We start from the raw sequence: 144179 nt of genomic DNA, 5'->3' as shown, positions 1-144179 counted from the left end.
AGCCAATTGCAATAATGTGTGTAACAAGCTGTAACCAATCACGAGTGTGTGCGCAGTGACTAAGCAAAAATTATGATATATATTGGAGTCAGACAAGACAATAAACGGCTTCGTAATATAACTCTCATAGAGTTGTGAAGTCCATCTTTCTCCCGCAGCAGAACAAGATTTTTCAAAAGTAAAAGAAAAAAAACCCCAAAACTAAATCTCTCTCATGAACATTCTATAATGTGCTGAAACATGGGCTGTCTCCTTTAGTGGCAAGACAGGTAACTGCAGAACTGGCAGTGTAAGTAGAAATTTGGACTTCGAAGGAGGGAAACTGGAAGCTGAAGTAGGAGCACATCCAACTAAACAGAACAGGGTAAAACTCAAGAAGAGGGTATAGCTGTAGAACAAGTTAGAAGTGTTACATTATCAGTAGGTATATGAACAAAAATAGATGTTATAAATGAAAACTATGACTTTAATTACTGTATCATCTATCTCCTACAGTACAAGAAAGACATTAACCTCCTGGCACTAATCCAGCGGAGGCTGGAGCAGGTAGCATGCAAGAAGAGACTGACGGAGCTGTGATTCTTCAGCCTTGAAAAGGCCAAGAGGGCAGGGGGATTTACTGCTGTCCAAAAATACTTCATAAGAGGCTGTAGAGAAGACAGAACCAGGTTTTTCTGAGAGGTGCACAAGAGCAGGAAAGAGATAACCAGCAGAAGTCAGAGCATGGAAATTCTGACCAGGGATTAGCAAAAATTCTTTACCATGAGGGTGGTGAAATATTGGTGGTGGGGCCCTGTGAGGTTGTGGGACTCTCAAGGTGAGGTTCCTCTGGATGAGAAGGACCACACTCCCTCTCATTGAGAATGACCACACTTAAGAGATCACCAAGATATGAATTTCTATTCTTGTAACATTAAAATATACATACGTTTACAAATATGGTTGAAACTTCGAGTGCTTATAAAACATAGAAGCAAAGTTGCATCAACAAGGTATAAAAGTTTTTGCCACGGAAAATTATATTTTAAAAATAAATGCACCATTTGTGTACTATTGTATTGGAGGTATTTTAAAACATCTTGAACTCAGCACATGGTGGAATCACCGCACATATGCAAGATATGTAGTTATGTATCAAGTTGATGGAAAAGTTCTTTTTGTTACCAAGAAGCTGATCAGATAACTTTGGAAATGTATCACAAGTGTTTCTGATATTAAAGATGTGCATCTGTGAACACAGACTGTCAAAGAAAATGGAATATTCCAGTGAGTCTTCTCAGAAGAATGCCAGCAAATAGCATTGAAATATGCAATAGATATGTGAAGATATTAGTCTCCAGTCTTCAGATGATTGCTTAGCTCAAAAGTTAACCAGATGTGACTATGACATTTCTCCTGTTTCTAATCAATCTCCAATCATATATATGGGACCTAGTTGAGTTTGTGTACAGACCCAATTCCAGAAATTGTTGTGAATTACCTCATGTGTAAAACCTGCCTGTTAGGGTCTCTGTGTGTGTGTGATGTATCTTAGATTCAGGCATGTGATCTTAATTATCCTATACCCTTATAGGTTACACTGTGGTCTCCTACAGCTACACGAATTTTTAACTTAGTTCTACAACCTATAGCTCTCATTTTAATAATCACAGTATTCCTGCTGACTGTGCAAATTATACTGGCGATGAAAATAAAACACTTTTTGTTAGCTGGTCTCCTGATGGCAATGAAGAAATACAGGTCAATCAGACCTATATAGATTATCCTGATTCAAAAGAAGATAGGAAAGCGTGAACGTTTCCAAGATCTGCTGCTCAGTCATGATTCTACAGTCATAGGAGGGCTGCAAATCCTTGCTGAACTCTGAAATTCACAGACTATCCAAAGGGACTTTATAGCCCGGTAAATGTGATTTTGCCATTATTAGTAAAAACCAACAAGTATTTGTATTGACATGACAATGTAGGGTCTCAGCAATTCCCCAGCTTTGTCTGGGCCTAAGTAGATTTTAACTTGTTTTAGCTGTGATTGGTAGGAATTTGTACCTCCAGCTGTGAGGTACTCTTGACTAGATTTGTTTTAGTTTATAGCAATAACGAATGGTTACTTATTGTGGACTGAGCTGCCTAGAGCTCTAGAATAAGTTGCCGTGAAGAGTGCAGGCACAGATGATACAAATCAGTCATTTAATCACAGTAAGCTGATAGTATTAAGAAAACACATAAAATTAAATCCAGCAGACACCAGACTGAGGAGAAAGACATCCCCTTCCCATGAATATCCCACTCCTCCTGGTGATGACTCACTGTAACACTCCCCCATTCCTTTTGAGAAATACTGAAGCATCAATCTTAAGACCCAAAGGAGCACTGGAGGAGTAAGCACAACACTAGAGAATAGGGAATTTTTTGTGTAGCAATTTTAGCTCTATTTTTAATGAGGCCTTCCTGTATTCCTTAAGTAATTTTGACTATTAGACTGTTTAAAACAGTAAGTTGGGTTCACAATAAATTCTTAGATCTGTATATATTGTGCCTTTTGCCAATGAGAAGACTTTGAGTGTAATACTACATCTTAACATCGCCAATATCTTTAAGGAGCTGGAAGCTGAAATAAACACCATAAAGATCACTGAAGCTCGTAAGGACTTTTGGCCAGTTGCAGTCAATGCTGCCATGCTCTATTTTCTCAGGGACAAGCTGAATAAAATCAATCCAGTGAATTAGCTCTCACTCAAGGTTACCACTCAGGAAGAGGTCAGTGTGTTTGCGTGCTGTTGTTTTAATCTAGTGCTACCACCGGCTTACACCTTTCTTTCCCTCCTGTCACAGGCTTTTACTATTGTATTTCACAGAGTAGTACAGTGAGCAAAACCCTCTGACAACGTGAGTCTGAGTGTAAAGAACCCAACCACCTGCATTACACCCTCAACTATCATTTACACTGACTGGTCTGTTTGAAAGAGAAAAGCTTACTTCCACAGCCCAGTTAGCTCTCCCAGTACAGCATGAACCCTGCACGAGCTCCCATTTATGACTCTGTGTGCATATACCTGTACGTGTGGCCATGCAGCCCACAGAATAGTCCTTTCTCATTAAGGACAGAAAAGCATGATTTCACAGACCTTGCTGTGGCTGGCGGGCACCTCTGCAGGGACAGCCGATTTTCTCACTCTCCACTATTCCATCCTCATCTCAAACACCGGGAACCGCATCTACTTTCAAAGTAGCTCTTCATGTCCCAAGTGCTGCTGCCACATGTACATATTCCTCCTAGAACGAGCTGAATGGAAAGAGTATTGTATAATGATCTCTGATTTAGCTTAAAGTGCCATCTTTTCCTTCACTGCATTTTGTCTGTGAGAAGTATGCTGAGTCTTGTGCAGCTGTGTTCTTGCTCTTATTCGGCACAGATCTCTTCTAAGTTTTGCATCCATACCAAGAGTTTCCTTCTTCCCTTTGAAAAGAGTGATAAATGGGTACAGAGCAGAGGAGCCCAAGGCCTGCAAGGATATGAGTCAGGACTAGGATGAAAAATACCAACCTAATAAAAGAGGCTGCTTTGGCTTCCAATGCATGTGCTGTGAGCTGGAAAGTGAAATCCCAAATGGAGAAGGGAAAGGGAGGACAAAGAAATTCAGATTCAGCTGCTGACCCTACTTGTTTTCAGAACACAATCTACTGTACTGAACCATAAATCAGCCAACCAGTGAATTCCTGCCCCGTCTCCTCGAGGTCATCTGGAAGTCACTTACAAGCATCTCGCACGAGGACGTGCACAATGGCTGACTCCAGCAAGGTCTCTGGTCGAGGCTGGGATGCTCAGAACACTCACCACCATGCACGGCTGGGCCCTGCCTTTATTTAATACATCTCTGATTGAGCTGTGTAAACAAAATACAGTCCTGACTCGGAAAAAAACACACTATATTTATTATCTAAAAATTAACTGGGGTTAAACCAATTCCCATTGTCAGGCATGCCAACCTTTAGAACAGACCTAGCATTAAATCACGGATGTCTATAGGGAGTTCCCTTGGATCATTTGATCAAATTATGCTCTTAAAAGTACACTTCAAAAATGTCATCCTGGTGTAGGAGGAAAAGAAAGAAAATAAGGCAATGAAATTAATGGAAATTTGGAGAAATGAAATGTTGTCTCATGTATTTTGACAATGTAGACATCAGTAGGTTTGCCAGACAGATCAGCTTCAGCTTTCAGATACAGCTTAAGCAGTATTTGACTTGCGCAAAATAAGCTAGTCTAAAGCACAAGCTACTTCCTAGCCATTTTCTTGGCTTTGCCCTCTTGAACCATTTTACACGTTTGTTTACATTATAACAGCTCTGGCCATGCTTCTCTCACACTTGAGGTCCTTCTCCAGTCCTTGGGAAGAAAGCTGGTGTCTGACAACATCGTCATTTCTGGCCATAGAAGTAAGTGCGTGCTTTAAGTAACAAGGTGGGCAGGCAGCAGCAGCAAAGGGGGAAAGATGAGATGAAGAAATGAGAGACTGCTAAAACGATCAGATATAGACAGCAAGAGGAAAGAGGACTGAAATGCCTGAAGGGCTGAGACAAAGAAATCCCACTGCACCTACTGTTTAATCGTTACCTTGCTTTGCAAACAGCACATTGTAGACGCCTTTCCTTCACTGACATCTGCTGCTGCACCCCATTACTTTCAACAATAAGACGTCAGGCATAACTGGGCATAACTGTGGGATCCACGGGGTCTTCAGCACCTGCAGCGAGTTAGGAAGAAAAGACGTTATCATTGGGTTTTTGGCTCTTAAACCGAGCTTGCTGGACTGGAAGGTGTTTGGTGGTTTTTTATTTGTGAATGCGACAAATTTGACTGTGAAGCCGAAGAAACATTTTTACAGATTCTTTTGAAACAGGCTCATACTCTAATACTGACTGTCTAGCCTCACACAACACGTTCTGACTTGGTTTTGCATTATGATGATGATGTATTAGAGCACCAAGTAATAGAGATTGGTGTACTGAATTCAGGTTGGAGAATCTAAGCATTTTCCTAAATCTCTCTCTGACCCAAACACCTAAATATCCTTAGTCTGGTCATGTTCCACACCTTGACCATATGGTGCTCTGCCAGAGAACAGAATAATTCTAGGCAATTAAGGCACTTGCCCATATCCATTTCATCTGCAGATCTTTGGAGGTGCAAACAAAACACTGGATTGGGAAGACTTGCTAATGCTGATAGTGCTTTAGATCACTTGATAATCTTTTTCCTGAGTTAGTTATTACTGAATGGAAATCAAATGCATGCATGTTAGGGCTAGGAACAGATGGCACTTCTGTTCTGTGAGGAAGAAATAGGGGCAGAGGGGCAGCAAAGTTGAACCTCCCCCCTTTCCTGTCTTACCAGGCTTCATTGTGTTGCCCTCCTGTTACTGTTGGCTGTGACTCTTTCTTGTGATAAAGAGATGTCAGAAGTTAGAGGGAGACAGACGATAACCTTAAATCCTTTACTGCGTTTCACCAGGATTATAAAAAAAATTTAAAAATAAAAGCCAGCTGCGGGAGTTGAAAAATGTGAGTAAGGCATTACACAAAGAACTTGATACATTTGTTGACCTTTCTTCTTCCTCCACCCTTCTCCTTCTAAGACGGATTTAGTAGTAGTGGGTGCTTAGTGCTATGAGTGCTTTCTTAAAAATAATTTAGATGCTATTGTCTGTCTGCCACTTGGAAAACATAGCTGTTTCAATGAGCCCCTGCTGAAACAGAAAAAAGAGGGTTTATTGAAATGCCTCCAAAAATGCACCAAAATTTCATTCTTTTCCTTGTCGGCTGAAACTCATCTTGTTCTTGCCTTTACAGCCTTTTGTTTTATTTTTTTAATTGTACTTTTGTATTCAGGGTCTTTTCATTCTTATCCCCTATTTTACGAATGGCGTGTGTGGTATTAAGCGCTGAAGGCAGAGATGAGAGGAGAAGTGTTTTGAACTGACTAATTTGCAGGCAAGAAATAAAGCTCTTGTAAGGTGGTCCCAGGGGTACCTTCGCCATGAACAGTATTTGAAATGACATGTAATCTGGTACATTTCAAAGGCAAAACATTTCCTATTCTAAAGTATCTTCATGAGCCAGGGTTGGTTTACCTGTTTCCAGAGAATAATAAACTCCACCGGGAACACAGAAACTCCTTCCCTCCCCTCTCAAAATTCCTGTTCTGTTTCAGAGGGGCAATTGCAGCCAACAGTTTATTTTTGTCCTATCTATCTTTTGCTGCTCTGATGGCTTATAACTCAGTGCTTGCTACCAATACATAGCTGAATGCACTTCTGGATTAAATAGCAAGTAACAGAACACAGCACATCCCTGTACAACGTGATAAATAATGGTGTGGAGCTCCCTTTTTTCTTTTTAACAACAGTGAAAAATTTAGATCCAGTTCTTACAGACTTCTAAAATTTTATACATTTCACCATATATCTTTGATAAGGAAATTTCTTAATAGAAACAGCTCCTCTTCTAAAGAAATCTGAGTTCAACTGGCCTTGGAATATTGTATTAATACTCTTCCTCAGCACAATTCAGTGTTTCTAGCCATGTTGACATACTGAAAAGCGTAAGACACAAAAGTCCACATTTAATTTGTGAAGGCAGACATTTCAGAAAAGCCTCACGTTTAGAATTTTGTCTGTATTTTGGTGGTTTATCTGGTCTTACAAGCTGACACACTTAATCATAGTCTGTGAACTGATTCATGTACTATGAGGAACATATCTATATGTGTATGATTTAAGCTTATGCTACCCGGAGTCTGTATTGCATGGTTTTAAAAGTTTTTAAAATGTTTTAAAAGGGGAATTTGGCCACATATAAAATCAAAAGCTTTTGCAAAAATAAACACTGATAAGTATTACAAATCTTTTCTATTAATTTCACAGCTGTTCTGTCCTAAACCTTTTAGTTACAAAAAAAGAAACTGATGCTTCGTGAACTCTCTGAATTTACATTGACCACTGTTTCAAGTTACTTGATTTTCTCTCTAACTCTGCATGGAGAGAAATCAGGGCACAGTGTGTGTATAATAATGATCCTACAGACTGTTTTTTAAAACTCAAAAACTTTAGCTACATTGATTTTCAAAATCCATGTGCTTGTGTTCAAATGTACTGGCTCTACATAGTATTTTTTCAAGTGTGGACAATGGTGAATAAATGCTGTTACCTGAATAGAGATACTGAAGACTCCTGGAAAGGACAAGCAGAAGCGATGGAGTTCGAATGTCCAGAAAAGAGAAATTTCTAAAAGAATGAAAAGCAAAAAGTTCTCTCCTGAACCCAACAATTATGTGAGACAGCAGACCAGCCAGGATGACTTGTGCTGTCAGTTTGCATTAGTAGCCTCAGCCCTCTGAAGGACAGATTTTGCACTGTGAGTGACCCTAACGTGTGTTGTACTTGGATTTCTACCAAATAGAAGTCATGATAAAATATTATGCCCCATAGATAGGTCTTACACCTTAACTGTTGTTTTCCCCGAGGCTCTGTCAACTGTAATTCTTAATTTATGGGAACTTCGCCCGAATACAACTTGGAACAAAATGTGTCCAGTGTTCACAAAAACTTTCCAAGAAAGTAGTGCTGTTTCCCAGTAGTGTTTATCTCCTGGACCGGTCCCCTTATCGGTTCTGAACCATTAGATTAGTCTGGACTAGACCCTCTTACTAACAATCATAAGAAAACACAGCATTTACCATGAAATAAAATAAATTTCTACCAAATTAGTTAGCAATACCACCAGTCTTAGATATTCTAGCTACCAGAACCAGAGAAATAAATGAGGCCGTTCCATGATGGCTGAGCGCTGTCACATGTTAGCGTGCAGACGGCGTTACATCTGGAACACATATGATTCAATGAAAGTTACAGTGCTTGACTCAGCTGCCTGGGTGAATGCTGGCTGCTTTCTGAAATAAGAGGTAGCTGTCTGCTCTTCCGCATTTTACTAGCGCAAGTCATCAACCTTGCATAAGTATACTTGAGCAAGTTGATGAGATTTGACCCTACTGCCCAGATATGCTGAACACTTGTTAATCCTCCTCTCACCAAACGACCTCCTAGTGCCAGTGTAAGGACTTCTGTTTAGCTCCTTGTATTGCCTGTGTGTAATGTTACCTTTAGTGAGACGTTAATTTCATTTATTTTTTCTTTAGATACTTTTCTAACATATCCACTTCTGTGTGCATTGAAATATTTATATAGGCAATAGGTAGGGAATCCATTAGCAGGAATCAATTGTTCCACTTCTGGGTTGCTTTTCAGACACAGCAGTATTTTGCTAATATAGAATACCTAGCCAGAAAGCAATACGATATCCTAGCTCAGCTGATTTATTGAAACTATATTTTTGAGGGCTGTTTTTTTACTTTAGTGACTCATGTGATGTGGTGCCATTTAAACACTGTGTGTAGAACACATGCTTGTTTGAGCACTTCATTATTTGGCTCAAAGTAGTACAGTATATTGTTCTGTTTAGAGAACAAGTTTGAATTTACCATTGACTCAGGAGAACTTCACAATGTATCGTTGGGTCAAGGACAGGAAGCTGTAGCAGAAATAGCTATGGAAAAAGCATCAAAAGAAGGCCACTGGGTTATACTTCAAGTAAGTCAAAGCTCTTCATTACATCAGTGCTGCATTGCAGTGTTAAAAACTGAAGCTTTTCAAAATAACATGTGCCTAGATGAAAGAGTACTAAATAGTGATTTAAAACTTCCTTTGTCTTTGCCACAAGGGAAGCACATAACTTCATCTGTATATGCAAGTATCACTGAATATCACATAAAATATGAATTGCAACTATCTTGTGTGTAGGGAGTCAACTAACATATTTTCCCAAGCACATGATATCTGATTTACTAATTTATTATCCATTTTAAAAAATCCTTTAGTAAATAAATGTGTAGCAAAAAGAATTGTTATGCTGTATAATCAGATGAATAGATACAAACAGGGAAGATTGCTGTCATTATGCAGTATATTGTGCTAAACAGATGCACACGGGTTTTTTTTTCAAATATTGTGCAGTATCAAAGTGCTTCCTTATGTCTGGGCTTTTCTTGTATCAATAAAATGTTTCGTATTTCAAATCAATAGCTCACTGGGAAGCCTACTTTTTCCTCCCTTCTCCCCCCCTCCTTCCCCGTCTCTGAATATTTATTTTGTAGCGAAGTGACTTGACACATTAGAGAAATTACTAAAGAAACCCAGGGAAGGAAGTCAGCAGGGCGATCGGTTTTGAGTGTGGGGAACCTGCCCCTTCTCCTAAAGAACATCTCATTCCAAGAGGGGATTTGGGAAACCTCCTATTAAAATAACTGATAAGCCACTACCTGAAATGCTGCCTGGTCACCGAGCTGCACTGGATAAATTTGACAAGGCAAGTAAAACACTACAGAAATAAAACTTTTAAAATGTGGCTATTAAGCTTCTCATTTTAAAGCCACTTGAAATGGTGAGGTCACTAAAAGCCTTTACAGGATATGCAATAATAAAGCAGAATGCATTTAATTTCTTAAAAATTTGTTTGCATATCCTAGAGCAAAATAACCGTGCATCTATCACCAAAAAAAAATCAAACAAGAAAGTACTTCTTTTCTTTTTAAACATCACACACAGCTTCTGGTTAAAAACATATCTGTGTGCAGAGGAAACAAAGAATTTGCAGCCACTACAGATAATTACTGTAGTGCAGAATAAGAATTTATTTTGGTTTAGTCTAGATTAGTTTGATTTTTCTTGAAATGTGAGACAATGCTTTTTTGTGTCTCTGGAATATCTTTTACATATTCTGAGTATGTCATGCAGTGGAATTAGGTCTTCAGCTGAGGCAAAGCAGTGAGGTTCGCTATGCCAATTTATATTGCTAAGGATTTGGTCCAAAATGTTTGGATCATACGTGAGAGAGGAAAGAGTGGTTTGGCTGCTAGGTTATCGTATTTTCCTCTGTCCTTTCTAATCTGTTTTGGAAGGCTTTTCATAAAAACAATGTTTGTTAATGACTGTATGTATCAAAAGATACATACAAACATAGGTGTATACAGGTAGTCATTATAAAGGTGCAATCAAAGATACAGTCAAAGAAATCAAGTACCTCTTTGGAATACGTATCTGTACTAAAGAAAGAGCATCAACCTGAATGCTAAGAAACTCCCCAATTACAAAAAAAAAAAAAAATTGTTTTTTCGACTGTCATTTAAACAGTACGTTCTAAAAAACCGCTGCAAAAATTACAATGGCTTTTCTTCTTTTCCTTTTGTTTAGAATAATTTCTTCCAGTAATAAAAAAAGGGAAAAATTGCCCGCCAACTGCCGAGAGGAAGGACTGTCACCCAAAGTGCTGACAAACGCACAAAGGAAACCGCCGGCTGCCGGCACGGGCAAAGCACGTTTGTCACCAACTTCTGCCGGCGCCTCGCCCCGCCGGGCCCGCACCCCGCGGCCAGCCCGCGCCGCCCGCCTGCCGCCCCAGCGGCCCGAGCCCGGGGACGCTTGTGGCAGCTGCGCTTGGGGCGTCGCGGCCTGCCGGGCCGGGCTGGGCCGCACCTGCCGGGCGGCGGCGGGGCGCCGTCACGGGCCGGGCCGCTCAGGCCGGCGACTGGGCTCTGCCCTAGAGGTCGTAACCTCTCCGCTCCCCCGCGGCAGCCCGCGCTGCGCTGCGAACCCGCGGTACCTGCCGGGCGCCCGAGGCAGCCGCCCGTCCCCGTCCCCGTCCCCGTCCCCGTCCCGTGGGGCGGCGCAGCCGGGCGGCGCGGGGGGCCGGGGAGCGGGACGCGGCCCGAGCAGCCGCGGCGCGTTCCCGGAGCCAGAGCGCCCCCTGCCGGCAGCTGCCGCCCCCGTCGTGGCGGAGGCGCGGGCGCCGGGTCGGCACCGGCAGCCCGCCCCGCCGGGCCTGCGGCCGCACGGCTGAAGGTGACTCGGCCGCCGCTGCCGGCGGAGCGCCCGAGGCCACGGGGCTGCCCCAGGGGGGAAGGAGGCCTCGGGGGAGAGGTGTGTGCCCTCCGGTTTTGACCCTGGCCGAGGCTGCAGGGCTGGGATGCCGGCCGGCCCCTCAGGGACGTTTTCCTCCCGCATACGTTTGTGCTGAGGTTGGAGATAGGGCGTAGGGGATTCCCCACGCTGGGTCGCACCCCCAGCACCCCCACTGCCAAACACCCAGGTGCCTGGGGGGAAACTTTGTAGTGGAGCTAAGCCGCCCCATCCCTGAGTGTCCGGCGGAAGCCCTGCTTACTACCGATACATCAGCCATCAAATGTTGTTGGAGCAATGTCAGCAAAAGCAAGGCACGTACTGCGTTTTCTTCCGTAGTTTCCATTCGGAGGACAGGGCTGTGACATGAGCAGAAAAGCGTCCCAGAGCAGCGACAGACCTGCGGGGCTGGAGGCAATTCGGCTGACTGCAACCACCTGCATCCGCCCACTGAGCCGGGGTTTTGTGCCTGGGGAAGTAAATGGAGGCATTAACTGGCATACTTTCTTGCTCATTTAAATGGCCACAAGTACACTACTCTTTCTGAGGAATTACGTCTTAAATAGATCTAGCTATTTAATAAATCAGCCCCTGATCCCCTGCAGCGGTGACCTCTGATCCCTTATCAAAGCAACAATTTCTTGTAATGCTGTGCCAGCACGGCTGCGGCTGAGCGGCGATACTTACAAAGTGTCTGTGGGCGATAAAACTATTTTGGTAAAAGGGAGGAAAAAAAGCCCTCTCCCTTCCATCTCTGTGGGGCAGTTTGTGATTATCACTGCCTGTAGCAGTGTCCGCAGCTGGAGGAACCCTCACTGAGCTCAGCATTTTGTCAGATGGAGATGAGGCAGGTAGCAGGTAGCACCTATGTCTCCCCCGTCCGCGCCGAGTGCGGCCGAGAGGGGTGGCTCATAGCCTCCATCCTCACCTGAGAACACACTTGCCATCCCACCTCCTCCTCCTCCTTCCCCCCCAGCCCCGCACAGGGCAGGTGTAGAAAGCTCCCAGCTCCACGAGCGGGGGCTTCGTACCCACCTTCTCCCTGGGAAAGAGGCATGTCAAAGAGGAACGCAGGAGTGAAACAGGCCCCGTACGTACATGGCAGCAAATTGTGGGCTCCTGTCTTCCCTCTCCTCGGGCGCTGGTGCCCCTAGCCAGCAGCAGCTCACCTGCCAGCAAGCCCCACGGCCGTGGTTCTCTGTCCCCAGTTGCCAGGAGCCTCCCGCTGCGAGGAGGGAGAAGCATCTGAGGAGGGAAGGGGAACAAAAGGACGAGATCAGAAAAAGGAATAAAAGAAAGAAATGTGGTGAATAGTAAAAACAAGAGGAGGAATTTTCCCGGCGGGGGGGGAGGGCGGAAGGGAAGTGCCTTTTATAAGAGCTTTTTTTCCTACAATTTCTGCAGAAATTCTGACAATGCACGTGCTCATTTTCCCTTTCCCATCCCACACAAATCTGTTGTTATTTTACTTTCATTATTTCACTTTGTTGCATCAGAAATGCTGAATCATAAAACAGGGGTTAGTGAAAATGGTATTTATCTTACAGGAACGAGCCCCGCATTATTTTAAAGATCCCTGCACTACCGCTGTTATCATCATCATCATCATCATCATCATCATGCATCTTGGCAGGTTGAAAGGTATCTCAGAACAGTAAGATTTCAGCAGTAATTTAACATCCCACAGCACTACTTTAAAAGCATCAAATAACATTTTGAATTTTAAGTCAGTACAAGTGTAAATAAATGGATGTACTCCCACATGTCTGTTGTTTTTAAACTTGTAATGATTCTAAAATATTTGCGTAACAGCTTTGAGTTGCAACAGAATCTCAGTTCATATATACACATGCGTGTGATACTGAATTAAACCATTTGTCATTCTTTTCCATGAAAGACACAATTTGGCTCTCAGCAAACCATTTGAAATAGAAATTATGATGATGATACCACAGCTCCATTTTATTTTATGGTGGTGTATTGACTGTCAAATAGACAATACATGTATTTTTGTAATGGTCTAAGAGAAGATATTATGCCTTTTTATTTTATGCTATTACTCGCTTTCATTTCAATAAAGGATGGCATTTTTCAGAGATGCTACTACAAATTGCTTCATTTAATAAATTGCTACACAGAGTAATAATGTTACACCAGAGAGCAGCACTTCCTAATTTAGAAGAAATAACATATTTCTTTTAAAATATTTCTGTCTCTTTATTTTTAAATTAAAATTATCTCTCTGCTGTTTTCTAACTGAAGAATAATCTGATTATTAGAAAATTATTTTTTTTTCTTGCAAGCATCAGAACTTAGGTATGACATAAAGAGGCTAATTAAAAGGGGGAACAAATTAGATTATTTCCACGGATATAAAAGTGTTGTAAAAGTCTTGTTCTCAACAATGACTCCATAACAGAACAATTTCATTTATGCCTAAGCAGGTTCCTTATTCTGTCTAGCGAGGATTGCCACCAGTGTCTTGGTGACAGGGTTTTTATTATTTCTTTGACGGTTTGATAGGGAGTCAGTGTCTGCTTCTGGATTTGCAGTCTCTTCAAACCTGGATTATGAAGGTTACCATAAAAATACGGATGAAATGCTACCTCTCCAAAGCCCCATCCGTTATGGCCTGCACCCCAATGTGGAAATTGCTTTTTGCACTGCAGACAACATGCTCCACATGCTATTAGAGCTGCAATTCAAATATTCAGTCACTGGGGAAGGAGTCTCCCAAGCTGTGGAAGACAAGGTCAGTCAAAACATAGAGCAGGCTGCAAATTTGTCAGAAGATGGTGTGATGTCTCTGGTTTTATGTTTGTTTTTTTTTCTCCTGTGGCCACCAATTTCAATAGAATCAGATATTTTCATACATCATTTTTGCAGGGATTCAATCTGAAATTTGTATTAAGGGATCTCTAGTAAATGTGAGACGTAAATATATGCATTCTTTTGCACTACACAGAAAAAAAGATCTTACTGGAGTGTTACGATATATCAACATGGTTGGGCCATTTAGGATCCTCTTTCAGGTTGAAAAATACCATTATTTGTAAACTACAAGGCAGAATTTGCTTTTCTTCCTAACAGCATGAAATGCTGCTGCACAGGTCTTCCGCTCCTCCATTTCACAGGATAAATCCTCTATACCCTTCATACTACAACATGAAGGCAGTAGAACTGCTTTCATTGCATAAAGGTACACAAAGTTTCTAATCTCCTTTACTTTATTGCAGAAGTGAGTGCAAGAGACACTTGCCTCATGACAACATGGTATCTCTTGAAGGTGAAAGCAAAGCTAGACGATGTACAGAAAAAAAAACTTTCAGAAGAAATTAAGATCATATCTTTTATCCAAATACCAGCAGAATGCTCCTCACATAAACTGATTTGTTTTCCAGAATATGACAGACTAGATCTGCTGATATACAAGGTAAGGCACTCTCTTAAAGAACTTAATTTAGGTCCGAAGATATGTGTGCTTTGCTTTACTAATCTCAAGGGATGCATGAGTTTAAACATAGCATCTTTGTAGATGCCTGTAACAGGTAGATGCAAGTGACACTTGGGAAGCTTTTTTCTGACTTCATTGATTTAAAAATTGTGCTTTCATAAACTGCCTACTCCAAACATGTAACTCGTTCTCTGTATATCAAATCATTTCTTTTATTTGTGTGAAAAAAATTATCATGAAACTATTCAGGAGATTGAAATCCTCTCTCCCTCTAGATACTAGGAAGCAAAATGCAAGGCCTCTGATTATTGTCCGACTCTCGTTTCAGTGCAGACCCGGAGGTTAGACAGGGACATTCTTCTCTTCTGCCATTGCAGAAATTTGGCTCCTCTGTTACAACTGCTAACAGATCTGGTTGCTAGTAACAGTGTGTGTTCATGTGTGTTTTAGGCAATCCATAAGAGAGAAAGGAGGCAGCTGTTTGATACCTCAGACACCCTCTGATGCCAAAAAAAAAAACCAAACCCTCTACTTCATATAGATCCCCACTGGATAAGGCACATGGTTCAGATCATGTCAAATGATCAACATGTTCAAAGACATAGGTATGTGGCATTTGACCATCATTAGGAGATAGTCATTAACTGCCAGTAAAGGTACAGTAACAGTAACACCCAAGTCCTGATCTCACTATGCATCTAGTAAGTGGAGTGAAGCTAAGTAAGAAGGACACAAGTAACTCATCACACACCTGTGGTATTTTTTTGTAATAATAGGTCTCTCAATGCCAACAAAGTGCTGAACAGCAACATGTAATGTTCTTAACCATGCAGGGCCAAATTTTCATAATATCTAGCAATCTCAAAGAGCAATGTACCTGCTGCACCAGCATTTAATATACGTTCAAATCATGGAATTGGGCAACCAAGTAGTTTCTTAGGCATTGCTAGCAATTTACACAGACAATCATGGTATATGCGTGCACAGCTGTAGTTAATGCATACTACTCTAAGTCTAGGTACTAAAAATCTAATTCATAGGGCTAGTTTTTTAAAGGGACCTCCTGTTTCGCTATCTAGAATTACCTTCCTTTCGATCTTTAATTCAGAGTAACAAAACATGGGCACTCAAATAGCCATTAGTGCAAGCAAGCCAGCAGAATGGTAGCTTGATTGCATGTACGATTTTCTGTGGGATATCTGAAAGTAAGTTAGTAATTTGGCCCTTTATAATTTTCTCCCTGTACATACGTGTAGGTGGGTGCTTCTGTGCGTATGTATATGAATTATTATATCATATAATTACTTAATGCAATTACAGTGAATTTAAGAAATACAGAAAACCCAGAACCTACACTCTTGTTCTTCTGACCATTTCCCTTTTTTAAAAAATAAATGACTCACCCCAGTTGCAAGAGCCAAGATATTCTTTACACTTGACGATTGAGCTACCTTATGTGTTTTTACTGAGGAAAAAAAAGCCCTCTATCATTTATCATGTCATCTTATCACAGTTTCTTTGTGAGACGCAAATAGCACACTAATGTTTTCTTTTGTTAGGGTGAGTTGGCAATCTCCTCAGAGATGGAGCAACTACAGACAGCTCTTTTTTTTTATAATCTTCCTGACACATGGGTGAGACTGGCCTATCCATCAACATACAGTTTCTCAGTGGTAAGTCACATGCCAACAGTCAATCAGTATGGGTGGCGCTTCTTGTCCATCATAAAAAATAGAATAGAAACTAAAGAAATTTTTTGGTAAATATCTTTCTTACCTTCTTGTGTAACTCAGAATAGCTTTTTATCATAAACCAATGTTACTAGTGCTATGAAAAGCACTAAGAGCCCTGCATTTACCTTGCCAATTACTGCAGACTTTGAAAGATTTCTCTAAAATTTGCATTCCCACTTCTTACTTGCTTGTTTTTTTCTCCAGCTGTGTGTGCTGATGAAATAGGTTCGGCAAGTGCTGTAGTACATAGCATCTCCTACTCAGAAGACTAAGCTTGGTCTCTTGTGTCTTTTGGGATCAGAATTTGTAACAATAGCAGGGTACTGATCTAAAGGGTGAAATGGCCACCAAAAGGAGCAGCAATGAAGAAAGTAGCTTGCATTAAGAACTTAGAGAAAAGTTTCAGAAACAGTAGTGGGGTCACCATGTTTCTGTTCATCTTAATTGAACTCATTTTAAGATGTGTCCATCTACCTACTTTTCATAGCTGTCTTGTAATACCAAAAGTGAAGCTGAGAACAAAAAGTGAAAAGCCATCCAATGCTGGCAAATTATTTGCTGATATACATTCAGGTCTCCTTGAGAGCCTCCTGAATGAGGCAAAAAGCCACCAGCTGATGGATCTAAACAGAACTGGAGAGGTGACCAAAGGACAGAAAAGCTCTGCCTTGCACAAAGACAGGTAGCACTAGAAGGCAAAGCAAGCCCACACTTCTGAGATCAGTTCAGACTTCCGAGAGATCAAGAGAGGAAGAAGAAATCTTGTTCTGCAGAGACATTGAGAGAAGCACTAGAGGTACATTGTGGTGAATATCAAGCAGAGCTTTATGAAATTAAATGCTCTTCTAGCTTCCCTTGATGGAAAACTAAAGCACCATAGAGATATTGTGATGTCTGCGATAAATATATGTCCCGAAGACAGAAAGTGTTGCCTAGGGGATATAATGCAGTAATGCTAAATTACGAGCTGTTTTCCTGAAGGACAACACAGCTGCTTTCTTTAAAAAAATGTACGGGGGAGTTGGGCTGGACCTTATATTCATGTTTGGAGAAAAGAGGGTAGAAGTACCCACTGATTATATAAAAGCTGTCTTGCAGAACTAGTACAATTTGAGGTGACAGATTATCTTTCACCATCAGGTGCAAAACGCAGTGAGTCACTAGGGAGCAAAAACATTGCCAGAAGATGCTGTGTTATGCAGCTGGGTTCCAAGACAGCCTCCCTGCTGGAACAGAGCATCTATAGGGAGGGACTGGGGAGCAGGTGAAAGGGAGGTCTGTCATGAGCACCAGGAAGGTTATGCATGGAGGTGACTAGTGGACAGGCCAGTTCTGCTTGGCCATCAGTCCCTTGGGTCTGTGGAGATGAAAAAAACCCAACAGAGACTGAAAACAAAACTTGAATCGCTGTCACATCTGAAAAGCCTGTAGTAATTGTTGTGAGTAGCAGGAGCTGCGAGCTTCCTGCAGGGAAGGATGTCCTCTCTATACCACCGTTATGTACACTGCAAAGCACGACAAGGCCTCAGTTGTCCTGATAGTTTTATCCTCCCTGTTTTTTAAATCCTTCTATCTCTTATATACCTGCCTGACAGGCCACCATCTGAGACATCAGATAAAAACCTTTGATTTCTAAGCAGATGCCATTTCAAAGCAAGGCAAGATGGGGTGAGGAGGTGAAGGGAAAAAATCTGAATACACACACAGTTTAAGCATCTTAGGCTCAGCAAATGTGTCAGAAACAGCAAATGCAAGTGATTAAATGAAGATGGTGTCAGATCACCTAATAATCTCAGATCTTCAGTTTGTCTTCAGGATCCTTTTCTACGACTCTGAAATGAACATGAATTCTGCTAATGTTTCCCTTTATAAGCTGGCCCTATATGTCACCTAGTGTTTCACATTTCTGTGTAGTAGTCGCCTCTTGCCCCTGAGCCAGCAGTCTCCTGTCTCTGGGTTAGAGACAGACAACTATCCCCAGGGCAGAAGATGTGTCTGGCATTTCTTAATAGCAGCTTGTTAGGAAGGAAGAAGCAACACTGAATAGCACCAAAAAAAGACTTCAGCTAGCAAGGTGGGGATGTGATGACAGTGATGTTATATGGGGTAAAAGGAAAAAAAACAAGATGATGCTTTCTTTTTCAGGCCACAGAAATTCAGAGAAAACTCCAACAGATAGGGAAAAATAGTGTGGATGGAAGAGAAAGATTGGAAGCATGTGTCACAGGTCATCCAGCTTTCTGGAAATCTGCAAAAGACCAACAGTGGGACATCTTAACAGAAACAAATATGTTTGGGTTCTGGGCTGTGGCTGCATTGGCAGGCGATGGCTGGAGCAGGCTGAGGTGACAGCAGCAGTGCCGGAGGATTTGAGGGGAGACATTACACGCAGAGGGGATGAAGTGCAGGGGCTGTAAGGAGCAGAGGGTACTTGGGGTGGGGCAGGGAGTCAAGAGATGTAGGAGCTGCCAGAAGAAGGGATGGTCGTTCCCCCTTTGGAAGATATTAGTAATACACAGATACAGGCTTAGAAAATATTCCATGAAAGCTTAGGGTTATGGCACTGACTCCCTTGCAGGCTAGGAAAATACATGCTTGAAAGGAAAAGGCCTTCAGGGTAGGAGGGTTTGTTATTTGGGGTTTTTAACTGACAGAATCTGCTGCTGACTTGTAAGGTGGGGAGGTATTAACTCCTGAGAAGGAGGAACAAAAGGCAGGGATTGCAATCCTGCAAGAAAAAGCAAGGAGCATTGCAAGTAGAGGTGGGCTGGTCCAGAAGGAGGGGTGAGGATATTCATTGAGTGCTCTGAGATGAAACATGCTGTGTGTTCGCAAAGGTGCCTGTCAGTCAAGTGGGGAGCAACATTATGACAACCTCTCTTCCACAACCAGCAAAGACCAAGATTTTTTTCCCTACAAAGCCAGCCAAGAAATTACTGAAATGGTTTTAACAACCAAAGCTAACTGGGAGAGAACAAAAGAACTCCAGATGCACGTGCACACACATCCATCCGTCTGTGTCCTCCTATCGCCTCCGATGAGCCAACTTCCACTTAAAGAAAGACTTTTACATTGGTGAGAAAACAGGTAGCAAATTATTTTATTGCTGTAAAACTTGAAATTACCTAGGTTTCAGGGAGGAGTGTGAAATGGGTGTAACTTGCATGAAAATTTCTGGAAGTATCGTTAAGTTTAGTGCACATGGAATAGCAGAAAAGAGGTTAGATTTCTCATTTCCTGAATACCCTTGCCATCTAACTGGCTACCTCTGGAAGCGTGGCTGCTGCCATGGCTCCTTGAGACAGACGGGGTGAGGTTCCAGAGGGGCTGTTCTGAAAGCCCACAAACACACAATATTGCTGCACTTGCTGCTATTCACTTGTCAGTACTTAATTAACAAATACAAATGCAGAGCTGTGCTGAAATCAAAAAAGATACTTTGGTATGTAAAAAACTTAATATGAGGAAGTTGCTTGTTAAACAGAGAGGAATTTGTTGTTCAGCTGCACTCAAAACACAAGAAAAGGGAAAAAAAACATTAATGTGTGCCAGAGCAAAAGTACCACTGTCTTGGCAAGAAAAAGAAACATTTGCAAGCTTCTGAGTTGGTATTTGAACAATGGGGAAGAAAATTAACTAGAAAAACTGCTTGATGGACTGCTGAGAAGAGTCCTCCTCCCTTCCTACACACACTGATTTTTGTGTTTTCTTATACCCAGATAAGATGGACTGATGGTACAACAAATAATATCTGACACACAAATTATACAAAAAACATGGTATCATCAAGAACAGAATTCAAAATGGGCTGAACTCCTTGAATTCAAAGGCAACCAGGTAAGTAGCAAAGATGTAATCAACTACCACCACTCCTTCCACCAGAAGATGATAGATATTGAAAACAAGGGTCTATAGCTTTTTCACATAGTAGCTATCCCAGTATATGCTGATACAAAGTAAAAAAACCGAATCAAAACAAAACACCAAAACTAAACCAAGCCCTGAACGCCAGGCTGAAGATCAAAGTGAGAAGAAACCTTAAATCTGACCGTTGCACATCTGAAGTAATAGGTTTTCCAGTTTTTTTTCCAGGTCATTTTCCCTGCAGCTGTGATCTTTAGTAAACTACCCCTAATCCTTCAGAATCAGAAATTATAATAATCAGAAGTCTGCCCTTCTCCAGTTTTATCCCAAGTTCCTACCCAGCAACTTCTCAAATTGCCGTTAACGTTTTGGAGTTTTCTTCACATATTGCAGATGAGGGTCAGAATTCCCCATTGCTAAGCTATTCATTTGTATTTCCTTTTAATCCTTCTCCTACACAAGCCAAATATTTAAATACTGCATGTGTCAAAGTAAATTTTTTAAAACATATATATTTAACCTGGGGCTGGTGGGAGGGATAGGCTGCAATTGTTTGCAGTCCAGGAGCTTCACGTTACTGGATCCTTCCTCCCATGGCAAGGCCAGAGTGTGTATGCTCACACACAGCATCCCAGGTACACAGTGCACATAGGTCCTCCCCAATGGCTGTGATTCTTGACCTTCCACTCCCAGTTTGCTTCTAAACACTTTTAAATCAAGAGCACCCCATTCAAATCCTCCATGTTTCTGTGTTTGCTAAGCAGTACCTTCTATTAGCGAACACTTTCACTGCAGGCTAAAATTCTCAGACACAGATCACACAATGCGCTGAGAAGTATTGGCTGGGGAAAAAAAAATCCTGTCATATATAGCAGGACTACCAATAATGTGCAGTATATTACACCCCAGCAAAAATGACTAATATCAAAGCTAAACAGAAATGATTTGTATGGTTGAGACAAGTAGAGTAAAATAGGTATTTTAACTAAATCAGTTTTTAGGAACACCAGGCACAGGTTAATCCTTTATAAATATGTTCACAGAGTACATTAGACACCAGCCCGCCTACACAAAATGAATGCAGCACACACTCTGATGTATTACAGAGGCAGGATAAATGAGGGAACTCTTCTGTGTTTGATCTGGTTCTGCTCTGTAATTCACAGATACTGGAGATGGGTGGCGAGTTTCTCATTGATCCCAAAAGAACCAATACTGTTGAATCCTGTGAAATGTAAGCTTTGTAGAGGATTGGAGGCTATGGACGAAGGACATTGTGGCTTTAGGGGCATATTCTCTTCTCGGGAATGTGTGTAACTGGCATTCACAGAGTCATACACATCCTGGGGACACTAGACCCTGTAGCTTAACAACAGTGAAAATGCATACCTAGCTCCACAGGCAATTATATCACTCTCATTGCTACATCTGCATCCAGTTATCAAAGGATAGATTTCCAGCAGATAATAAATGAACCTGGAAATGACTGTCTTGAGAATTTTGAAACAATGTTGAAATTGGCACACATCAGCATTTAAAAATGCAGGAAAGCAGTCAAAGCATCAAACCAAGTCTGAGATATTTTAGATAGAAAACACAGGGCTGGCATATAGATGTGGGAATAATAAATTCCAGGGTTTTTTCCCCCCTCATTCTTTCCAGCTTTTAAAACCACTTACACCAGTCCTTGCTTCTCTGAACTGTATTTTGCATATGGTGGAGGTGTTAATGCACAGTTACTGCACAACGGGGTTGTGAATTTTAGTTAATGAAAGCTTTTAAAGGCACAATGAAATCCTCAGATGAAAAGCAACAAAGAAGTGCAAAGCATTATTATAGCCTAGGTTAAGTTTTACTGAGAGCATTCTTATACACGATGGACACAGCATAAATATGTATTATGGATGATAACTGCCCTGTAAAGGCTAATTCCCACTCCTGAGGGTGCCAGAGGCAAGGGGTGGCGGTCTTATAAGACTTAATAAAGTCTCATAATGTTTTCTTCCTATTCCTACCCCCAGAGGCTAGAAGAGGACCCCTGTATATATTCTGAATCCTTAATGAATAGCATGGCCATCCCTGCACATTGCATGCACAATTAGACCACAAGTACTGGCAGACCAAGACAGTTCAGTGAACACTTAAAGGCAGAGGCAAATATAGGAAGTACAGCAAATGCTGCAGTTCCAGTCACAGCAATGTGGCATACAGTAAGTTTACAGTGTGTGTTTGTATGCTATGGAAGAGGTAAACAAAGGGATGGAAATCTGCTTGTCATTCTCCTTGATAATTTTTGCTAAAAACCAAGTAATTTTTTGTGCACAATAACAAAAAGGAACAATTGAGACAGTCTTTATTTTGCAAAGGTGAGAAAGGGATAGCTGTCAATGGGATGTGGATGAAAACTCCAGTAACCACTAAAATTTGGAAAAGACCTAGCACCAGAATAAACGTACATACAACAGCTTACCAGGCTGAGAGAGGATCTGCTGGTCTGAAACATGGTTTGATCTGTTACAATAGGAGTGAAGTCTTCAGTCTGAAAAATATTCTGCTTCCTGGGTCTGCAAGAGCTAACATTGTTCTAAAGGCTGCATCCCTCTGATCAGCTGCCCTGTTTCACTGATCACAGTCTAAGTGATCTGTAGCCTCCTTCTTTTTCTGCCTCTGTTCAGAGAAAAGATTGCAGCTTCATTTTAGTTATTATTTGCATGTTTTTCGTAATAGTTTACTCTCAGCAGCTTCTGACTTAACCTTACGCGTACTGAAGTTGAGGAAAATACTAAAAAGAGAATTTTTAGATCGGCACTTAATATTTTCAAAGTAATAGCAGGCACCTCACACATACATCTCATGTTCCACCCTTTTGGAAAATGTATTCTAACACTCTTAACTTACCTGCTTTAAAAGGACGGGCACATTGAACCAGCTGGCCTTTTTCCACTGCTTTAGCTTTTCATGTTATATTCTGCTGCTCCAATTTCTGAATTTTCCCTGCATTTTGCAAGACAAAATGCAGAAGTTTAAAGGCTCATAATGTTTATGTGACAAAATCTTACTGCTAAGTACAGTATTACTGACAGATTAGTTTAATGCAATAGCATAATGCAATTTAATTATAGTAATAGTGCACAGCAACAATCTTACTACTTATGACAGATTGTGAGACATTCTCTCTTAAAAGCTTCATCATTATTATTTAGTTTTTAGATTTAGTTCCACAATATTCCCCCCTCCACACACATTAAATTAATTTCATAGGTGTAGAAGAAAAAACATTAGGTAAATTGCTCCCATTTTGCCACTGTAAGATTCCATAAGAATTCACAATACAAACTAAAAACGTATTTTGCATCATGAGACAATAGTCAGCCAGCCTGTGGTGAAAGCTTGTAGCCTTCTGGGCATAAGTCCTCAGACCTGCATGGCAGTTTAAAAAAAAAAAAAAAAAAAGCCCAAGCAAAAAAAAGGATCATTCCACCAAGTCTACCTTTTGTATTTACCTGAAAGCTTTTAATGTAGGTTGATCTGAATTCCTGTGCTAGCCATGAACTACTTCTACATTAATATAAACTATTGTAGTTCAGGACTCCAGATTTTTCAGCCCACAGCTTCCACTGACTTCAGCTGTGGCTGACAGCAGTTCTGAAAATCCAACCCACAATAACTCCTGTTTCTAAAGTTTTTTTTCTATCTATCTGAAGACCACAGAATTTTCTATCAGTGTTAATTTAGCCTCGCAACAGCTCCAGAAAGACAGAAAAATGCATCTTCAGCCAGCACAGCTGTATGCAAAGTGAACATCTGTCCATCACCAAATTCAGTTTAGCTAATAATAAAAAACCACGCTTTATTTTCTCTTCCAGACAGGACCAGACTGCAAGGGAAAGCCTGGAGAGGATTTCCGTGCTTTAAAAAGGGAAACAGGGAGAGACTAAATTTCCTAAGGTCACTGAGGAAATGCATGGTAGCGCCAGGAAAAGAACCCGGCACTCCAGTAGCTGAGATACGACCTTCACAGCCCAAACCGGAGGGTTTTTCTCTGCAGCGTGACTGCATTAGCTCTGTTGTGGTGACATAACAGCACAGACAGAGCAGGCTCTGTGGATTTTGTGGCAACGAAGTTAGATAAGGTTAATTTCTGGTTGGCAGAGAAATGTTGTCTTTTTGTAATTGCATCATGGCAAAAGCTCTTCTTGCTTTATTTCAATAATAAAGAAGCTAGGTAATGTGGATTAGCTAAATCACTGTAAAGGACTGCTTTTTAGAGGGGGTAACAAAGGTGTACCCTTTTTCTTGAAACTATGGAAACTGCAAAATAGTCCTGCTGTGTGCTGACCTGTTGCCATTCATTTACTAACTCGTCCAAGGTTTTGTAAGACACAATTGCATATAATTTTATATATTTTTCAGTGCATATATTTATTTAGTTGCAAGGCTAAAGCCACAAAGGGTCTTGGGGTCAGTACTGCAATGCTTGACTCTGAGGGGCTCTTGCAGCTTAAGAAACCCATAGCTCCACAAAAGCCAGCATCTCTGCACAGAAGTAGGTTCTGTGCAAGAGACCTACATTTCTGCTTCTTTCAAGGGGTTTGGAAGATGGCTCAAAGAGTGGATGGACACATTTCTCTCCCCTTTGACTTCACAACATGTATGACTCTGTCAAGTATCCATGCTCAGTGGTCCCTTTTATTGCAACATACCAGCATAAGGAGGAGATAAATTGTGCTAGATTTCCCCACTCCTTTTCAAGCCTCAGCTCTTTAAGAGGAGTTGTGTTCTGTGAGAGATTAAAATTCACAGCCTTTTTCAATTTAATTTTGAGTAGATATTTGAAACCAGGATCAATCTTTTACAGCAAGTATTTGCTAAAAGCTAGTCTATTCACTGTTTCACAATACCAAAGGTGACCTGTCAAATCTATGGCACCTTTGCAAGCTACAGAAACAAACATAATTATATGCCAATTCACTTGTGCATTAATTTTAGCATGCAGCAGAACCCCTTTCTCTAACCAGCCTCTGCTACTGCAGCAACACTCTGTACTCAGCAGAGACCTGGACTTTTAATAGAAGTTGCACCATTTTTACACCTTTATGTGCCTTAGTGTTATTCATACTGTGTACCATTTGCTACCAAAAGCCTCTCCATTCCTTAAAGCTTTGTCTCAGAGGAAGAAAGAAATCCAGGTCAAACGCAAGCTAGTGGGGGATTTCAACCTTTGTCTTAGCTCCACGTCTTAGGTGACTGTTCTGAAGACCTAAGGGCACTGAGAAAACATCTTCCTCTTTGGTATATTTTGCATGAAACTTTGTAAAAACTAGAAAGCAAGTTGTTCCTAGCCTAAGATCTATTAGAGTCAATTAGGTCACTTCTGCTGCTTTTGTAGCCAAGATGAAGTACATATGGCAAAGAAGTCTCTTCCTCCCATTGATGACATTGTTCCCTTGCCTATACGTGTTGATTTGGAAACAAATCTAGAGTTATTGTCTATTTAAAGTGAAACTCCTGGTTATGAGTCTCTCTGCTAGTTTTTTTTTTTTTTTTTAACCATTCAGGTGCAGTGAACAACTTCAGCGCTGCTGCGAGCTTGACTCCTAGCCTCAAGATCTCACCCTCCCTAGTGTTGTCTGGATATCAGGCTTTTCAACCCCCAGTCCTTCCTCACAGGTAGGAAGCACATCACAACTCATTAGTAATTTACTGCTACAGTAATTTTTATAATTACTGCCAGGAGGCCTCATTAAATTTGATCTAATGAATAAATATTGTATTTTTCAACGTGATTACCAGAACAGCTTAAGCTGAGTGCCATAAACAATTATTTTCTTCAATACGCAGTATGTCAGTGAGTATTGATTTTTATTTTGTAAAGAATTTACTGTATTCCTATCCATGGCTAATAAATAGCCAGCCCTCTGAAGTGTCAATTGCCATGGAGCAGATGGCAAAACAGAAATTGGGGTATCTGATGCAAAAAATAAAATAATGCACATTATTAATTCAAAATAATTCACATTAGTGAAGATAAAGTGTTTGTCTGGAGGTCAAGGAGGAGTGCTCCAATGTGAGTCTCTCTCCTAGCCCCCACGAAAGCAGCCTGCTTTAGTCTGGTGGCTCCAATTTGTAAATCAGTGATACCAAAAAATTTAGGATGTATTAGCAGGATACAACAAAGCATTTTATCTCAGAGAGCTAACAAGTGAACAAACAACGATGCCTTATGTTTCATTTGCTTTTAGATCAATTGATCCGATGAAACATTCTTTTAACAGGTTTAAGAAAAATACAGAGATATGTAATATGCTGAACATAAACCTATAGTTCATACCAAGGCTGCAAATTATATTTACTTTCCAGCATCATTTATACCTTTTTCAGCAATTGCAAACTTTAGCATACAAACCTCTTTGAACTGTAACAAAAGGCATGCATTGGCAACGTCTTAGCATACACATCAGAGGAGGTCAGCATCAGGAGAAAACCCTTGAAATTTCTGTCATCTAAGAATGTTTTCTGCACCTCCAGCTATATGGTACCACATTAGATAGATCCAATTCCATAGTTCGAGCACTACTAAAATAATTTTAAACCAAATTTATCTACATCAACAAATGGCCTGTGCCATTGTTTAAGCAAGTCTTTCATTTAGGGCAAGAAAAAAAGGTCTATGGCTAAACCCAGGGTCACTGAGGGCAATTCATGTACCTGAAAGGATTTTTTCCTATTTAATGGACATTTTTGAATGAGCTTCATTTTCTCCCTTGTTTGTTTTGTTTAAGGAAACCTGGGGAGTCTTGAGATTGTTAGCTCACTATCTTCCACTCAGTCTCCTTGCTGTGGCCAAACTGTGATCTGGCCCCCACTAAACTTCACAAGTACAGTGCAGTTACTGATTTATAACTGTATGTCATCAGAACAGCCTGACTTTCACCAACATGCAACTTTCTCCCCCTTACACATTACCTCCAAGTAAACTGTAGGCAATTAACTCTACATAGGACCTTAGGACTAGATCCACCTTAGTTGCTGCTTCACTCCATAGCGTCTGTATTTCATGACACCTAATATTTGCTCTCATAAAGTCCCTTTAATACACAGGTTTCTGTTGGGACAGATGTGGAGGAACCTCCATCTCACCAACACTAGCTGATGAGTATCTGTGCTTCCAAGTAGGTTGTTGAACAAAACACAACCTCCACAATCTCAATAGTGGTGGGATGTGGTGGCACTTGCTGAACAATCCTTGCACAAGGAGCAACTACAAGACAGCTTCTCTTCCTCCTTCGTATTTTTGGTGCTCCACGTCCCAGAAACACGCTAATCACAGCACTGCAGAGCTCAGTACAATTCCAGGCAAAAGTAACAGTAACAGTGCCCTGCACTGCTGTGGTCTGACACCTCCAGTACCTCCCTCCTACTCCAACAACTTTACTTTCTGAGGGATAAGGTCAACACGGTTTAGGTGCCAGGCAAACACCAAGAAAACATTGCTCAGCAATTGAGGCAGAAAGAAGTTTAGGTGTTTTTAACTGTGGGGAGAAGTTGAGTGTTTTGTCCAAACTAAGCCATTTTTCACAGGGACTTCTGAGAATCCCTTTCACAAAATCCATGTCTTCTTGCATATTCTACAGCAAGCCATGGCGTATCAGGAGCAAGGGCGCTCCAGTGAGGTTGGCCGTTTCACTAGATAGCAGGGAACCCTAAGGTCTGGCAGGAATCACATCTCCTTGTGGATCCCAACATGTTAAAAGTATAATGTGGTATCTGTACAGGGAAAAACAGAAGCTAGATTTCAGCAGTCAGGCTTAATCAGCAAGTTAGCTAAACCTAATATCAGCCAAACTGTTCATCTTATCTGTAACTTTTCCTCAGAACTTAAAAAAAAAAAAAAATCAGATTATAGATATGAGCTTTTGGAAACCGGAGGAACAGGTAGGGAAGAAAGAAAATGGTACCTAATAGATTGCAATACTCTCAACTCCCTTGTTTCAGCTATAATGCATAATATGCTTAAGAGCAAGTATGTCTAAGAAATAGACTAACACTGCTTGCAAGGAGAAAGGGTGTATATCTCCAGTCCATGCTTAGAAGGTACACAGGGCAAAAAAAAAGCATTATTCCTTGCTGTGGGTAAGTCTGCATGTCTGGATGAAAATTAATTGTAATCATATTAAGAACACCCAATTGTTATTTTTTTCTAAAGCAGATTTTAGCTATGTGGGTGAGTGGGATTTTGTTCTTACAGCTGCAGAAAGTGTGACTCATTTAAGATCCTACCAGCAGGCTTTGACAGAACACTGTATCTGTATGCTGTAATGGGCACATATATACCATATATACTGGTGTACTTTTCAGAGCTCTGCAGTGCAGATGCTGTTTTCTAGACACAGTAACCATTTAAAAACTAGAAGTTACTTCTCCCAGGGAAAACAGTTCCTCACAACAAAACTCTGTGCTTAGTTTCTCATACCAAAATTGTAACGTCACAACTTTTTCATAAGAATTAAATGGAAACAGAAATAAAGGAGAAAGAAAAAGCTTTTAGAGTGTTAACTCTCCACAGCAGGAAGAAGCTAGCATGGGCATTGAGCTTGGCACACTCATCCCCTTTTCCCTGCTGAAAGGGACACAAAAAGAACTCTGGCTAAGCATTTATTTTTCTGCTAATGTGAAAGTTTTCTTTTAAAGAGGAAGCAGATTGAACAGAGCATGAGAAAAGAATTTGACTCTGGCTTATTTCCAAAGGTTTTTTTCCTGATGATTCACTGTTATCACTTGTATTCACATTACAACCAGCCTCAAAAAAAAATACCCAAAACCAAAACCAACCCCCCCCACACCCAACAACAAAAAAAACATACCACAAAAGCACTAAGAAATAGGATCTTTCCTACTGCTAAATTCTGCTAATAAGCTATGTGAGAAGAGAATCGCGTAAGATAAGAGTGCCTGTGTTCATTCACATTTGAGTAGTAACATATGTAAGCCTCTAGATCTGGAAATTCAGAGCACATCTGAAGATGGTGAATCTCCCAAGGTACTGAACAAACTGGTTTATACTGACTGAATTTCTTGGTTTACTTCAGCTATGTAATAAAATAGAAAACATCTAAATACCTCTGAAGTCTAAAATGTTTACATTTTCAGTATACTCTTCCCAGTAGTTTTATTTTTAAATAGGAGTTTGTTTGGCTATTCAGAGAGGAGACATAACTGCTAATTCTCTGCTAATACAAATGTTTGTATTTGTGGGAGCCCTCTCACCCTCAGCACTGGTGGCAGTCAATTGTGAATGACCAGTTTATGTAGCAATTCACAAACATACCACTTTTACATGGGCAGTCAAGCTAAAAGGAAGTAAAGCAAGGCCAAAAGAAGGAGCACTGGTAGGATTGCTTTGTTATTGTGTACATGATTAAAAGAAAGTGAGGATGCTTGCCATAGGCTTCTGTGTTACACCTCTTGACACAACCTAGCACACAATTTCATTGTCCCTGCCTGCAATATTAACAGACAAGTAAGGATATAAAGCCAATTTGAGCCCAAACACAAATCTGTAATTTCAGTAACGTTTTGTTTCCATTTTCAGGAGTAGAGGTAAGTTTTACCTGCAGACATACTCCAGGGAAAAGATTTTTACAAAGTAGGGCTCAACACAGAAGGATCTACAGTTCAACTGATTTTTTTTCTAGTTCAAGCGATTAGCACAAATACTACTAAAGTACTACTAATAAAGATGACTGGTACGATACCTTCTTACCCCATCCTGACCATATCATGACTTCTGTTTTATTTTTTTCACGTAACAGAACTGTCTGCCATCCTTTCAACGAGATTTCAATCGAATGTAGCTGGAAGAAAGCCTGTATCAAACAGCAGCAAGCAAATCTTCTTTAATGACTGTAGCTCTATGCTCTAGACATGTTTTCATACAAAGACAGTATCTACAACTTCTTATATCAGTCACAATAGGATTCCCAATTTTCCCCTCACCTCCCAGTTTCAGGACTCCTACCACTAGCACTGATAATTACATTTTTGGGTTCAAACATACAATTCCCCTCCTGTTTGCCACCCCCATCCCAAAGGGTTCATGGGGTTTTTGACACCATTTCGGAGCCCCAGGCTTATTATTTGGAAGAAGGGTGAGACCCAGCATGAAAGTGTGATGCCGTCCTCTCAACATCTGGAGCCCATACACTCATGTGACACTATGACACAGCCCAGCATTACCTGGGTGCTGGAGTTTAAGACCCCATAGACTGGCCAGCCTATACTTGACAGAGAAAGCCATATCTTTTTAATCCCTCGTTTTAGTTATGAGGCCAAGAACATGGAAGAACAAGCAGGCAGTACTTCCACAATCTCCACACTAGCTTATGCCACTGGCCACACAAGAGCTGCACTAGCAAAAAACTTTAAGAGAACAAACTAGTTTATGCCAGCAGAGGTCAGTGGGTGACTCTCTTGCCAAACGTTTCAGATGCACATTGTGTATTACAGGTAAGGTTTCAAAGTCAGCTAAGTTGCCTCACCCTGGAACACTGAAAGCCATTCTTTGACTAGATGCAACCATTTTGCCCTTTTTGGTCCCATTAGCCCACCCAAGCAAATGATGATGATGCTTTCCTATGTGACCATCTCCTTGCTTTTTTCTTCAAAATATGTTTTTAGGTTTCCGGCAGAAAAATTAAGGTATATTAGCCCATAAGGCTAGGAAGGGAGAGGGGGTAGTTTCCAAATTTGAAGTTTCCATTCCAGCTCCCTATACTAACGTAACTGGTTAAGCAGCTGAGTGTGTTGCTCTGACACACAGTATGTGCTACATCAGCCTGTGAAGCAACACTTCAATCCTATTTTTGTAACTTACATACAGTGAAAAAACCAGTTTGCTTAATAGGTAAGGAAGACAAAAAACCTTCTCTCAAGATTTGAGGAAACCTAATGCTTCAACATTTGGCTTAATTAAAAAGAAAGTGAGATAGGGAAGAAGCAAATAACATATATATTAATATACACTAGTCTAAGAATCTGCAGATAGTAAGGTTTTGGCCAATTCCATCAGTAGATACTATATGACTGTAATGAAAAGTTTACTCATAAGCAAGCTTGGGGGTTTATTTACAATTTAACTTGGGGAAGAAAAAAAAGCTGTCACTCATCCTTACAGCATAGTCACTTCTCTCAGACTATTACATAGCCACCAATGCCCTTCCCATCCACCTCCCATCACAAGGAACAAAAGTCCAAGGAATTTAACTCCTTGGAGTGTAATTAGTCTTTTGAGTATTCTATTTCTAGCAGTTGTAAGTGATCATACCAGGTTAAAAAAAAATTTTATATCAGACCTAGGCACAAGATTACCTGGCCCTAAAGCTGAGAGTAATGACGAATTATCAACTCATACAGCCTTTTTCAAGAATAAATTAACAGTCATTCTACCTCACACATGAGTTTCATTCTTCTGTTCTTCCTTTAACAGCGATACTTCTATTTCCATGCATCTTTGTTTTTAAAGCTGACAGAGTTAGGATTTTTTCCTCATGAAGTTTCTTAAATTGCTGCCCATTTGCTGCAGATACAAACCATGAGCTCTTTAGCTATATTTCAAGTTAACACCAACAGCACTTAGGTAGCTGTGGTACAGAGACTTAGGGAAAAAGGTGTCTTGAGACACCTCAAAAATCATCATGTAAATCGTAAACTAACATACTACACAATTACATACAAATTTATTCTCGCATCACCATCAGTGTGATGCAAGGTAATGCATCTAAACAAAACTTTTAGGTGAGAGTAACAACATGAGGATTTTACCAGTAGAGAGTATCTTGGGGACAGCTCAGTCACTGTGCTTAATCACTTCTTTCCTGTTTCCTCTCGCTACAGGTCAGCTTTGTGCAATCTTCTGCCACAGTCTCATGCAACTCCTCTCTCTAGACCCAGCTATACTGACACAAAAGCAAGCAGCACAAGTATCAAAACCAGTCTTCAGCACTGTCAGCCTGCAATCAAGGCCTCCCTGATAATTCTCTGCTCCAGCACAGAGCTCCCAAAAGTTACTTAAGAGTTTGTTTGTGGAGGGAGGGGGGCGGAAATGGCAGATACCCGACTTTGACATGTGTCTGAAATAACCACCTCCGCATCCTTCTCAGCTCAGGATTTAGGACATCACGTTTCAAAAAAACCATACCAAAAAAGGGTAAGCACATAGCACATGTGCTTGAAGTCTGTATCTGGCCTGAACTCAGCATCTAAATATTTCTACCATCACAAATTAGTCATCAGGTACCAAACAGTCCAATCCAAGCAGCAGAATATCAGAGCAAGCCTGGTTCAGGAACACAGGGCTAGGAGGAAAGAAAGATATCCTAGTCCCACTGCTTCCCCAGTATGATGGGAGCAACCAACTCCTTTACTTGCAACAAAAGTTTACCTGAAAGGTGGTAAAATCTAAGTACAGCTCTAATGCGCTTTTTAAAAACAGTTAAGAGGCAAAAATTCTAACCCAGAAAATTTTTATTTTCAAAATAAAAAATTTTGTACAGAACATTGTAGATCTGAGAAAGTCTAAATACAGCAGTCTTTGTGATATGACACAAGGGTTTGCTTTTAGCACAGTCCTTTCACACTCTAGCAATCAGAAGGCAAGCCTTGCAATTGGGGGGGGCATAAGAGGGGTGGAAATCGCTCTTATCTGTCAGAACATGTATTTCTAGAGTTCCTTCTTCACAAAATGTACCTAGAGGGTAGAGCACTCTCCACCTCAGACTGCACAGCTATTCACATTATAAAAACAGAGAAAGAGAGGACAGAAGATTTTCAATAGGACAGATGATTTATGAAACAGAACTGCAAGTCTGAGACATAAATAACTTTTGTTTCTAAATTCCTCTCTCCTCCCTCCCACGCACACACTGATGTAATTCCCAGAAGGGTTTATACTGTGTATCATTATGTATACACACAGCGCAAATACTGTGCAAGCAGTCTAAACCCACGTTTCCCTAAAAGTAAGTTGATTCTTCTACTATTCAACTGTACATTATTTATAACATTGCATTCTAAACCTTATATAAAGCTTATACAGTAGTTTCCATAACCAAACTAAGCACATTTATACACTTTGTGGTTCTCCAGATGCAATTTTTGTTGCACCTTTTCTACAGCACTGAGTACACAAGACCCCATCCACACAGCACATTAGAATGCTTCAGCTCCGTTTTTGCTGTACTCATGCTTCATTAACATCATGTGAAATATCCTTCTAAGTCATGTGGAACCAGATACAGAAATATGAATGGACTGTTAAGGAGGAGACCACAGCACTAACCACATTTGTAAGTGCTCACAAACTGTATGCAATTCATTACATCTCCCTTTTTATTTATTTTTCAAAGCCTTTTTGACAAGGCAATCACTCTTCCTCATCTGTTACTACAACCAAGGTGTCTCTTGAGAACATTATCTATTTACGTTTATGCTGCTCTATGCAACTAGAAGAATAACTCACTTTAAGCTGGACTGTAGCTTAGAAAGTTCTTGGTTTTTTTTTTTTATCCAGATGTAAAAAAATTCAGGCTTCTGACTCCAGTGATTGTTTTGTCATTGTCCCCTTTCCTGATAATCAAATTCAACAAGTTACCATCTTTCCTCCTCTTCCCCAGGATCAGTGACGATTCTGCAAAGAAGGAGTTCTGCAGCTGCAGCAAGAGCAGGGAGAAGAGAACCCACAAAACCAGAAAACCAGTAATTTAACCAAGGGTACAGCCTGTTTTAGACAGAGTGGTCACTCCACAATGTATACCAGTATGTTCACATCACTGTCATCACTAGGTAATGCTAGGGCTACTGCTGCAGAAGCTTTGAGCAGTGGCCTCCTCTCATCTGAGCAAAAATACCAAGTGCCACCCCCAACTGCTTCTGCTGCATTTTTTAAGTCACTTGGAGAATTTCCCTTAAAATGGCCAACGTGCACTTTGAGTACTCTATAAAACCAAATATTAGTGCTTGGAGACTGCTCAGCTGCAACTTTTAGGGCTTCCTTTTTGACCTTAAGAATGCGTTATTGTTTTAGAGAATTCTTAGCTTCTATTTGATCATTTATGTTCAGTAAGAGTCTGCAGTCCAGCAAAAGTTGGCCTGGAGTTAAGCACATACCTTTCCCCACTTGGTTCTGTGGGGAACAGTGCCCTGAATTCTCAGAACATATACATCTTTTTGTGATCAACTTCGAAGCATAAATAAACCTGCAGCACAGATCACTGCATGTATAAAACTCTAATGGCTTAAAGCCACATCTCCTTTCAGGAAAAAAAAAAAAAAGGTTATTGGCATAAAAGCAAGGACTGACATTATCCAATTTGCAAAGTTGTTTGAAAAGAAAACAATGGCCTGTGGGCAAAGACCTTCATTAAACAGTTTTCCCCAAGTATGATTTGCACTGAGGTAAGTGAAAGTTCTTTATCTTTTTTTACCCAAAAGGGGAGGGAACACAGGCACTGGCTTTGTAATCTCATTTGATTAAACAATTCACTGTAGGCAATAATATGACATTGCTGAAAGAGTATGTGATTTAAAGGCAGTCACAGCTTCAGTCTTCCATTCCAAGTTCTTGTTTCAGACTGAAAGACAAGTAGAAATATGAGTTAGCTTGTAGCAAAACACTGTTCAGAAACTCTTTAGACAAATTAGTGGAAGCCCTGACAATAAACACAGCTGAAGTTGCGAGCCAAAAGACAGAGTGGATATATCACTTGTCTTGGGTTTGAACCAACATGTCAGAAAAATTATTTAGCAAAATCTCAAGATTCTAAAGGCAACATGGACTCATCTTGATATTTCCCTGAGAGACTGGGATGTGGAGAGCTCTCCTCTCCCAATTTTGAGCTACTTATCCCAATTAGAGCAGAGGCATGTCACTGACACAACAACATACTTACCTTTTCAAGTAGGCATGGACATTGTCATAGCCATGGTACTTGGCCAGATAGACCAGGACACCTGTAGCACATCGGCCATCTCGCTGTCTGCAGAAGCTACAGTTGCAGATTCCACGACATGGTGGGCACCTCCAGTTCTAGACAAAAGGCAGACAACAAGCCTTTATAACTGAATTGGAATGCCAGACATGATTCACATCCACAACTTGAGAGGACCCTGCTCTGCACCAAGTTCTGTGGTGAACATCAAATTCTTCAGTCTGTAAGGGATTAAACTCTCCTTTGCCTGCCTTGCACATGACCACAGGAAGCATTCCACTCTGCTCAACTCCTGCAACACTTCTAAAGCCCACAACAGCAGCACTTTGTCCACAGTACAGTTTCTTTCCATAGGGCATTAAGCATTAATGCAAGGCAAAAGAGAATGCTATTCTGATGCTCAAATACAAAAATATTTTTGGCAGCTGCTCCATCCTCATAGTTTACTCCTGCAAATAAAGCTACACAAGTAGTGTATAACTCTTAGTTACAACACAAGGTCTGTGACTGTTTGAATCAAACCAGGACTGCATTTTGCACTATAGAACTGTTCCCTCACTAAAACTCTTTCACTATGAGTAACCAAAGCACCTCTCTGCTCAAGCTAAGCACAATAAAGCCAATATTCAAAATTGTCTTACCGGATCCAGCAACGCCGTTCTGACATCTTCCCCATACCTGTTGCGGAGGCATGGCCCACAGAATTGGCCCCGTACTCCTATGCAATCAGGGTTACGACAATTTGTCTTCGTGTCTATGGTTTTTTGGCGACACTGATGACAGGTGGATCCCTAGAACACAGAGAAAGTAGTTCAGGAAACACGACATTAAAGATGTCTCATTAGGGGAATAGAGCATTTAACAAGCAATCACTTTCGCAGCTAGCAGTGCTTATCCTGAAACAGAAAGCCACCTTGCAAATTTGAACCAAGTCTGTTTTAATGTTGCACCTTCAGTGTCTGTTAATCACTTCCCTCGGCTGGTATCACCTAGGTACTACAGCAGTTCCAGAGTGAAAGCAAGCTAACTGGCTTGGTAAAGGGCATTCTAGAAATCTGAGGAAAGATAAGTGATGATGTTTCAAGATCTCAGGCATACTTCTCCCAAAAATCACATCCTTCCTCTCAGCAAGAGGGAGTCTGCTCTATCTGATGATAAACAACAAGCAGGGAATAACAAGAAAATGACCCCACAAAGTATGCATTTCACAAACTTGGAATATGCTTACCATGGCCCTGTTATATACTTTATCTCTTGCAGATCCACAAATATTATTCAGCTCTTCCACTGTGATCTCCTCAACTGGGCGCACAATGTGTGGAAAAGCCATGGCACCACGGTGACCCCTCCTGGGAGTTCGGGCTTCATGCTGAAGAGTGAAGAGACAATACTTTCAGTGTGAGTTTCAGAAAAAAGTCTACATAAACAAGGTGGGGATCTTCAAAGCAATGCCAAAATCTCAAACACCCAACATATATTTAAACAAGAGATAAAAGATCTTTGCAAAGACATATGATATGGCTGCAGCTTTAGCACCTTCACTTGATCTGTACCTTCAGGGTGCAGAAATGCTACTATATCTTGCTTAATTCCTGCTGGAATGCAAAAGGAAGTGATTTTTCAAGGATAAGGCAGGGGGAATGGGGAACACATACAACATGCTATTTCTGTACTTCTTCCCAAACCATGGCATACTCATAATCTTGATCAACTCTTTATGATTTGCTCTGTATGAATTGCTGTTTTCTTGAAGGGACAGAAAACCACCTTTGTGACCAACCTGCAACAGGAGAACCAGAACCTCAACGTACCTCCAGGTATTCATCAGACATCTTTCTTCTTCTCACTAAGATATAGCGGTCATCATCTTCCTCTTCTGGTAAAGGAGTAGGAGGGCCTTCAATCAGGGACCTGGATCTTGTATGAGGCCGAGAACTTCGGTCTGGGTTCCTCCTCAAGGCACTTCTGGGCAACGTACATCTTGGAAGTCGCTTTGGTCCCTGGTAAAGTTTAAAAGCCCCTAATGAAGCAGGAGAAAACCCAGACAGCTCCTATCCCTACTATGAACTCCTCCCTCAAATGACATGGCTTCCTTCTCTCCTTCCCAAAGATGAAGTACCCCTGCCATCCCAAATCAGAAAACACAAGGTAAAAACATTCTAGGCAAATTCATCTTGGGCATTCTGCTAGCTGCAAAGAAATAGTCAAAAGCAAGTTTGTGTCCATGCAGCAGCAGAACTCATGCCAATGAGCGGTTGCAACTTTTACTACTGTTCCCATCTTCACACAGCTTACAGGTAAATTAGCAGTGAAATTCACTACACTGCCAATTCATAACCCAGCCTTCTTTAAGGACCTAGTTAGGCGAAACGTCAGGGGCTTTTTTCAAGGCTCCAAACTTGTAGAACATTCAGGCTTGACCTTCAAAGGCTGAGCTGCCCCCCTTACCTCCAGCCTTTGCATAAATACATATTTACACAGCACCTTGTTTAGTTTTATTGGCCTGTGGAGACACCTAACCTTTAGGAATTAATCTGTTCTGCTTTATACAGTGGCAGGTCAAAAGAGAACTGGCACAATGAGGATGCATGTTCTAAGAAGCAATAAAATTCTGACCTGGACTTTGATTTAGATCGTTTATTAAGTGCTTTAATTAAAGAGTTCTGTTTTGTAACATCATAATTTGACTCTCAGAAATCTCAAGGCAAATATAGTAAGTTTATACTTACATGACTGACAGCTGGCAATGATTTTCTCCCACCAAAGATACCAGAAACATTTTGTAACTCAGCCATTAGTTTTGCAAGCTAACAAGGGAAAGAAAAAAGAAGCAGAGCCTTAAAAGGGTGTTTATGTGCTATTACAGATTATTAGATTAGGGTAATTGGCTAGAAGTACAACTACTTACAGGAAATGCAGTGACTCTTCAACTTTTTACTTTTATGTCTTATTTATGTTCTAGTGACTGCAAGTAATTTGAAAATGCTCAAACTTATGTCAAACCCCTATTCTTTAGGCCTGCAGCCTATGGATTTTTACTGAAATACTTAGCTTATTGACCTTCACATGCCAGTGGACATAAAGTATCAGATTTAAGTATTAGGAATGTAAATTCCTCTTAATGCATTCATGTAATTCCTATTGAGAGTTAATTTGAACAACCAAAGAGGTCCCCTAAGAGCCGGGGGAGGCGGGGGGAGAGGGGAGAGGGCCCCCAGAGAGACACTGAGTACTTGCCATTGCTTTATTTTCCTTTATGTTCAAAGCTCTTTTTTCTAAAAACATGGCACCCTTTTCTTCAGAGTCAGAGTCTGAATCTGGAGCAGGCATCAGCTTTTCAGGAAGAGGTTCCATCTCACCCTTCCTCCTCTCCGATCTTCGAGGTGGAAATTTCATGGCTACTTTTAAAGGAATAGGGCATTTCCGTCTTCTCTGAGCTACCTCACTTTCAGCACTTGTATCATTCTCCTCTGAATCTGATTCCAGTTTCTGTTAACAAAACCGAATGGAAGCATATAAATCCAAGTGAGTTGCTCTGCAATTAAATACAGTTCAGCAATATTTTGTTTGGGGGTGGTTAAAGAGGCTCTCTGTCTGAAATCTAGACCTTTAAATCTCCAGTCCTAGTGCTCTAGCATATCTGGGGAGAAGGGTGTGGGTATAAAAAAAAAAATCTTGGGGAGAGTCACACATACTGCTGCAATACCTCAGAAAAAGGAGCCTGGTTTCAGTTGCAGCAGTCTTAGCTGTCATTTGCAGGTCTAAGAGAAGACAGTTTGTGTGTGTGAGAAAGAGAAATGCATTTATGGGGTTTGATTTTGCAACATATTCTATGTTCACAGCACAGAGTCAAACCCAAGTTCATAAACTGTCAAGAACAGTAATCTCACAGTAGCAACAGTATCAAGTGAAAACTTACTTCTAGAGCCAGTCAATGAAGTAATTACGAATAAAATCCCAATATTTTCCTGTCTTTGAACTCTTACATATGTATTCCAGCTTTGTTTCCTACTTATTCTCTTTACTGTTGCATATTATTTAACTCAGACACATCCTCTTCCAATCAGACGTTATTCTTTTATAGTCACAAATCTATTTTACGACAAACATGGTATTACTTCTGTCTTCTCTACTAAATACCAACTGTTGGTCTTTTTAATCAATAAAGATGATGCACTGATGTCAAGGAAAAGCAGGAAGGTAGATTTCACCAATCATCTACTGCTAAAGTAGTACAGCATTTCCTGTTAACACTGTTAGAGTGCAGGTCTGACTGCATGTCAATATACACAGAAATTTTTCTCAGGTTTGCTGGAGTCCGTGGGCTAGCACAACATTTCATACTGAGGAAAACAGAAATGTTAGACTCTAACAGAGTAACAACCAACAAGGACAGTTTTAAGAGGTATTATATTTCAAAATCCATATAGCAGATTTTATTCTAAACTTGCAAAGTTCAGGAGCTTGGAGGCTTTTTACAGAACAAAAAGAAAATGAAAGGATGGCTACTTCGAGTGTGCATTAAATTAAATAAAATTATGCTTCCTTCTGAAAACATTTGACTTTCAAGCTGAAGCTGCCTTTATTTCTCAATTAAGAATGTGTAAGAATTTAAACTTAAAATTGCAAACTAAAATCAACTGTCTTACCAGTGCATCTTGAATCTCATTTTCTGAAAAGCCACAGAAGGATTCATCATCAGAGGCTTCGTGAAAAATTTTTGCTAGTTCTTCTCTAATATCCGACCTAAACTTGCATTTCTATGGAGAAGAAAATATCCTTTAACTGAAGTTGTACAGAAAATTATTCACATTTACAAGTGCAGTGTAAGCAAATAGCTTTTTTAATAAAGAAAAAAATAATAAGGCATTTAACAAGGGGTTTCAGAACCACAGTTGCAAGTTATCAGGCATATTAGGTTAGGTGACATTTCAAAGGCTAGAATAAATAGCTAATCCATTTCCAACAATTACCACCTATAAGCACAAGAGTGAAATGAAATGAAAGCATATAGCATAGATTTGTAACTACTACAGAAAAACATAAGCAGAGCAAGCAGTTTTAATTGTGCACAAAACATTTACTAGCTTTACGAGCTTTACATTTTTGCAAGCTTTACTAGCACTGCACATTCAGTTTTATTTGTTCTTGTACTTACCGTGTTTGCAAAATTATCAGAACCAAAACTGTCACAACTGTCATCAGAGGATGAGGATGTTTCCATGGGAATCAGTTTCGTATTTCGGAATGCTGTGAAGCTTTTCCTTCCTGAACAACCTCGGTGCTGCAAAAGGACAATGGCAACACTTAATAAAAGCGACCTACTGTAGCATTCTAACTTTCAAGAACATCCTTAAGTTTAGAAGGTTTGAATGATTTAGGACATTTAATGGTCTCGAATACAAGTCAGCAAAATTACCATGAGCTTTGCAATAATTCACGAAGTTAGAAATGGGAATAGTTTCTTCTCTGATACGTTTCTGATCATTGTTATAGATGAGTTTTGTCCAGTACTTCAAAATACTTCTTTTATGCAAACAGCCAAGTGGCAATATACACAAAAATCATATCCTTCCCCACTCATTATTGACAATGCTGGAAAAAAGTGCAAGTACACAAATAGTACCTAGAAATCTGCTTTGATTTATTAATTACTTTTAGTTTGAGGCAAACACTAAATACACTGCAGCTGTTAAGGAGGGACTAAGTATGATATCCACAGAAAAGAGGAGCTTTTAAACAACTCGTCCAGACACAACAGTTTGCTCTTTTAATTTTATTACCAGGTTGAAATACCCTTTTTGACGGGCTTCAGGTTTCCATTTCCCAGGGAAAGTTTTTACTAGCAATGACCCACTGTACCTCCCCAGGGTGGCAGCGACCCGAAGGCCAAGCCTGCTGCACCCACGGTTAGATGCTGCCCAAGTCGAGCCCTCTAACCGTTACCAGTTCACAGGTCCAGCCCACTGGGCCAAACATTTTATAAATACGGTTTAAACAGTAACTAGCTACGGCAATTTATGGACGTCCGTCCTCTCCCCAGCACCGTTCCGCAGGCTGCTTTTCGCTGGAGCGGCACCGCAGCACCCCTGAGGCTTGCCCACACGCTTCACGGTTTGGCAGGTGCTGACAGAGCAGAAAAGCTACCCGGCCCGGCCCCAGACACAAAAGGGGACGGTTATGGCGTCGCCTGCGGCAGCGCCCGGCCGGAGAAACCCCGCCACGGCAGGCCGGGCTGCACCGGAGGGCCTCCAGCACGGGGCCGACCAGCACTGTGAAGCCCAGGCCGGAAGACCCGGGATCGCCATATGCCTTCCCGCCCCGGGAGCTGCCGGCGGCCCCGCACGCCGGCCAGAGGCGCGGGCAGTTCTCCCCGCCTCCCGCTCCCATCGAGCCGCGCGCCCCTCCCCCCCCGAGCCGCCCGCCTCCGCGCCCCACAGCCACCTCCTCCGCGCCGCTCCCCCGGGCTCCACGCCCGCACCGCGAGGCCGCCTCCCCGCCGCCGTGAGGTACCTTCCCCCCGCCGCGGCAACCCCCCGCGCGCCACCGCCCAACGGCCGCCCGCGCGCCTCCAGCCGTAGCGGCGGCCGGGACAGCCGCGAGGCGGGACGCGGGCAGGCTGGCGCCGGGCCGCTGTCCCCCGCCAAGCGCGGCTCCAAAGCCGAGCACCCTACCCCAGCCGGGCGGGCGAGGGTACCGCCGTGTGCGGGGCACGGGCAGCCCCGGCACCGCGGCGGAGCAGGAGGCCCGGGGCTGCCAGTCTGCGTGGCGGGGGCTGCCCACACATCGCTTCCCCCTGAGGTGCCCGGCGAGCCCCAGCCCGACCCCACCAGCCTCCCCGCAGCCCGACCTTTCCCCTGGCCTTGAGACCCCGCAGGGCCCCGGGACAGCGCGGCCGCAAGCGCCACAGCCCGCGTGCCCCTCCCCGCCGCCAGCAGCAGCGATCCGCAGCCGTGCCGACAGCCCGGCGGGCAGCACTCACCTGCGGGCGCAGCGGACCCATGCTGGCAGCGGCGAGGCGAACGCCGGAGTACTGAAGGTTCGCGCCAAAGCGGCTGGGACCGCAGGAGGCGGGGCCCGGCGGCGCCTTTCCCGCGTTGGCGCCCGCGTCCTGGCAGATGCAGCTGACACCCCGGCGGGATCGGGCACCCGGCCTGCCCACCCGCGCCCGCCCGCCCACCTCTGCTGACGAGATCGTTGGGGTCTCTCGGGGCGCCCCCGGAGGGGCTAGTGCAGGGCTCCCCTTTTTTTTTTTTTCTCGCGGTGCGGGGTTTGTGGAGCTGCAAGGGCCTGGCCCGTGGCGCGAAAAGCTCCCGGTCGGGAAGCGGCGGGACTCGCGTGCCAGAGGACAGGCCGCGCGCGGGGGCGCCAGGGCCGCCCCGTGCCGAACCGTCCCGGGGGGGCGTGGAGCCCAAGCAGTCTTTAACTTTCTCTCTTTTAACAAATTTTTAATTTTACATGGCAAACCTGGACTCGTTTCCACCACTCTGAAGTAAAACCGCCAAAGCCGCCCGCTTTTCAGGGGCAGAGGGGTTTCTCCACGAAGGAAAGGCAGGGGCCCGTCCCGGGGCTGGGGCAGCCCCCGCGCCCCCCCGGGCACCCTGCCCCTCTTCAGGCCCCAGCAGGCGGCAGCGGGCCCGCGCTCAGCAGTGCCCGCCAAGCGGGGGAGGGGAAGTGCACTTAAGTGAAAAACCCACCCGGCACCACGCACGCTTTCCTGCCTGGCCACAGTAAATGACGCGTTACTCGCCAGCGCCCCAGGGGTGCAGCTGAGCGTCAGGAGTGAGCGTGGGTGACGCCCGTTGCCCCTGCTGCCTCGGGACTACAGCGGCGCGACGGGCCTTTACGAAGAAGCGGGCTGCGCTGCTCTTTGCAAATAAAATGCTGCTTGAAGACGGGCCAGGAGAAAATAGATCATCGGTCATCGTCTGCCATTTTATGTAACGTTTGTAATACCACATTAAATCAAATGCAGCCGTTAAAACACAGCAAAATAACTGCTCCGTGACAGGTATTTGGCAGCAATGGTAACGGGAGAAGCCCTGGGGAAGCTGTAGCGGATTTGTGGCCCCGGTGTTTGCTGTAATCCCCTGCTTATCCTGCAGCCTGAGCAGGGCTCGACGCCGGCGCAACTGTAGCTGCTCCGGCACTTCCAGGTGCCTTCCTGACGGCGGGCGAGGCGAGGCCGCGTTGCAGTCGGCGCGAGAGAAGGAGGCCCCGCGCGCGTGCAGCCCGCACGCGAACCTGCGCCCGTGTAAAGCGAACCACGAATCATCCCTAAGCCAAAGCCTGTAAATAGGCCACAGCACAATGGAGAACAAGAGCCCTTCTGGAGGTTTTCTGTTTTCTGTGGGCGTCATTCTTCCTGCGCATGCTGCAGTCGGTCGTGTAAAAGAATCTCCATTTTAAATAATCCCGTAATTACACACTTACCTGCTCCACTGGCTTCTCAGCGCACGCACAAAAGCAGATGAACTAAACCCGGTTCTCCAGAGACCAGACCACACTTGATTCCTCTAAATCCGCATTAGTGGAGGATTGCCACCCAGATGGTTTCCAACCAAGACAGCTCAGCTGGGAAGGGGGTATGTTTCCTGAATTTTGATGTAGTTTTACTTCTTTCAGAAAAAAAAAAAATTACAAATACTGGTTTACTTACGTGGAAGAAGAGATCCAGTTTCTCAACAGTAACAGCCCTTCGCATCTTGGAATCCTGATTATCAGGATTTTACCAGAAAAGTAGCCAACCTTCACAGCATTTAAGAGCATCATATGAAATGTGATGGAGTACTGATGGGGCTAGCTGAATCCATATTTCAGACTGCAGTTAATTTTCCATTTAATGCTTAATGGAAACAGCATTCTTCAAACAACATACGTAGTCAAATGGTTTTAAATTTAACAGGCCAGAACGGGGACTCTATGGGGAAACTGGACAGGACATTTTGTGAACAGTATTTTCAGCTTTTTTTTAAATTTGTGAAAAAGAATTAATTTATTGAAAATTGTGTATGTATGTCAGCTCACATATTTTATAGAGGATTGGGGAGAAGGGGCCAGGAAATGGAGAAGAGGAATGGCAAGTATGTGAAGGGCGGGGGCTTCCCTTCCCGTGGTTCAGTGCAGGGTACCAGAAAATGGAGGTCTGTAACTCAGAAGATGGCTGTTGTGACCTGCGCCGCTATCATTTCCCCCATTCTCATCTTCATGCCCTTTGTGCCTCTGTTCTGCCCCGCAGGGCCCAGACGCCCTTGGTGGATGGGCAGAACAATATCACCGAGGGGCTTTACCGTGAAGGAGAAAGTTTAATGTTCAGCGAGATGTAGGCAGCACCGCTGTCCTACATCCAGCTGTTTGCAATAGCTGAGGACATGCAAAGCCGAACCCAGGAGGACATTGCATTTTCCAGCCACATTTGACTCAAATTAGGCTAATGTGAGTGGAAGAAAACATCCCTGCCTGTTCAGTCCCCCCAGTCTGGGTCCTGCATGGCCCGTCCAGTATTACCAGCCTCTCATCTCCTGGGCTGCCCACCGCGGGGCGAGCTCACCTCTCAGGACTCATGTGTCAGCAAAGATCGTCTGAAGTATTTTATCAGGTGTTTCCAAGAAAATAGTCGTCTGTCCTTGAAATGAGTTGTCAGTACATGGTGGTGGCCCTTGGAAGACCTGCTAAGGGAAGCGGCTGAAATTACGGAGGCACATGCAGTTGGTTGAGCGTGCAACGATTTCTGCATCCATCTGGGGAATCAAAGTTGTTTACTTACTAGAAGCTTCAAACGGTAGCAAGAACATGGACCTCCAACAACAATAGCTCCATTGTCAGAAACAGTAAATGTGACCTTTGGTCCACCGGGACGAAGGACAAGCGCTGTCCTCCGTGTCACCCCACAGATTTCGACTGTCGGCATTGCAGCACAGCTTTCCTCTCTGGAGGCAGGACTCCTGCTGCCCCATCCCTGGCTCTCCTACACACTTCCTAACTATGGACAACATACTTTATGCTCTAGTTTCACCTTTTTTTGTTGTTTTAAATTGGGGCAATACATTTCTACCTGCCTAAAATAGCATGTGCATGCATTAATTAATGTTTGTCTGATGCTAGTAATTACCGTGATGGGATTTGCACATTGACACAGATTTACAGATGCAAGTATTTCAGTGGAAAGGCAGAGTTTGGATTCTTAGGACCATGGAGTACCTGTAGCACAAAGCAATAACATGTATCTTAGCTCCATAGAAAAGAATAAGATTGCAGCCACTAATGACAGTAATTAAAAATTTCTGTAAGAGCTGTCCAATCACCTCTCCATCTGAGCAAATTATAGTGTGTTATTGAAACCATTAGTGCAATAAAATGAAGCTAAAAACATTTTGCATTAAAGTAATCAGACATTGATTTATGATGTAAATTGTAAATCGGTAACCTATAACACACACTAATTGTTTTTCCCTCTCTTGAAAGGTGTGTTTCTGTAAAAGATCTGATCAAGCATATGTATTTGTTCACATGTCACTCTCCGGTGGCTAACGCTACTATACAAGACATAATAAGGTGTATAATGAGGTAACCTGCTATTGATTGCAACCCAAAAAGGACACTTGTTCTTATACAGAAGGAGGGAGATGGCCACTTTTGGAGATTTAATTATAGTTAGACTTCTACATGTTTTCTGGACATTCATTTTTATGAAGTACTTTTCTACCGTAAATACTTTGACATTGTGCTCTGATAGGTAGAACCAGATTTTGTAAAATAAATGTAAATTTAAATATTTAGCATGTATAATCAGTTTATAGCCAAGACCAACTGTACCGGCTCCACAAAATACCTCCAACAATGCAATTAGTACCTTTTTCCCTTTTTCTCTCTCCAAGGAAAAATGTATTTTCCCCTTTTAATTTAACAGATTGATATCTCCTTGTGCTTTGCTTTAAGTTCCTTAGTAGTAAAGCCTGGGTGCAAATGCATCCTGCATGTTGAATTGAAGGTGGTCACATCTGATCCTATTCAATACCATGTTTCTTCGACATGAACTGGCAAGACCATAAAAATTGAACAAGTAAGAGAAGGAAAACCAAAGGAATAAATACAGCCCAGGGAGAGAAAAAGTGCAGTTGATAAATGCGTCTAGGAACTTCTATTCATCAGCACACTAAGGGAATGGCTGAAATGTGGTCAGTTTTCATGGAAATCTTAATGATTATTCCAAGTATACATTGTAGCAGATCATTCGGAGCCCAGCACATTGTGATGCACATTACGGGATTGTAATTATAATGCTCATTTGAGTATCCTGTAGCCATTCCACAAAATGCATAGCAAAAAATATTCATGAAAAGTAGCTGTTGTTGATACGCAGTAGCCACTTTTAAAAGCTTGAGATCCCAGCCCTTTCACTCTTGGGCTTTGAGTTATATTTCACTTTGAAAACACAAAATAGATTGTCACATCATAAAGAAATTGCTTACAAAATGTTCTGCAAATGCATAGCTGTGAAAAACAGGAGGCTATCAGAAAATAATCAAAAACCCTTACTGCAGCCTGTTTTTTTCCCCTTGTATATAAGCTTTGCCACTGCCTCTTTGTGAATGTTGAGTTGCATTGCCTCCACCAGCCTTCAGCGAGACGCGGTTGCTGGGAGAGGATGGAAGTGAGGGGACAGGCCGTGGCTTAACCTTCTCCCCAGGGACCTCTCTCCTGGCAGCTTCCTCAGGAGGGACGAAGGTGGGCAACAGGTAGAAAGCCTCCCCCGAGGCTCGCTACTGCCTGACGGGGGGTCCTGGTTTCAGTCCCTTCTTGTATTTTTTCACAGAATGATGGAAATGCCCTTTCTCTCCCCCTTCTTGCTAAGGCCAGAAGGCTGCCGGCTGAACATGAGCCAGCAGTGTGCCCAGGTGGCCAAGAAGGCCAACAGCGTCCTGGCCTGTATCAGGAATAGTGTGGCTAGCAGGAGTAGGGAAGTGATCGTGCCCCTGTACTTGGCACTGGTGAGGCCGCACCTTGAATACTGTGTTCAGGTTTGGGCCCCTCGCTACAAGAAGGATGTTGAGGTGCTCAAGCATGTTCAAAGGGCAACAAAGCTGGTGAGGGGTCTGGAGCACAAGTCTTATGAGGAGCAGCTGACGGAACCGGGGTTCTTCAGTCTGGAGAAGAAGAGGCTGAGGGGAGACCTTGTCGCTCTCTGCAACTACCTGAAAGGGGGTTGTGGCGACGAGGGTGTTGGTCTCTTCTCCCAGGTAACTAGTGATAGGACGAGAGGAGATGTCCTCAAGTTGTGCCAGGGGAGGTTTAGATTGGATATTAGGAAAAATTTATTCACTGAGAGAGTGGTCAGGCATTGGAACAGGCTGCCCAGGGAGGTGGTGGAGTCACCATCACTGAAGCATTCAAAAAACGTTTGGATGTGGCACTTCAGGACGTGGTTTAGCGGGCATGGTGGTGTTGCGTTGATGGTTGTACTTGATGATCTTAAAGGTCTTTTCCAACCTAGTGATTCTGTGATTCTGTGAAAATAAATATATAGGTTAAGCCCCAGGTATATGAAGCCACTTAATTCTACATTGCACAGGGTTTGTATCTGTAGTCCGTCAGCACCTGCAAAACCACCCAATGAAGTTTCTAGGACGAGGCACCGACCCCGGGAGCAGGCAGGCGGCCGGGGCAGGAGTGGTGGGATGTGGCTGGTAGGAGCGTAGGTGGTGCTGGGGTGGGAGCTGCAGAGAGGGGCCGCACACTTTACCCCCGGGTCTCAGCTGCCCCAGGCTACCGCTACCTCCCAGCGCCGTTCTTCTGTCCTCTGAGATGTTCATCTCAAATGCCCTGTATTTACACGTACTCAAACATGATCTTGGCAGACCCTTATTAGTGTTATTGCCGTAATAGACTTCTCCTCCATAACCTCTAACTTTTTGCAACAAACTGACTTGAACTGCTAGGTTTTGGCACTTCATTAGATAAGAAATTATGTAAAAACCCTTCTATGGTGGACACATATATAGAAAATAATTCTGTCAGATGTAATTTTCAGAGGTAGCACAGCTATTTGGTTCCATTTTAGTGACGTGAGATGTCAGGAGGTCTCTCAGTTTGGGGTTTTTCCACAATTACAAAAGCAACTGCCCATCTTTCCCAGCCTAAAGTAGTAGTAGTAGTAGTAGTAATAATAATAATGATGATGATGATGATGTCAAAGTGCATTCTCTAGCACAATAAAAAAAGTGCTTATCTTTGGTGCACGGTCTAGTATTCTTGGCAGCAAGTTTATAGAAAGTCTTAAAATACTTGGGGTTTGATCCTCAGCAGCATCGACTGAGCTGGAGAGGAGGACAGTGATAAGGGGTGCCCCGGCCAGGGACTGTTGCTCTGAGTGAGGAGGGAGGGGGGCCGCAGCGGGTTTGGTTAACTTCTGGTCCTTAAATCAGCTCAGCAAGCTGCCAGATTGTGGTCAGCATATGGGGTTTTGGTGTGTGCCCAGGGAGGGTGGCATTGCTGTCAGGCGTGGCCAATTGCTAGAAAATAATCAGTAGGAGCATGTTAGAAAGAGCAAAACTGCAGTAGCAAATATTTTCTTCAAAAAGTAAACAATGTCCAAAACCACCCATCCCCATTTCACACCGATACCAGCGAGAAAGCAGGTTCTCACGGGACGTTAGCTCAGCCGTGGCAGCACCGGGGGGAGGCAGGAACGGGCACTCTGCCCTCCCAGCTGAACAGGAACCAGGTTTGCGTTCTCGAGCATTTCACGGAAATAATCAACCAGCAGCAACGACATCCGTGAACCCCAGCCCTGAAAACCACCGTTCCTGGGAGCATGGCAGTGTTTCGTCTGCTGGCATGGCATCACTGAGCTCTGGGTGTAGATGGGGAGACAGAGGGGCCACTGGTGTGTCCCCCCTGTTACAGGCAGGTCTCAGCATCATCAGCGCAGGATGACCAGGTCCCACGGTCATCCTGTCCCACCTGGTCAGTATGACCAGATCCCCCCCAGCACACAGGTACAACGCACCGTGGCGGCAGTCCGACAGGCTGAAACTTCGGCAGCTGCGTCCCCCAGCGAAACGGGGTCGGACGGCCACCCGTCTCCCCTCTCTGACCATTACTTCTGTTGATCCTCCTGACGAGCACAGGGCAGGCATAACGTTTCGGTATGTGCTTTGAAATCAACACGAGGCCAAAAAAACAACTGGAAATGTTGCAAGAGAGATTACAGCGCTGCCCAAATCAATCACTGAGCCCGGCGAAATTCCTGCCCAGGCCATAAAACGTGACCTCTGCAGCTCCGCTGCCCCGGGATGGATTGATGGTCTACTCATGTCACAAAGGGTTAGGGTGAGGAACGGCCTGGGGTTGTTTATGATTTGGGGGCCCCTTGGACTGTTCAGTGGGCTGTCACCTCTGCGACAATCATCCTTCTGTGAATTTGCAAAGGCTCCATGGGAAAAGGAAAGGCTTGTGTGAGGGGTTGAGCTGGGACATGGGTTACTTTCCTGCTTCATCCCCTCCCCACTCAGGCAAATGGGCAGCTACAAAAGCTCTCTGAGCAGCTTTACCCCTTTCAGAAATGCCTTCAGCTCTGTCAAGCAAGCCACACGTGGGCACCCCCTCAAGCCCTGGCTGCATGTGAACAAAAGCGGTCTGTGTTTCCAGGACTGGGCAATGTTTTTGCTCCAGGGAGTCTTGCATTCATGAGTTGCTCGCTATGCGTAGGAGAAAATTTTCACGGGTGCTGGAACCGCCAGCTGGTTTGCAGCACAGCAGCACACATGCCTCCGACCTGCAGGACACGGAGAACACACGCCCCGAGAGGGCAGTCGCTTGACCCCTTCCCTGTGCAGCACCGCGCCAGGCTGCTGGGCTGGCTGTCGGTCCCTCTGCAGAGCAGATCCCCAGGACACTCGCCTCTTACGGCCAGGCCCTCTGACAGGAGCGGCAGGTACCCCAGCGCTGCTGCGGAAATTTATGTACTGAGGAAGCCAATATCCATCAGGGCCAGACCCAGCTCTGGGACATCTTGCCGAGCGAAAGAAGAATGATTGCTAATCTCACTGTTAAGTGCCCACTCTCCATCCTCCTGTTTTCTTTTTTTTTTAGACACATCCTTAGGTATATGGGAAAGACCAAAAAAAAAAAAAAAGGTTAACAAAATTGAACCATGCATTTTGTTGGCAGAAAAAGAAAGATGTCTCAGCACCATTTTTGCTCATGCCATGAGGACATCAGCTGCCTGTAAAGTTTCAGAAGATCAAGGACCATAATGCTGAGGTTAACCTGCTCTTTGAGTCTGAGCTGAGCACTGCTTCCCCCCACCCAACTCACCAGCAGGGTTAAGAGCTGGAGAAAGACGCCGCTGTTCGCCCTGAAACTTTCCTGATGATGTCTGGTGTCCAGAGAGAGCTGGGCAACTCTTGTGATTCCCACAAGATCTGGAGTAAAACGTTGCCGAATGAACAAACAGATTCTGTGTAAGCTCTGACAGTCAGAGTCTTACACTTTAATTAAAAAAAAAAAAAAAAAAAAAGAAAATTTGTATCTGATTTTGTAAACATTCTCCCTACCATTGGATGCAAATACTCACTTTGCACATCTGGTTCTGAATTTGCCTTCCTGAGTTCTCTGCTATTTTTCATTATCCATTCCAGCAGCCATTCCAGAGCTGGCTGCTTGTAATTCAGAGCATTTTAAACTGTGGAAAAGGAAAATGCAGGTACCTTTTGGGGATTAAGAAAACAGCAACGTCAGTGCATGGAGACGCTACAAAGACCAAGAGAAAAGAGAGCACAGAAAACAAGGGGTGGCTCTACAGTAGTGATGTGTTGTGCCACTGGCAGAGTCAGCCATGGAGGGAAGGTGTAGCACTGCCGAGGACACGTGTATGGATGGAGAGCAGTGTGTCCAGCTCCTAGTGTGCAAATCTAGTCACACTGGTACTTAAAGGCGATTAGCTTTAACAGACTTGTAAGAAAACCCTAAGAAAATGCAGCATGGGTCCTTTCCAAAGAGCAGCCATTTGCTGAGGTGTAATTGCCCAAGACAGTCCGATTTTCCACCTTGCTGTGCACGGTCTTCTAGATGGTGGTGGCTGCGTGTTGGTATAACATGGAAATATACGGCTCAGCTTCATAAAGTACTGGGGGGTGAAAATGCAAGCATGTTTTGACCTACAATAAATTATAACCAAGATAGGGAGTAGCCACATTAAGAGTGATAAAAATGAGAGAGAAAACTAGGTCTTCCTAAGACTTTTTTTTGACAAGTTGACTCACTGTTGCTTTAACCAGCAATGCTGGTGCAGCAAGAGGATTTCTGATCATTCACTATTGCACGATTGTTTCATTTTAATAGGCGTGATCAATACCATCCACTCCTCCTTTAAATACTGATGAACACTTTAATACAACAGATGTGGACAGTCAGTATATTGCAGATTAAAATTAGGCACGGCATTAAATTGCTTACAAACAGCAGAAGAATCCTGCTGGACATCTTGACAATCAACCACAGGCAGCTGATAAATCTTGGAATTGTCACTACCAGCCCACAGCATCTGCTGGGTAGGGCCTTGTTTTCAGGCTTCTACAACTACACTGCCATCCTCATCACCCTGGAAGAAAAATGCACCCTTCTAAACTCTTGCAATTTCTTCCAACCATGAAACAAGATCTCGCTTCCTGAGATGCATATTCAAATTTTAGTAACAAACACACATTTCTAGTAAGTGCTCTCAGGTGTGGTTACTATAAGTTGGTATCCTCCAACCAATTTTGGTCATGGCAAGAAATGTTAGGGAAGGATGCCCAAACTAAAAAAAATGCCAGTCTCCTGCTAAGTTGAGACAGAGGAACATCCAGTGGTGGATTGTCCATGTCCCCCATTAGTTGTCAGGTTCAGTACACCAGGGCCAGAAGCTGGGTTACTAACTAGCTTTCAAGCAGTTTGAAGGCACAAGAAAGCAGAAAGCTTTGTTGTCAGAGCTTCACGTGCAGCCCCATTCACTTCCAGGTAAAGCTTCTTACTGTTTTTTCTGCTCTTAGTTGTTGCCAAAGGAAAAGGTGCTTAAGTGACAGAGATTCAATTCCTGACACCTGCTATCAGTTGTGTCCTGCTCTGTTGGTTTTGGTGGGCCCTGTCCTGAATTCATGAAATGTGAGTCCCGGTTCACTCTGGTAGGTATTGGGAAACCCACCACAGGACTCAGCCCTCTTTGGGGCTGGTGGGAATCAGAGGAGGAGAGCTGCAGGTACCCACAGGAGTGGCCTTTGTGGCGAACAGGGAATTTATTTGGGCTATGGTGATAGTGGTCATCGAGGGGGTGACGTGCCAGCAGCTACTCCAGGATCGCTCACAACTGTGTGCCAGCGAGTACCACTTGGCGTGGATGCGATGTAGCACCTTGCTCAAAGGCATCTCTAATTTACAGTTTCTTGGCTTTCAGAGGGTACCATGTGTTGGTTTGGGTTCAGCTTCCTTTATCTGTTTCTTCCTTTTTTTTCCTCTCTTGCATCTTGAGAAACTCTAACTTCCCCCCCCCCCTTTTTTTAATTGTGTGAAATCAACTTGGAGTGAAAAGGCCAAGAAGAAACTTTCTGACGACAAGTGAGTCTACAGCTGTGTCTTTGTTCTCAGTGGAGCTAAAGACCACATTAATCAGAAACTTTGCTGACCTTGTCTTTACTACCTGAAGACTGAAAGACAAAAGCGACAGAGTCTGGCCACATTTAAAAACTCAATTAAAAAATACCTGCTGCCCAGGGACAAACATTATCATAGACCTCAGTGAGGTTAGATGTAACTATGATAAAGGCAATGCCACCTTCTCCTTCTATTTTTATTTTTTCCCCCAAAAGAATAAAGTCTAGGTTTTGTTTCTCCTTCTGATTACGACAACTGTCTATGTGACACTGTGCTCAGTGGTGTCGGGTAGCTGGTGTCGGGGCTTTCCGTAAAGAGCGAGGTGAGAAATTCCTGAGAGGGAATGGAGAGATGGAAGTGGAGAAGTGAAGCTACTGGAGTGGACCTGAAGAATAATCTCCCTGTGTTCCTATTTTTTCGGACTATGCTGGTCTGATAAAAATACTACCTCTTCCTATAGCCTGGGCAGAAGGAGATTGAAGAAGGGGTGAGGAGTTCCACTCAGAGCCAGACTCGGCGTCTGGAGACATACGCGAGGCAAAGGGGAGATGTAGCAGTGCAACTCCTTCCCGAAGGATGAAACGGAGAGCCTTTCGTTATGGCACCCAGCTGTGCCTTGTTGATTTTATTGTTGAAATATTAAGCAAATCGGTGGATATCCAGTCAGCTGAGAACACGAGCAGCCAAACGGAGGGGAGAAAATCAAATCGGTGCTGACCGTGACAGGAGGAGGGACGGACAGCTCTCCCCTTCCACTGGCAGGCCCCGGGCCGCGCCGGCCAGCGAGGGAGATAGCATCCCGGCTTCGGTGCGACGAATTAAATAGGAGCGGGCGTGTCTTCTGTAGGTTGAACGTTCAGTTAAATAAAGGGGCAAATTCATCCCTCAGAACGTCCTCCGGCCCCGCCAGCTCCCCCTGGGCCTCTCCTTCCCCTTGCCGGAGGTCTGCCTGTGGGGCTTCTTCGCATGCTGCACCTTTATCCACCCCCCCTCGCCGACTCTGCTCTCGCCTTCACCCCTCCTGGGCTCGCTCTCGCCCTGCGGGGGCATGCCCGGGATGGCCTGGGGCCGCGGGGGGCTGCGGGGGTACCTGCGGTGCTGGCAGGCCGGGGGGGCCGCTGGCGAGGAAGTCCTGCAGGCTCTTCCCGAGTGCCGGGGGGGCACCGGGGAGCTGGTCCCACTGCGCCGCCCGTCCGAGGAGCTGCGGGAGTTACCGCTGCGCGAGGCGTTTCTGCCTTTGCCGGCAGACCTGTCCCTCTCCGAAGGGGTGTCGGAGGCCGTGCTGGAGGTGCTGCTGCCCTTCGAGTTCAGGTGCAGATTTGAGAGGTTTCTCATCAAACTGTGCGAGAGGGGAGAGGAGTTTCTGGAGTGGCTGATGGACGTGAACTGGTAACTGACGGGACCCCGCGTCCTCCTCACGGCAGCGGCGTAGGAGTCCTGGCTGCGAAGGTAGGGCAGGTAGTGGGTGACGGTGGTCGGGCTGTGCGGGTGGCCATGCTGGAGAGAAACGGCCTTCGCTATCTGGTGCATCCGCAGAGTCTGCATCCACTGGCTGTCGATGCCTGGCAGGGAAAGGGAAACAGGAGTCAGCTTTCTGTGAATTGATGGAAAACTGCCCTCTGGTTTACTGAAGGTGTTGTGTTAGGTATCAGGGTTTCTCTCTGAAGAACCTCAACACATCTCAAAAGACCCTTTCTCTCCCAACCTTGCAGCAAACAGTCCTAGGTTTGAGTATGTTCAACGTTATGAACACAATGTTGACTTCTAAAATAGCAAGTGATGCAAATATTTCTGACACCAATTCAGATTATGGAGCTTAGATTAGAACATCCATTTGGCTGTTCAGGTGGGTTCCCACTTCCAAGTGCCTCCCAGTGTTTTTAACCCAACTGGTTTTAAACATTTCCTCTGATGGTCTTGGCAGCCTTGGCAGATTTATCCACAGCTTTCATTGCAAAAGAGCCTGGAGACCTCCAGAGCAGACATGGAGCGGGCACCCCAAGGTGCCGGCACCACTGCAGCATTGCCCCCCACCTGCGTCTCTCCCAGCTGGCACAGTCATGCCGTTCGCAGCCAAGCACAGAGACGGAGCCGGTGCAGGCCCCACTGCCAATCCCTGCTGCAGCAGCCAGATTCACCTCCTCTCGCTCCGTTTTCTCCTCCAACTGCTACACACCACCACAACCAGAGCCACTTCAGTTGTTACTATTACTGCAGATTCAGAAGTCAATCCACTTTGCATGCTCCAGATACTGAGTCTAAGCCCCAGCTACACCGCTCTGTCCGGCTTCATGCAGAAAATCAACTCTGTATGTGGAAAAGCTGGGTATTACAGTTCCTTCACACCTACTGTCACAGCCCCAGGGTCATAACAAGAGTTGTAGCTCCCAGAGATCAGACTGAATTGCTTTTGAAAGTCAGTCCTGTGGTTTGCATGAAAGCCGATAGCAAATACAATAGTTGTAAATTTTCCATTTGAACTGTGAGGGCTGCCTGGTTTGCTACTTTATGGGTAGAGCAGAGACCAGGAATTCCTCTTATCTGAGGCCAAAAACCCATGGGGAGCAGCTTAAATAATTTTGCTCTAGAGAGATTTGAATGATTTTTCATTAAAGATTGCTAATATTGTTCCAACAGGACAGCATAATCCCATCAGCTTGAAGTAGTATAAACATGACCAAAATGTCATTATCTTTAGCAGAGGACCCCAGCTCCTTTCTCGCCTTTTGCGGGTTTTCCAGGGAAAGTGTCTCTATGCTGTGGGCCCAGGGACCAGCTGCCCAGCAGGGTTCTCTGCCTCTTGCTGCAATGCTGCATCGGCCGTGGGGAGTTCTGTGGGAGCTGGGTAGCAGCTCTGTCCTCGTTAGGATTGCTCCTGTTAAGATGTAATGGATGGTCTCTTCCATTCCTCCTTTCCCCAGACTTTGCTTGAATACCAAGAGATTTAAATCACTTCAGCCTAATGTCAAATATGTCAAAAGGAAACTGTCTTTCCTGTCAAAGTGCGAGTGTGACACCACCACAGCAGGTAGCTCTGGCTGCACCGAGACATGAACCTCCTTTCATGGAAAGACAGATCGGAATTGGCTTCTCTGCTTCTCAACCTCCTTGAAAGTCACAGTTTCAAAAGAAACATGCATGCTGAAATGTTCTTGCTAGACACCATCTCCTCTGCCATTCCCCAGTGCCCTCCTACCAAGGCTGTGGATGTAAAACACAGACCTCGTCAACCTGGAAGGAGGACTTGAGTTTGGGTCTTTGTTCATTATCAACTCTCAGGTGGCCACCACATGCCCTGGGGGACCAGTGCCAATGCTGTCCTGAATGAGGGGCTCCCTTCAGCACCTTCAGGCTGTTCAGTCCCTGCTTCTTACGGCCAGCCGCAGGCACCAGCCCAGGGACCAGCTGCCCAGCAGGGACCTCCCAGGGTGCTCTGTGGGGCTGCCTCTCACCTCTCATGGGCTGGGGGGCTTCTCCCTCACATGGTCTCTGAGCAATCAACTCTGTACATGGAATTAAATGGTCTATGTGGCAGCCCACAGAGGGAGTACCTTCACTGCTGGTTATTTTAGCCTCTTAGACAGGTATTACCCTTGCCTTTGTGCTTGGATTTGGTGGTGTTTTAAACCTGGGGTAGGTGGTCTGGTAAAGAAGACAAGCCAGAAGGTTTGCTAGAGCTGAGGTGCAGCTTTCACACTGGCTGGTAACCCACCTTCTCTGAACTGCGCCTATTCACTTGGGTGCTGACATACAGCCTTCGTGTAACTCCTCCACGTGCCAAAGGGACAGACAAGCTCTCCCACCACTCTCTGCACGAAAACGAAAGCAGCTTGGCTGACTGCGGCAGAGCCAACCTGTGAAGATATGCTGCACTTTGGTATGGCTGTATGGCTCATCATGCCAAAACCAGGGTAGCCTCCATCAGCAGAACTAATCTGCAGTGAAGATGTATCTTTTAGGACATGCTCTAGGTCCTATCTGCACAGTTGTGTTGCAAATGGATCACAATTGCTTAGGAATAGGAGCACTCATTTTAGATGTGCCTGTAGTCTAAAGCCAGCACCTCTCAATTCACAAGGCCATTCTTCTACATTTGGCAGTAGTGGACAAAATCAGAGAAGTTCACCCTCCGCTGACTGGTATCTTGTTCCAGCTCCTGTGCTGCCCCTCAGCTGTCCCAACCTGAACGTTTCTGCAGCCCTACTGTGAACTCAATCAGAAAAACAGTTTTGGCTAACAAACACCTTTACAAAAAGAACGGTAGATCTTAAAAGCAGAACTGTGCGAGAGTCAACAGAGTTGACTATGTCAGTGGCATAGTCATCACTTTAGTTAGGAAATGAAGACTGCAGTGTAGAGCCCACTGTATTATTAAATATATCTCCCTGAACAAGTTAAGCCCCAGAAGCCATAACAAACACTATTCCAGAAGTCAGATAATGATGAACCAGGGCTGGCTTGAACAGGCAGGCTGAGCTGTGGAAGAAGAGTGCAGCAGGAGCATTTCCACTCCTCCTCACAGCAGAGCAGGCTGTCACGAGTGCCTGTGGGGTCTGTCAGGCTGGCAGCTCGAACCTCTCAGAACAGTGTCGTGCTCACAGGGGACTCTTTGCCACCCCACGTGCAGCTTCTGAGGCTACAGCCTTGGTATGTGTGTCCCTCCTGCAAGAGTGCTGGCCAGAGCAAGAGCAACCTGCACCCACACATCTCTTCCAGGAGGTGCCATGTATCTGAGCACAACATCTGCGCAAAGCTGCCTGTGCTGACCACAGGGTGGCCAAGAGCAGGAGGAAAGAGCTGGCCAAAGCACTCCCGCTGAGTTTGGGTTGCAGGGAGAGAAAGCCAGGATAAAAGCTGCTGAAAACACTGGCTCCCAAAATCCTCAAAACAGCTGTGGAAAACTCCATTATTCCCAACAGATAGAGGGTAGAGATGTGTGAGATTGTCTGCTTTCCCAGCAGATGCCTTCCTGACATCCTGGTTGAGAAACACATCTTTACCCCAGGCCCTGCACATTTTGTGTGGGCGCTGTAATTCAGTCCCAATCCTTTTGCTATGCCAATACACTTGGCTCCACAAAGCTGAGCACTTGCTTGCCTTGGTGAAGAGGGGTGGATTTGGAGGAAAAGGGCAGATTTGCTAGCTGACCCCCCGATCCAGCCTCCACAAGCAGACTCTGGAGAAGAGGTGGATCATAGGCAGAAACGCCTCTCCCAGTGACCTTCTACACTGGAGGGGGTCAAAAAGTTGACCCAAGGCTGATCCAAGGAAGGGGTTGATAAAGTGTCTGTATTTAAGGCTGCTTCCTACTGGAAGATGTGAAGCATTTGGGGTTTTGGAGCAGAAGGATCTGAGCTCTATGTCTGCTGTTGATGTGCAACTGCAAGTGACTACGGTAGACGAAAGATTTGCAGCTAATTGCCATGGACTGTTTCCAGCATGCTTCCTATAGGACCATACAGGTCATTCCGCTTAAATCACACTATGATATAGAACACGTTACTACCCAAAGCTTAGCCTTTAAGCTAAGTCAGACATGCCAGTGTGTTCCTGCATGTATCTGCAAAGACATCACAGGGACCACAATGCCAGCTGACGCTGCAAGATGGTGCTCTGTTGTTGGAACAAAATAATGGTAGTGACATTTTGCTGTTCTCCCTGTAATACGCCTTGCCCATGTCAGCAATAAAGTTCACGTGTACTGACTTACTTGAGTCGGATCTGCTCCGTGAATTCCCCTCCGAGTTGGGGAGCGAGGTCTGTATCATGAGCTGTACTGTCTCGACCTCGTCCTGTGCTTTCACCTTGCTCCAGGAGATAGCTTGGATGTGCCTGGTGGTTTTGGGAGCTCTAACGTCGCTCTGCTCAGGAAGGACACAACACGCATGAGGACATAATGCACCTAACAACACACAACCCACTAAGTTCTCCTACGAGGGAACTTCCACTAGTGCTTGAGCAGCAGCAGCGTTTCCAATATAGAGTCTGTTTTGCAAAACCACTTAGCCAGTTCTCAAGTATTTTTAGGCTCTAGATAATTTTGGCTGGCATTTTGTGATTATGCTAAAAATGTGGTAGTGAATAACTATTTCAATTCATGTATCATGTGGAGGAAAGATCTGAAAGGCTTCCTCCACAAACACAAAAACGTATTTTACTAGTTATACTGATGGGAGCATCAAATGGGCAGGGCTTTCTGCTGAAGGATGTAGGACTAAGCAGGTATTTTTGCAGGCGGACCCTCCACAAAACTTTCCTGGAGTATCCAGCTCTTCAATTTGCTGTTAAGGGCCTATGACTCCTGTGAGAAACTTCAGGCTGAAAGAAACTACTGTTCATTTCTGAGACAGGCAAGCAAGGTGCAGGATTTCCCTGTCACTCCATCGCTGCTTGCATCCTTGCTCAGGACAGGGCTGGATTCTCAGTGATTAGCCTCCTTGTGACACGGAGCATTGGTCTTTATAAAAACACTTTTCTAAGTAACTGCAAACTCTTTTTACAAAGGCTAAGTTCTATCACATTGAATTCTCTTCCAGGTTTTTTTTTTTTCTTATTTTACTCTTGACTTCTCATTTTCTTTCTTCTCCTGTTGCTTCTCAGCTCTTTTAATTAACACTCTATTGAAAAGGTAAAAACCACAGTCTCTTCAAGTAATGCAAACAGCACTGACCACTACACTTCAAGCAAAAGGAGTTTTTGTCCTTGAGAAAAAGAGCCATCCCAGGCAGCAGTCTCTGTAAACCTCATTCAGCTTTTGCTCTGAACTTTAGATTTTACAATTAATTACAGGCTGCTGAGACTTGATTATAGAATATAACAAAGCCAGAGGATGCTATTTCCACACCTCCCATGTAGGTTTTATCATGGATAAACAATTTTTTTATTTGTTTCTTAGAGCTTACCTCATATGTAACAACACATTCTACAGACTGGTGTTCTTCTATCCCCACAATCCATTTCTCCATTACAAATGGTGGCTGAAAAAAACATGGTGGGAGTTTTATAAGGTGTTCTTCATCTCCTGACTTGTTTCTGAAACACTCCAAAGACATTTTCAACATTTTCCCTTTTTTATCTGTTTCCATATTGTTAACATCAATACTTTTGAGACAAAGCAATATATTTTGAAATTATTTACTTCCTTGTTTACAAAAGGAAACTGAGAAGAGTTTTCTATAAATAACAGACAGTAGGTAAGACAACATGGAATTTTTTCATGGGGCATAAACCTTTTTCATGTTTGTGCATGTACAGTTTTTTTCTGCTAGACTTACAGAGGCTAGCAAGAAGAAATATCTGGAGATTGTAAGAGATATTCCCTGACAGATATAAAAATGTTGAAGTATGTGAAAAGATAATGTTATTGTATCTGGCTATTATTTTATTTAACTTTAAGCCTTTTTTAAAAAATGAAAATAATTTAAATGTCCAATATGAAAATTAAACAGAAACTATTTTGCATTATTATTATTATTATTATCACAAGTTTTGTTCCAGAAATCACTAACTACAAAAACAGTATGAACATGAATTAAGTATGAGGATCCTTCTTGGCAAGTACCCATATTTTCACATTTTCCTTAAAATTCTGACTGTTCAGAGTCTGATTTTCAGTTTTTCCTTTAGAAAAAATAACCAAAGGCTCCCCCAAAATTTTGCCCATAAAATTCACAGTTAAAAGCATTCAGGAGTTTGGGGGTTTTTATCAGTGCACGTCAGAGAAGCATTCTAGTTGGTAATCAAGCTGTATATTTTTTCATTTCGAAATTTATTTTGTTAGCTATTATCAAGTGGAGCATATTAATAAAAACAAACAGCTAAATAACAGCAAACAGAATGCCCTCTGCATTAACAAAGCTTCTGTTGCTTACAGTAAAAGCAGTCTAAATGCTGGCTGGTAAATATTTACAGGCAGGTTCTGAAATAAGGTAAAATGCCCAGTGACACTGAACTGCAGATGTTCAGGGCTGTACGGTCTGTTGAGGGGTTTCAGTCTTTGCAACCCACCGTTGCATGAAAGAGGGAGTTTCAGAACCATGCAAAAGTTCTAAAACCATGTCAAAAAAAAAAAAAAAAAAAAAAAGGAAAGAGAAAAAAAACCCCGAACAGACAAATCACGAGTTTCAAACAGGAACATTTAAATCACTTTCTTCTTTTGAAAAGGAAAGTAATTTTTTGAACATTCTTTTCTTTAAAAGGGGTAATAAATTCAGAGGCTATAACATGGAATTAAACCAAGAAAATATAAATTAGTTCCTTCTCTTATTTTTCTATTGTTAACATTATTGTCAGCTTAAAAGAGAACCAAAATACCTAACTCCTATTATGATACAAATCTGTTTAAAATGTGCATTTTATTTAAAAGCTGTCAAGAGACTGAGCTTCTGCAAGCACAAAAGTCGACTGCTGTGGTATTTTAATGGCTTTGTTTGAGATCTGTGAATTCGTGAAAGCTTTAAGGCTGTAAATACCTTTGTCATCTTTAAAACCTCTACATCAGGTAGGTTAGTGTTGAATGTCACATCTTTTATGTAGGTTATTGCAATTTCATCCCCGTCCATCTCCATGTACATTTTCCATTTACAATCCTATGAATAATAAAAAAAGAATGCTGGATTGTTAGAAAATAAATAATAAAAACCCCAAAATGACACAAAACCAAAAGCCAAAACAACCCAAAACCTAATCCTCAATATACAGGGGAAAAAAATAACCCAACAACAAAGATAAGGAACATATACATATTTTAGGATATGCATGTTTTCCAGTAGAAGTGTTGATAATGGAAAACCCTTGCGTTCTCTTGTTTGCTCTCCTCGTAGCTCACTCTGGGAGGCAGTCGCCACGTTGACCGGTCTGGATGTTTTTAGAGGTTTGGATACCCCCGATGGGCCCCGGGAAGACGGTGGCTTCACCAGTGAGCAACTGACCAGAGGGTCTGCGAAACACCGTTAAGACGGTCGCTCAAGAGGATGAGCTGGTTATTACAGCTCAATTATTTCAGATACTGAGTACCCAGCAAGGCACTGAGCATCCTCAACTTCTGCTCACCTCCAGTTGCACTACTAACTATGAGCAAGCGCAGCTTAGAAAATAATCGTAGTGAGTCTAATAGAGCAAAACAATGAAAGGTATCCTTAAATAATCCCGCGAGCTGACCATAGAGCCAAGGTCCAACACTTTGCACAGGCGTGAACCTGCAAGAGCGGCTCTGGCAGCGTCCTGCAGGACATCCTGCGCAGCCTGAGTCCTGGGACCGGGGCCCAAGCCTGTGGCCAGGGAAGCTCCTGCTTGGGACCGGAGATTGCCTGTCCCATGGCGCAAACCAGCCAACATTTGCTGGTGTGCCTGGCGGGTGCTTTGGGGATTAGATACTGTCCAGTGCACTAAGCTCCTCCAAAAATCAGTCCCCTGAGGGACAACAGGGCTGCAGTGAACTGGGGTGTCTCTGTCTCCACGCAGGCAGGGGAGATCTGCCCTTCACAGAGACAGGAGCCCCTCCAGACATGCCAGAGGTTCAGGAGGGTCTGTGTCCGCCACATGCTGCCGGCCGGGCAGGTACGGTCTCGGCATTTGCGGGAAGCAGTCTTCTCAATTCTGCTCAGAAAATGCAAAAACTTCCAATGGGGACACAGATGGCCGCTTAGGGCCAAGGGCTGGCGTAAGCAGTTATTTGCACACACAAATGTACAGCAGACTAAAAAGTATCCGTTCGCACATGCGATTATCTGCTAGTGTTTGCACGTGCATCTCCCATAAATGTAACGCAGGAGCTCAGCCCTCAGAAGTCTCAAAGCTTTCAATCAGGCATTGAATTGGCAATTCCAAGATAAAAGAAAACCGGAGTATAATCATTTCCGAACTGCAACAACAAATTATGCTTATGAAAGCATTTGGCCCTGTGTGTCCATCTGTCCCCATTGAAAGCTTCCGCGTTTTGGGAGCAGAGTGGACGTGCGAGTTGGTTTTCACATCGCCCCCAGTGCAAGTTTGAGCGATGGGAACTGCGGTCCAGCGGTCAGGGCACCGGACCGAGACTCAGAGGTGCCAAGTTCTGTTTCCAGTTCTGCCATTAGTTTCCTGTGCAACCTGATAAGGTGCTGAAGTCACTTGGTGCCTCTGTTTCCTAATCAAGGACTGTACCTCTTTGCACATCCTTTTTCTGCCCTGCTTTTTTGGGTTGTGAGCTAACCCAGGGTGACACCTGTCCTTCCCAGGCAAGTGTAGCACGACACGCTGGCCATGATGTCGGCTGAGGACCATACATGCTGTGTAACTGAAGCACAAGAGCGGGGCAAGTTGTCTTTGACTCCTCCTTGCCTCTCAAGCTGTGCTCCTCTCCCTGCCCACACTGTCCTTGTTGCCAGATTTTTGCAGGACTTCCTAAATTCAAGCTGCCTGGATTCCCTCCCTACTGCAGATCTAACCAGAGGTTAGAGACAAGATGCTTGATGACATTTATTAGTTTTACAAAAACACCCGAGCCAAGGAAAGCACAAAACTTTGACATAAAATACTATCCTCCAGTTAATTCTGGTCATCTGCTGTGAGGCCAGTACCAAGCACCTGAGAGCCAGAGCTGGACCTAGTGCAAGGGCTCCTGTGCCTTCACGACTCAGGATTTTGTGCTCTTCGCTCACATCTCCCTACAGACCAGATCTGACAAACGTGAGCTCATTTTAATAACCAACATAAATCAAACTACCATCTCTAAAGAAAAGGCTGACAAGCTGTGTAAATCCAGGGTCTGGCAGGCGGTGGGCACCTGCCAGCGCCCAGCCCCTCGCCGGATCCGCCGCGCGCGCAGGAGCCCTCTCCGCGCGGTAACGAATCAGGCTGCCCCACGCAGCTGTGGATGCACGAGCCCTGCACAAACGCCGCCTTCCCCGGCTCCGAACTGCAGCTTCAGAGAAAGAAATACGCTCTCCTGTCCTTCAAATCCAGCCCCCAAACCTTCGGTCCTCCTTGGAGTCCTCTCCAGACCACGCAGATCCAAAAGGGCAAATTACTGCACTAAGCATACCCTCTCTGGTCACTCAAAAAGACATCTTGTTTTTTTTGGAAAGGTTTTCATTTTGTGTGATTGTAAAATCATCAGTGGAAAGGGGAAAGAGAGAGAGAGAAAGACAGGGAAATAGAGAGAGGAGAGAAAGGGAAGGAGAGGCTGGGAGAAAAAGAGAAAAGATAGAAAAGACAGAAAGAAAGAGAAAAGGAAGGAAGGATTAAGAAGGAGAAAAGACAGCAGCTAGGTGACTTTTGAATCAAGGCACTTGGGAAATATCTAAGATAAGTAGGTGGCTATTTGTCTTACAAACTTGGTAACCATTTTGTTCAACCCACACAGTAAATAATGCAAGATTTGTGTGCTACAGAAAAGGACGTATTTCCTTGTCTTCCAGTTGAGTCCTAGGTTCTTATTTAGCAATGAATAGGAGAGAGATGCTCAGCCACTTAAGCAAAAATTTGGCTGGAATAACCAAGTATACGTATTTCAATTCTTTGATGAATTAGAGCCATAAGATTTCTTGGGTCGAGACTACATTTAGTGCCAGACATATGTGGGAAAATAATTTGGAAATGGCTTGTTCAAAATGTCTCATTGATAAATATACTTACACAAGTCTTTCAAAGAGATTTCCCTGGACATGCTGTAATTCAAGCATTAAAGTATCTCCCAGTATTTACCTGCTCGATTTTGATTTAAATAAAGAATTTCAGCTTTTTGATTAAAAAAAATCTAGTTTCAGACTGAGAGGCAAAACCAGCAAAACTTTGTTCGAAAAACATTTCTGAATAACACTTTGACAAAGCAAATAAATCAGTAGCCTCTGCAAGTGACTGTAAAAAGCAAATCACACACGTATTTTGAGCCACTTCTCCTCAGCTTCAAAACAGAAAATAAGAACACTTTAAAAATTAAGTCTCCAGCTTACTGAGGTGACAATACTCCTTTAACCCCATGTGCGCTAATGTCTGCAACAAAAAACGAAAGGGAAATGAAAAAGATCAGGCACAGGCTTTAAACAACAAACATGTTTCCTGCAACAACAGCTTAAAACTCTTGCTGGGGAGACATCTCATTTTTCAAGGGAGGCCCAAATCCAGGATTCGTTTTAAAATCAGCGGTTGCAATAAACTTTTCTTTTTTTTTTTAAGATTGAAGAAAAAACAGAAACAGCATTGTAGCAGGCAACTGGATATTAGAAGAAAAGTAAGATGTAATGCAAGATGAAACAAATATGAAAAAAATGTTGGTCATGCTGGTACTAAAAGTAGGAGCATGTTGATGATTTAGGTCCCCAGAAGCTCCTTTACATTCTTAGCTATTATCTATCTCAGCTGCTGAAACCTGCTGTTTTAAAGGCATTAGAGTTGAACATCTAGTGACAGCACTTGGGTTATTTATCATTATGTATCACCCTGCTACACTATATTTTATTATTCTGGATTTAAAGGAAGATAACACAATTATGGTTAATTTGCTTCTCTTCTTTATATATATAGTGTCATGACCCACCACGGCTTTGTCCCAAGAGATATTTTTAACCAAAAAGAAATCCACAAGAAACTCTCCCTAAAAATTCCATTAATAACCTCTTGTAGCGTGTATAGGTTGCAGGGTCTGGAACTAAGAATGTTTTAATCTCTTCAGCAAAACAATGTCTCATAATGATGTACAGGACTATTGCTGCACTGATGAAGAATCATACATAATTCAGCACCTTTCACTTGGCACCACTGTGATATCCTCATTAGCAGTGGCTCACAGTGGCTGTCAGATGGTGTCCATGCGAATGCAGGCATTATATTGTCTTTGAGATGTGCAGCTGCTTCCATGACACTGCCAGTATATAAAAACATGACGCCAGTTTGTTTTATTTAGTGCTAAACCTTCCAGTTTGTAAAAACAAGGCTGACACAGAGCCTGACATGAGGCAGTGAAAATAATTAGCTCTCATTTTCTCAGCCTCCTATTTCCTTCTCCCCGCTGTGTTCTCTTTCCACTAAACCACCACATGTCAGTCGAAATGGGAGGCAATTAGTGGGCTCATTTCAGTCCCCACAACTGTGCTGAAAAGAAAGTATTTATGATGGCACAATGAACAGCTGAAAGATTAAATAACATTTGCCTTTTGAAAAGAAAATGACTTCTAGCTAAATGGGCAATTTTTGATTATTCTCAAACAAGCTTAGAGTAGTTGGTTTTTAAAATACAAGAAAGGAAAATGAGTCATTTTTAGGTGAAAGAATCAAATAAAACTTGACACAGTAATGCAAATAACTGATGTTTTATTGCAAAATATGTAAATGTGTTATACCCTTAACAATGGCTGGTGTCTCAGGTCAGGGCAGGCTGTTGCCAGCCAGGCTCCAGCAAGAGAAGGTGGCTCCACCGCCGGTTTTGTTTCAGCTGTGCAGGCAGAGAAAAAAAGCAGGGGCGGAGGGGAGGCCTTCCAAGAGAGATGGTCTTAAAACGTACAGAAACAAAGCAAGCGAAAGATGTATTTATGTTACCAGTTGCCTGGGTGCCTCCTCCGCAAGCCGGAGCCCTTACTCCTCCGCAAGGCAACAGGCACTGGCTGGCTGGAGCTTCGCCTGGAGAACCACGAGGCCTTTTTAACACCTACGCAGGTCACCCGGCGGTACCAAAAATATCTGTCCCCTGACAGCGCCTTTCTTCAACATCCAGGGCGGTGAAGCTCTGTGCCGCCTCAGAGGGGGACGTAATGGTACACACCGGCCGCCGGTAGGTGCTGGGGGCTGGCGCCCCGAGCAGAGCGGGCTGTAGCAGCCGAGACGGAGAGCTCTGCCATAACAGCGCTTCCGAGCCTGCTGTAGCGTTTACCAGCAGCTGCCACGTGATCAGAAGCAAACGGGGATTGCTGCGGTCGCAGGCATCGTCATCCACGCCAGCAGCCTGCTTGCGAAGGCGGGACTGTAAAGGTGAAAGCATGAAAAACACGAGCCCCTTCCCCAAGGGCTGCGCGGGTGCTCTCCGAGCCAGCCCTGTCCTCCAGCGGCGTTTCCCGCCGACCGCTCGTGGGGACAACGTGGTGGAGCGGCGCGCAGAGGCGGCAGCCTGCGCGTGGGGGCTCCTGCAGCCCTGCGGAACGTCGGCCGCGGGGACGCGGGTGCGCAGGAGCTTGGGAAAGGCGTGGCACGGCCGCTGGACACGTCCTGCGCGTGCCGGGAACAGAGGCTCTTCTTCCAGGCTTTTGTCTGGAGAGGACGTACGCCAAGCCTACAGACCACTGAGAATGCATCTGTGCTTCTGCAGACATATTCATGACCGAGGCTGCACGCGTGAGAGACGACGTGTGGAAGGCAGCAAGTTAATTCAGCGTGGCCAAGGTATAAAAATAAAGCTTGAGATAAAGGGAGTCCAGAAAGTCAAGTGAGCAAATTACCTAGCTGAAAAGTCTATATGAGAGTCTATCCTCTTCAGGATGATGGAAAAGTCGACCATTTCTGATGGGAATCCCTGGTTCAGCACTGCCTACACAAGGATTTTAAAAGGTGTTGGCTTGAGTTTGACCTCAGTTATACATGGATGCTACAGCTGGAGCAATCCCAGTGAAGGTGATGGAGTTATACCAGTCCCACCTCGTGTAAAAACAATACACAGTCCAGAAAAGTCTCTTTTAAAGGGAATACAAAGAGCTCAAATCACCTGCACTAAATGTCTAATACCCTACCACTGATACATCTCCTTGACAGACTACATTATCCAATTCTTAATGGTGCTGGTTTTATTTAAATGTGGCTGTGGTTTTATTTTGCAGCTTAGGTTGTTTGGTTTTTTTGCCTTCGCAAAGTATTTAGCCCTTTACTGACTACTTATTAGAATAGAAGCAAATCTATGAAAATGGCACACACTGATTCTTGCATCAACTATTAGCCTTTATTAGCGAAAGTATTGTGCTTTGAGATGTGATTAATGAGAGAGGCTTTAGATGAGGTTTTGAGGTTAAATAACCTCACGTTGGGAAGTCAAGGTACTTGCAAGTATCTTGCAAAGGAAGGGTCAGATAAAACCAATTCCTCTGCCAGCTTCACTTACTGAAGTGGGCTAAAATACCTACAGAGCGTGGGGAATATGTATGACTGAAAAACTACAAAACTGGTATTTTAAATTTTAGACCTTGGCCCTTGCTTTATTTTTTGCCAGATTTGTAACGTGAAGAGTACCTTACACGGCAAACTAAACCAGCGACACCATGTCTGTCTGAACTAGGAATTATTTCTAAGTAAGTAAAGAAAGGTTTTGTCAGTGTTGATGTAGTGGGAGGGTAGAGAGGAAGAAGCAGCAGAAATGGTCTCAAGCACTTGTGAAACTGCAATTCCAGTTACAACAACTGTTTCAGTACTGTTTTGTCTGGTACTGCCTGCACTTTGCCGGCCCGTGCTTCTCCACATGAAGAGCTGGTCACAATGTCTCCTTAACATAGCCTTAATATTATATTCGCTTTTGCACTACACATTTAAATAACAGCATTAATATATATCCCAGTTTGGATATTCAAGGCTAGAAAATAGTTCACACAGTTAGCAGATGGTTTTGAAGAGGCTCTGCTCCTTACCTTGTCAAATGGAGGGAGAGGGAACTGGAGAAAGATCAGGCAAAATGGTGAGCCCACTTCAAGGCCTTGTGTTTGGATATAGGTCAGATTGTGCCACACTCGGTAAAAAATGAAAACATTCAAAGGCATGGTGAAATCTGCTCTTCTGAGGACAGAAACTAAGGAATGCATCAACAGGAGACAAAAAGACTGTGAACCATGCTTTTTAAGGGGTCGGATGATTCATCAGTGCGGAGCCGCCACAGCTCAGACACCTTTCCCTGATTGGGAAATTTTAATGAGCCACCTAGGATGAGAAAGCCATTGAAAATTCCCTCTGCAGTTCTGCGAATCAGCTCAAGCCACAATTGCCAGGGTTTGTTTTTTTACCCTCTTTGGTATCTTGGAGTTAATTGGTTCCCCCCCCCCCCTCTTTTTTAATTTGTGGGAAAAAATCATATTAAATGTCTACATCTATCACCTTTCAGCTCAGAGGGAATTGTGTACAGAAAGGTCATTAAAAGGAAGTCAATGGAAGTAACCACATAACTCAAACTACAAGAGTTGGAAAAGAAACCTCTAAAAACCAGGTTAGCTTTGCAGCGCTCACTCCTGATGCATTCGGCAAGCACAAAGGTCACCTGAGCTTTCATCACCTCCAAAGATGCAGCTAAAAAGGGAAGGAAACTGTAATGAAATGACCGTGTCTGTCAGCTGGTGGAAACCAACATAATCCCACTAGAAGATGCAGTTTAAATTAGATAACAAATCTGAGGCTGGTAAAGTCACATACTGGGAATTCAATGTTTCATTCAGTGTACAGACAAGGCTGAACTTTCAAATGCCATCCTGAAGCATATTCATCAGGATCCTTGCTAAAAGGCACTGCCATTCCTAAAGCCCTGAAGTTTCTGCGATGCTCCTGCCTGCTTATGGAGAAGGTGCACACTGGCTGTGCCGACGGGGCTTGGTGCAGCGCCAGGGAGAGGACACCTGTGCCCCGAGGAACCATCTTCACACCTGGGATGGTGCTGTGCACTGACCAGCCAAACGCATCTGAATTAACCTGCACCCCTCAAATGGTTTCTGGGTCCTGGAGCAGCTCATCCGGCACTTTTATGCCCTGTGGCATTGCGGTATGTCAGGCTGCACGCCAAGGCTGCGCCCACATCGGTGCTTTAGTTCGGATCAGGAGTGTGTGTTTGTCCCACGGGTCTGTCCTGTCCCATGCTTTGGTGGAGCCACCTCCGAACGCGTGGACCAGCTTGCTTCCAGCTCCAGCTACACCTGAGGAGGCACTGCAAGAACAAATGGGAACTCAGCCCAGGAGACCAGTGCAGAGCCAGCCTGGGGTAAAACCTCGCAGTGTGACCTCTTCCCCTGTACAGAGCCCTTCCTGCTGCACTGCACCAGCTCCCAGCTGAGCCTGGTAACCTCTCTTGATGGACACAGGTCTAGCAGTCTACACACCATCCAGGGAACACACGTTCTCAACCCATAACCCAGATTTGAGCTTACTGCCTCTTTTTCCTCGTGGCTAAAACAGGAGAAATGCTTCTTAGCTAGGCAGCTGGTTATAGGGACCGATTAGGGTAAAGTTCCTTTAAGAAATGTATTTTTAAACTGATGTAGGCCAGCTTTTTAGCTATAAAATGGTGGAAGGTATGATCCCGAGAGTTTCTGCTGACCCAGATTTATAGGAACAGCCACCACTCTTTTACAAAAGTGGGACAGTGAAAGAAATTTAAACCCTTTGATCCTGGTTTACCCAGTATCTCCAGTTCATTTTGGGACAAATCTGGATGGCAGCTGCAGTTGGCTTCAAGCAGCCTCTAGGGGAGCTAGAAGATTGTATCCAGGGATTTTAAAAGCAGCAAGCTAGCCAAATTTCCTGTATTTTATGTACCACATCAGTCTTTGTTACTGTTATGTGTAATGCAAATTACCTTGCTCACATTGGCCCTAGCATCCTGCCCGAAAGCTCAGTTGATCCACTCTCCACTTTTTAAAACTTGCTGAGCTGCAACGTCTTTAAAGGCAGGTATGCGTTACTAAGCAGACCTCAGACAGAAGTTTCCAGCCCAGACAAACTCAGGTGACGAATGGCGCATTCCCTGGAACGGCAGCAGGGACTTGGGTGCTGCGGCGGGGCGGGTGCCAGGGAAGGCATGCCTGGCACACGACCACGGCTGCGGAGGGACCGGCTTCCTTAGGAAGGGGCCTGACAGCACACAGAGCAGAGAGGACCCACTGGGAGTTCACGGGGAAGCGAGGACCGAAAGAAAGGGTTCTCAGTTGGCGCGTCAGAAACCTGCAAAGGTTATGTCGGCCCTGCGCAGGCCTGTTGAACTAGCCCCGTCCTCTCCTAACAGTTCAGCTTCTGTCCGTAGACTTTGGCGCACCATCTCATTTGCAAATTTTGCCATCACAGCTAAAATATCTACTTGTCCTCAAACTCAGTAGGCGTTAGTGCAACCTGAGTTCCCCTCCAACACTCAGAGGTCTATTCACTCCTTCTCTTGCTCTTTCCTGGGGGAGGGTGCCCACCTCCCCGCACTGCAACCCATACTGGAAACGGAAGGGAGACATGAGCTATTTCATGGACTCTTAGTTCCTTGTAGAGTTGCACATGGGAGGGCAAGATGCACAGCTACAAAAAAGCAGCTGTACAGCATCATAAGCTATATGCTTTTAAGAACACTGAGACAGTCTAAGTAATTCACATAGTGATAAAGAAGTTTTTCATAGGAAAAAACGTGCTTAGGATAAAAGAAACAAACAAAAAAAGGAAATCTCCAGACAAAAAGCAAAAAGCTTTTTCAAATTGATGAAATGATTTCAGTATGAGTCCAAGTTCCTACTAAGTACAAACCTAAATGCTTTCACTGCAAGCACCACCAAGTACAGAAATCAAGAGACTTCTGCAAACAATATGCCCTGAAAGCAAAGCAGCCAGATAACACAAGATGAAAGTCAGCCACCCACAAGTTTAGGGTGGACACACAATGCAGATTTGTCAAATACAAAAAGAAATAAATCCTGCTGTCACAACCCCTGACTCTAACTCAGAAACGCTTTGCACGCCATTTCCACATAAATGATTAATTCTAGGGCCCTTGAACTCAAGAGTTCATGGCAGGCTGGATAAAGAAAACAAAAAGCATGGGACAAACCTCGCGCTCGAGAAAAGACAACCTGGTGGAAATGCTTTGCTGGAACATCTGGAGTCGTCAATGCTCCCATTACACAGGGCATAAGGAGAGATCCTTGAACGAGCTCGGCTTGGAGCTGAGGTTTGATTAGGATGTGGCATGCCGGTAATTGCCTTTTATCAGCTGCTGCACAGTAGTTTTGCCGTCTGCAATGTGCTGCACCTACCCGCCTCTCCTTCCCCAGTACCGTGAGTGAACACAATCACCACCAGGACGAGTCCCGTCCTCCCCAGCCGGCAGCCATGCTTGCCACATATTTTCCAAACTCCTCTTCGTTGCATGGAAAGACACCACCTTTCTGCCGAAACAAGAAACAGTCTGTCCACTAACATCAGGTGTTCATCACTGCTCAACTGTCCCTTGGAATCAAAGACCTCCCTTTGAATGGGTTTTTCTGCATAAACGGATTTCTATTTCACATCCATTGGGATACAAGGAACAAAGAGAAAGCCTGAATTACAAAAATTATGGTTAGAAAAACTGTTCATGAGGGAACAAAAGGTTTCACTCAAAGCTTTCTGTGCCACTCTCTTCTCCCTCACCTGCTCTGGGGTGTGGTTCCCCATCACCGATGCAGCCCCGTGTGCCACCTGGACATTTGGTCAGCACTTTCCAAAAGAGGATTCTCACAGCAAATTATCTTTTTGTGTCCAGAAGATACTGGGCCCTCTGGGTAGTGACTAAAAAAGTAACCAAACCGACCGATCCAGCACTCCCAGCTTACCTTTGGACCATTTCCTGGCTTCAAGTGATAACCAAAAACGAGTTCAAGATTCACTACTTTCTCTATGTTTTCTTCGGCTCCACCTGCAGAATCCTGCCAAAAAAAGGCAAGGTGAGACTTCACATCTACCACAAGGCCCTGGGAGACAGGAGCAAGGCCTTTGGTGGCAGTGAGGATTTGTCTTTCAGATCCCACGAGTCTGGCAGGCAGCAGGAAGGAGCCATCGCTCTGCCCCGATCATACCGCTCCAAGAGGGGTCAAGGTTTCTGCGGGGGTTTATGACCACAGTGGATGGCTTGACTGGCTCACCAAATTAAATCAGGCAAATACCTCACCTGGCAACCCTGAGGTTCCCAAACACTCTGCCTTTTGCATGGCTCTCCTTACTGATACCAGGTTAACACAAGGGCGACCAGACATTATAAATCATCCTTCCCTCCCGTAACCTTAACAAACTGAGGAATGACGGGCTCATTCTGGACCAGGAGTCTGCCGTTCTTCGGTGGTGAGCAGCCGGTGGCACCAGTTCGGAGGAACGGCTCTTAGGAGTAATTTTTGATTAATGATAGCAAAGGGATCGCAACCAGTAGTCTTTTAATACCAGTCCCACGATAAAATCTTAAGACTCTCCTTGAAAACGTTTATTATCCTATTACTTGTTCTGATGTGACCCATTGCTGCTGTTGACCCTCCACATTTGTCACAACCCTCTGCAGGAACTGCTGCTTCACCCTCCCACGAACGGTACAGAAGTTGAGATGTGAGAACAGTAAAATATTCATACCAACATGAGAAGCACTTCTTATATAAACAATGAGACTTGCCTTAATTAATGGCGGAAAATGAAACAGATTTAGGTAGTCATGGGTTAACTTCTCAATAGCAGTCTAGAAAAAAAAAATCAACAAAATCAGATGAGAGTTATTCAGTATTTCATACTGCAAATAGCAGCATGAAAAACAGCGCAACTCCGTGTACACAGTGTTCTCCGTTGTGGATACATTAGGACATGTGAGAGGAGTTTAAAATACAGCCCTGTTCTGGAAACTGTCATGGTAGATCGGCCCCATTTCGCATTCAGAATCAGAACTGCTTAATCAGAGAAAGAGATGTTTGGGGGGTTGTTTTGGTTGTTTTTATTTACGCTCAATCAACCCAGGAAGCTGAAATCTTTCATTTTGGACATTATTGACTTTATTAAATTTCAATAATTTTCCCTGTAGGAAATGTAAATTAAATATATCAGTAATGGTGTGTGACATGGAAAAAATGGCTGATTTGCAAAAGGGGAATAAATCTGTGTGACTTACGAAGCTAAATTTGCAGGACTAGCAATTAGGATACAAATATCTCTTTACCAGTAAATTGTGGTATAAAATCATTGAGACTGAACAGAATTATAGATGCTGCTTTTAGAGAAATCCTTTTCCAAAACTGACTGCCAGGAAACTGAACTCTCTCCTGTGGCTACAGATTAATACTATTACTGCTGTTGTGATCACGTTTTCCAGACCATGATTTTCTTAAAATTCATTTTCATTACAAACATTGAATATTTAAAATACCATGAAACAAACCTTCAAGAGCAAAGCAACCAGGCTGTCAATCAACCAGCTTTAAAGTTGAGTTTTGCTAGTCAAAGCATGTTTTAAGCTATAGATGAGATGTGAAAGTTGAGAAGTTCAGAGATTTCAGTACAAATAACTGTTTTCATATCTGCTCTTCCCTCAGCTAAAGAGCAATCTTCGGGGAAAACTCTCTGTGAAGATATCCAAAGCTTTCTGCTGGGAGAATGGCCCTCCTAGACGAATCTTTAGCAGTACTGACAGTCCAGCCCACAAGAAAACCAAGAACTGCAGAGGAGTATAAAGAACACAGCACATTTTCATGCCTCATAAAATGCTCAGGTTGCTTTGGGTTCTAGATCCATACAAACCTGTAACTCTGGGGTTTTTTACACCAACCATGTTCTCTATTTAGGTTTGTAACTTTTTTTGTTGTTAATACTACTGAAAACCATAGACTCCGTCTTAACATTCACACTAGAACCTATTGCAACATTCAACATACGCTGCTAAATACCTTTAAATGGATGATGTGTCCTCTGGAAACAATTCCCATGTCCTTTAAATCCTCCTCTTCTAAAAGAAGCAATCGTTTCCCAGTGATATGATGTTCCTTAAACAAGCTAGCATATACACTCATTTCACCAGAAGCATCGCCTTAAGATAAGAGACGTTATTCAGAAATTCATAAGGTGCTTTATTGGAGGGAGAAAAAGATGAGAAAATGTATATATATTCATAAATATGAGTATGAAGGTAGATATGAATAGCTTTTACCTTTTCTAGTAAGTTGTTGCATCCAGAAAAACTGCAAAAAAAGAGGAATCAGTCCTGAAGTTCACATTATCAAAATTTTGTATTACAGTTATTTGGAGTTTGCAAGTAATCATTCTTTTCTAAAATAAAATTTAAAAATATTTCTAACTTTGGTTTAAAGGACTCAAGATTCACCAATGCAAGTGATTACGTTCATTCAGCTTTTTAAAACTGCCTTCTATTTTGTAGCCACCTTCCTCAGTTTATCGTTACGAAGCACAACAGAAATGACCGAAGCAGAAGCTTAGTGATCTGTCACATGCTACAAGGGCTGAAGTTAAGGAGCCGGGGCTATCGTGGCTTTTGCACTGGCTTTCCAGACAGCCCTTCAGTAAATGTTAGCTAAACCACCCCATCATGCACAACACACAAGGAGGGTGCTAGATAGGACATTAAAATCACGATGACACATCACTATGCTAGAGATAAATCATTGATGTTTCTTGTTTAGCCTTTTAACTGAATAAAGGGGTACAAAAGACTCAATGCCATTATTTTAGGTGACAGAGAGGCTCCACACCCCTTAAAAAACCCTTAACTTACTTTCAGCCAATTGCCATCCTGGTGGCACGCACACAGTGGGATAAAACCTTCAAACCCGTTTTGTCCTGTCCAGGACAGGTCTTGCTTAGACAGGTCTTGGGGCACTTCCACATCCCTTAAACTATCACTCACAAATGCCCTCCTGGCTGCTGACAGCTCCCAGCACAGATTATTTTCTGGACATTGGTGAATGTGGCTGTTTCATGAAGGTCACTTGAGTCCTTAATTTACTCATGGTCATTTTAAAGCCTTTCTGGGACACAAGTTTCACCAAACAAACAGCAGTAAAATCGCACCTCGATGTTCTGATCTGGCTTTCCCTCCCTCCGTACCCACTGCAATTTGTTAGAGAGCTCCCACAGCGCAACGCTGGCCACATGAACACAAAATACTCACCACATCTTCTTCGGTCCATGCACAAATATCAAAGGAGGGCAGCAACTGTGTGAGAGATACGAATTGAAAAGAAAACTGTCTGACCACTTTTCTCCCCTCTACCCAAACTTTACTCCGGTGGCAGATTTTATTCGGTTCCTTTTCCCCTGCAAAGGGCAGGATTTTAGGCTGTGACTCTCATAGTGAGATACTAAACCCTTGGATTCCCACTGACCACAGGCTGGTACCAACAGCTTGGTGGCAGTGCTAAACCAATCCCATTGCTTTATGCAGGTAAAATTATCAGCAGATCACTGACAGAAACAATCTAGGAAGCAAAAGTAAACCATTCGATGGCGAGGGACTCTCTAGCTGCCTCTCCTCTCCGCTCTGACACTATGGGAAGGCTTTACTTTTGCTATGGCTTTGGTACAACCTGATTTCTGCAGTAAAAACAACGCTGTGCTTACGACTCTTTCCCGAATGATGTGTATTTTCTGCAAAAGGAAAGAAAACTGTCACTAGACAGCAGCAAAAGCAGAATTTGGAGTCGGGCCACTGTGGGTAGTCTTCCTGTACAGACAAGTCTCTTTCGGTTTCTGCCAACGCTTTGTAACTGCTCCCCTGAGGCTGGGGGAGCACGGCGCTTCCCAGCCTCCTCTAGTGCTGCAGCCCATGCGCGGCACGCTGCTGTCTGCAAGACGGCGTTAGCTCTTGAAGCACAAGGAAACCACGGAGGATGCACAGGAGGATGGCTGCGTTACGTGAAATTCTGGGATGATTTGAAAACTGACACAGGAGGAGATGTCATTGTTAACACTCATCGCCATTTTACTCATTCAAGCATACGGTAACCCAAGCTGCACCTTCTTGGCATTTTTATCCAGTTAAAGGGTCAACATTAATTACTGTGTATGTATTTGGACTGTCAGTGTCTCCCAAAGGCTCAACAGCATGATGTAGTTGCAAACTTATTTGATGTACATCATATTGACTCACAAGAGACTCAGCTCAGTTACCCACCAGCCCCCAAGGCTTTGTCACCTCCTCCAGAGAGCCCTGCCACCGACGAGCTCTCCAGCCCCCACCCACAGGCCAAGCAAGCCCCCGGCAGGCGCTCAGCCCTGCCTGCATCCAGCTCAACACGGAGCCCCAGGGCAGAGTTGCCTGTTACGTGCCAGCCTGAGCACCTCCCTGGCTCTCCAGGCACGAGGCCGGGGTCTAGTGTAATCCACCCACAACTTTTAGCCTCTGCAGCACCCATGTGAAACTCCCATTGAAGGTCTTGTGACTGCCCAACACCCTTTGACTTCTGCCTCCATATCTATGACTTTTTGCTGCCCACCCAACTTTGATGACTCTTCAGACCTTCTTCCTCCTCCTCCACCAATGTCTCAGCCAAACCTTGCTGGGCACAAACCATCCATGAGACCAGCTGAAGCCGCCTCTGTGAGGAGGACCCAGCGGACCCTCAAACCCATCCCTTTGCCCTCTGCTTCCCCAAAGGGGACAGAGCCAAAGGCATGAGGGTGAAGTGGCAGATGGGAAGATGTGTCTGCTGGGGGGGGGGGGGGGGAAGAGAGACCTTCCTGACTTTTTCTCTCCACTACTCCACTACACCATACTTTCAGCCAATATTCTCAACCTACCTGCTGTTGAGTCAGGCATTCCCTATGCTACTAGTCACCCACAGCCTGGGCAGGATGCTGTGGGGCAAAAGTAGTGGTGGGGGCAGCACCCGAGCGCAAGGGAGGGCATGTGGCAATCGCAAACATCCTTAGGAAGGCAGAGGGTTGTGCCTTTCTTAGGTAATTATACTCAAAGCGGCTGGTGCTGCGGGAGGAGCCTGGTACAATAATTTGTATGACTGAATCATTTACTGCAGAAGTCCAATATTGCATTTTTAGTTGCACAATGGATTTTTTCAGCCTTTCCCATATTTAAACACAAACAGTGGCAGAATATGTTCCGTATTATTTCTTTTTTTTTTTTAAACATGGGAGAATAAAGGAGAAATGTCACACAGTAAGTAATACATAAAGTGACTTAAACCAGCAGACAATAAGGAACCTCTTGAAACACCAGCATTTTACACAGGGACACAGATGCATAAAATTTACTGTCAAAATGTTTATTGCAAAAGAGAAGTTTGGAACAAAGAGAAGCAAAGGAAAAAGTTCACATCAAAAGAAAGTTTATGACACCAATTGAGGAAATTGAATACATTCCATGACTTTTTGTTTGTTTGCTTTGGTTTTACACTGGAAAATCAAATCCACAGTGTGAATAAAATGACATCATATGTCAAGTGCAATAAGGAGAATAACTGACGCTGCAAGGTTTTACCACACAGAAGTGTAACATTGCATGTTCCACACAAATTATCTACTCAGTTTACAGCACAAGAGTTTTGGCACAGGCGTTGTGCTCAGCATTGTTTTTTTCAGAAGGGAGAATGAAGTTTTCTAACACTGCGAAAATATTTTCTATTCAAATTTCATCAGTTCACACTTGAAGTGTAAGTAGCATTGACTCCTAGTATTCAGTACAAAACTTTTTCAGTAGTGCAAAAGCAAGAAATGCAGTGGACTACATCTGACTTTAAAAGGCATATGAATATTTAGCACACAATATAAAATGTTTAAAGAAGATTGTTGGTTCTACAGTTTTAAAATTAAATCTTCACACATCAGAAATCTCTGTGCAGATTTTACAGTGTACACTAAGTCGAAGTCTGGAGGGAAAAGGGAAAGGTCTCTCCGCCAGATTCCTACCAGTGCACTTTAAGGACTGTGAAAATTACTAAATGAACTTATTTTGCTACCTGAACATTCTACCTAGGACTGTAGTTAAAACCTCTGTCAAGTTAGAGGTCTTATTAAAAACCTGTAAAAGCTGCCTGATTACAGAAAAAGGAATTACACTACTAAAGACACACAGTAACACTGCTGAATACTTAACAGCTCTATGCATGCTATGGATTTACTGCTACTGCTGCTAGCAATATAAATCATTATCGCATCAAATATTTAACTCTGAATAACCACTTTAAAACCCAGAAGGAAAGGGGATCAACATCTAACAAAACTGCTGGAACAATAAACAAATAACAAGTCAGGAACACGACTCTGTGGCACGGAGCTGCGCCAGACTTCACCTCCTGGAAGCCCTTCACATCTAGAGGGAACAAGCTCCACGCCAGGCAGCACACAGCTGGCTGGGGATGCAGCACACCTACACACTGTACCTTAGGACACTTGATACCCCAAGGAAGTAGTGCTGTGATCATCACGAAAATGACTAGATCAAAAGTTTTACCCCATTAATTCCCCTCTCCCATTTTTTTCTCCACTGCTGAAGGAAAAGAAACGGAGTTGGGCATCCTGTCTTGGTCCCAGCTCACCCTGTATCTTCAAGCAAGCCAAAAACCGATCCTCACCACTCTTCTCTCGGGCCATTTACCCATCTGAGTCGATATCAGCAATACAACGGCCAGGTAACAACGAAACGTTCAGGCCTGGTTCTCACCTTGCCCCTCTGTCAAATGCAGCAACATTATTTTGCTGCATTTTTTTTGTAGAGAAAACTGGGACCCCAAAAGGCCCGGTGGGGACTAGTGTGCCGAGACGTGTAGGAGGCGTGGGAAGGCTTTTGGTGGCTTTGCTCACAGCCCAGAGCAGCCCGAGAAACCCCTTCTGGGTTTGGTGAATGCTTCATAAGCTGACACACTATGTATGTAGCCATGGACTGTTGTGGAGATCTAGATACCCTGGTGATGATACAGGTAGAAGACAGACTCGGTTGCACTGCAGAGCAAAATCAGGTGTGGAAGATGAAATACTTCGACCTCCTCCAACCAACATACCTGCCCACCAGAGCCACTTTCAAAACCTTTATCTAGTGAGAAGCATATCAGAGGCAGAAACAACACAGCTTGATTCTCACATATGATTTTTTGGCTTGTGAACTGGAGACATTTGGTATGAAAGTCATCACAGGAAAGTGAAAATGCAATCAATACCATTATTTTTTTAATATCATTATTTTTTTTAATAAGCATAGCAAATATACTAAGTAAAACACTATCTCAAGGGAACTGCACCAGAAGAGTTTGTCTTGTTATCACCCTCTCTACAATTCAGAGACCTCTCCTACTTTGAACACACAGGTAAGTTTTACAAGAGTTTAGATTTTTCCTTAATATTTGTCAGCTTAATTTCAGCTTAATCAAAGCTTAATTTGTTTTGACAAATAATGAATGAGGAAAGAAAGGGGATGTTTGTTACATTAAAAAAATACTATAACTAAGTAGATAGCAGAAATTCCCATGACCATGCTACCAAATTCTGATGATATTTTGCTGAAATAAGTTACACATCTGGGTAAGCACAAAACCTTGAACACAGACTTAAAATAGTGTGATTTTGCAACTATGAAACCCTGTGTCAATACTACTTAAGGATTATTTTTACTTCTGTAAAGATGGAGTAGATTTGCAAATTCAGTTTGAATTCAGTTGAAACCCCGTACAAATATAAGCGGGCATGAAGTGCTCTCAGATTGTCAGCTGCTAAAAAAGTGCAAAACATCAATGCTAGGGATAGGTTTTTTGTTTTTCTGAATACTACATGTACTGAACCAAATTTCATTTTCAGTTAAAGCTGTACAACCCTACACTGCTTATGTGGTACAGTAATTTAAGCGCAATGACACACATCTTAAGATCTAAAGTGCACATATTAGATTACACAAATCCATCAAATTTTTCTGGGTGCAAAGTGGCAGTTACAAAACCAGTATCATTGCTGTGGGTGTTACCAGACATAAACTTACAAAATAGTACAAATCTGCACTGGAAACAACCTATTTGCTCTTATTTTCATGTAGTTATTTGCCCTTCAATGTCCCTTTTTCTCCCTAAAAACAGGTCGCTTTGATGGACCTAAGAAGCAATCTCTACCTGTGCTAAAGGAGTGAGTTTCTCCTTGGGATAATCCATAAACTTATTACATCATTTAAATTACAATTCTGTCATGAGAAAAGCTTCCTGATACAAGAGGGCTAACTTTAAGCCAATGGATTTGCAACTGTTAGGATGAAGATGGAGTGTGGAATGCCATCCTTCAGAAATTAAGCATCTTGGAGAGTCTAATCCTGTGCAAACTGAGTGAAGTAGGCTAGCTTGAAGCGCAGCACTCGCTGCCTTGCAGATTAGCAGACCAGTGCTAATGCTTAAGGATAAAACAATTCTCTCTTACAATCCAAAGAGGTGCCCACTTGTGACTCTAGAAAAAGTCCGTCAAAGAACTTTCTCTTTTGTTGAGTGAACATATAAAGATTTCAGGCCTGCTGTTATCTAATGTATCCATTTTTCTCTAAGCTATCTACAAAAACACCATAATATGTAGGTTAAAGCTGTGTAAAAGGCAAGCCTATAATTAAAGAAAAGCCACTCAAAACCAGAAGTTTTCATAAAAGAAACCCCTCCAGTAATTGAGAATGGAATTTTGAAGGCTTATTCCCACTACAGCTGAACTAGACAGTAACATTTTTCTTTTGAAATGCTGCCCTTCTTCCTTGGGCAAATATTTTACATCATCTTCCTTTCTAACCTGCATTTGTGTTCACACTGGTTTCCCTCCCTCCTCCTGCATCACCACTAAAGGGGTCATCAGGAGAAATGTACTCGTGGCTCTCAATATAAGTGCCTGGTAGGCAATTACTGGAGCAGATTGCTACATACCAAGTTTTATGGTAAGTCATAACAGAAGTGGCAATACTTTAAAAGTGATTTAGCTGGAAAAAACAGGTACGCAGAGACTAGCAAATATTCCTCAAGTTACCACCATCACAGGGATTTTCACATAAGCCACAGTAGTAGGGCCCAGGCTGAAATGTTAGTGTGACTTCTCTTTGTCCTTTCATAAGGGTAGCACACATGGTTTAGGAGATGCAACAGAATCAAAATTTACTAACACCAATTTTTACTCTCAGGTACAAGAATAAGTCCATCAAAGTTAATGAGGCTTCCTGGATTTACATCAACATAACTGAAAATTACCTTCTAGATCACAATATCTGATAATAGATGCAGAGGTCTGATTGCAGTTTGCTTTGCTACACTGAATTATATACACATGCACACACACGTGAGGGGAGAAAAGAACATTTATACAAATCATCTACTAATAGGGATTATCTGGATTCTGCTGCTATTCAGTTTTTAAACTGTGTATTTAACTAACTCCTCTCTTACCCTCAACCAAGCTTCTCTCTCTCTAGAAACTATTTCCGACTACACACAATGCTGGCTTGTAAAAGGCTTTAAATTAGAAACACAGCAAACCCCTTCACTGCAACAGTAAGAAAGAATGGATTGTAGAGAACAGCAAATCTGGAATTACAAGCAAATTCGTATGATTGACAATTAAAGGGGTAAGGGAAATGACAAAAACATAAAAGAAAAATTTTAAGTACATTAATGGCATTAAAGGCATTGAAGTTTCCCCCGGTGTTTTCAGATCTTAAGTTTATCAAGCCATAGTTTCTGTAATCAGGCATCAAGAATTATAGATATAATCATGGTTCTTATAAAAATAATAATCTCAATGAGTTTGGAAAGTTTAGTTCCAAATTCCATCAAAGCAGAAATAAGTCAGCACAATCTAAACAAATACAACACGTCTTTCTACACACAAACATGCTCAGCCTGGTAAATGTCTCACTTTTTTTTTTTTTTTCTTTTACAGGATTTAAACAGACCAAACTGACAGGATTCTTGTTCTAAAACTTTATTATTTTGCTTTGCTAAAACCAATTTCAGGGTTAATTCTATAACTGATTTCATTCGCTGCTATCATCTGTGTCATCAAAATCATCATCATCATCATCATCATCATCATCTGACCAGTCGAATTCACTGAAACCCAAAGCCATGTTGATTTTCTTTCCTTTTCTCATAGAGGTGGTTTTAGAAGAATTCTTTTTGGCTTGCATGTTTATCTGCATTCCAGAATGCAGGACAGATCCTGCTTGGTTCAGAGAGAAGATATCCCCAAAGCCCGTCATCATCAAGGCCTTCAGACTTTGGTTCATGCCAGCTACCTCCCCGTTACTTGTTGCTGTGATCTGACATGACATCTCTGCACTGTTTGACTCCTCTGTTTTAGATTCAAAGTAAGACTCCTCAGACATTCTTGCAGCAAGAGGTAAGAAAAACTATTTAAAGGAGGAAAGGACAGAGCAAAAGTGAAAGTTAGAACCAATTTAAAAATTGAGGAAAAAGACACCACCAGATTAGTTGGCAATCAACAGAAAGCACAACGATTAGTGAATCTAAACACAGAGAATTCATTAAACCAGACAGCTTCTTTCTGGGGTCATTTTTCTTAAACAAAAGTGCAAAATCACTGAGTCGCATGGCAAGAACCACAGGTAGCAGAGATTTCATGACAAAAGAAGGTTCAAACTCTTCAATCCTTCATTTTGTACAGTTTAAAACAGAATGCGGCATTTCCCAGCCAGGTGGACTGGCTCCCAGAGCAATGGGGGTACAACAGAAGTCTGAGTGAGTTGCTTAATTGAACCTTTCAGGATTGAAGAATAAATCACATTAAGATCAGAGAACCCAAACAAGCTCCCAAAGTTTGGTGCAGAAGTAGCAGCCCTCTAAATATCAGAAATAATAGCAGCAGTATTATTTGTGCAAAGACTCGTTTTGAGCATATGCTCAAAAGGAGAGGAAGGGGTCACCCTGTGACGGCCGCAATCCGAAACAAGCCTCTCACCAGTGCAAAGGACACGGGAAGCGGCCTCCAGCCCACACCAGCACTTTGCTTCTGGAAGCTGTCCCAGGGAGAAGCAGGCAAGGAAAGAGGGGGCTGTTTGGTCAGCTGGTCAGCTTCTTCAGCTTGGTTGCCTCTTTTTTTTTTTTTTTGGGGGGGGTGTGTGTGTGGTATCGATAGATATTGCGATTTGGTTGTACATTGTATTAAATCTCTACCAATTTAATCTTCACCTACAGATACTGGCGTCTTCCTGATCCAATCTGTTTGTATTAACAAATGAAACATGCCCTCTCCAGCTAAATAACGATTAATACCTCTTCAGAGTGGCCAGGCTAGTAACCTGTGACATGCTTGCCTGTTCTCCACAGGGAATAAAAACTTGGGATTTTCATCCCAAATTAACCTACCTACTAAAGCAACAGCAAAGGAGCTGTGTGTGTGAACACCTGAGCTGGCCTTTCTTTCCAAAGCTGTCTGCAAAACTACCTGCCCAAAATCCATGGTTTTCCACATCTTTTTGAACCTAATCAGAAAACTGACTGAATGGGTTACAGAGGTGATCATGGTGATGCCCTGGTCTGTAACACAGGAGGCTTCATGGAGAGGCTGCTCAAAGAGTGCCCATTTCTTGGCAAAACCCACTTACATTGACAAATTGCCTATCATTAAAAAGGACAATATCTGTCTTCTGTTCCTCTTGAGTTTTCCCTACTTATATAGGCTTTCTATTTGCGTTGTGGTTAACAAAAGTTAGTGATCATGGTTTAAGGAATGAAAATAAAATTAAGAAGTTGGGGAAATGGGGCGCCTTAAATACTCTTCATGCATCCTGTGGCCAAGTGATGAAAGAACCTGCAGCTAAACTTCTGTACACCTGGCTGTTCAGAAAAAAACATCACCATCACCAGAGCGCTACTTGGATCAAGGACACTGAAAGCTCCTACTGATAAAGAGAAGGAATATTTTAAAAAACAGATCTAGGCACAGAAGCAAGATGCCCAGCACACATGATTCAGTGCCAGGTAGTTCCTCCATCAGCTATCAGAGTTTTAGTCACTTCAGTTCCATGGGGAAGCATCCCCTGACATATGGGAAGAACTCCCTATAAAAATCAACAAAACTGCAAAACAATTTTTCTCTAAAACACGTTTCTTGGTCAGTGTTTGTGCAATGGCTGGTAGTGGGTAAGATGTGAATGGGCCATAACTGTGGCTTATTTTGCAAGTTACAATCACCTTACTTCCTCCATATTTTGACATCTCGTTATCTGGAGAACTGAGGAGCTCTTTGCAACAGGACCTGCCTTGCGTGTTGCACGGCATATGCTAACTATTATGAAGAGACTTTTATAGATAGCCGGGATCCCCAATCTCTGTACAAGCTGTTCTCCTTAAATGACCACCTGCAGGTGAATGTTCACCATTAGTGAACACCTGGATTTCATGTCTTGCTCACTGCCTTCCACTAAATATAAGCGTCAGCTTAGCTACATACAGTCCCTTTTTAAAGTAGGTCCTCCTTCAAAAGAAGTCTCCCATTTCACTACAGCTGTGGATGTATCCTACTCCTCCAAAAGGCTCCAGATTCCCTTGTGCAAGAGGCTCTTGGAGATCTACACAAAGGGAATTTGCAGAGATCAGACTCAAAGGTGTCTGTTGTACAAGACACTGCAGAAACAGGGTCAAAACAAGAGCAGGAAGAAACACTACTTTCATATGAGTGTTTCTATAGATTGTCCTCATCCTTACCTCATGCTGATGTGTGTGAATCTACACTTTATTCTTTGGAGTAGGAGCAGTCTGCCACTCATAGCTATCGGCCATGCAGGATGGCTGGATGAAGCTTCTACCAACCCTAAAACACTGGAGAAACAAGTGGCAGAGAGACAGCTTCCCTGTTCTCCTTTCATTTGGTTTGCGTTTCTCCTCCTGCACACCACTTTAATAGTATCTGCTGGCCTCTGGTCATTGCTGCAGAGCAAAATGAAGTGACTGCAGAGTGTACAGCAGGGATGACACCAGCTAAGATACAACAAGGCCTAGTGTTGGTTAAGAACCAGGTTTAAGCCTAGTGGGCACCCTAAGCTGTGTTATTAGCTCTGGTTGCCATATCTTTACTACTGTCTTCACAGCCAAGGTAGCTTAAAATTGAGCAGTGCACCTCCCTGTTGCAATACTGCAGTTTGACACTGCTGAGCAGACATAACCCTGAACCAAAGGAAGGGAGGGAGGGAGGAAGACACTTGACTTCAAGGATTACAGCTTGCAAACAGAATGCCCAGGGATATTTTGCAAATGGTTTACAGTTATGAATTTAAAATATAGTTGTATTTGTAACCAGCGTCTTGTAGAACTTCATTTGCTATGAAAAAAACAATCCTGCTTGAACAAGGCAATTTTTGCCAGTATGTCAATTTTTTTCCGCAAAAAAGCCATTCCATGTAACAGTTCACTAAAGATCTCTGGAAAAAACAAACTTGTATTTCTCTATTAGGAGAAATTGCATTTAAATGCAATAGGAGAGTTGGGTTAATGTTATGCAGAAAGATAGTTCATGCTTAGCACAATAGACCTTAGCACAATGCTTTCTTCTTTCAGCAATGCCAGCTCTAAGTGAAAAGTAGAAGTCATAAGCAAGTACAGCGTAAAAAAAACCCCAGGGCCTTGCTTGTGAAAAGATTTGCTCATTAAGGCTGTGTCTCATGCTGTGCTCAGGATAGATGATGGCCCACAGCTCAGTTACTGGAAGTTTGCAAGCGTTAAAGCAGGCATACAGATATCTACTGAGAACATACAGTATCTGCACATAGGAAAACATTCATTCTTCATTATTTCATTACTGCATGTTCACAGCTGGAACATGAATGCAACTTCATTCAAACAACAGCAATAAGCTATGCCTTAAAAACAAGTTGTATGTAAATGGGTCTGGCTGGAATCAAGGTTATAAGTAGGATAAAATTGTGCCTAAGAAAATCATATGCTACTGCAATCTCAATTTGGTATTTGTTTTGGCTAGTGCTTTAAAAAGAAGTAGGTAATGTATTTTTCTTAACAACAACTATTGTAACATGTCTAGCCATGCACACTAACCCTGTGGTCTTCCCTCTGCCAATCAGTAGTCAAGAGCATCATATTTCGTTAAGAAATTCAAGATAATCCAAAAAGTTTTTTTGTTCAATTTATTAATAGAAATGTGGCAATTCTAACAGCTAATAACTGGCCAGTACAAGTATGTTAACTGTAATTATGAACAAAGCCCTAAATTAACACTTCAAATTTTGACCACCTTTTTCACAGAATGGAAATTTGCCTCTTCTCAAAGAAAAAGAACAGAATAAAAAAAATCTACATAGGTTTCCTAAGCCTTCTCCAAGAAACGAATGATTCTTACATTTAAGACCAAATCATGCACCCATTAAAGTCAACAACTTTCTAGTTGAAAAATGGATTTATTGAATGCAATCAACTTTTAAAGCTGAGAACTGTAATTAAATCAATGGGAAAATACTTAAATGCCCATGGCACAATATGAACTATGGGCAATTTGTGATATCTAAAGTATTAGATGGATTTTTTTAAAAACAGTATAGTTATTTGCAGTGATGTAATAAAACAGACTTCAATTGGCCCAAAGGCACTAAAGAAAACAGGGGCACTATTTCCTTGGTGTGTCTTTAAATTTACATAGACAAGGCTCCGAATATTTTCTGAAGTAAGATGAAAGGTTGAATTATTGTCTACTTACAGGAGTATTGGACTGCTCGGTTAACTTCTGCTCCCACATCCTCAAACGCCGCTCCCGTTCCTTTAGTTCCTGCTCTTTAAAGCTCAGATCACGCTCCAGTTTCTTTAGTCTCTCTAAGGTTGCCTCAATTTCACATCTGCACGGAGACAATTTGTTACGTCTTGTCTTTTCCTGACAGATATAAATTGTTCATAATTCCCACTTGAATGTTAATTAAATATGAAAGGCTGAAAAGTACAATACTAACTCAAGCAGTTCATTTAATTACCAAATGCAAAGCCTTTCAGAGTTTTAAGAACAACTGGCAATGTTTATACTTGAGAATAACCATAATACCTTCAGTTGAAGAAAAATAACATTTAGAAGAGTAAAATGCCATATAATAACAACATTTAAAATACTAAACTGCCATCTTTTCCCTCAACATCATGAAACATGATCTTATCCATAAAGAAACTGCATTAAAAACTGGTAATGGGACAATCATTAGCAACACAATACGGGCAGTCTAAGAAGCCCATTAACTTGGCTATCAATATTATTTGGACTTATACTCAAAATACGCAGAAGCAGCACTGGGATGCTTTTCCCTCTTATCTTGCTGGTTCTCTAGGTGAAAACAGGAGAGCAAGAATATAAACCATGATATGACCCAGCCCTGCAAATGGTTACAAATACAAGCTTCTCAAGTTAGGAATAGTAAATAAAAGGATTTGGTGTATTTTTCTCTGCTTCTTATCATACATGCAAAGGTGTGAAAAATAAGAAAGGCAGGAAGTGAAGGCAGTACTCTAAGAAGCTTCAGGTATCATCTTTATTGGGTTGCATCGCATGTACCTCATCCTAACAAAGTGGTTTCCTTTGACATGCTTTCTGATGGACAGTATCTTTTAAACACATGAACTGAACTGCTCTTGGAAAAGAGTTTAACAAGTTTTGCACCGCAAATGCATGGGTGTGTACTAGAATGTACCAAAGAATTCTGTCACTAAATTCATCCACATTTTTTGCTTGTGGGATAACCAAAGAAAAACCTCCAGTTTGTATCAAAGGTTGTATTTGCATTTAACAAAGAGTTTCTGTGACTGTCTGGGAGACTGCGCTGCCTGCCACCTGTGTCCTGACTGTTACTTCAACTGTCTCCTATTCACATTGCAGGAATAGTCAATCACTGCAGTTCATCTTCCTCCTAGAGAGGACGAGCTCTTAAGGAGACAGAGATCCTAAAGATAGCTCTGAAGATGGCTATTGAGATTCTGCAATGCCAAATCTTCTGCTCAAAAACTTTCACAACATTTTCCCTTTGCTAACACACTGCAAACAAAATCTGCTCCTTCTGATGTTTCCAAAAAGAAAATAAAAGGACTAACAGTCAGTTGCTGTTTCTTTTTGGGGGGTGGGAAGGAAAGAAAAAAAGAGCGTATTTCTTCCGCTAAATCTTTTGTCCTAGCATGGAATGATTAACCTCTTCTCCAGTATCGACCTGAAGGAGTTCAGGCTCTCAGTGTGGGAGAACGCATATAGCCTATTCAAGTAAATGAAATAATTTAAATATTCCAAATCTTATAGATTTCTTATTAAAATAAGACACCTCTGTCAGAGAGTAATGCTTACCAAGTACAGTGAAAGGATTCAAAGCTGGAATAACTAGCAAACTCTACTGCAAATTCTACCACCACGCTTAATTCTACTGCAAAAATCAGCCACCTGGGGCAAGGGCATTTATCAGACTTAATCCTGCTGAGTGAACTCTTAGATGTGGTGGTCAGAACAAATGCCCCTCACAATTATGATGCTTCAGATTTCAAGCAAAATTCTCCCTCGTATTTAGGCACGCAAAGGTCAGGGCTGATCTCAGTGCTGGGTAGAAAGTGGTCACACATCCTAATAAAGAAAAAAAAAAAATCCATCCTAATAAAGGAACAAAACTATAAAGCACTGGATAGAAGGTCAGACTCCTCTCCAGACATTCATTTCCCTATCATAGACCCTTTCTGCCAGGTCCAACATACAGTATGCAATCTACTGCAGGAACTACAGAGTAATTTGAGGATAGTTGCAAGTGCTGCTTTTCGTACTGTGTCTCTCAACATCACTGCTAGTTATACGCAACTCTGTAATTTTTAAAGTATGTAAATTAAGTTTCTCTTTTAAATAACGTTCTACACTAGAAAAGTCCTGGTAACAATAGCTTTCTTTATGTCAAAAGTCTGTTTTGTGCTGTAATTACCTCTCTTCATTAGACAGAAACTTCTCTTATAATAAAAGGTCAGTCTGCGAAAACAGTTGCATTCTGAAAAATAATTCCACTGTATAATAAAACTGTGTAATTAAAGAGAAAGCTACCGTACATTGCCCAGTTAATGAGTCTTACTTCATAAATGAAGCAGCTTGAAACATTATACATGGTAGGGCATGTGGATTTGTTTGCTTCTGTAGTTCTGCAGTCTGAGCTTACTGGCTTTTCTAGAATGATCTTGTTCTGTGACACTGAAGAATGTATACTGTATTATTAGAAATGATAATGATAAACAGTCACAGATTAAAAACAATGACTGGCATTTGTTTATATGTCTTGAATTGCTACTGATACCCTAATATAAGTATCACTAATAGACTATTTTAATCATTAGAACAGTCACTCATGGGGAGAGGGTGGAAGGAGAAATGCAGTTAGTATATATGACTAAATGCAGACAAATGTGATCTCTCACTGAATTGGAACATCATTACTTCAATAGTAATTTTTTACTACTGTAATAAAAGTGACTTGAGAAAGAGCTCAAAAGAGATCACAGAATATGAACTTAAACATAAGGCAGACCTGTGCAACTTAGTTGTAAGACAGTGCCCCTATTTGATTAAATAATAAAAACGTGAAGGGTAGAACAGTTAGAAAATATGATACTGAATTATTTTAAGGTAACGATGGAACAGGCAGATTAAAATGTATTATTAATATAAACATCAAGACCAATAAATGTTGCAAATAAGACCACATTAAAGATAAGTCAAAGGTCATTTATCTTATCATCTCTGTCAGTCATGTATAGACTAAGCCCACTCTCAGTTCTCACACCAGCCAGTCAGAGATGTTGAAGAGTCTGGTTACTCACTGTTACAGATGCATTTTTTGCACATCTCTATAACAAAAGAACCTCACCTTGCCTTTTTTTAAGAGCAGGAAAAAATGCAAGCTAGCTTATCAAAGAAAATCAAAGCTCAGACAAGTGCAGTATGCCTGTGAAAGTGCAGTATCTGGATCACTAATTTGGAAGTCCGTCAAAGAACAAGCGCAACCTTTGCTTTTCCTAAGCCTACCCTGCTCCAAGGCTCTGATAGCCAGGCTTCATTAAAATTCCCTATTTCTTGGTAATACATCTCATTTTCTCCCTATTGCTATCAACTATAGGGATAGTTCAAATATCTCTTTGCAAATCACTATGGGATAAAAAAATATAAAAAAATAAAGCAATGAGTAAAAGCAAAGATTTTTCAATGCTGAAGTTAAAACCCATTAAACTTCTGTGCAACTGTTCTCAGAAATGGTCTTAGTCTGTTTTAATTTATCCCTTAGGATCACTTTATGCATACAAGTCTTTCACCTACTTTAACTTGCATATTTTTTGCATACCTTCTGTTTATTTGGCTTAACCTTCATGAGTGTCTCCATTTAGAGCCATGGCTTCCGCATCAGGGAAGGCAGCCGCTGCTGGAATTCAGGTAAGAGTGTGCCCCTCTTAGCCAGCTCCTGAGCAAGTCCCCACATGGCTTGTGCTCTTTCTGCACTTCGTGTTTTCATTTCTGCTTAATTCAGAAATCATCTTTGCTATTAGGCAAATCATGCCCCATCATGAATTTGTATTTTCTCTCTCATATTTCCTTGACTCCAAGTTATTTATTCTTAAAAAAAAAAAAAAAGCCACAAGTCTCCATAGTAAGAAGTTTTTCCATGACTTGATAGTGCCAAAGAACTTTTTGTTTCTACATGGCTTTGCATTAGCACCTTGTTAGTCATTCCTCAACCGAGCAATTTACGTGCATCAAAATAAAGTTTGCAAGAAATATCTGGACTTCCTGAGTCACACTCCAAGAACTGAATCAATTTAGTAGAAGAATAGAAGTTTAATGTTCCCAAGTGTCAACTAGCACAGCTTCTATTCTGCTATATTGTCAAGATTTAGGTAGTTATCTTTTTTTCCTGAAGGAATTGAAATACTTGCTCATCTTCTACATAAATATTTTTACTATACAGGGGTGTGTAAGAAACCCCTCACCGGGGGCTATTTTTCTTCCAACCCTCCTTGTATTCTGTCGAAAGCACAAGATGATGTCCAGAGCCTGCATAAGTAATGGTGGCCAAGAAATACGTTTCTACACGTTACATACCCGACACTTATCCCAGGCCTCAGAACACGGCTTTGAGGGGCGAGAGGACGTACTGAAACATCGTAAACGCAACGACCCGGATAAAATCATTGGCAAAGGTTTGCGAGCCGGGTACTGGCAAGCGGGGACGCTGAAGACAGCGCAACGGGCCCCGGGCGAGAGCCTCGCAGCGCCCTCCGCAGGGGAGCGAGGCGGCGGGGCAGGGCGCGGCCCGGCCCCCTGGCCCCCGGCCCGGCCCCCTGGCCCCCGGCCCGGCCCCGGCTGCAGCGGCCCCGGCGGCGGGGAGGCGCAGGCGGACGCCGTGGCCAGCAGGTGGCGCGCCGCCGCCGCTGCCGCCGCTGGCGCGCTGCTGAGTCAGGGCAGGCGCGGGCCCGGCCCCCAACGGGCTCCTTCTATTTATACTCCCGCCATGTGACCGCGGGCGCGTCCCACCGCCAGCTCACTTTTTCCACTCGCCCGGTGAAAACTACAGGTCCTGGTTTCCCTCGGAGGCGGTTTGGGATGCCCGCCCCTGCCCCAGGTTGCCGCGGTCCCCGCGCTGGCGGCGGGCAAGGCCGTCTTCAAACCCCCCCGGTCCCAGCTTAGCTGGAGCGGGGCCAACGCCTCTGTGCACAGCCTGAGGCACGATCGCCTGGTAAAAACCTTCTGCCTGTGCAGATCTGGTTTCAATTTTCTTTTCCAAACAGAAGGATGTACTGCGAAGCAGCAAGCTTTCTAACTGACAAATAAGCTTTGGGACAGGTTTGTGGGTTTGTTTGTTCGTTTTTTTAAAAGTTTGGGCACATACAGAAAATAGGCTGAGACTTTTACGGTAAAACTGGGCCATGTAATAAAATTTTCCTCAAATCTCAGCTCCATTTATAGTTACTTACGAATAAAAATTACAGGTAGCAACAGGTAAAATCATACGCTCACGCAATGCTGGGGCACTATGCAAAAATAGGGCTGGCCTGGGCACGTGCTGAATGTGTGGACACGAAGTCAACACAAAGGAGAGAATGCACAAAAAATGGTAACACACACACAAGTGTAGACAAATGGATGCATGATTTGAAATTCTTTTCTTTTATGCCCTTTATCCTTTTTCTTAACTATAAACATAAACCTGCAGCACTTTCTATGAAAATTGCCTCAAACATACGTATACCTGAGTTGTTTTGCCCTCACTGTTGACTGAAAACGTGTAATTGGTTTCAAGACGTGAATCACAAAACCGTAAATATCATGATACTTAAACCAGTGTAATAATAAATACAGGGTACAGCTAAGTGTATTGGCCCCTAATACAAGTTCCACAACATTCTGGGCATTCCCGAAAAACAACAAGGTAAGTTACGTTCTAAAAATACCTCAAGCACAGATATTTTCTACCAATACATCATCGGAGTCCGATGTCCTTCTGAAGAATATGGACTCACACCATTTCAAAGGAAAACCACATAATTTCATCTTGGGAGGAAGGAAACTTACCTCCACTCTGCCTTGTTATGCAGGAATGAGTTACACTGGTCTGGAAGGTTGCTGTCATTTGACATAGATTCCAGGATTGAAATGATCTGCTTGAAAGATGGCCTTTTCTGAAGACAAAAAACAAAACATAGCGTTTGCATTCATATACAACTACTACTGTGTAAAATTGTTTGCAGGAATTTTTCAACTGAAAGACTGCAAGCAACAGAAATTGGGATGCTGCTTTCTGGACACAGCATCCTACAAGAGGACTGTAAATTTGTAAAATTTTTTTGTTGTTGTTCTTCCTATTGAAGAAAAGGTCAGTTTGGGAAGAGTCACATCAGCTAGTAGGACTGAAACCTTAGCTTAGCCTCCCATATCTACCAGTAAAACCTTCTGGTACTCAGCAAGAGCATTAAACAACATTAGTAGCATCACTAACCATCAAGATTCTTAATTCTAAAGAATAAAGTTCTCCTCAAGCTAAGATGGAAAATATTGCCAAAAAGAGAAGGCTGGACCCATTAGCAACTGGTAACTAGACAGACAGCCTTTTACAGGTAGTAGCCCAAACTCTTTAGTGCGTGAACAAGCTATTTAGCTGCCCTTCAAAAATAGGTTTCTGGCTGCAGTTCCTTTCTTGCAGAGAAGGACAGGCTTTACAGAAAAACCTTCCACTTAGCTGTAGCAGGAGCAGCTAGGGAAGAAGTGAAGATTGAGGCTGCATGAGGATGTCTTGCCTGGCAGCCAAGCTCGTGTCAGCATTGCCTGTGCTCTTCTGTCCTGGGCTTATTTACTGAACTTTCTGTTCCTGGGCTCTCCATCCAGCACCCACTGTGCTCACTAGTCATGGAGAGCAGTTAAAACTTCTCTGTATTTTCTACTTTCCCCTTAGTCCCAAAAGGAAGCTATGAAGTAGGAAAATGACTGAAAACTGAAAAAAAACAGAGTTAAATGTGTTTCTTGAAAGAACACTGACTCTGTTAGTCTGTTTGACAGACCCCAGACAAGGTTGAGACAAAAGGTTGAAACAAAATGTAGATACATAATAAGGGGATGATGCACATTCTCTCTCTATCGCGCCTGTAATTATACCATTTCTGCTAAAATTACAGATGCCGCAATTAAAACGTGCATTTTAATTTGGGAGCACAAAAACAATTAGGAACAATGCTGAGGTGTCTCTCCCAGGAAGATCCAAGTGATTTCCACATTATAAAAGAAAGACAATTTCTTTATTTTAAATGTCAAACAGCATGAAAAAGTGTCAAATGCGTAACAAAAAAAAAAAAAAGACAAGCTCTCATACTGTAATGCTGTACTATTCGGCTGCAACTGGAGGCTTTGTCTATCATTTTTTGGTCCATCCCCACGACTTCAGGCCATGGGCCGTTGGATGAGCTATGCAGACTTTCTTTGCAGCAGACAGCGCTTGCCCCAGCCACCACGTCCTAACGCAGTTTGGCCCCCAGCCCAGCGTCGACGGAGTGGCAACCGGGGCGCGCCGAGCAGCGTGGCCGCAGGTGCCTATTAGCAGTCCATCACTTGCACTTGTTGATCTAGTCCCAGTGTGGAAACCCAGCAGAGTTCCCCTGCATTTATGGGGGTGCGGGGGGCAGGGGGAGGCAGCAGTCATCCCTCTACATGCATGATGCTGCTGGACCTCCCACGGCTGCGCAGACCCTCTACCCCTGGAAGAGCACAAACCTCCCCGGTCAGGGAGCGTGCCGCGCCAGCGGGTACAGAGTCATCACTGGCACCAACCAGGACAGACAACCCTGGGGCAGTTTTGGGGAAGGAGAACCTTCCAACAGCCCTCACACCCTTCTTGTTGCTACAGCTGCATCTCTTGTAAGCACCCCAGCGGGTGGGAACCGTTGAGGGCATTCAAGAGCCTCCCAAATGGTGAGGAAGCTGCCAGACTGATCGTGGCTCCACACCAATACACCAAGGTACTGCTGCTACGTACTGTCCAATGGACTGGCAGGCGAGTAATGTGCCTTTACCCAACTAATTCTGTCTTTAGGCAGAGATGAAGGGCAAATATCCCCACACTGCATTATTTACAATATTTTATGGCTTATTTAGGATTCTTTTACAAAACGCTTCCATGGGTTTTCCTTGCTCCTTCTTTCTCAGGGGTATAGTGGGAAGTATAGGGCAGGGCTGACACTAAGTGAGCAGAGTCAACACTACTATCAGGCCTGCCTGGAATAGCTGGAGCGGAGATAATGACAGAGAACGGGGCTTTTACAAAGAGTGGGTGAAAGCACCCACTGATTTGGGAGGAGCAGCAACACGCACTCTTTGGGTCCTACACTACAGGCAAAGGAGCTGTTGAGTTGCACAACCAGAGCTGGAACAAATGTAGTCACACAGGACTGACAAAGCTTGTACCTCTGGCTGTGCACTCCCTGTGAACAACCACCAGCTACCCTGCCAGCTTTGTAGCTGCCAGATTTACAGGTACCAGCTTTCCCCAGAGGCAAAGCTGACAGGAAGACACAAGTCTACAGTGCCATGTGGGTTTTGTTGGTTTCTTCCCCCTGGGCAAGGATAATTTCACATTTAATAAATGCAGAGTAAGTGCAGACTGATACCTTGGTTAAAACTGGCAAGAAGTGATTTTTGAAATTGGGAGCCCAAGCTGAGAAGCTTTTTTTTAAAAAAAGTCTTATTTTCAGTGGATGACTGCTTAGGACTTTCTAGAAAGTCAGGCATCTCAAGTCATTCCTTACAAGAGATTCTTAAAATATCAAGGCATGAGTTGCCTTTGAAAACTGTTTCCCTTTATATCTGTGATGGCTCATACAAAAAACTTTAAAATATATGACCCTCTAGAAATAATTCTGGCTAATGTTTTCACTGTTTCCTTCCACTCAGTATTTCTTATTAATAAGTCTGCATAAAACCAGGATATTTAATCCATACGTCTTTCCTTTCTTGCTGCTCCTCTGTTCCCAGGTTTCTGATTTCCTTTAAAATATTCAGTAATTTATAAACATCTTTGATGTTAAAGTGGAGATAAACGGAAGGTACAGACAAAATGAGAAAGAACCACTCACCTGTGTTCCAAAAGCAAGCATCCCCAGTAAACAAAAGCATCAGTGATGAGCAACCTTGTTTGTACAATTATCTAGTACCCAAGCAAAAGCAGCTTGTTTGGTAGGGATTTTAACATGTGGAGGTAGTTATTTAAGATACTTAGTTACCACAGAGATTGTTCTTCAATAATTAGTGACTTGAAATAATTAGTAATTAACATTTTAATAAAATGCTCTGAACCCACTAGGGACTGTTTGTTTCAACTAGCACAGTTTAAACTACCATTACAAATATCATGTGCAGCAATGCACTATGGACCTTTTTCTCTATATATGAAGAAATTCTGAAGAATTCAAAGCGAAGTTAATAACTCTGTCCATTCCTATGAGGAAGTTACAGTGTGAGCAGTGTCTGACACTCCAGCTGCTCTGCAGCAGCTCTCCGAGTGTATTCCTTAGCCCCACAGTAAATGCACATCCCTCCTTTCTCAGGGGTAACGACACCCCATGCATGCTTTCTGCAGGCTAAAAGTATGCACGTTAGCAATTGATTTTGAGCAGCTGACATCCTCAAGCTCACCCCAGCCTGACCTCCAGTAACGTGTTCATGCATCGACTATCTGGTTTTCTAAAGCTAATCCTGGCAAAAAGGGAACGTTACACGGAGCAGTATTTTAGAGGAATGTGCTCCATCTTTTGGCTCACGCAGGCCACACAGCCTTTTATCAAGGCATTTTGAGAGCTGTAAGTAGTGATCCTTTCCCAACACGTGACTGAATAAGTCAGTCACATGCCCAAACTGTGACCAGAGATTACTCCATTTCAGTCATGTGAACAATGCATTTGTAATTGCCTAACAGAAGAGAAGCTGCATGAAAAAAGTAGCAAAGAGCAGACTGTCAGAAAAACCCGTCTAGCGTGAGATTCAGCCGTTGCACACACCAGAGATGCCTCTGGGAGCAATGCTCCCAGGAACAAGCCCAAACCCAGGTGAAATGCTCACACAGACAGAACTCAGCCTGATGCAGATCCAACCCTCCCCTTGAGAAACAGCAACAGCCTTCTGGACACTTATATATGTGGCTAGGGTAAGACAGAGAGCAAGCTCATCTAGTACGTCCTGCAGTTATAGAAAAGAAGCTCCAATAATTCTTATTCTGTGGCATTTGGTAGCGATGCTGATGCTTGGGAGTAGTTATTAAAGATACATAGTTACCACTAGAAAGTGTTCTTCAGTAATTACTGACCTAGAACTTAGTCTATTTGTAGGTTCAAAGACTCACAGCATTTTTCTCCCCTCCCTTCTGTGGAGAGGATAAAGAGGGAGACATTAGGGGAATGGCATTTAAATGGGTGGAAACCACACACTGATAATGGATCTCAGGCTTCCAGATCCATTCTGTAGGAAAGCAACTCCTTGCTTAAAAGAAAGAAAAGGAAATCTCCTTTCTCATATTGCTCTTCTATGGCTACTCTCTGGTGATAACAAGTTCTACCTTTAGAGCACCTAAGCGCTATAATTCACCTTGGGATAATCTTAGTCTCTCTGAAGCAGTAGATAACTTTCTTCTGAGTTTAAAGGAACACAGTTCTTGCTGGTGCCTTGACTTGAGAATAGGAGCATAATTTGCTTTCCTTACCTATCCTTCCCTCTCTCAAATATCTTTGTAGGCAAAGGAAATGGACGCTAATCCTTGTTAATAAAGCTAGTATGCTCACAGGCTCTTTCCAGCCAGTTTTATGTACAACAGGATAGTAGTAGAGTCAATTTAAAGAAGGTAAATCCCGTAATCTACAGAACCTTTTACTGAGTAAACACTCTTTAATTTCCCTTTTAGTTTATTCTCGTAGGGGCAGATTAGTAGTGACAATGATTTGTCTCTAACTCGTACTTTTACTCTGTTTTCATGAGGATATGACAAGTACTTATATATTTCAATAGTATATTATAGCACTTCTATTATTATATTATTACAATATAATAATTATAAAGCTCATCATTCACAGTCCTAAGGGAGAAGATTAGGAAAGGTTTAACATTAATTTAGAATGTGTTACTGCTGTTCCTATCCACATTTTATGGATTAACTTATTCTTTACATGTTTTCAACATAAGGAAGGCATCGAAGTTGGACTTCGAAATAGGTATTTCATACGTGATGCTCGCATACATCCAAGAAAGATTAACTATTAACTACTGAAAGAAAATAGAAAAGAACAATTTTTTACTTACTCCAAAATTACTAGACTTGTGCCATCTCACCCTATTTACAGGCATTGTATTTAGTAGTCAGGTAAGATAGTAGCGTAAAAACTCTTGATTAAAAGGGAAAGAGAGACATTTAGGTATAAATACGTAAACACATTAAAAAAAAATACAGCCTTAGCTATCTTTGTGAATAAATGTGTCTACTAGCATGCAGCAATGGTGTTAGCTAGGACGTGTCCCCCAAAGAAACACTAACACACTTAGCAAAACAAGGCGGGTGGTGGTGGTGTAGAAATCAAACACAAATAAAATTACCTTTGAATCAGCATCCCAACATTGGTGCATCAGTTCTGCAAAACTTCTGGGACAACTGCTTGGAATGGTTAATCTCTAAAGGAGAGAGAATGTACCAGTTATTGGAAGCATTTCCCTTTAAGCTGCTACTAATGGATTTCCTATAAAAGCAATGCAATTAAAAGAAGTAAAACACACTCCTATTTCTTTTAAACACAATATAAGAGCTGAGGATTAACATATTAAAAAGAAAAATCAAAATTACTAACACTAGCAAGATGTACAAATTAATTAACAGACCTATAAAGAAAGAATGGAACAAATGCACAAATGGAGTTGCTTAAGAAAACCTGGAGACAAGGAAGTGAAAATGAGGCAAACAACTTTTAATACTAAAACATAATACTTTGTGGAGATTACTGAATGGTATTCTAAGATGCTTGTCAAGATAGGTATAACATACAACCTGCCTTAATTCCTTTCTCCCATACAGATGATCCAGATTTACAATACTATAATCACTTTTGATACAACAAATGACTGAAATATAGATTACATTAAGTGAATTAAAAAGAGTTAAGTGAAGCTCTGTATGACACAAGAGACATTTCATGAGCCTGTGGTCAGAAGGATTAATGAGGACATGCGGATCTCAGAGAGCACTCACAGAGCACAGTGAACTTATGTAAGTATTTCCTAATGACTGAAGGCAAGGAGTTGCTGGTTATAGCCAGGACCACTAACTACAGAGAATTAGTTTGAAGCTTGTTTGGTTTCCTTTGCTGTGAGTTTTAAACTATTAAAAGATTCCCTTAGCCAGTCTTAGAGGACTTTAAGTTTTAAGACTCTGCCTCCACACTGGAAAGCCCAAAAGCAAACCCATTCTCATATACGCACACCCGGATACCGAAGCCTCTCCAGTTAAGATTCAACATGCATCCCAACAACTTTACACATATCAGGAGATGCCTCTGCTCTTGCTAAGGCAGTTAACTTACTTCAGATTTTTCATATTAAATTAAAAAAAAAATGTAGATAAAAAACAGTTCCACAGTGAAAATGAGTCCAAATATAAGAGGGGTCAAGCTGGAAAAAGGGCTCCCTGTCCTGTAACGGGTGAGAACCAGATGTTACAGTCCTGTTCAGACCAACCTGCCCAGGAAAACCCTTTGATCTGTCCTACTCTTGGCATTTCAGAAGCCAAGGAGAACAAGTTATATCAAATTGTACCATTATATTACTACAACATGACCTACAAAGCCTTACAAGCCACAGCAGCCAAAGTTAAGAGTTAACAAATTCTGCTGCACAAGCATTTGAATACCATGAAAACTGGAAACAGGAGATACAGTGCCAGGGCACTGCAGGAATATGATTATTAAAATAATGTGATACCTTAAGGTGCAAAGCTTTCTGTGCAAGAAACACACAGAAATTTGTACAATGCATAAACGAATTGTACTGGTGCTTGATCTCTGGTTGAGTCATTGGCCTAAAAATACACTGGCTAGTCTTGCTACAGTATTTGTCTGTAACCCTCACTGTTCCAAGGAGGTGGAAAATCGGTTGCAATCACCATTTTTGTGTGTCTTACTTGTCCAGAATGTTATGTGTCATGTAATATAGAGATAGCAGATTCCAAAAGTGTCATATTATAATAAAGATGATGTTTCTTAATGGTAATTTATTATGAGATCATGCCTAGCATAATCTGAACCCTCATGTTTTTCTTTTTTGGACTAAAAAAAATTATAATAATTGTATAGAAACTCTACCAGAATAAAAATAACACTGTGAAATTGTGCAGAGAGTCAAAAAAGAACCATACAGAATCATTAAAATCCACTTCATTTGCTGGGCTCAGGCTTTGCAAAGAGGGGGATTTTTCACCCTACACAATTACGCTTTGGCCTGAGTCCCACACTGATTTTAACATGAGACTTGCAGTGCAAAAAATGAAGGACTGGTTCAACAGTGATTCAATTCTGTTGTGAATTGGAACCATGCAACACCACTGATGTCAACAGATTGAACTGAGAACTGAACCTGACCCTCACACTTGCTTTGGGACACAGAAACTATGAGGAAAAGTAGCACAAGCTGACTTTTAGAAGGCTGATGCTGGGCCTGTTCCCTAAGTCATGGCCAGAAAAAATAAAAACTGTAAGCAAGTGTTAATGCCCTCTAAGCTCCCTGGCACCCTTCCAAAGAAGATGGTAGCAACAGGCTAGTGGTACCTGGCAGACAAACAGCTGGCTCTGAATATGTCACCCCTTAGGTTTCTTCAGCCATGAGTAAAATAGTCGTCATGTCCACATTTTATTCATACTGTATTTTACACAGTTCCTTGATCTGGAAAACTGTAGAGAAATGTGTGTTGTACCCTCTGATAGCTTTCAGCGTATGACTACATCTCTTTACAACATTCCCAATGCCACTCTGTACCCCTTACATAAGACTACACGTGGTAGGCATAGGAGAGAAATTCTGCGGATGGAAGGCTTTTTGGTTCCTCATTCAAAATGATGTATAAGGCTTTTCCTAAACTAGGAGGAAGTCTCTTTGTGCCTCCTGCTCTGATAAACACCGTAGAAGACCACATTCATAATCTTCACACTGTTAGTGTAGCATTTCCAACTAACTGGTGTATCACAGTATCATTCACTGGCATTAATCCAGTCCTCAAATAGAAGAAAAAAGAGAGGGGAAAAAAAAACACTAACAAAAAATATTAAACTAAGAGGAGGAAACCTAAGTCCTCTGTTTAACTCTGAAGCATTTTGAGAAACAGTTTATGTAGAATAATAGGAATCTGTATTGTACAGCCACTGCCTCACCATTGTAATGTTTCCCAAGCTTCCACTGTGTCTAGATAGAGGAGGTTTCATCTTTGTGGAGGATTTCCATGCTTGTCTGTGTGTGGTACAGTCACAACTTTAAATGTTTTTTAAATGTAGTTACTGTCTTTGATATCAAGGGACTATGTGTTCAGATATACGCTCACATGTCCAACTAACTGCAAGTCTCAATTTGTAGGAAGAAGAAAAGCCAGGCTGGGGACACTGTACAAACGGTGTTTACACCACTGAAGTGCTTTTGAAATGGAAAGACTCTGCATGAGGAGGCTTGCTGCTATGCCACAGCCTTGCTGATACCAGTGAGGAGCTCATCTTCAATGTAGTGTTGAACGTAGGTGGCAAAACTGTAATTTCTCTCTTTTTTTAAAACTATTTTTTCTTCTTTTATTTTTGAAATTTTCATCTAAGCGGCAGTTTCTTGTACTATAGTGACTCCTGCTGGGAGAGTTAAGTTGAAGTAGCTGAAGGTCTCTTACAGATATATCAACTCCCGGCCAGTAAAAAGATGTCCTAAACGCAGGAGATGGAGTTAAACTGTTCCCCTACCTTGGACGCAATGGCTTCTTTCATCACTAAGAACAAACCCCTAGGTTTTACAATTGAGACTGAGAAACTAGTACAGTACTTGTAAAATTTTTGATCTACAGCATCACGACGTGAAGCTGCAACAATTAGATGTAAAGGGTCCATTCATGAGGAATAACATCACTTTGACCCTTTGTGTTAGCTCCTACTGCTAATCTTTCCATACGCGTGAACTTACTTTCAATTTGAAGAAGATGAAAAAGTCTTTTGCAAAACCCCAATACTGTTTTCTGATCTATGTACCTGAATGTAGAAACGTAGTCTTACCTCGTTTTTTTCCACTACAAGCCAAGCTACTTGTAATCCTTCCAAGCCTTTAAAGGGGACCTCCCTTGTTAGCATCTCCCAGAGAACCTGGAACAGAAAAAAAGAAAAGAATTTTTATTTCTGTACTTTGTATTTTAAATACATTATTAAACCTTGATACAGCCCTATTCTGTATCCAGTTATCAGGCAACCAGTTTCCATTTGCAGGAACTTGGACCAGTGTTTGTGTGCAAGATCCTCTCACTAAATTAATTTGAATGTTTCTGCTTTTTCCTCTACAGAAAAGCCCAGATGAAAAACTGGGTTGTGTGGTGCCTAACGCCTGCAATTTTGAGAGTGCCATGGAAAAGGCTTTTTACTTTCTTTGTACACTATGAAGTTCACATTTGGCAGTAGAGACTTGGGAAGACAATGAACTCCTCCTCTCCTTCTCAGCCCCAACTAGACACATCTTTGCTTTGTAGTCATTTTGCATTTAAAAATATTTCTGTATGATTGCAACTAGTGCTTCTCAGTAGTCAGAATATGATCCAAAAGGTATTTTGCTCCTATGATATGCCTATGAAAATATTAAATATATTTTTTCAAGCAAAACTGTAATTGTTTATCTCCAAGTATGTGATTATGTTAAACTAAACAATATACAGCATATAGAAAATTACTCTGTTCTCCTTGATATCTTAGAGCCACCCTGTCCTTAGATATAGAAAGATCTCCTAATTTTGCACGCTTTTATCATTTTGGTAACACAGTACCCAAGAACCTAAGCTACTCTGTAGAAAAAGAGTTTGACATCACCTAAAAGGCTTCAAGTCAATGAATCCAACTTGCTTTTCTGCCATTTGGACTATATATTGGAGTTCAACCAGATTAACAGACACTTTGTACTTTCACTCGTATATGTCTTTTTTTAGATCAGAACCTTCATATACATATCTTGTTAAAATATCTACATACAAACTTTTTCTTCTGCTCATATACCAAGCATATCAACAAAAAAGACATAATTTATGTAGGATCTGACCAAATGCATTAAGATCCTTATGCAAGTCTGTATATCCTTGCTATTTGGGTTAGTAGCCAGGCTTATTCCAGCTACATTGTTTTGAATGGATCCTGGCCTGCTACAAAGGTAATTAGAAAGAAAATGTGAGAATACTGGCAGATGCTGCTCAAGCAGAAAAAATGCACTGAAGCAGAGATGAGCATTTAATCAACTGAACAGAGTACTCCATCAATAGACATATTTGAATAATTCTGCTTGAGTCAGAAGACTGTTAGTAAAGGTAATGGTATCTTGGAAAAATGAGTAAAAGGACAGTTTTGCTGAGAATAAGAAACATGTAGAGAAAGCTATCATAGAGCTATCCAAGTCTCCTGTTTGCCTCAATGCATTCCTTTTAGAAGGAGGAAAAAAAAAAAGGCACCTCAATTTGTAATTCCAATTGTCACCTCTCCACTGGTAGAAAAGGGAATTTAACTGCGAGAGAAGAAAATAATTTTGCAGTCCCATATACTTCAGACAAAAAAAGCAGTGTACAAAACAGTCATTTTAAAACAAAAGCCCCTGGACAAAATCAAACATACAGCTGAGCAGCCTTGCAGAACAACCTCATCTGTACGGCTGTACTAGGAAACCATAGAGAAGAAACTCAAGTTTGCACATCAGATAGAGCAGTATCTAAATACATCTTCCAAGCACAGAACATAATGGAATACATGATAAATGTCTCCAGAGCCTTTAGCACTTGGTACCTTTCTTTCAGAAGACTATAAATTGTAAGGATTGTCTCATTTCATTCATGCACATAAATTTGTGCAGAACATTTTGCACTGAATTCCTTTATCATGACACCTTTAATGTTTATTTTCACTGCTTGTACAGATCACTGTCTTCCTAAACCAACAGTGCTAGCTTAAAACACTTGATAGTTCAAGAGAAAAACAGTAATATGACACAATATGAAGAACTCTTCTTAATGCCTTATTTTTCACTGATAGTAGAAGACGGGAAAAGATACAAAAGGGGGACGTCAGAAACCCTTGTATTTATTTACACAGGTTTAGAAAATGTTCTAACGCCAATACAAATTTCATATTCAGGCCAATGGTATAGATACTTTCCTTCCAATGGTGACAAGTCTCTATCTTCAGTTTTATAGGAGCTTCAACCCCATCTCACAAATTAGCTACCCTGAATCATAAGCTAAGGTGAATGATTGCAATTGTCAGTCTTTTAAAAAGCAGCAAATGGGCATCTTCAGCATTCCTATTTGTCTCTTCCTGTCCCCAGGCTCATTCCGCAGCAGAAAAAGCACTTCAACCTGACTTACCCTGGCCTCTTTATTGCAAGATACACTCTGTTCATTTTCAGAACTGGCTCCCCAGCTCACCTCACACGGAAATCAAATCTTCCGTTTCTGGTGTAATTTAATTGATACTGACATGGTTCACTTCCTCTCCCATCTCTGATGGTGAGGATCACCTGCTTTCCTGATCACATCACATCTCTCTGATGACAGACAGCAGGTGCTCACAGAGAAACAGCCAAGCTAGACACAATGATGGGAAAAAAAAGCCAGAGCATTTAATGTAGTGGTTTGTAAGCTGTGGCCTCTGAAGATGTTGGGCTCTTCTTTTGCCCACAGAGAAACAGAAAGAAGAGACAAATGTACAAATGTTCATGTTACACATGAAGCTGAGAATAAGAATTATATGGTCTTCAGAAAAAGCTCAGACACTTACTTCTGTCAGCTCAGCTGTGCATTTCGATTCTTATCCTCTCAACTATGTGACAACAACCAAAAGGAAAAAAACCCAAAACAACAAAACCCCCACATTTCCACCCCAGTGCAAAGCCAACAAAGATTCTAAGTGCCACATAGGATAGGGAACATCCAAATGAGTAATTTGAGAAAAAGAAAACACTCTGAACATCTTCACTGAAAAAAGAAATGTTTTCTCTTGGTAGGAAAGTGTCCACAGATGAGAGTCAGGAGCCACAATGAGCGGGAGTACAGCACGAGCAGAAAGTGTTGCACTCTTAGAAGTACTGCCCTTAGGCATGAAAATGAGGTCAGTCTTCTCTGCATTGATCCAAGTGGAAGTTAAAGATCTCATAATTCTTTTCAAAAAGAGTAAGGGATAACCCCTGGAGCTGGCCAACATTCCCTCTATAAATAACATATGTTCTCATAGCTAAAGCAATGTATGAACTATTGCTAGGAGTAAAACAGCTGCTACATTTAACGGCAGTCTCTATGCCACCAATAGCCAATTAATGGTTTTAGTTTTTTATTCTTGTGTTAAAATAATTCAGCTACATCGCATAAGCTTTCTATGATTAAACACATTTATACTGATACACAAACACACACTACAGTGCACTACAAACAATTTTGCCAGGATAACATATTCTGAGCATGTATCTTCATGACTTCAAAACAGCTTTTAGAGTGAACATTGTCATTCCACGTACACTTTCATATCTGGAAGAGAAGCAAGGCATCATTTCTGAGCAACACATACATGAGAGGGTTTTCTCATGAAATACATGAGAGTCAATTTCTGGGTCGATCATTTGTAACAATTGATATCTGCTGTTGAGGGTATGGATTTGGAAATGGATTATAAAAGAGAGTCACAGCATGGCTGAAGGAAAGTGCAAGATCTGTCTTTGTGTGGTAATAAATCTCCTGGAACATTAGCTTTAGCATTTCATGGCAGTATTAAAAATTGTTTGCTATATATCTCAAAGAGAATATATGGACCTGTTTAACAATCCATGAAGAGCAGAACAAACCAATCTGAACGTTAGCTATAAACATAGATGTTACTGTTCACAAAGAGGAACAACTCAGACCTATAAAGTTGCAGAAAGACTTTGACAGTTCATGGAAAAAAGCTCTTGCACACCTTAAGCAGAATATTTAAAAATCACAGACTGTTTTGTAGAAAGAAAAGCCAGTCAGGAAATAAAAAAAATAGCAGAAAAGAAATTAAAGAAAACGATGGAGAAGGAGACAAATCTTGCAAACAGAGTATCTATTCCTAGCATCTTACTAGTTTACATTTGAAAGGATTCTGTTCTTTGTTAACAGGATTTTAACTGAAGAAAAGCAGATTTGTGTCTGTAGCACAAAAGCTGCTGGCAAGTGTTACACTTTGAAGAGAGATTCTTTAAATTTTGTTTTTATAGATGACAATCATTTGAAGAGACAAAAATACCCTTTCTAAGATTTTTGTTTTCAGTCTCCTAGCTAATTCTCTGATAGTCTAACACTTATTATAGGGAGATTCCAATGTTCAATGTTATATTCGGACAATTTCTTGCTGGTATAACCCCATTATGTCAGTAATTTCATCAACAGAGAACTTGGGTCACTGCCATTCTGCATTGCTACCCCTGTATCTCCTCTGCAAACGATGGTGTTCCAAGACCAGAGTTATAAAAAGATGAACTCATTCCTAAGCACTTATAAATTCATAAGCTTCTACCCACAGTAGGGACATATTAGTTCAAAAACAATATATTAAAAATGTGGGTCAAATATTATTAGACATACTGAAGTAGCACTATACACCCTTAACCACATTAAAATATTCTAGTAACACTGAACTGTTTTCATACGGAGTTTAGTTGAGTTTTACCTCCAAGCACAGACTGTCAAAGGAGCTATGCTTTTTGGACGAGGAAGAATAAACTACGTATGACATACTGTTCCCAAGGCTCTGGTAATACTTGACATGATAAGGTATTAAACAATTTCTTACCTTCTCCCACTTCTAGAATGTTACTTAAAGCCAATTCACACCAAGATGACTATGTGAGCAGTTCAAGCTATAAGACCATGTTTGGAATTTCTTCTCTAACATTTTTGCTTTGTTTTGAAACTGGAATGTTTCCTTCCAGTGAATAATATGTGATTGCTTCCAGTAACAGTTTACATTAACATTTACATCTGTTAGCTTATGTCCTCTTACTGTTTGTGAACTAGCTCAGTTAAGCAAGCAAGGATTTTGGATGTGCCAATATAGGCTTTTTCCCCCTCCTTGCAAACCTTCAGCCTTTCATTTGTAAGCGACGCCACATCATCTCTCATATATTTTTTTCACTATAAACAACTGTTTGGGAAAAAGTTTAAGTCATCTTTCATTGGGACACCAGCTTAGCTATGTATAGTCATAGGTGCTAGCTTAAAACTATAGTGCCTCCCTCACATCTATCTCCTCCCACCCCTCAAAGAGGAAGAGGCAATACTTGACAGGTGCTGAAAGAATTCCTCATTCTGCCACCCACTGTTGAATCTAAACCCCAAAATGGTTAATACATAGACATGCATGGAAACTACAACCCCACTTCCTTTCCTCCCCCGCCCCCAGTATTCATCACTGTTCTCTGTCAGAGAAAGGTTATGGGACTAGGCACACGATTGGTCTGACCAGTAAGGCTATTTCTAGCCTATTTTGTACTGCAGAGCAAAATCAGAGTTTAACTGTGGACAGAATAAAATAATTCACATTACTACACCTGCAAACTTGACACTCTGATGAACTGTAACTGACTGTTCCCCCTCCAGAAAAATAGCAAAGCCACGTTGGCCTTTTCTATATTTTTAGATGGGGTCTCTCCCTCCACAAGAGGTACTGTCTCTATTCTCACAGCTAATGATAGCAGGGTCTTTTAAACAATTAAGTATGGAGAAGTGGCTTACTTTTTTAATATAAAATCAGTGACACTCCATTTTATGGAAAGTGGAATCCTAATAAGTTCATCCTGTTATACACAACCTTTTTCTCTTCTGTTCCACTAAAAAACACAAGCAGAGATTCATGATGCAGATTGTTCAGTAGCTCCTGCACGCCTTCGGACATAGGCTGAATACTTGTGGTAAAGCACGCGCTTCCCACACTGATATGCTACTAATCTAATCAGATAAGGATCTTACTAAACGTTCAAGACACTGCTCTTCCTATCATTTTCAAGCATGTAATTATAAATTATGGATCAGTCTTGAAAGAAAGCGTGGTATTTTTGTTATCCTTATTTAGAATTGTTTTTCTTGCATCATACAAATTCTCTCTCACTAGAGATCTGTTACTACGCATAGGGAAATGAGAGGCACTCACCACTCCGTATGAGTATGTGTCACATGTTTCAGACACTGGGAGACTTTGGATAACTTCTGGCGCCATCCATGGAAAAGTGCCCACTAATGACATGTGTGTTGTATGGGAGTGGAACCTTGAGGCACCAAAATCACAGATCTAGCGCAAATAAATAAAAAATAACCACATATTAGAGTATCAACCTCATTCATTAGGCATCAAAACATCGAGTCAAGCAGCAGCATATCTCTACAAATAATTGAAGTGTTCATACCTTTAACATGCCATCAGCAGCTATGACAACTGAAAATGAAAAAACAATAGGTTACAAAAGTTCTATTAAAAATAAACACAATACATTGTCACAGTGAAAGACTTTGCATTTTATCAAGAAAAATGATCCTATAGCGAGCCAGCACCTGAACATGCACACATGCACGATTGTCCTGGTTTCTTTGAGAAGCTTTAGAGAACATCTGCTGAATACCTGCAAGCCTCTGAACAAACGCAAAACCCTTCAGGCCTTACTGAGTTCAAAGATAGCAACACAACTCTAGCTAAAATACAGATAAACTCCATTCTCCCCAGTGTAGTTAGACTTAACAAAAAGCTCTCTGAAAGATTCATTAATACAAGGAAAAAACTTACAAGGGAGGTGAGATCTAGACTTTTCTTGACTATTATCTCCCCGTGTGCATTATTAAAATCTGTGCCCCTGCTATCTCACTACTAGTAGTGAAAGTTTCAGTTAAAAGGCAATGTTCAGCAAATTTCATAAATGGTCATCAGTTGCCAAGTACAGATTAACCACTGCAGCTCCACACTGCATGCATATTACTCAAAAGCATGAATATCTGTCAAACCTCAAAACAGGTCAGTGTAAAGGCAAGATTTTCAGATAGGAAATAATAGGCCTTATCCGGACTATTGTGTCTGGTGTCTGCCAGCCTTTCCTGGTACACAACCTTTCCAAATAGAAAAAGGAAGTGACAAGTGTCCAGGCAATGTCTGACAGCTGGCAAGATGGGTACAATCATGGTCAGCAAGACACAACTTGAAAGAGCCCTCCCCAGTGCTCTAAATGATGTCAGGGACTGGTTACAAAGCTCAGACTCAGGCACAAGACGGGGAGGAAGGAACAGGCTCTTCTATGCCTCAACAACTCCTAGTGCAGCTTGATGACAGCCAAGGCATGCGTTAGTTCTGCATGTTCACAAAGTCAGGTACAGATTTAAAGACTACATTAACAGGTAATAGTAAATGCAGAGCATTTTGGTGTTTTGCTACTTTACCATTCCTGGACTTCAGATCCCTGTGGATTACTTTGACTGGAGCTTCCATGTGTAAATAGTGCATTCCTACACAAAAGAAGGGGACAATCTAGTTAGGCAGGCTGAGCGTGGCCATCGCCGATCAGCAGTCGTGTTTTCTGGTTCCCATTCTCCTCATTACAAGTTGGCGTATCAGTGTGCCATAGAGATATGCTGCAGGAGAAGCAAACCTCCCATAGCCTATTTTGAGTAAAAAACAGGAAGCAAAGCTCATGTATCTCTCAGAGCATCCATATGGATATGTTAATGCTTTTTAATGTCATATTTAGTTGTTTTCTCTAAGGTGCTGTCTACAGAGGGAAGCCAAGATACGAATTTACTGTTCATTCATTAGTTTACACTAATTCTTGTGTGGTCACAGAGAATACAAAGAACAAACCAGCTTGTTCTTATATGAAGAATTTCAGTATGTTTGCTGACAATAAGCCCTTAGCTTCCTAAATGTCCCAATTCAAATCAAATGTAAGGATAATTATGCACTTTACCTTATAATTACTTTGCATCAGCAAAATTACCCTCTTGGGACTTGGGGGCAAACCAGAAGTAAAACTGGCTCACAGAAGCCATTTCCACTCCAGAAATTATGTTGGAATCACAATAACCAAGGAACATATTAAAAAGCAGGGTGAATGGGGTTTGCTTGTTTAATGTTTGGGGTTGATTTGCTTGGGGTTTTTTTTGTGATTTGCATAAGGAAGTATAGGAAGGCTTTCCTGACTTCATAGGGAAAGCAGCTCCAGTTGTACTCTTTGCTGGCTGTGGAGGATAGTAATGCATCACTCATCTTGCTTACCTTTAGCTATGTCAGTTGCCCAGGTCATGATATGATCCATATCCATCTCTTCACTTTTGTTACTATTAATGTAATCAAACAGTGAGCCAGCAGAAGCATATTCTGTTAAAAAACAACAATAAACTCACATGACATTTTAAAACATTGCACCTAAACTGAAAGCTCTAATGGAAACTCTGCCAGTTCCAGAAAGCAGTCAACCTCTGGCTTAATGACAGGGAATTTGGGTTCAGCAGCTAATATTAGTAGTACAGTAGGAGAGTGGTAGTTTGTTCTCATTATTCCAACACAGACATAATCTATTCCTAAGGGTTAAAAAAAAAAAAAATGTAAAATCATATATAACAACAGGCATTAAAACAAAAAGACATTAGAAAGGTCTGGCACCAAGAAAGCTCAGGCAAAGCAATTCAAATTCTAGAGTAAAAGGTTCTGGTTCCTTGCTCAGGATCAACAGATCTTTTTCTTAACTTCTCTCAGCCACACCCACAGAAACCCACAGCAGGATTATATGGGTACAAACAAGGGCTTTTTTGGCCCACTGGTGTTTGCAAGCGTGGCAGATGGAATCCAGCCCAACTGTCAGAGCTCACAGGGCTGAAAGCTGGAATAACAAGCTAGTTACACCTACACACATTTAAGTGTGAAACTGGAGACAACCGAAACCTCCACAGTGCTGCTTTTATAGAACTTGAAATTCTTACATATTTAAACAGTGAATTTGCTGCTCCTGATCAGAAAAGCAGTTAATGGGTGAGTTGGTGGTATCAGATCGTTCTTATCATTTGCAAAGACAGAGGATATTCTCCAATGGTGAGCAGTACTGCATATAAATGATGCCCCATAACAAAGGATAAGTATTTTATTTCTTTTTTTAAAAGTAAAACCAGATGTTAAATATATAATGTTCCGTTGGGAAGAAAGGGTTTGCAAGTAGAAAGGGAAATTAGAATTTTCTTTTCCTATTTCCCCATGAAGGAACTGAGTAACAGATCAAATCATTTGTTCATGAAAAAATGGAAGGAAGAAACTAGAGGTCTAACCCTGAGGTAAGCAGACCAGATTTCCATGTGCTGCAGGTCATGTTCAGCAGTCTAAAGGCTGTAGCTCCTCTGGTTAGTATTTAACAAATCTTTATGCTTATTTAGTATTCACTCATGTTTCACCGAAAACACAACAGCAGGCTCATGACTTGAATCAGCTGATATATTTTCTTCTATCTGGTTGCCAAGAAAGAGTGGGCATACGCCATCTGGTATAGCCCAAGTAGCACAAAGACCAGAGGGATGCAAGGAACAACTTCAAGCTTTTCATCCTTCTCTCCCAAGGCTATTCAGCGTGTTCCTCAAGCAGTCTGGAGAATTCAAAACCTACTTACAAGACTGCCAAAACCTGCATACCTAAGGTGGCAAACCAGCTGGTATACAATTGAAATGCTTAATTTCAGCCATTTCAAAGCAGTCACAAAATCATTCCCTCCAAGACTACATAAAATATATCTGAATTGCTGTTAATAACAATATTAATCAATGAATGACATATGACAGGCTAAATGCCTAAGAAGTAAACATTGCTCCTCAACAAGGAATTCAAAACCACTGGGAGACTGCTGTGAGGGGAAGGAAACTCTGCAGCCTAGAATGTGGTACGCCATGTGAGATTCCAGCACTAAATGAAAGGAAAGAGGGAGAAAATAGGAAGTCCCTTGAAAGTAAACACTCAAGTGGCGAGTTAGTTTTGGATCATTACTGCAGGACCTCCCACTGAAAGGAGCCTCTGCAGGAGAGAGAAGTGCTGCTTCTGATGTCACCGAAAGAGGAGTAAGCTGCTGATCTGCACATTTCCTCAATTAAACCATAAGCTTTTTTTACCCATGATGTCAGCATTGGTCTTATAAATGGATTCTTCAGGAATAGGATGGCTACAAGCTTTGCATGCCTTTACAATGCATAATTTGATCCATCAGGGTCAGGGACAACTCAGCTCCCTGAGCCCTTTGCCACACTGTGTGAATGGAGGCAAACAAGCTTCAATCAACAAAGCTCAATCCTTTAGTATTTCTTCTACGTATTTATTGTGCCACAGGTTTTTACTAGGCGCTCACAGTTTTGGAAATCATATCGTGAGGTTAATTTTCTGTCAATAATGGAAAAGATGTACTTGCTTTAGAAAGAAAAGCTCCGAATGCCTGACTGGACCCACCCTGTGATGGGCTGTGGGATACACTGTACACCTCTCTGCAGATGGGGGCACAAGCTCTGAGCACCCTTTGCAGGGAGGCAGCTGTGGTCAAACACCAGATCTGAAAGCTAGGCACTGAGATGGCTGTTGACAGAGACAGCCAGTATCATCCAGAATGATGTGATCCATGTTAGCAGCTCGCTGGGTGATCAGTTACAACACTGACATATATCCCAGCAGGGAAACATGTTTTGACCGCAGATGTAGCCTTCCTCAGAGAACTCTTTGACAATCCCACATAAGACATCACGTGCAGCTAACGCTCAGTACATGCCAATGTTTGGCTGAACGCCCTGATCTCCATCACTCTGTAGAATCATTAGGTTCTCAGGATTCCTTCTTGTTTGGGCTCTTCCCTCACAAGAAATGTATCTCTGACTAAGAGTCCGCAATACTGAGGGCCATCCAGAAGATCACGGGGTGAAAAATCTCTCTAAAAGATATTTCAAGTGGAATTAACACTTCTTTTCTCAGTAGCCATTCTCCCATTTGAAAATGGTGTGGGGAAAGAGAGGCTTGCTTCCCTTCCAACCCAAGGGATTCCTAGTCTCCTTGGAAGTTGCAGGGAGAACCAATCAAGCTTGTTAAAAAAAATCTTTTCTCTTTAGCCAGGGTGGCATCTGAGCTCCCCAAGTAACAAAGTCACTGGACTACGCAGCATAGTCTCTTTCTCACAGACGGTTAAAGAATCCCCATCCCCAATGACATAATGAACTACTTTAGCTGCTTGTCTGTCCTGTGACTGGCAAGCAGGTCTAATGTCCTCTGAACACTGACCTTTTGTGAGATCAAACTGAAGAGATCATCTTGTGTTGCTGATCATACATTTCCTTTGTTACCCTGCTTGCCAGTTTACACTTATTACAGTTAGATTATAAATTATAGTAAAATTACATTACTTGATTTATTAGCTTTCTGTTATGTTTATTGGTTCAAGAAGGTATTCAAGTTCCTGTCTATATGCTATCACCAGTGCATCCTCTGAGTGGTGTAGACTGTGGTCACCCCCACGCACCTCTGGAGTACTGGTTGCAACACTGTGACCTCCAACAGGCTGGTACTCCTATGAGTAAAGCTCCCCATGCTCTGAATAGTGCTGTATCTCAGATGTGCTCCTCCAGATTACGCTGCCATCTACTGTGATAATTGGATGTCTAAGAGACAGGTAGAAATAACTGCATTTTCATAGGTTCTGTCCACCATCTGAGAACCAATAAAAACCTGAATGGCAGTGCTTCAAACTGGCATTAGACTGTGCCACATGGAAAGACTACTCTTCGCATCAAACTCTTTGAAGTGTTAGACAGGCCAAAGCACGCCTCCTAACCCACACTTTCATGGTTTTTTACCTCTCCAAACATTTATTTCAGCAGATTGGAGTTTGCTTTGCTTTGGGTTTATTTTCTACTACTATTTTACCTAGTTTCTCCCATACAGGAAAGGGAGAAATTACATTATCTGTAATGTAATTTTTTATCTGGACCAACTCCCAAGATAAGGGAAGGAAGATTAAAGTGGTGATAGGAATGCCAGAACAAATGAAACCTAGTTTCCAGTGAATAAAGGGAGTTGTCTTATGGTGTCTAATCAACCCTTGAATATCTTTCAAGCTCTTCCCACGGCTGGGAAGTTCCCAGTGCAGCTTCTCCCATTTTCAATACAGGCAGAATTAACAGTGAAGCTTTGCTCTGAGCAGAATCTCAGCCTTCCCTTTTCACAGAACTTGCCAGAACTTTGTAACATGAAAACCTCTACTTCAGTCACACGTCAGTTAAAATGGAAAAGCGATTCACAGAACAGGGTAAGAGAACATCGTGAAAGCTTCTATTTAAAGCAGTGCTGAGTTTGTGCATTAAGAACACCCCAGGCTCCAACTGCCTCTGTGCTGCTACCAGCCATGCTCCCAGCCTGGTTCCCACCTCCAGCACTCCCATTTACACTGAGGCAGGCGGTGCTGAGCACTCTCACATTCAAAATCCAGAACAGTTATCAAAAACACTGAAATTGGGTAAAGCTACAAATACCTTGTAACACTGGAGTTTTACAGAATCAAGACGAAGGTCAGACAAAAATCCTTACCCGTAACTATGCCATAATTTGGAGGTTCAATGACAGCTCCATAGAACTGAATGATGTTTTTGTGACTGAGCACACTGAGTATTTCTGCCTGTTGGAAACAAACAAAGAAGTTAGACAATTAAGAATGGCGCATTTACTATAATAGTTAATTTTATACCCAAGCAGGTATACACATATATATAAAAGATATATTTATAAACACACACATACCTACGAAAGACAGTCCACAAATGCTTGGCATTTGAAAACCTCATGAGAGAGTTTAGCAAATGAATGCTTAGTATGTTTGGGGAGGGGGGGGAAATTTCAGTCTATTCTTTCATGGCCAAGGCACAGATGTAGAAGCTAAGTCTTTGGAAAAACTGAATTCCTTGGAGAACTTTTTTCAAAGAAAGATCTGGGATTGTTGGCAGAGTTGCTGCACTCCTGTCCAGAATTTGTGTTTATGCACAAAGTACTACAGGTTCAGTGAGTTCAGCACTTCAGGCTGTTAAAGCATACCATGCACACACAGCTCCATCCAATGTTTACTGGAAACGTGGAGTTTCCAGGCATGTGCTGTGAAGTCTGATTGAATATGGACAGCAAGCATGCTCGAGATTGCCAAATAGCTAGCAGCGCACTTGAAACTACTCCTCAGAGCAGTTTGGAAATTCTGGGTAAATATACAAAACCTATACAAAACAAAAAAAATTCCACTTGAACAGTGATTCTAGGTTTGAGAAAGAGACTGCAAGACAATGAGAATGTATCCACAGAAATTAAGACATATAGTCCCTGTGGTTTTTGAGAGAAAAGGTCAGATGTCTCCCTAAACAGTTTTGCCTCTATAGTATACTAAAGTAAACACTCAAGGGATTTTAGACATGGTTTTACACAAATATATATATTATGCTAATACAGATATATACTATTAGATATTTTTCTCTATAGCAATGCATTACTTTAAGACTTTGAGATTATGTTAACTCTGCCAGTCAAAAGCATCTAACAAGAACAAAATAACAATTAATTCCTTTGAACTTATCAAAAGTATCTGAGCTGACAGATCCCCTCTCGGATCCTTTGACTGACTGCAGGAGTGTTGCTATTTATCTGCAGGTGAGTCTTCCCATATTTGCTTAGATAGTTGCCAATTAATTTATTTTGTGGCATTGTAGATTCACTGAAAACAGGCAGACTATAGCAGCTTTGATGCAGGAAACCATGGTACATCATGGTACATCAGCTAGTGCTACTGTAACAAATGTACAGACATAGTATTTTTTTTGGCCTATGTTTTATAGCTGGTATCAGCTATATCAGCTATGATACACATGCATAACTGTATGATTACAGACAAAGGCATCAGATAGCTCTTTTTTTGCTGTTGTTGTTTAAAGCCTTTTCTGAATAACTTTAACATAGTTTTGAATTAAGACCTTTATCTCTAGCTAATGCACTAGCATTTACACATATTAAATTAAATCTTTAACGATAGCTTTGAACTTAACTTGGGTTGCACTAGCTCTTCATATTGCTTAGCCTGCTCAGCAAGGGAAACTGTGTTACCATGAAGTGAGTAATCTTTTTTCAAAATACCAGAAAAGTAATATTTTTTAATGTACGCTGTTTTCAGCAAAACATACTGCAGACTGACTCACCCACAAGTCCACAAAATAATTTAATTGGCAGCTATCTAAGCAAATGTGGGAGGACTCACCTGCAGGTAAACAGCAACACTGCTACAGCCAGTCAAGGGATTCAAGAAGGGATCTGTCGGACCAGCGGCGGACCTGTTGGCAGAAGGAGCTCTACCCTCCAGCTGCAGCCCCACCAGCCTCCCAAGGCAGAGAACTCCAGCAGCAGTGGTACTGCCCATTTCACAAGCTGTACCTCCAACCTCCTTCAGTAGCCTGGAGGATGCAGATGACAGCCTAGTCATTCAAAACTCCATCTCCACGAGCTAGCAAACCCAAGACCCCTATAGTTCAAAAACTTCTGTGTTACGTTTTTATCTTCTTTAGGAAATATTAAATTGGGGAATGTCCTCCAATTCCTACCAGCATTACTGCCAGATAACCAGGAGACCTAATACTCCTTGACTGCCTACCTGCATATTGTCAGAAATGAGACAGGAATACCAGACCACAAACAACATTAGACAAACTATCTAGACCATCTTTTCTTGAACACCTTGGTCAAGAGGAGTGGAATAAAACTTCTTCTTAAAGAAAAGATAAAAAATCTTCCTGTGTAGTACTTAAAAATCCATGTCTTCAGAGCACTGTCCACACCACCTGCTGGTGTTTACAATACAGGTACCTCAACAGGTCATTAGAATTAAATTGACTGGTCTCATATTTAACTTTCCCATGGCATAATGTATTTAGGTCCTGGCTATGAAAGTAGTACTAGATGAATCTTTTTAGAGAATGACTAAAAATGCCACATGATGAACATACCCAAGTGCCATAGCTCCCTATTCCACCACAACAGTATGTAGAACCCAGTGACTGTCCTCAGCCTCACACATTCCAAGAGTACGAAGAAATGTTGTGTTGACTGTGGCTAATACCATCATCTTCACATTGACGTTCATACTCTGAACTGGGATTTAACAGACACCAAAGCAAGCTTCCATCTAAGAATGGCAGGCACCTACTAATTGCCCACACATACCCCAAATTAAGAACTAGTGGGGGGGAAAATCTCCAATTCTTTCTTAGGAGCACTACTTCTGAAAAAAAATCCTTTCTAAACACTTTTAGTCACTCTGCTGTTGTTAGCACTAGCAATTCTAGGCTATTACTTTCATGTTTTGCTCTTTTCAGTTGCTGTAGATCAGCTGTGAACTCTTATTAGCCAATTTAAAGACACTTATTCCTTACAGTGAGAACCAGATGCAAGTCAAGCCACATCTTTGAAGCTTTTGTACTTTTTTTGACAAGAAGGTGCCATATTTCAATGAAAGACTGACTTTCAGACAGCAAATTACAAAGTGGTGGTTAAAGACCGGTATTTCAAAGGTCTCTTAGGCACTTACAAGAATATTTAGAATCACCTTTAAGCATCAAACTCATACTTAAATCCAAAATCCCTAAATGCTTAGAAGAAAATCCCACCATGCATCTGTCTGCCTAAAGGCCACTGACGAAGCCAGCCCTCACTGGCTTGGGCATGACACACTCACTTCCTTCAGTAAAACTGCTGTCTACCTTACACAACTTAAATGAGCATCAATTTCCTTCCTAAAGCCATGGTGATGACAAGTAACAAGTCTTCAGTTATTTCATTATATTACTTTTTTGTGTGAAAGACAGATATTTTTTTTTTTCCCCCCCCCCAAATGTTGGATCGAAGCAGAACTGGAAGGAGCTCAGCTGAAGGAAAGACACAGCCCAAACATGTAAATACAAACTCCTTGGACATAACATAAAGACAGTGTCAGACACACAAGGTGATTGCAGTGGAGCTGAGTATCACACTCAGTCCCATGATAAGCTTAGTCACAGCATGGTACGATCATCAAACCGCGCTAAAACCACTCACCCTCTACTTACACCACAGGTATGGGTGAAATTGATGTCCCCCTCCCAAGTTCTGCTGAAGGGAATTACAGACTAGATACCACTTCTTGAAGGCAATGGGATTCAGAAGTCTAAACAAACCTAACCCACTGTTTACATAATTCAACCACTATCATGAAATCCAAGGTCAGAGCAAATTACACTAAAAACATTTGAACTTAATTCTCACTTACTGGCTCCTGTAGTGTTACTGTAAATCAAACCCAATGCATAAGGCAACTACAGTGTAAGACCAAGGACCTCAGGTAATCCCTCAATGTACAAACTTACTGTGCCTTATGAACCATGGTCTAGATCACAGTGCTTAACGGCTAATTTATTTTTATGCCTGTTTAATCTCTGCTTATTGACCTATGTAAAAATGTAAATTACACCATTTATGACTGACATCACCCTTCAGCTGTCCCTAGACCTGCTAAGTACTGCTCTTAACCTTCTAATACAAACAACTATGCATGAATACTCAAAACCAGGGTCCTCCTCTAGGCCTTATCTGTGTTCAGCAATTGCTGAAGAGAAACCACCAACATAGATTCCGAGTATTGCCAGCAGCAGATGATGGGACAAAGCGAGCTACCTGGACAGCATGGTCTCGTTATGAGCAGCACAAGCCTCAGCTCACTGGGATGACCTAAGTCCTAGCTTGCTTTTGCTCTGTCCAGTGCCAGTGCAGCAAGAGCAGCAAACACAGCTTAGCTCTGACAAGATCTTCAAGGTCAGCACTGACTGCAGATGTGGGCAACGGCCACCTGATGCTGAGCTGGCATTACTTGGGAACGCAGACAAGGCCGTATCGTCAGATCTTTAATTGCAGCCACAAAGGCAGTAAGGATGCGGACAGACGCACTTTCCGTACAGCTGTGTTGTTGCCTGCCAGCTACTCATACCAGCCGCAGCTGCTCTTATTAGAGCTCCCTACCCCACAGCAGCTAAAGTTAGCAAAGACCAAGCGACTCAGCGCATTTGAGTTACTCTGGTCCTCCTTGAAAAATAAGTTAGAAAGATGTTATACTCATGCTTCCAGTCAAGAGAAGTGATCGAGGGTTTGGGTTAGGAGCCTATTCCAGCAGCACAGCTGGATCTGCAAAAGAACATCTATCCGGAGATCAGTATCAAAAGACTTTTTTGCCCGGATCCAGACAAACTGGGCCCACAGCCACTTAACCACCATTTCTTCCAGGTGCCTTTGGAGCCTCTGGCTGGAGAGGACAAAGTACGGCTGTCCTTCCACCCTGGTCTGGGCACACTGGTTTAGGATTAACATGGGAAACAGCTGCAGCCCCTTGTGAGACCACTGGGTCAGCCAGCAGCCAACCAACCCTCCTGTTAATAAATCAGTTAATTGCACAGCAAAAGGCATCTCCGTTCTGTGCAAAATTACAGGGTTAGAAGTGGTTAGCTACTTAAGGAATCTAATTAACACAACTTCCTTAACCGCCTTCCGATATTTATTATTACATTGTGAGATAGTTTGGTTCTTTGCTTTTCCCTGATAAATGTTTGCCATGTTTATTAAGGAGATATTTAGACACACTTAAGGTAACTTTGAAAAGACACTGTTTCCTAAGTCTTGTAGCATTTTAAAGGCTTTGACCTTCGTCATGTTCTTGGGAGAGTTGCAACTTAGCTACTCTCATGGGATTTTACAGCCTAATGAAAGGGCAGCCGGAAGAGGCCAGCTGATGTTTTATTAAAATTGTTCTGTTTACTGATAACAACATACAAAAAAAGAAATAGAACGCTAACATGAATCCTTCCCAAACCTTTACTTCCAGATGCCTGCTCAAAAATACATTCATTCTGTGCCCATTTCCAGTGTCTCAGGAATGCTCGCCTGTGGATTCACTGATGTCTAATAAGGGATGATGTCTCTCATAATGCACTAGTTTCTTTAGGTAAACAAGCCCAAAACACCATTTTACAGACACAATACTAAGATAATCAGCATCTAAAGGTACAGTCCAGCTACAAAACACTAGTAAAATACACATCTTACAATCCTACAGGCTTATGTTTTTTTTTAATGTAACACTGACAAATCATTAAGCCAGAAGAAAAATTGCATACCTTTTCACAAGATATTTTTTGCATGCTTTAACATAAATATTATACAACCATACAATAATTCTTTTTAATTTACGTTAAGGTTTTGATAGAAGCCAGATATTACCCATAGCAGATAATTTTTACTGCTTCATTATTTCTGTCCTTTTCAAAGTTAAACTGAATAAAATTCTTAATGAGCAGGATATAGAAACAGTTTATGTAATTTAGCTCTTTCTGGATTACTATCATGCCATAGTCTTAGACAACTACCATTCTGTCATTGCTAACAAATGATCCTCTCAATATGCAATAATAAAGGGACACTTAAAGAATTTTAGAAATATAAAACTACTAACAAGAATTATACAGCACGGATGTTATGCAATTACTACAGTTCTGGACATTAAAAAGAAAATCAAGCAGATACAAAATAAAAATTTAGAGCTTTACCTACTGTTTTTTCTGTTCTCAGAAGATTTGTAAGAAAAAAAAAATACAAAGGTTTCATGCTTTAGGGTCCCTATGAAGAAAGCTAACAATAAGCAAAGCACACTGATTATCCAGTTCAGGGAATGTTTGTTCAACCTACTAAATTGTCTTTGATATTAACAACGTACGAGGAAAACCACATGAACATGGCAAAGCCAAAGAATCCTCAGTGAGATATTTTAACTGCAAATAAGCAGAGTCATCACGTGCTTTGATGAGTGCTGTGGGCACCTTTCCAGCACAAATGTGCTACCATTTCCTTCAAAAAGCAATCATAGCTCTTAAAATTATGGTTGCATATCACCTAAAGCTGTATGGGCTTGGGGTTCTTTTTTAGTACTCATTTAGAGGATAACTTACCCCAAATAAAAGCTGTTTTCTATAACCCAATAACAAGTTAAAACTCGGCCAGCATTTGTCATGTCTTACAAAGACAGCCACATATTTGATATTACAGAGATACTGTTTCATAAACCACACAGAAAAGAAGGGTTAAATTACATTCTCAGATTGATGCCACCAGCACTTCTGTAAATAACAGAGTTAACTTCTCATAAGTACATCTACAACAACACAGAAAACATGTATTTAAAAGCATTTTGATTCAGTAAATGTTTCAAAGCATCAAATTTGCATCCAAAATTATGTTCTACACTGTTACAACTCCCAGAGATTAAAAGTGGAAATCTAAAGGAAAGTAATAAATTCTCATTGCTCTATAATCATCATTATTTTAAATCCAGTATTTTGTATCACCACACAATTCTCATTTTTTGAAATACTGTGGTAGAAACACACACTTTTAAATACCTTGTATTGACCTTTAGGTTGCAATCTTGAAGGAAGAAAAAAAAAAGCACATTACCAGAATACCTCAATTCTGTTATACCAACTGTCCGTAACATACCATGCTGAAGGAATATGGAAATAAATTTGTTATGTGTTGTTACAGGTTCACCCCATCTTATGTAATTTACTTTAAAATATTTCATTTGCATCATACATTAGCAAATGTGTATGAGCATATTCGGGGTAAGGAACACTGTAGGACAAGTTAGTAGTAAAATACATCGCATATTGACCATTTGAAAAAAAAACCTTAAGTTTTATATTCTACTACAACTTTTTATAGCAACTTTTGCACATAACTTGGCAGTTTTAAGGATAAAACTATGGGATTAGAAGTACTATGCAGTGAATTCAGAACATGCCTGTCAAAACACTGCAAAGGCTTGCTCAGCTCATGGAAAGCAGGTTGGACACTCCAAAAATCACAGGGAGATTTGTCCCTGTGATGCAGCAGCAGACCCCCTGCCTTATGCAGTAAGAGGGAGTTAGACTAAGCTGTCTCCATCCTACCTGACATACATCAGCCCAGTACAATAACCACATGGAGCCCACCCAGCAATAACTGAGCAACTGCAGGATCATGGTGTTGGTCTTCCTCATGATGGGGGTTAAAAACCTGCTATCAGTGAGAGAAGAGGCTGCTAACACAAGCTGCAGCGTTTAGGATAAAACTAATCAAGGGCACTTTCTGCAGAAAATCCTTACAGAAGGTTTAATAAGCTTGAAACCAACATTTTAAGTTACAACTACGCTGCCATTTACAAAAAAACCCAAACCAAACCAAAAATCAGCACAAAGATCATGGACAAGTAACTCCTTTTCACACAGATTTCAAATAGAAATCCACAGTGTCCAAACATATCCCACAGGAGCATTACATTTTGCAGCATATAGCTTGAGATTGTATCAGCATTTAATATTAAGATACCTAATAAAGGAAGATCTGCCAAGACTGAGTAGTTTGGATTTCCCCAGTGTTATTCACAGTTAGTAAAACACTTCAAAACATGCATAAACCATGTATTTGTAATGGTGTAACAGTTTAGAAATGAGCAATGTTCTGCAAAATTATAAATATTTAATTTGGGCAGGTTTAGAGCAAGAAGCTGCCTCCAGCTGCAAAGCAATACCAGCAATTGAATAGAAACAATAGATGAGTGGACTAAACAGCAGGTTTGAAATACCTGAGCTCCTACAGAGCAGTTTATTTTCAGCAATCATCACTTCTCTTCTCAATGTTGTCAAGTTTTCCCATTTACTCACAACCATTTTGAACACAAACGTGCTTTGACTTATATGGTACAGCAACAAAATGCACGACTATCTCTAAAATACAGGGGAATAACAAAACGTGAAGCTTTCTGACTCCCTGCTCACTCACTCCACAGGTGAGCGGGTACCATGGCTAATATGCAACACCTGAATCTTTCCAGGCCTAACAAATGGAAAAATATCCTAGGAAATTATTTCTGGGATCAAAGTCACTATAAGTGTCATGAGCATCTTGTTGGAAAGACATTCTGGTACGACAGTGATTGGCAAATCCAATCCCCTCTCAAGGAGTCTCTTGCAGTGTTTAGGAGCAACAGAAAATAATGTCAAAGAAATGGTATCTGAAGAAAGGCCATGTCGATACATATCCAGGTACAGCAGTCATTTTTCTGAGGTCTGTAGAGTATTAGCAAGGAATCTGGATAAGATAACTTAGAAGAACAAGTCTAATCTCATTATACAGTGGCTTCTGCTGAACAACTAGCACAGACTCTAACAGAGACAGCAGCAGCTATACTCACAGATCCTGATCCACTCCTTTAACGCAACTATGATCCTTCCACGAAAGTATTATGTCAAACTTTATCATGAAAACTGTAATTTAACCAGGGAAAAAAATCATCCTGTTCTTGATGAGCACTCACTTTAAGCCTGTCTTAGAGTAGATAAACCTAACTTACCGTGGCTAATGATAGGGAGAGCACTTGATGGGGATCCCTCTTATTGGAATCCCAGTGATTGTTATAATTCCAGAAAACGTTCCTCAACTAGACAGGCTGAGCCCACCCTCATGAAAACAGCACATCACAAGATGCGTTACCTCCCTGTTGTATGTTACCAGCAACTGCCGGGGAACCATGTGGGGTTTTGCTTTCCATGATGGCTATCAGAGCTTTGTAGAAGGCCAGTTACCACTCAAAAATGACCTGCCCCTGCAGAAAAGCAAAGAATCACTCCCTATCCAGAGAACACCTACTTTAAAAAGACACAAAACTTTCAGCACAGAAATTCTGGCTGTGACCAGCTGGCGTAAAAGAAAGGAAAGTAGCTGCCAACTACAGATGTTCTTCTGCCAAAGTGTCTCAGAGTCCTCCATGGATGAGAAGCATTTTTCATGCCACATTTACCTACGCCATAGTACAAGGTCACAAAATCTGGAGTTTTCAAGAAAATGAGTTGTCACCACAATCTGAATCTCTGACTGTTATGCATTATCTGAATGCATTACCTGAATGATGCACATCATGGTTTTATGTGCAACCACCGAAATGAATCATGGTGGAGTCTTCACCATAAGTCTACTTCCAGTTTTGGTTTTACCATGTACTGGCGACAAATCACCCTCCTTCCTGAATCCAGAGCAGCAAGCTGTCTCTGTGACTTACCAAGTCGTCTTTCTCTTTACCATGACTGAAGCAGCGTCCTTCCTCAGGTTACAGCCAGATCTCCCTTTCACCTTGCTGAGACTGGCAAGAACATAAATAAGCAAGAACTGCCTCTGGAAATACTGGACTTCCAATTCCACCAAAATTTGACTTGTACCTTCTCCAACTAACTATCATTGCCCTTCAATCAGGATCATCCCACCAAACAACAGCCAGAACAGCAGCTCTCTGGCTACGTCCACACTATCACCTAAACTACTACAGATCAGTCTCCATTCCCAACAAAATTAAATGTTCAGGTCATAAATTCCTTACCTGCTTTTCAGAAAAGTTACTTTTCTTTGTCAAAGATTGAAAACTGTATTTTACTTAGAAACTTGGCTCAAATGCCAGGTAGCGATGGTCAAAAAAATCAAACTAGACAAAACTCCTGAAATTTCAAGCTTTTACCTTTATGCAAAGTAGATACACTGTTTATTCTTTCTTGGTATTCTTCAGGCTACCTTCATGGTAGCTCAATCTTTTTCCGTTAAAGACTAAAAAATTTCAAATAAAACAATGCCTAAGATAAAAACCTTAGAGGAAAACCAGCAATATTTAAAATTTGGTTTTACTGTCATAAAAACACATTTATTAGTATTACTGTACTATATATTTCTGATATGTAACTTCAGCTTTTCCCCTACTTCTCTTTGATGGATTCCTTGTACACAGAACTCCTCATCTTATCTAGACTTCCTTATAGCTATCTGCTTACATAGATATGTCAAGAACAATTTCATTTCTAATCCTTCTTATAAAAAAATTTTTTTCAGAAAAGAAACCTGTTTTTTTAAAATTATGTTGACATCATATATAAGTATACAAGTGGTCAGCCTGAAAATAAAGGCAATAACTTGAAGACCAGTATCTCCAAACTCTGTAGAAAGCGGACATCTAAACAGAAGACCCTATCTAGAAGAGTGATAGATACTTACTACAGAGTGATCCTGTATCCTATGAAGGCCGTGGCTTCGAGTTTCATGAACAGCAGATTTACAAGTTTACAGTTTTACAGTTTTGCAGGTTTTGTACCACCACGGGATACCAAATTAAGCCAAAAGTCTGACTTTCTCATTGCTCTTCTCCAACCAAACATTAATGCCCCACACCAGTTCCTGCCCCAGTATTACGACAGAACAACCAGAGGCACTGTAACATCTACCCATGTCCGTGCCCCAACCTTGGCTCTGTGGTTCAAACCCGTCAGAAAGAGCAAAAACTGAACAATGAGTTAAACTGAGAATGCAAAGCCTGAGACCTGCTCCAAGTCCTTTGCAATGGTTTGGTGGAACAGAGCACATGCAAGCCAGGAGCATTTCCTCTACAGTGTCAGAAAAGTGGAAAAATCACAGCATCATGCATTCCATTAATTCTCATTCTCCAGCATGTACAAAGTATTTCTAAGAACTGCTCTCACACACGTGAACAGACCAAAGTTTCTAAAAGAATACAGACATTGGAAAAAATGGTAAATAAAAGACAGTTGAAGGCAAAAGTAACAGTACTGCAATAATACTCCACAATGTAACCACAGCATATTTTAGGGTAAACATGTAAAGGGAAAGAACATCTTGCAACCACATTCAGCTTTGGCATTTCTCCATTTGTGAGTTTCTACTTCCACACCAGTAATGTGCATCTTCAGATTTCATTTTAATTTTCTCCTTCATAATTTTATTAGAAAAATTCCAGACACATCAGAAATAAATACGAGAGGAATGCCACACACATACCCCAATGGGGGATTAAGAATGTTTAAAAGGCCAGTTAAAAAATGGAGATCATCTACTTTGTGATTACAAAACAATTGACTTGCTCTACTTCCTCCATCACTCTGCACTGTGCTTCCCGAGAACCTGCAATAAATGAAACAGCAAAGAGGAAGCAGGAACGCTGCATTACATGAGCCCACAGGAGCTTCAGGACTGGGGTCACATCGTGCAACACACCAATGAAACCTCTCTCCCATGGGCTGTACCTGAAAAGCCAAAGAGGAGGTAGCATGCTGCAGCTAATGAAAATCCCAGACTGAATCTGGGCACAGCAAAAAAAGAATTTGCATCTTAAAATAGTGCATCAGTTGTCTCTCCTCCAGTTCAGCCAGACAGTTCACACTATGAGGCACTGGATTCCAACCGCTTCGTGGAGTAAAGAATGCTAAATCAGAAGGAAAATAACAGGAGGAGATACTAAGAAGAAGGATAAATGTTGTCTCCTAGTTTTATGTCCTCTTGCCTGGTAGCATCTCACCCCATTTTCTGGTGGAGCCCTGTAGAGATCTGATCTGGGATTACATCTCCCGAGACGGAAAACAATGGGAAAAAACACAGGGCTCAGCACCGGTGTACGTGTTCAGTATTTTTTGTGGTTGGAAATGATACCTAGTTACCCTTCACTCTCTCTCTCTTCATTAATATAACTTACAAATCCCTCAAAGCTGTAAGAGTCCTGCTAGCAATGCCTGTAAAACTTGCATGATTACTTACTGGTTCCTGCTCAGAGTATGACAAGGATTAGATTGGCGAAGTTCACTACGATGAACTGAGCTCACAAGCTGGATCCAGGGCCCAGGAGCTCTGTGGTGTTTCAGTGGCACAAAGAACATTCAAACCAGCAACATCTCATTTGGTGTGGAAGCATCACATACACCACAGCTTCGCATTTTCCAACGCCAGAGGTATGCAAAACTTCTCTGAGGACTATTCTAATTTACATATAGGGAGAAATCAACTCCCATCAAGGATCAGACACGAGCAAATGTAGTTTTCCACGCCACCTTGACTAAGTCAAGCAAGGTTGGGATGACTTTGAGCATTCTCCTTCACTCAAGCAAAATCATCCTCCAGCAACACTGATCATAAAGCTTGGCTGTCTGACAGACATCCCTCTAGCAGGCACAGCCAGAACTCTCTTCCACCAAGCCAGCACCCTGCCGTGTATTGGCTACGTGACATTTCCCCTCACTTTCCAGACGCACTGTTACTGTGCTGTGCACTTTACTTGCAACATCACTGGCCTGCTGAGGGTGTTCACTTCTAGAGGACAATTCCCCGATTCCAGGGAAAGTCCTTCCTTCTGCCTGGAAAAAAGACCAACAACAATAAACAAATGGAGCTTAGGATGGCTAACTCTTATAAAAGAAAGACACAGTATTGGCAGGAATAAAGCACCCGAAGAAACATTCCTTCTTCACTTCAAGTGAGGTTAGCAATATCTTGTTATTAGTATACAACGTTACTATAAAGAGGGTTTGGCTGATCCTGTGTATCCGGAAGGCAGTCATAGCCCTTCTGCCTTTCTTCCTTCTTGAGTTTGAATCGTTGCAGTTTGGAGGGCTTTGACATTTCTCCTTAAGGCCACTTTCATAAATTACCTCTGTTTTTATCAAATCTGTGTATAATTAGTGCAGTTGGCTCTGAGTGAAGAATATAAGAACATTTGGAGATCACTGCTGTGCAGTGCAAGTGCGACGGGCTTGCATATTATTGCAAACCTTGCTAATAATATTTATTAATACTTCAACCATTAATTATTCCGTATCATATCCTGAGGGACAGCACCTTGTTAGTTTCAGAGATGGTCTGGAAAGGAAGAATCATTTTTAGTTTTAGCTAGGTAAAGATCAGATACCTACCTTTAGCACTTTGAAGACAGACAATTTTGTGATGAATGCTCGTAACTCTTGCTAAAAATCTAACTACATTTTTAGCTAACAAACTGTTTGACAAATAAAACAATTCCAACAGAGCAAAAATAAAATTATACTCTACTTCGCCAAAATTTGGAATCTTATTAAAACCGAGCATTTCAGTTGGGTCAATGATGTATCTAACTTTAGGTGCCTACATTCATGTGATCTTGGTATTGTTTCCAAGTTCTCCATTGCTTGCTCCCATTACTCCCCAACCACCAAAAAAGCATCCCTTTTTTTTGAAAAGGAAATCTTGACGAACAGAGATCTTAAGCCTTTAGAAGTGTTCTGCATCTTTTCATATGTCCTCACTGTTTAGTTTAGACTAACATACCTTTATCAGTGTGTCTGTACAAAAAGAAAGCACAAAGTGAAATAGCCTTCTAAAAAGATTGCTTTTTTGTTCAAAATATCTACTCTATTTTGTTGGGTTGAAGTAAATGGTGGTGCTAGAAAAATACTGAAGTCATACAGTTCAGATCCCAATTCTTCAAAAGATATATTTTAAGAGATACAGCTTCTTTAAAATGAGAGGAAGTATCATTCCTCATTCTTTTAAAAGCTGTGTACAGGGATGGATTTTCACAACGATGAACAGCCTAATCAGGATGAAGAATCTTCAACTGAAAGCTCACAGAGGGACCCCTCTATCCCTTCTCCGTTTTTTCATTTCCACTTCTCTCTTGAAAGGGGTGTCTCACCAGAGAACCTGAAGAGTGAAAGATTTTAAAGTATAGGACTGAAATCCATCAAACCCAGTATTGTGGTCCAAACCCAACCAGCTGTCAAACCCAGAGATACGAATGTATGCTCACTTTTGCCTAATAAAATTTGAATCAAACACTTTGCATCTGATTCTCCATGTGAGCTTTTATGCAAACTTCTAAAGTGCAAGGAATCCTGGGGTGGAAGAGCTATTCTGAGAGCTTTCACATAGTTCATGTAATTAGGGAAACCACTTCCTTTGATTGTAAGTGTTCAAAACAGCTGAATTTCTTCTTTCAAAGGAACTCTGTGATTTGGGTCATCTCTTTAACTTGCTCTTTCATGTTTCTCAAGATGAGAGGTGAGACTGTAGAGCACATTATTTAGAAAAAAAAAAGATTCCACTTTTTGTTTTAGGGATTGAACTTGGACTATTCAAAAGGTTGTCATTTGGAAATCTATCTTTCTTTCCCTCCCTCTGTTTCCTTCCTTTTCTGGTAAGCTCTTCAGTGGCTCCAGTGAACATAGTCCAAAATGCCAATTTAAACCTAAGGGAAAACTGAAATACAGTACATAAAGGAAAAGGGACTCTCATTTTCCTTTGTACAGTTGCAGCTGAATATGTAATTATAAAGAAGCTCTAGCTGCAGGATCTCGGTCCCCATGTCACGTTTACTTTTTTAATGGTTCTAAACACTGACCAAGCAAAAAGGCAGAAATACAGATTTTAAAAGACAAACAAAGCAGCTGCCCTAGTCTTTGAAATGGGACTGTGGGCTTTTTCTTTCCTAAAAAGGGAACTCAGGTCACAGTTTCAAGGCTAGAAACATGTCACCGGAGCTAACACCCTATGCCAGTGCTGTTACAGAATCAAGTGTCACTTGCCCTGAATTTCTTGAGCCAGGTACCCCGTTAGTGCTGAACTCCACATTTGTCTTGGTAACAGCCAAATCAGGCAAGGAATCTCTCCCTGCTCACAGTATAGCACAGAAACACAGTAATGAAAAGGCAGGAGGCTTTGTACTGCAGATTTCAAATGTATTAAGTAACAGCAGTATGCTTGTTTACCCTGGGAGGACTAAGCTTTATTGCTAATCAGCAAAAAATCGCAGGACTCTTTCCAGAATTTCAGCACTAACAGGGAAGCAGCTTGCAATGGGAACAGAGTAAACCACTTGGGACACAGTTCCAGAAACCACACTATTGCCAACTTCTGCATGGGATGGATGAGAGATTGGCTTGGAGAGAGGACTTCACGATATAGACTTTGGTACAAATACATAAATCAAAAAAACCCAAAAGTTAAGAGCAGAATTCCAAAATCTGTGGTCCTAACGAGTGGTCTTCTTGATCTTGTATTTGCCTTTAGGCCCTCAAACACGCTTATGGCGGGGGGTACTAGCAAAGCAACATCCAAAGGGAAGAGCAATTCAACAGCTCAGAATTTTATCCATCTGTTGCTACACACTTAGATCACACACAGCACCCCAAGCACACACAGACACACTGCAAAGAGGTCAAAGTGAAAGACCTTTTCCTTGGTTTAAGAGATTAAGAGTACACGGTTCACCAAAAAGGAAAACCACTAATCACTACTTATAGGCCATCATCTTTGATACGATTGCCTCAAACACACCGAACATTACTGAAGTGAAGGTTATTGTATGATTAGACAAAAAGTGATTTCTGTGCTTTTCCCCTCTCTAACTGCACACAGGCACACACTACGTCTTCTCTGTTCTGTGACTCTTCCAAGGAAGAGAAGAAGATACCCTCCTGGAAAATGCCACTCACTCACTCAAGGGTGCAGCAACTAGATTATTCTAACACGTTTCCAGAACAACAGCCTACTCACCTCTCCTATTCTGCCTCTGCCAGATGAAAATCTGTAGAGAGCCTCAGCTTTCACTGAAAAGCCAACACCTGCCCAGCCTGCATGCCTGCCTTTGTTTTTTCCCACCTTCCAAAGATGAACTTCGTACAAAGCAACTGCATGTTGTCTTTTTGTGTCTACCAACATCTTCCTTGCTTCTCCTACAGCAGCTCAAGAGTTTTTACAAACCACGCTTATTTTTGATGCAGCTGCTGGCAGCTCATGTGCCCAATACACAAACCCCGTGGCTATTTGGTCAGGTGTGTATCATGACATGATTTTTTTTCTCTCCCTTGCTTGCAACATTTAGCCATAAGGAACCTCAACTTCCAGAAATTTTGGAGTAAAATAAATGAGCAATGAGAGAAGTAGAAGACGCATGGCACTGTCCCCTGTCAGTGACATACAGGGGCCAGGCACAACTTCGCTGAGGAGTTGTGGCCATAGCGGGGCCCTTCCTACGTGCAAGAGGCTGCCCTGCTCTCCAGGCACCAGGGAGCCGAGCTGCAGAGGGGACCGAGGAGGCAGAAAAATGGTCGCTTGTGCTCAAGTCACACAGCTCCCCAGTGGCGATGGCTTTCTTAAATAGAAATTATGCAGAATGCAGGGTCACTAAACATTAATCTAATACGCAAACATGTATTTGCAAACAGGATTCTTCCCCAGCAGCTGAGCTGCAACAGAAGAAACACATTTAAAAAGACAAGCAGGTCAGTTTGCAGGCAGCTGGCTCAGAAGAGCAGCTCGGTATTCACCTTCGTTGGCCTCATCTCACCAGTGTGTTGGCACAATTAATTGATTATGAGAGAAAGAGTTAACGCTGTTAAGCTGTTCTCTGGGCTCCTCTGCAGCCTCCAGCTAACATAAACAGGTCTGGATGTTTGCTTGTGACTGTTTAAATTGTTCTCTTAAAAAGGAAACTTTCTCTACCAGCACCTTAAATAAGTGGCAATAGGTAAGTGTGAAATAACTCTTACAGTCTTAGTTGCATCATTTACAATTAAGAAGATGGATTTTGATGCTTCCCTTAAAGTTAGAAGATATACTTTCTTTAACTTTGTTTTCAATAGAATCTTGTGCTACAGGCCCTTATACAACTTATTTGCAGTCAATTAAAAATTAAGGACAAAAAAAAAGGGGAGGTAAAGGAGAGCATGTCTAGTCCAATTGAGTTTTTTACTGTCCTCTTAAGAGGACAAAACCAGCTGTTCAAAATTGCATTGCTACAATGTGTGTGGTCGGTAGTTTGGGGTCCCCAACCAAAAATTGTGGCCCCTGTGCTCAGCTTTGAATACACCTAAGAGAGAAAAATGGCCCCCAGGAGACTGATGGTCGCAGATTCGGATCACATCAACTCGAACACAGATATCTGACTCCATTTGAACCATCACACACATGAGCAACAAGCCAGAAACTGTGTTAGATTAAAACACTACTTCCATGCACCTCAACAGCAACTTTGGTATTATCAGAGACAATAATCTGTCATACCATATACTGCAGCAAGTGTAAATTATTTAATTAGAGTCCGCAGGGACTGCAACATCAACAGATTTCAATGTGGGTCACAGAAATTTAAATTGTCAGCTGTCCCTCAAAGCACTTGAGACTTAAACATGCAATCTCTTAACATACTCTAGTTACTACTAGATGGCACCTGCCATCAGATTTTGTACTGTAATTTTGTTTTAAGAAAACTATGTAGTTAGGTAAATGTAGAGAAAAGACTAACTTGAACAAACCCTCAATTGCTTGAGCCTGCAACAGCCTAAACCACCACCTTGAGAGAAAAGGATCTCTTCTGTGTCCATGAGATTTCTACAGCGAAGCTTCAGGACAGCTTAAACATCCAAAAATACCATTTTGCAGTTGATCACTTCAACAGAAGCTCAGGGTCAGAGAATGTCGTGGGAGGGGAACCAAAAGGGCTGCCATTTGATGTCAAGTGTTGCTGGCATGCAGAAATAAGCAACACAACCCCTCCTGCAAATTATAAATAATAACTGAGCCCATGCAAAAAGAAAACAAAAAAGGGAGAAACATATCTAAAGCAAAATAAAAACAAACAAACAAACAAAAAACTAGGAAAAATATCCTTCATTGCAGCTAAGTATCTGCTGGCAACTTGAGCAATCCACTGTCAAAAAAAATTTGCAGCAGATTGACAGAATAATTTTTAAGACAATATATGATGGAATTAAACTAATTATGAACCTAGAGATTATTTAATAATATCATAACAGGCTTCATGTTGCAGATAGCAAAGAGGATAAGAAAGTGCTTTCTAAATAATCAACAAAGACAGATTTTCTCCCTATTCTAAACAGCATTTACCCATAATTTGTAGGAAACTAGCATAAAATCTTGTTTACCTGCAGATGTTGCACCTTCTGAAAAAAAAAAAAATTAAACATAATTGAGGTAAAAGGGTCCAAACCTCACACAGCTATTCCGAACCCAGGGATCAGGTGCACGGTGAGTTCCTGTGCCTCAACCAAGCTGTGTATGTATTCTTGATTAGCAGCACACACACACAATGCAATTTTGATTCACACTAACAAAGTTGAGGGAAATTCAAGACAGTCAAGTGAAAGGAAGCAGCAGACAAATCTGGTGCATCTTAGCTTATTACCTGTTTATCAAGTTTGTTTACGTAGTAACTGTTCAAAGCTGCCCACCAGCCAACAGAAGGGCATGTGCACTTAACCCTTTAAAATTTCAGTACAAAATCTGGTGGTTTAGCTGATAAAGAAAGGATAGGGTAACTTCTTAACTACAGCTACAGCAAGATTCCCAGCACTTGTGAAACTGCTTTTCATTTATTGCAAGCTAAGTTGACAACACTGACAGTCACTATGTCTCATCTGACCAAAAAGAACTTTTGAAGCCACAGATGGCCAGTCTGGGCCCTGACATGCCAGTTTCACTGAAGCTGATGTCTAAATCAAATTAAGCCAAAATTGTCTTGATTTAAAAGACTTAAGAGTCTATACAAAAAGAAAGAATCTCAAATTCAGTGGGTCAAAAAACCTCAGTAAGCCACACAACTCCTACTACAAATACTCATTATTTACATCAAGCAACTCTGAAAGACATTACTAATCCAATGAAAAACTTGTGTATTCAAATATTTTTATGCCAAGTAAAAAAATTCACTACAATAAAATGTGGCAAACTACAGACAAATGCATTTCTGTGCCTGGATTGCTATGTTTCTGAGATCGTTCTGGGGAGCAGAGACACAGAGGAATAAAGTTTCTTCAGAGAACAGACAAAATGAAACTAAAGCCTGTTCTTTCCAAGAAGAATTGTATTCTGGCAACGCTACACCATCTATACCAGTGGGGTTTTGGTATCATTTTGGTTGCAACACGTATGCCACTTGACACTTACAATACAGTCTTACCCAAAGCACCCACCAAGAAAATCTAATGCAGTGACTTTCTTGACACCTGAAAACATGACATTCATTTACAAATAAAGTCCTCCAGAAAACATCCCTTGCAGGAAAGCCAAGAGTAGGGCAAACTCAAAAGCAGTCACAGATTTATTGCAGAAGTCTGTCCTATCCAAAACAATTTATTCTGCAAGATACAGAATATGCAATAGCCAGAGCACCTGAACGCATTTTTACAACTTCCACAGACTAGAAAGGGTACCAAGTATCCTCTTGATACCTTTTGAGAATACCCTAGTTAGCACCAAGAGGAGCACTCTAGGCCAAAATATAAAAAAAAAAAAAAACATAAAACCCTGCAAAATAACCATTCTGTAAAACAGAAACAAAAACATGTTAAGACACCTCTCTGGTCTAATAAATACAGTTTTATTTCCTTTTAGCTATTAACAAGATATAGCAGTATTTCTTTAAATGAGTATGGGCCTGGAAGGGTTCCCATGAGATCACTTACTCTAGGCATATACAACCTTTCTGGTCTTTTGTGAACTCTGTAATTTTCCAATATAGGTACAGATACCTCTGGAAAGTTCATATATTTGACTCCTACATCTTATGTACCCTTTACGTAGCACACACTCTAAGCCCTCTCTCACCATTCATTAGCAACAGCACCTGCACCAAAGGACCACAGCCTGGAAACACAGGGTTTGTCACCCCCACTCCAAGCTGGAACCAGGTAAATCCAGACATTTCCTGGCAGATGTTACCTCGAATCACTCTCAATACTTGCTGACTCAGACATGAGAGGGGTAAGGGAGTAGGAGCTCCTAGAAAGAGTTAATAAAATAGTAAAAAAGCATCAAAACTGCCCTTCATTACAGCCAGGTCCCAGTGTGGAGAGTCATTCAAGGCTGGCACCCAAGCACCCATACCAGCTATAAACCGCAAGCAAAAAGAACATCTACTATTTTTAGTCCTGTCAGGGCTAAGTATCAATTTCAGTTTGGTTTGATTTGCTCTATTTTACTCTGTTGTTTTTCTCTTGTTACTCTTGAAAGTCATTCCCAGTCCTTACTCTCATGACCCATATTAAAATTACTACATGCCCTCTTTTAGGACTACAAACATGAGTGAGGCAAGTCTAGTGACATGCATGTGGTTATATTTAACTCATCCTCTGCGGAAGGTACAAGCCCAATCCGTGTTTTCTAGATAGTCTCTTCCAAAAGTGGATCATAAAATCAAAAAATGAATAAGCTGTGTTACATTCCATATGAGAAGTTTTATGAAACATTAAAAGATCCCCTAAAGCTTACTGCACATGTATGACATACAAGAAAACCTGACAATATAAAATTAATTTCCATGGTAGTCAAAATTCCAGGAATACAGCATCAAAACCAGTAAAAACATATTTTTCTAAATCTCATAAAACTCATATGCATTGCACAAACATGACTGAACAAAGCATGCACAGTTAATGCTACTCAGTTTAACATCTTTTATCCACAAGTTAGTTCTGTTACTTCTGGTGAACTATTTCCTGATAAGATTACAGTTACTTTTTACTGGGTTTTTTTCTGCCACTCTCCTGCAGTTTGCACAGACCACTGCCAGCATTTTGAAGGAATCCAGGACCAGCTGTACTGCATGAAACCAAATGAACTTGTACCTAAGTACCATGGCTCTAACAGCTGAAGCAAGCAAATCAGATGTAATATTGCTGTCCATCAACAGCATGGAGATCGTTAATGAATCATGGAGTACTTCCAAAGAGCAGTGACATTAAAATTAAATTCAAATTTCAGGTAAAATTCCAGCAGTAATAAAGCTCCCGGTGAAGAACCACACTCCAGATCAGATGCCAGCTGCCAAAAAACAGCCACCAAAGGCACAGCCTTCAAAAGCAGTGACAAATAACAGGTGAACCTAGAGATGTACAGATGATCGAAGGAGGAGAGTGCTATTCAGTGAAAACCTAACGTAGCAAGGCATGAAACAACAGGTTGTAACATTTCGCTCCAGCAGTTATCTGCTCAAGATAATGGAGTCAGAAGAACTGCTAGCAATTTGCAGAATAAGGCCTTTGGGCCCTATCTCTCCCATCCATTTCAGTGGAAGCCAAATTATGGGCTTATCCAATAATTCATATAAATCGTTCACAAAAATACCAAATAACGTCCTGAGTAGTGGGTGTGTGATTTTCTTCAATGAGTGCACATAATTATCACTTAGGGCAAAAGGAGCAAGGGCATATCCTACTACAGGAGGCATTTCTACTCCCCCCACATGCACCATAAATATCACACTGATAGTTTGATTTTCCATAAAACAATTCACAAGGAACTCCTGTTCCTTGCTTAAAACTTAAAATTGCTAAAGTGCTTGGACTAGACAGCAAAATGGCAGTTCAATTTTGTTTTGGCTGTTATTTAATCACTCGGGACACATTCCTATGGTTTACTTAATCAGCAGAAGTCTGTCTTGTCCAGAGTTTCAGATCTGATACTCTAATCAAGGCCTTGCAGCATATTTATTTTTCTCAGTACATCTATTTAGCTGTATTTACCTGTATTTTATTCACATAAACTCACACTTCTTCCCACGCAATCACATTTTACTGCCTGTCTATAAAAAGTTAATGCCTTGCAGAGGTCTTCCCATTTCTCAAATTTTAACAAGTTTTGAAGAAATCATCTGAGCAACACCCTTCCAAAGATTTATAAGGTTTTCTGAGCACATATTTTAGTATGATATGCTGCTACAAACTGGAACAAAAATGTCTTTGTTTCACATGTTAACTTGTTAGCCATTTGGCTAATATAAAGCCTTCAAGATCTTTGCTGATTTTGATTTGCTTGTTTAACAAAATGAAACACAGATACAACATATTTGCAGAATGATACCACAGCTCTATTGACTTGGCTTGTGCCCTTGGACTTGGCTAGCACAAAATTCCTCTGAGCAAGCTTTTCCCAATTCTCCTCTGTTTTCCTTTTAATCAGTTGTTATGGATTATTGGCAGCAGTTAACAGAAATACAAGACAATCAGTCCTGGAGTTAAAAGGACACTTCCTTTCAAATAAATCAGAAAGGGTAATAATTAGTTTTCCAGACTAAATGCAAACCATCCAAATATCTACTAAACACAGATACATACAGTTACGCAATTTGTTTTTCTATTGCTATCAGAAAGGCCATTGACTCACCATGACTTTCAACACAGTTCAGTCACAGACATTCATTATTGTCATCACTACAGATAAACATACTACAGATAAACATACTATATGTGTATGCCATTAGGGTCAGAAGAGACCTTTAGGCCACTGAGGTTGGCCTCTGGTACATCATAGGCCACTATACTTCATCAAGCTGCTCTTCTGTTGAGCTCAACAACTTGAAAAAAACAATTGTCCAAAAAAGACGTCTCAGTTGAAGACATGAAGAGATGGAAAGGATTCTCCATCTTCGCTCCTTCCGTTTATACTCTGTTCCAAGCATTACTCATCCTTACTCCTTATAATTTGTGCTTTATTTCCCATTCTAATTTGCCTGGCTTCAGATCCCAACCATTAGTTCTTGTAATAACTTTTTGCACTAGATTGAACAAGCCCAGCATTTTCTCCATATGAAAATGCAATTTTTGTAAACAAGCTTTGATTTTTTAATCCTCTTGGGTTTTTGACAGACAAGTCCTGGCAAAACTTGCTAGACTTATTTAAGGCATCACCACTTGCCTCTCTGCTGCCTCCCCAGGAAACTGTCAACAGAAGGTGCCCACACCTGGAACTCTCATCAATTCATCCTGATGGATGATGTCCATCACCTCCTTCTGACACACGCTCCCCCACAGCCCCCCTGCTTTCCACTCTTTGAGTATGTTTTGCAGTCCCCCTGCTCCTCCAGTTCATTTACATTCTTTTAAACACAACAGAACCAGGTCTGCACCTACTGCCTAACACCCATTTCCCCAGTGCCACATAGCAAGATAAAGCACAGCAGGTTCTTACAAATTACTTGATCCTCATTTGGATATGATGCAAGGGCATTAACCGAATCTGCCTAACAAGACACGATCTCTCAATGAGTTGCAAGTCTTCATTAATCCCTAAATAAACCCTTAAATTATACTAAATTCTTTCCAGCATATGGTTTCCTTTTCCTGGTGTGCAACCTGTGTTCCTCATTACTACAAGATGAATGTTGTATTTGACTGTTTAAAAAAAAAAATAAAAAATTGTTGAATGGTCCAACTGATTCAAGCAATACGTATGACTGTCTTACTTTCTCCATCATTTCCCATTCCACTAAGATTTATGCCATCACAAGATGCAGTAATATTAGTTTTAAAATTTTCCTTCAAAAATGCTTGAAGTACCAAGCAACAGGTCTAGCACAGGCTGCTGTGTAATTCCACCAGAAACACATCTATTCAATAAAGATACTTCATTGACCACTACTGAGATCTGCCAGGCAGCAATTTTTAGGGAGCGCATTACTGATACGGTATAGCACCAATTTTACTTGTCTTTGTGTATCTTTTGATAGTAACAAATAGTAAAAGGGAACAGTGCAAACTGACATTGGACAGAAGGTGTACATCTCCCACCATCCTGGAAAAATCATGAGATAATTCCACACTATTTTAGACAGCAACTTCCTTAATCATGATCAAACATCACTAAGCATGATGTAAGCACACTAAGACTGCTGCTGCAGCAGTGGATGAACTTTGGTGTCTGATTATTTACTAAGCATATTATCCCTAGCGCTGCTCTGCTGTCCTCCAGCTTATAATTGTCTTCCTAAAACACTCTGAGGATGTTGTATACATGTTAGATACAGTCATGCTGAAACAGCAGTCCAGTAACTGTGCTGTTCATCACTACAGTGGCGTGTCCTCACTTCTGCATCAGCGGTGGTGACCAGCCCGCAGACTGGAGCACTGTGAGGACCACACAGACTGTGCCTCTGCTGAGAATGTACAAAGCTGAGTGTTAAGAGGATTTTTAGGTAAACCTAAAAACCTTTGGGGGAAAAAAAAACCCCACAAAACACAAAAAACTTAAACCAACCTTAGTTGGTAAAGGTGCAGTCAGTTAATACTGCCTTTTCCTACAGGACTGCCACAGACCTGTCCGCTTTTCCAGGTGCACAGGACGTCACGAGGGAAGGTGACTGGTAGAGCGGTTACACTTAAACCTCGCTGCAAGATGAGACCAAGACGAAGTGCAGCTATGACTAACTCAGAGCTAGTGGAACCCCAGATCAAAACCTGCAGCAGGCAGGGAAGAGACAATGCCAAGCAACACACATTAAGCCTATAGTGAACACACAGATGCGAACCACAGCACTTAGGAGACCAGACGTAAAGAGGAGAAAACGGAAGGCAGCAAAGACAGTGAACACTACTTCTTCCTATCTAGCAACGTGCCCAGCAGTATCAAAGGGAAATTGCTAGGTGCAGCTATCTCTCCTCCTCCTCAGGGCCAGGACAGAGAGGAGCTGCTAAACAAGAAAAGTGAGGGAGGACAGTAAAGAAACAGTAAAACAATAATTCTTTAAATCATAGACACCCTTGGCTGGGGCCCTCACAGTATGTCTCTATTGTAACATCATCCAGTTATGGGGTTTTGTAATTAGACAAACAAAAAGCCCAAGGTACTTTGCTTCAATTATCAAGAGGATGGAAGACACTAGAAAAGAATTTCTGTCCTTGTTTCCAGAGCAGACAAAGTGAGTTAGAAGTAAACTTTTACCTCTTTTTCTATTTTGAGCAGCTTCTTTACAGCCACCTCCTTGTCCTGAGAAATCCATCGGGCTCGGTAGACGCTCCCGAAACTCCCTCCACCGCAGTTCTCAAAAAACTGCAAGTCATCAAATCTAATTTGCACAAATGAAGCACTGGTAGACGACATCTCATAATGACAAAATATACCACAGCAAAACCTGTGAAGAGAAAAGTTTTCATTAACATATATGCTCCATGGATTTATGGACTTTCTTACCCATGCTCAGTCACCCCAAAACCAGAACCAGTCGCTATAAACATGCTACAGCAAAATCCATGGGGCACAGGAGGAAAAGAGCCTGGGAACTCACACTCCAACAGGTTATGCAAATGTTTGCATAATTTGCATGAGCTATTAGGGGCAGCTGGGAGACAGCAATGACTAAAAATATTCCTCTGAACAACACTGACGTTTCCCAAACACCTTGGAAGCGGCTCTGCAAAAGGCAGGCGCGTTGCTGCCTTCCCCAACGCGAGCGACGCGCGCCGACGGACGGGAAGCACGCTCTCCGCTCCGAGCTTGCCTAGGAGCTCAGGCATGCCAGGCACGCCGACTCTCCCACCGCGACGGCCGCGCACAAGGCGTGTGCGCGGCCCCAGCCGGGCAGGCAGCCTTCCGGCAGGCGGGCAGCGGTGCCTCAGCACGCACCATCTGCGCTGCCGGCACTCGGGGCGAGGTAGGAGCACTTCGCGCACGGATGTGGAAAACCTGGCCATAGCAAACGTCTCTTCTCGAGTGACTCAGTCCTGTTCGCATGTTATAACAAAGCACAAGTACACGGTAATTCATCTGGGTTACAGTATGTGAAATCCTGCAGCCTGTGCCAAGGTTGGTGTCGGCAGTTTGAAGAGATGATCCCATGTCTGCTGCCAGGGGAACAGAACGTCCTTCGTGGAGATTTCACAGCGATAAAGCTTATGCCTGTAGCGAATTTCAAGAAACGCTATCACCTAAGTGCATGAACAATGACTAATTTTAGGTTTCTTTTTTTAATGGTGTAAGATCAGGAAGCCTCAGGTCCTTAGTGGGACCTAGCAGGACACGGCATCTTCCAGAACCATCTGGAAGCCTGCTGCAGATGCACTAGTTCAGACAAAGTAGTTTTAATTACCAGCAAAAGTTACTATACTTTCAATTAATGAAAGTAAATTTATCAGCATAAAATGAGAGAGACAGATTTGAATAAAACAAGCCAAAAAAAAAGACACAGAGGTTTTGGGTTGCTTGTGAAAATTACACTTCCAATTATAGCAGTCTAACTATAGTTACAAAACATACTGTGTGTTCTGTGAGCCTCCAACCCATACAGGTTTTTAAGATGGAATCCACACATTATGTGTTGTCCAGGGCTGGGAAATGTACCTGTAATACACCTAGCACTACCGACTGCCAAAATCCCTTCATCCCAGTCCCTTCTGTAAGAAACACAAAGACACAATTTCACCCTCCAGCTCTCCTAATTGTGCAGCTAATCTGAATAAAATTTTGAGATATCATTTTGACCACTACTTGGTTGCAGCTATTCTCCAAATGACAGATGAAGATGCCAACATTTTTTCTACATATTGCATAAGATAACATACAGCCTTTTCTGAAACTGCTTGCTTCGTTTTACATCTCTTCACCACCCGCAAGGATAAAGACAAGCGCTGACCCGACCGCGACAACTTTACTATGTTTACAGAAGACACCATGTTTAGGAGGGAGCAGGCTTCAAGCACACCTTTCGCTGACAGCCAGCCTGCAAAGCTCTCGGTGAAGGAACACAAACGCTCTTTCCTAAGCTCTGCAAGTCGGAGCAGGGGCTACCCGTGGGACATGAAATAAAGTCCATTCATCCAGTATCCTGCTGGCTCCTTCTCCGATACAAGTGCCTGAACTCTTCTGCTGACCTTTTGTTCTTGTTTTAACCTTGTCACTGCTGCTGTTAGATTTCCTCCCATCTCAGAGTCATCTTTTGCGCTGCCCTCCATGCATTTTCTTTAGAGAAAGCTCAAGGGAAAGGAAATTTGTTACTCCTGCAAATCAGGAGGGTAGCACAGCCAGTTTTAACTTTTTGCTTCTTTGCAAGTGCTGCTTAATTAGCAGGTCTTCAGAAACAAAAGCTCATTTGCCTCATTTACTCCAGCAGTTGCTCCAAGTTAACGCTGTGTACACAGTGTCTCAAGCATATGTGACACTTCATAGACAAATAAAACAGGTCAGCTTCCCAACCCAGAGACCTCACAATTTAAGGCCACAGCCCTGCACACATTTATGCACATGGATAATTATGCTCCAGTGAATAATCTCCTTACTGTCAACAGAATTATTCAGAAGAGTAATGTTACTCATAGGCAAAAGCATATGCACCAACTGGACCATAAATTTAAAAGGAAAGTGTGAACAGCTGATAACAGATGGTTGCATTTGGGATGGCAGAAGGAACAGAAAACCAAGCGAAAAGAAAAATACATCACAGGAAACAAATACTTCTGGCCTTCGCTATCTGAATTCAATAGTTCTGAAGAGCTGTCAAATTATTTTAAATTATCGTTCACCCAAAAGAACCAAATCATCCGTATAAACAAGTCAATGATTTGACTTCTGAAAGTTACGCTAACATACAACAAGATGTTATTCCAAGATTGCGCAGAAAACAGACCTCAAGGCGGTACAACATGCACACCAGACACTTGATAAATGTGAGTACTTTTCTGATGTGTCCTCCTTGCTGCTTAAAACTTTACCTAAATAATCATAATGCAGTTACCCACACACAAGCATTTGCAGAAGCTACTGTTCACTCTTTTAACACTTCCCCAATTTCAAATTTATCTACAGCACTCAAGCAGCTGCGGATGCTATAGGTGCCAGCGTACAATAAACTAATACAATTTAAAGAATGATTCATTGGTTTGTATCAGGTTCTTCCAGATGCTTTTTTCTAGAGAAAGCAGAGATTTACATGGGACACTCTTTGTTTAGAGATGTTATTAATGACAGCTTAAGTTAGGTATAGTCTTCTCTTTCTAGATGAAAGGTCAGATCTGTTTATATACTACTCTATGTTTTTGGAGTTAATCCTCAATTAGATCAATCCCTTTGTTATGTTTGGCAAAACAACTGCTTAGAGTAACAACTGCATGTGACAAATACACACACGGTTACTAACTTGTCCTCCTGTTTTAAAAGATACTTAACAATCTGAACTTACACCATTGGTTAAGGGTGGGGGGGAATCAGATATTTCAACAGGGTCTCCAGGCTTGGGGCCGGAGGCATTAGGGCAATTCCCCCGCGCACAGGCATGCAGAGTAATGAAGGTTTGGCATCAGCACCATCCTTCCCCCAAATACAGTTCTGAGTGTTTAACCACTATCGTCATACAGCAGTGGGGAACACTAAATCGACTTTGTTGCTTGTTCTTGATGAAATGAAAACGTGACAGTTCAGAAACAGTGAATGACAGGTATTTGAAGAAATAGTTCAATTGCTGGTTATTTCAATTATTCCTGTGGGATCTTGGGCAGGGGGTAGAGCTTTCTCCTTCTGTTTTATTTCTAATGGTTAACATGAACTTGTAATCATGCAAGAACATCACCATCTTTGCCTGTGTTTTTTTTCCTCATAACAACTTATCTGAGCATGCTGTTAGAAGCTGTTTCATTTCACACCAAAAAGACAGATCTGAGCTGCATTTGGCAGTATTTTAACGTGTCTCATTATTATTTAACATTATTTAACATTACTATTTAACATGTCAGGACTCTATTAAGCAGAGTCACTTTGCAGCAAGCTATTAAGGCACAACAAGTTCAGTTCAGTACAGCAATAAGTGCTCCGTGTAGGAAATCTGCCACCATCACTGGCTTGCTGTGATTACAGCATTTTGGGGGAGTAACCAGTGCGGGGATCCCTCCCCAGGACCCTGCTGGGGTCCCACATCTGCTGCTCCTCCCAGACTCCCCCAACGTGAGAGAACCCCCAAGCATCCAGGCAGACAGGTTGCAAACCGACCCCGCTGCAGGCTGCCCTGCTTTGCATCCAAGCACAGCAACACTGGAAGAACCTGACACGTTCACTTCTACCCCTTAGCTCCCCCAAAACAGCCTGTGCCATAGGGGAAGAGCCGCCAGGCCCAACTCTCTGCTTTATTCCATGTACAAGCTTGAGGACCCTACCATTTGTCATTCAGCTACTGCTCCCAGAGTATAGAGAGCTTCCGCTGAGGGACTTGCAAGTTAGAGACAGGAGGCAAGAAATAACTTAGCACAAATTGCACAGTAACTGCAACTCATATTTTGCTTAGTGCGTGGCTGCAGAACTGAAAATTGCACCCCTCATCTTGCACGTGCACCTGACGCTGCTTAAATATTCAATGACTTCAGGAAAAACCCTTGTAATTTATTAAATGGAACGACCACGCAA

The 144179-nt window shown here is 42.1% G+C and overlaps 2 protein-coding genes across 2 annotated transcripts; both read right to left on the bottom strand.

Moving 5' to 3' along the window:
- Positions 1-34655: 34655 nt before the first annotated feature.
- On the bottom strand, positions 34656-42046 carry CDCA7 (cell division cycle associated 7; the record flags this gene model as incomplete). The annotated part of the gene is made up of 10 exons (XM_082001774.1): positions 34656-34686; positions 35005-35141; positions 35685-35834; positions 36272-36412; positions 36855-37043; positions 37773-37850; positions 38281-38532; positions 39693-39803; positions 40202-40327; positions 42026-42046. 10 exons carry the CDS (start codon positions 42044-42046, stop codon positions 34656-34658), a joined length of 1236 nt encoding a protein of 411 aa, XP_081857900.1.
- Positions 42047-81880: 39834 nt separating this feature from the next.
- Positions 81881-139895, bottom strand: MAP3K20 (mitogen-activated protein kinase kinase kinase 20; the record flags this gene model as incomplete). The annotated part of the gene is made up of 11 exons (XM_082001511.1): positions 81881-82687; positions 87004-87139; positions 92863-92969; positions 98413-98487; positions 102102-102188; positions 108231-108368; positions 108484-108512; positions 109502-109567; positions 110334-110435; positions 114654-114741; positions 139737-139895. The coding sequence occupies 11 exons, from the start codon at positions 139893-139895 to the stop codon at positions 82313-82315; spliced, it is 1362 nt and encodes a 453-aa protein (XP_081857637.1). The 3' UTR covers positions 81881-82312.
- Between the last annotated feature and the right edge of the window lie 4284 nt (positions 139896-144179).

Source organism: Phaethon aethereus (genome assembly GCF_964289735.1).
Source record: "Phaethon aethereus genome assembly, chromosome: 6".
In the NCBI taxonomy this organism is placed as follows: Eukaryota; Metazoa; Chordata; class Aves; order Phaethontiformes; family Phaethontidae; genus Phaethon; species Phaethon aethereus.
The sequence above is the reverse complement of the archived record's forward strand: the minus strand, read 5'-3'. Positions and strand labels throughout refer to the sequence as shown.